Genomic DNA, 115,203 nt, shown 5'->3' with positions numbered 1-115,203 from the left:
CTGCAAGTGAGCCATCTTTGAATGAGTAATGCACTAGTTTACACAGGAGTGCAATCAGAGAGAAAGTGCAGCCATTTTAATTATTGATGTATGCTTTTAATTTTTTAATGACATATTCAATTGGTTTTAATGAGCAGGAACATTCTGTCTATCGTCAAAATGTTACTCTCGTACATTAAAACAGGTTTTAATAAATTGATAGTTGTGTGCCTTAATTATTTTTTATTAATTTAATATGAAATTGGTTGAAATTACACTACCTAATATTTGATCAGAATGGGAGGTTATACAACTTGGCTGAACTTGCCTTATAATGAAAATTATATGTAACACATGTCTATTTACATACAATTTGTATTAGCTAACCACATAAATTCAGTTGACATATTCTCTCCACAAACACACACACCCACACACACAAATCTTCACGATAAATCCTCCATTCTTACTGGAGCTCTTCAACATTTTATATTATAAGTAAAACTAAAAGAAGTGGCATAAGCGGTATAATGCTTCCCTACAGACCATACAAATATGACGCGAGTTTGTCCAAGGTTGAATTCTGAGGGGTGTTTCACACTCCCTATGCCTCGTGTAGGCTCCTTTGCCCCCTGCTGTGGCTGTCTAACAGAAACTGCTCTAAGGACCTTTCAATCCACCCAGGCAGGATGGAGAGAACATCTTAATCTGCTCCTACCCGCCCCAACCCTTCCACCCCCCACTGGGGTCAAGGCAGCGAGGACACCATGGGAAATCCCACTGCTCCACATGTGGTGGGACAAATCTCTCATCTTCCTTTTTTTATGAAATAATTGCTCCCTTCTTTTGGAGATGTAGCTGGAGTGATCCTCAAACAGTGGGTGGGTGGTCAACACATCTCCTTTCCTCTTCATTTCACTCCTTAAATGAAATATATCAGTTAAAGCCATGCAACTGTTATTATGTGAAAAGTGATATGAGTATGAATGTAAGAACTCCCCTTTAGTCTACAAGGGTCAGTCAAAGGTGAAAATCCGTGTTTGGTCGCAATTTTGAGCAGACTTGAGTATCGCCGCCGACAGGTTATATTGCTCTGATCAAAGAATCTGCCTATTGACACCTCTGAAGTGGGGCGAAATGATCAAAAATGGTCCCAAACTCTATTTCCTGAAACAACAGTTAAAGAAGTGCGGCTATTGCCATGAGTGCCTATGACTGTGGACGATTTTGTCGTATTTCTCATAATACCGTATAGGCATTTATGTATTGGGAAAAGATAAAAATTGTCTGAAGTTTGTGGACAAAAAATGTAAAGGCTACAAGAGTGCATGTCATATCGCAGACGAAATTAAAATCTCATCCCAATGTTACAAAACAGCTACTTTGCTTAAGATTCCTTCAATACTACCTGTCCCTTAATAATTATAAAATATAAGCCTTTAAAAGAGAATTCATCTATTCCCTATGTGTTTGTTTTCATTAACAAACATCGTCACTTCCTACTCGTTTTTTTTTTTTTTTTTTTTGGTCAAAGTATTAATGAAACTGTAAGTATCCATTTAACTGGTGGTTTCCTCTTTTGAACAAAGAATCTATATGTCATATTCTATATTCAGATGCTGGAGGCTTATATATGAAACGTGGCCGTTTTTTTTAAAACTGTGTAGAATACATCCACCGGGCATGATGAATTTGGTAATGACCCCTCAAAAAGGCCCCCATTTGATACACAAATAGCATAGGACGGAAGAGTGCAGCTCGGAGTCATTTTGGTGTAAAAAAGGGTAAAGAGATGGCAGGCCTTGCTCCCATTCTTTCCACAGAGTCGCCTTTTTTGTTTGCAGCGAGAGACAGGGTGGGTGAGTGGGGGGGGCTTTTGAAGAACGGCAGCACGGATTGCTCTAGGGTTGCCAAGTCTTTGCAGAGAGAGTGCTGGAGATTACACGCTATGTCTCTCACATGACTGCCCACGTAGCACCACTCCAGTGATCTGCCTTTGTTACAGCACAGACCTTAATGCATCCTGCCTTTTTTTCCATGGCAGAGCTCATCAAAGTAGCCCGTTTCTATAAGAGGAGCACCAAAAAAAAACCCCCAACAACAACAATAAAAAAACATATCAAGGCGTAGTCACCTTGCTTGACCTATTTCACTTTCTCATGCTAAAGAACCATGAGGTTCAAAGTCATGTCTGGGGATTTCGCGTCTGATTTTGCAACACTCCCCCAAAAGCCTTAGGAGGAACTACCTCTCTCTTTGTTACCTCCTGTAGCAGTGTCATACTCAAGAAATCTGATGATGTGCTTTGGATGATTTTGGAAAACGTAGAGGCTCAACATTTCCAGTTTAAAAGATGTGGTCAGGTGTTGCTCCTGGTACAGGTTTCCACTGTAAAATCTGTATCCAATTAACAATGACATAAACTGCGGCTTAAACATTGGTGAACATGTGCTTTGATTCATAACCTACAGCTTCTTAGTCATCCATTTCCCTCATAAAAGCTTTAGACATTTTTCTCCAGCCAATACTGGTATGGCATTAAATGCACTGGTATTCTCTCAGAATCATTACTCAGTCAGCTACAGTTTCACAGGCAATGAACAGTATTTTGGATTTGAATTTTGTTGTGACTGAGTCAGAGAGAAGCGTTCACAGTCAAATGGCTCCAGTTCCCTCCACCCATCACTGTCAGTCACTTGGGAGGAGGAGCACTGGAGATGGTGGTGCTGGTGGTGGGGCTGATGGAGAACCTCAGTCAAAGTCTTCTCAGATGTCCCCTTCTCTGCTGCGTCGCTCAATTCCCATTACGCGCCTACGGTGCGTATTGATTCCCTGTAGGACGGGTCACCTTTATAGTTAAATATCACACGTTAGTTGACCTGCAGTGGCCTAGGACAGTTTTTTTTGTTCTCATGGGCCTGTGAGAGAGCTGTCTCCGCACACTGTAGAGTCGATGTGGTTTTCTTTGATCCGGAAAAAGCAGCGTTTAACTCTCATATATGTGCACGGGTAGCAGATATACAGGTACCCCACACAGCTCACAGGGACATATAAGCCATGATGCTGAAGCACTTGAGCGTAAATGCTATACGTGTGTGTGTGTGAGTGTGTGTGTGTGGAGTGAGAGGCAGAAATACACATGAGGACAGATTCAGTAAATTGCGGATATGAAAATAGCCAGAGGCGAACCTGCAGGTGGCACGATGCTAACAAGCAGTGGAAGGCCAGCTCAACTCACTCATTCTACCGATGGTGAGCATTGGGGGGTTTGGATTTACGGATATAACTTTTTGTGTGTGTGTGTGTGCATTTATTGTGTGTGTGTGTGTGTGAGTGGGTGGGTGTAAGCCATACATGTACACAACGTAGTATTTATATGCACGTCCTACTTGTTAGGTGTTGGCATCGAGACTTTTTTACTAAGGTAGAATGATTCAGGCCCACGCGCGAAAAATGAGATAGAGCAACACACAGACAATGTTTAAGTCTTAATGGATTTTCATCACCTCTCATTGAGATCAAAACATTGCTTCTTTGTTTACCTATCACATTAAAGGTGTCAGAAACATATTTCATTGTGCTGGCCTCTATTCTTCTTTTTTTTTTATTTTCCTGTCGCAAGCCACACACAGGGACAACTGCTAGCAGCAGCCTTCCCTGAGCTCTGCAGTCTTTTGCCTCATCCTTCCGGAAAGGTCACCCAACAGAAGCATCAGCACACACACACACACACACACACACACACACAGTCCAGCTGTATGCTTTATCTCCAGACGATGCAGGCTACCTCTACATCAGTCACCTTCATTCCAAAGGCCTCTCAATCATGGCCAAAAGACCCACCAAGGCTCTAGAATTGCTTTACAATTGTGGAGTTACAGAGACAGAGAAAATGAAGACATCCTTCTCGTTAAAGTGGAGTCCAAGGACATTTGCAGCATTAACTACTGTGCTTGCGCCTCACAAGAATTCTCCGGGCTGAAGTGAAATTGTTAATACTGGCGAGCATGGCTGGACATTCAAAGGAGCTTGTTTTCGGGGGAATCACCAAATATGTAAATTCATCAAGAGTTAACTTGTATATTTTAATTCAAAGAGCCATTATTTAATGAGCAAGGCTATTCATGAAACCAATCAATCTTCAAACCAATCTTCACAAACTGAATGAAGAATAACATCGTATAATTGAATTTCATGTTTAGAAATGTGTTTGAGATGCTGAGAAAGACTTTCAACATTTCTAATGTATCGGTTCACAAAGTAGTTAACCCCCTGCTTGGTCGACAAAGATGAAAACCATCGGTGCACGTCATAAATCCTCTTTTAAAAAAAAAAAAGTAAAAATCAAAAGAGAAGTGGGAGAAATCTGTCTGTATATTTTTGGAGATCTCTTATTTCCAAAACAGTTACAAACAATGATTACCAATTTTACTGGATATTTTATTCATAGAACGTAATTCTATGTAATGCTTACATAATGTAATTTTAAATTTCTTTTGATGTGTGAAAATGTGATCTGAATTTCAATGTGCCTTTGATTTGGGATCAGATTTTACAACCTGTACAAATGATCCATTTTGAAATTAGCCTAACATTTGCATCACCTTTTAAGTTTGCTACATTAGAAAAACAAATAAGATACAGTATAAACAACCAACAGGATTTTCTCCCACAAAAAATGGATTGCCAAAATAGTGGGTTGTTACATAATCTCATGAAGGGAGAAATTTCTTGTTTATTGAATTTAACAACACATTCTTCTCAAGAATGCAACTGTATAACAGAACAAGGGCTGCAAGCATCCAAAACAATGGTTAAATCATAAAGATATTGTTCTTGGATATAAAAATAATAATGACATAAATACAAAGGATAATTTTTTATTGTGCGTCTGATAATCCAGTAATATGAGGAAGCACAGAGCCTTCTTTTCATTACATAATGAGTACGGTGATTTAAAAAGGAGGTGGGGGGGGGGGGGCGATAGCTAACAATCTGTCACTCTTTTTCCTCATCACTTTACCTCCGAGGTTCAACATCTGTCACGTAACAATACAGAATTAAGCATCTGGTATATCTAATACCTTGCTTCCTCTGTCAGTGGGCAGAGAGACAGTTAGTTTGATTCCTCATCTTGGCAAATAGCACACCGATAAAGGACAGGAGAAAACAAAACACGAAAACACTCATTTGTTTTTGTTTTCTCTCTCTCTCGCTCTCTCTTTCTCTCTTTGGTATATTTAACATATGATCTGGTTCAGAAAAGATCTCTTTGCTTAGAAAAAGAAATTACATCAGCTTGGTTTATCATTAATTATTATCGTTCAAAATGAAGTGGTGAGTTAGTTTTGTTTTTTATATATATATATTTTTGTTTTGTTTTTTAATAACTGTAGTGTTATGTGCTGCATATTGATTGTGGGATGGCCTCTCTCATCTCATATTGGAAATGTCATTAATAGCAGGAGCTTGTAATCACCGCTGTCCTTCCTGATGTGCACATAGGATACACGGGAACACACACCAACACATGGTATTTACTTTCACTAAGAGCAACAGTGACATTTTCACACGTCTCACTGTGCTCAATTTGAGACTCGCTCTTTTCCTCTTTTCCATCTTAACTCACATAGAGGAGGGAGCAAAATAAGCAAAAGACAATGACATAGAAAGAGACAGAGAGAGGGAAAGAACAAGAGAGAGAGAGACAGAGAGAGGGAAGGAACAAGAGAGAGAGAGAGCGAGAGAGAGGGAGAGAGAGAGAGAGAGAGAGAGAGAGAGAGAGAAAGAACAAGAGAGAGAGAGATGAAAAGAAAACTCTTTCCAAACACAAGGTCACTGAAAGACAAAAAAAACTGCCAGCACTGCCCTCACCTTGTTCCAGATCATTGTTTAAATCATTGGGGAGTTATTGTTCTAATTAAATTCCACACACAGTCTAAGCAAGCTACAGAGCAAGCAGTGAAGATAAATCAGGACTGGCCATGATGATGCATGCACCTAGACCATAACAAGACAGAAAAACAAAAAAAAGATTAACCCTAAAGGACAAACTTCTTCTACTGTAATGACATGAGCTATGAAATCTTTATAGCGTCAAAGTCACTGTTTGCTTTGAACTTGACTCCAAAGAAGCACAATGAGGCAAAGAGGGCATGCGAGTCACTGGCAAGAGAGCACAAAGTGCACAACATGTTACAATATTTAGATCTCGCTCATGTTTGTGTCTCCTTGTGGTGGTATCACGATTCACTGCTGAACTGAAAAAAGAACAGAAAAAGAAAAAGAAAACACAGAGAAGTGACATTATTTGACCCCAAGCTAAATTCGTTACGCTAGCAACAAATTGAAGAAAACCACGAGGCACATGAGCAAACATGCTAACAGGAACGGTGGCTGTCATACTGAATAACTGTAACTATCAACTGGAGGTTTAATGTCCTCTAGCGGATGAGCTTATTTCAGACAAGGATTTGGGAAAATCTATTAAATTTAATGCACACACAAGCAATGGATGTTCTGCACTTTTTAATATCTTCATAACCAGTTCAAAGCTGCTGTCTGTTCGACACAGTACAAACGCTCAACAGCAAAGGATTCTTCAAAAATGAACGAGGAATTATTTGATCTGTGTTAAACGATCAACTGTACACAGCGGTACGTGTAGTGTAACTGTGACATTATTGTGTATAAATCTATTACCTACAAGTCCCATCCGTTCCCATTAAAGCTAGAAAACTAGTTGACATGATAGTCTGGGTAATGATATTCTTTGTAACAGGAAACACAAGGTGATATGTGATAAACATGAAAGTGCTAGTGCTGGCGTTGTGTGATAATGTTAATATACTCGTAGGTGTGCCTTTTGGGACAGATACAAGGTTAAAATAACCTTTAATTGCTTCCATACTCAACTCACTGGTAACCATACAAGCTATTTTTCGCAGCCACTGATGAACATAAAAATTTAAGGAACCAACTCAAATTTTATTAGTTGGTACTCCCAGTCTGAAAATGAGAAAACAAATATTGGAACTATCCCAAAGTAAATTAATGCATCATTTTCAGATGTGTGGCATTTTCCTGCAAAGCAAAACTAAACAAAATGAAGTACCAACATAAGGAGTGCATGTAGCCTACATTCAACTATTGACAGATATACAGTGTAAATGATTATTGACAGATATAACATGTGGGGAAAAAACAGCTGTTTATTACTTCCATACTTGATGCATTAATAATAGGACAGGCTGTTTTCAGTGTCAGCGAAGGTAAAGAAGCCATAACTAATGTTGGAACCATTAGCTCGAAACCCTTAAATTCAGTCATTGACAACAACATATGTTTATACTATACTAAACCAAGAGTCAACTACACTGTAAGCATACACACACACACACTCACACACACACACACACACACATTCAAGGTTTAGTAGATGCTATAAATTATGCATGGTGCATAAAAGTGATGAAAAGGAGAAATATTCAAATGCTAGCTCAAATTTCAAGAATTAGATAAACATATCAATGTATTCCAGTGTTTTGTTTCTGGCCATACACTCAGAAGGTCACTCTTAAGGCTGTTCTGTTATACATACAGCTTTGTGCTGATGGTTCCAGACACTTTGTAGAAATAATGAATGTCTAACAAGGGGACCAGAGACTTCAACGCTTCAACACCAGCACAGTAATTAGGCAGTTTAATGGCTATGGTAAACTGAGGACCAAAAAAAAATCACTTTCATTCTTTTTTCAGGACCTGTTATCTCCCAGTTTCTGTGATTCTTTCTACATTTTTAATCACTGTTATCTTGTTATATTTGGGCTAGTAATGCTTACATTCTTCTTGGGGAGTGAGAGGACCAAAGATATAAAGTCCTGCCTGGGTTATTCATGTGAATAATCATTACAGATGTGCCAGAAATTGAAGAAACTATATTGTGAAAATGATGAATAATCACTTCATGGGTGGAAAAATGAAATACACTGAAAAAAAATGGATGTTTTAGATGTGGATATTTTGGGGGAGGTACTGTATCTTAAGGGCAAATCAATCAGCCAGAAGATATGAAAAATCTTATCTATTTTGTCTAATATTAAGCAACTTGACCACTTTAATTATTGTAATTATTTGATTGAATAGAAGCTGAATATAATTCTAATTGTGCCATTACATATTAATATTTTCATAAATATCTAAATTTGCTATTGTAACTGCAATCATAAACTTGGCAGTCAGGTTTACATTGTTATGTGTTACCACAGGGCAATGGCGGTTGGGGACTGGATACCGTTTACCACTGTCAATATATTAGTCCTTCACCATAAACAACTCAATGTCAGGAGCTACTTACACAACCATCAAAACTATTCTAAACTGTTCACTTTCAAAGCACCCACTCACAAACCTAAATTCAAAGAGAAATACAGAAGATGAACCAGAAATAGCGTGACAGTGTCGAAGACCTGATGCACGACGACAGAACTGGAATGGTAAATGAGTACAATCCTGTACAGACACAGCTTAGATTTTGTCCGAAGACTAATTCTGGAAGTTGAAATATGAAGAAAATGGACGTAAATGACAGTGTGGTGGAGCTGCGTATAGTTATTTATCTGGGGGGTAAAATGACATGGAATAAGTGGGGGTGGGGGCATGAGAGATGTCCTGAAATGATCCTTCATAACATTGCATGATTTCTCAACAGTATTCCAGACAAACCACACTTACACTGTAGGATACAGCCCATTCAGCATAAAACAGAACTGTACAGCAATTACCGCTGCACTCCGTTTAATAAGCACATTGTATGGTGGAGCTGTATGTGCAATAATTACACCCATCCCAGAACCCATCATACAGTATATCCATACTCTAGAATGTTCCATCAGATGCAATTCTATGTTCTATGTTTTGTTTGTTTGTTTGTTTGTTTGTTTGTTCTGGGGTTGCTTTGCCCTTATCGATGTGTTTTTTGCCTCCTCTGCAGAGCTCATCCTCTGTATTCCTTCCATCCTGCTTACACGCATTACAAACATCTAACGCTCACATCACACATCAACTGCATTAGCTCCTCATTTAATGAAGAGAATTACTCTTTATTTGGAGTTTGCCTCTTCATTTAAACAGAGAAAAGATGCAGTTATTTTCTATTCAAATTTCTGCTCTGATGCCTGTGTATAGTCAGAATGAATGTATGTGCACACTTGTCCATGTATGTTTGTTTGTATGTATGTGCACATGTATATGTATGTGTTTGTATTTTTGTATGTATTTATGTATGGATGTATGTATATTTGTATCTATACATAGATGTGTACATGTATGTATATACGTATGTTTCTATGCGTTGTCATATGACATGTCCGGGTTTCCCAAGCTCCAGTAGTTTGTATGCATAAAGGATGACAGGCAGAGATTTTCTCTCCCCCCCCCCATCTTCATTTTCTCTCCACAGTTGCCTTATGTGATGACTCATACCGTGCACATGCAGGCAAATAACAAGGGGACCAGCACAATGCTTGACAAACATTCCTTGAGGAGAGATCAAATCGTTTAACCTCCGTCATGGAGGGTGTGTGTGTGTGTGTGTGTGCGCGTGTGCGCACATGTGTGTGTTTCATGGTTGCATGTGCTACAGAAGCACACACCACAGGGTTACACTAATCCCTGTCAAAGCCAAGGGCTGAAGGTTGTGGGGCTCTGACACACACACACACACACACACACATACACTGCATTGAGATGACGCATCGCAAAGCAACATACGTTTACCCGATCCCCTTTGGATAAAACCATACACCCACACACTGCCTCAAGCTCAGCGGATGAGTAAGCTATCACAGCTTCATAAATGATGAAGGAAGAACCAACTGGCAACCACAGTCAGTTTTTACAGGAATTAGATAACCATTTGTGAGTCAGACTTACCGCATGAAGATAAGCAATAACAGCATTCGACCATATGAGAAAACCAAACCTCAAGTGTTTCAGTGCTGAGATATACAAATTTAATTCAGAAAGACAGCCTATTTGATATTTTGAGGAAACCTCAGAGCAGGTTGCTGTTCAGAGGATCCGGAGCTGAAAAGACAGGTCATATGCTTGAAGACATACGGTCCTCAAATGCAGAGCAACCTTTTGCTCTTTTAGCTTATTCTGCTGTTCTTGAAGAATAAATGTTGAACAGGTGTGGGCGATGAAAACTGGTACGGCATCCCCTCAGCATTTTTCCTTCACACTGACTCACTTGAAACACTTACTGCATTACTGTCCACTTTAAGCTGTCATAGACCCGGGCAGTTTTCTAAAACACGCAATATTTTCACCATCAAAATGTTCTGTGCAGCTATTCTCCATTCTTACCTTGTGAATCCAAAGCTTCCTCTAAGCTGGCTTGATGCAGTCACACAAACGCTCCAGAGGTCACTGCCATCAGTCCCGGCAGGAGAATAGATTTCGAGTGAGGGGTTATGTCCTACGTGTGGAAGGGAACTTTCTGCAGCCTAACGTCGCCTTGAACAAACTCTACTCTGTCTCATTTCCCTGCCCTCATGTCACACACTATTTCTGTTACTGTCACTTGTCAACAAATGCTATCCTTGTTCAAAGCATGTCCAGGGGCACCCACATCGGAGAGGTTATGCATTTTAAAAGGCTTTGACATAATCCCATTCAACTGTAATCTGAGAGAGAGAAAAAGATCGGAGGTAGCTAGCCGCGATCCCGCTCAGCTCCCTATCAGACAGAGCACCGTCTCTCAACTCTCAACACATCATACACTGTTCTGTTCTCCTGCAGCATGAGACAGAAGGAGAAATTATTTTTAGGAGGGGAGGCGAAACATGGCACGAGCTGAAACCTAATGCATCTCTACTGGCGGAGCAAGCTCCACCACAACAGTGCACATTCCTGTCCGAACTGCAATTCCCACCTGCTAAAGCACTCGCGCTCACTGCATGAAAGAGCAGGGTAACGCTACAGCACACACATCACCACACTCCACACCACATATACTCACATTCTCCTTCTCTTACACTAGTGCTGGTACAAAATCAGAGACACTTTTTTAAACAAGCACCACCACATACATGCTTAAACAGAGACAGACACCGAGAGAAAGGGAGACAGAGAGAGAGAGAGAGAGAGAGAGAGTGAGAGAGAGAGAGAGAGTGAGAGAGAAAAGGAGAAAGAGAAAAGTGAGTGATCTGCATCAGAACAGGATACGTGTGGCGTGTGTTACTTACTTGGCAAGACGATCATCTCAAATCCAAAATGATTTGAATTACAGTGTGCTGTAATCACCGTTCAGCATCTGTAAAGGCTTGATAAGGCTGGCTTACGTTACAGGGGCTGCTGCACACACAGCCTGTACCATGTCAGAGAGCAGTGGGGGAGAAAAGGGGAGGGGGGGGGTAACCTTGCAGAATGGAGAAAAGGAAGCTCTTAGGTAAAGAGAGCGAAAGAAAGAGGTGGGGGAGTTGACAGAGAAGAGGAGAGAGAGAGAGAGAGAGAGAGAGAGAGAGATTCTTTTGATATTGATTGATTAAAACAAAGAAGTAATGACATCTTTGCGAGACACAACAAATTCATTATAAGAGATGATTTGGGTGCACGGACTGAAAGAACGGGGGGGGGGGGGGTCTGTTGGGAAAGAGATTACAGGGATGAGAATGCCCCCCCTTCTCTCTCTCTTGCTCTCCTCCTCTGACACACACACACACACACACACACAGATACACACACACACTGTCTCTCTCAGTGACATTGCATCCCCTGAGACCAGGCTGCCAGTGGGAGGCACACCAGCAGGAAGACGCCACTTCATTTGGGAAAAGGGGGGGTGAGGGTGGGTGGGAAGGGGACGGAGAGTGTGGGACATTCAAGGACACGCACTGTCAGGATGGACTGCGCTTCTGTCAACCTGCGGAACACTACACCCCAACAAACTATGTTCTCCCCAAGATACATGACACATACATGTAACACAGACACGTCAATGCGCACACACACACACACGCACGCACACACACACACACACACACACTGCTCCAGTGTGAGGGGGAGACACACACATGACGTTGCTAGCTTACTAATGGGTTTCATCTGGGTGGCGTGGAGCATGGTGTGTATCATTGACTGCGTCCTCTGCACAGGTGTACTTGTTTAATGCCTGGACACTGCTGTGGCAGGGTCTATAAAAATAACTCTGAAACAGACTCAGTGCAGTTCACGTACAGTCCGTGCACATTTCAGCAAGAAAGTAGCACTCCTTCAAAATCCCAAGGTTAAAAGAAAAATGTGACAGGACATAGAGTAAACTGGGGTACCAAATGAAGCACGTCTGAGCTAGGGACTGCTTCATAGTGTATTATACATCCTCGGCCTACGGGGTTTTTTTTCTTTTGGATCGAAGGCTAGCTTTTAAAAAGAAACAAACAAATAAAGAAATTAATATTAACGCATAATAAATCACTTGAAGGGTAAATCTACTTTACATACTTATAAAATAAGTGAATGTTTGGCAGCCTTCATATGGTCTGTACACTGCAGAAAGAATTAGTCAAACAGTGTAAGGCATATGTAATTAAGTGTTAGCAGTGAGCCGGGGGTTGTGGAGGGGGGGGATTTGAGTGGTGTGGGTGCGCTGTTGCAGGACAGATGGATATGGAGAGCTTGTGGAGGCACTGATGGGGATCAGAAGCGGTCCCTGCATATCAATGCAGAGCCTCTTAGAACGGGGCTGCAGTGCACCAAAACCCAGGTACTGGATACGGACAGAGAGAGAGAGAGAGAGAGAGAGAGAGAGAGAGAGAGAGAGTGAGAGTAACTCTTGAATACGCCATATTGTATTTCAGCGAGAGCTTGTGCGTATAACAGGTGATAAAAGAACCGATGTGTGGTCATGAAAGCACTTCAAAAGCCAAAGAAATAAGATACTTCATCGTGAATGAGTTGATGAAGAAGCAGAACATGCTACATACACACTGCAGGCCTCAGAGGAGAGGATTATGAATGTGTCCAAAAGCCATAAATATACTACTGTGCATATTAATGATGCATTCCATTCCTGCACCAAGTGATACTATTACATTTAACCAATGTAAAAATGGATCACTTGAAAGGAACCTTTATGTTCACTGCATATTGTAAAGCTGTCAGATCTGACAGTGATAATGAATATGATATCCTGAGCATAAATAAAATAGTTACGGTCTTGTTAACTGATTGTGAACCTGACAGAAAAAAAATATTTAGAGTGGGACACATGTTTAGAGTTTTCTTACTATGACAATATCGCTTATATAAACGTCTCGGCTTTCTGCTCCTTGGTGCAGTATTGGTGTGGGTTAACTCCTGGACGTCACTGTTGCATCATCAACACTCCTGTCCCCACCCTCCCAAAGCCCGTTATTCCTGGACTCCAGCGGATCCCTCCCCCAAGCCCCCCTGCTGTGAGTCATACCCCTGTGTGTCACCTGGGAGACAGAGCCGACGGTTGACAGCCCCCTCTCAACGCGCCAGCCCGCCAACGCAAGGCAAGCCCATATCACTGTCCGCAAAGTATTAGCACAGAGACCGACGGCCCTGATGCTGGGCTACAGCTCAGATGTTTTACACCACGTGTTTATGTGTAGCCGATCATGGCTGACTGACCACTGACCCAAGGAGCTGGTCTAATTTCTGGTTGGATGGGTTAGAGTTGTCTAAACAAACTGTTTTTTTTTTTGTGCACAGATGAAATGAGAAATGATTTTGTTTGATCTTTGTTTTTGTGTCTTGGCTTTAAATATAAAAGGCATCTCATCTGTTCGTATTTCTAACAACTTGCTTGGATGTTATTCAACTTATGTAATTAACCATGTTAGATTAACATTTTTGGAAGCTCAGAATTTTCAAAGACGAAATGTTCTTTAATTGCCATCGCCTGAAATTCAGTCAACTTGTGGAACATCCATCTGAATTCAGGTGAAATGTTTCAATACGTCTCAGTACTAATGGTCATTTCTGCTGCCTTCCAGTCAATGCCTTCTCAAATTACAAATGGAGGAGACCAAAACACATGTCCCGGGGGTATCCAGTAATAAAAAGCCAATGGCTGTGTTTTAGTTAATTGACGAGTGCCCCACGGGTCTCTAACTTCCCACTGTCACTGTCATCCCACCAAGTCAATCCTGTTTGTCATATGGAGTAGTGAATGACACTAAATATAGCCTCAGAGCTCATTTGTTTCAGTGCATTATTTCAACACTGCTGTTATTCCTCTGAGCACACAATGCATGCTCTCTATTAGCTATATGGAAATATATTTAACATATATCATGTTCTGTAAATATCAATGCAAATGCAGTCAGCTGTACTGCCAATACTCATGTCAAATGCAATCATAAACAATCTATATCAGATGCTACTCAAATAAAAAACATAACTTAAAACATAATCTAGGCTTAGTGTATATAGCATGCTAAGGCATTTTAGGGGTCTTTTAAAAAACTAGACTTTAAACCTAAGTGCAGGCTAGTCTAAGACACTGAATGTGTACACATCTGAGAAACTGCATTGGCAAGGCTGGTAAACATGAGCATCGCTTCATCAGTGGCATCTACTTAGGTGACACTTGACCTCTGACCTCTGTAATTTGGCAGGAAAGGTTCTTCTCCTTGGGTCAGTGACACTTCAAGGGCCTCAGAGCCATCACGAAATGATGGATGACTTTATTTCCCCTTCACAAGGACGGCCATAAAACAGCAGTTTATTGCATAGCCTCTGCCTCACCCTCAGCTTCAACTCCTCCTCAACCAGCCACACACCCGGTCAGTAACTGGGAGTGTGTACATTGAGCATAAATGCAAAACTACTATGCACTTGGCTTAATTTTACTAATTTGTCAGAGCAAATGGAACTTAAGGAGCTAAGAATAGAAAGGGCAATGATTTGTGACAGAAGTTCAGAAGAAGTTCAGAGCAAATCATTGGTTTGGACCAATTTGGAAAGCAACCAACAGTCAGAACAGACTTTGGACACAGTGCTTTATACCATCATCCAAATTAGTCATAAACATTACAAATTCAGCAAGCTACACGTTCAGCAGTACTGCTTGTCAGTGAGTTAAAATCTTTATTTTGGTGGTTATAAGATACAGCCAAGACTGTATGCGCTAGTCAATGAACACTTCAAAAACATGCAAAAAGAATACTTTACTTTAAAAAAGACAGAAATACAATTGCAACACAATATGGTTCAAATGTATCTATAGTAGTTTACAATCCATATGAACATGATATAGACATTGTAAAGTAAGTATGTTGCAACCAACTGCAATGGCTATTTTTTGACTGTCTTCCATGACTGAGAACGTGTTTTGATGAAATAAATGTCTGTGAGTTCATGCTAATGGTACAGCTTAGTGTATTATGAGGAATGCCTGTACATGTACATTGGGAGTGGTCACTAAATGGTCTTTAACCTGATTTCTAGGAAAGTGTATAATGCGGTTGGAATGTTTATTATTACTTGTAACATTTAAGCAGCAAGCATGTGTAAAAGTATTCTGTCCCTTGTGCTTTTCTGTGCAAGTTTCTCTAAATTGATAGGACTAATCATTAACTAGCATTCTCCCATATCAAACCACTAAGTGATGGGTCCTTGATTTCTTTGTGTCTTAACCATTGAAGCCTTGTGAGTTTGGCTGAATCATCCAAGACTGGGGATATGAAGGGAAGGTGTATCATGAAGGTTAGTGTCCAGAGTAGCCCAAAACAGCGTCAATATTCCTGAGTTTTTGTATAAAGTCGGGTGGAAAGACCAGTTGTCTAATAATACTGTATTGCTGGAATTTCAGCTGGCACTTTATTCAAGGAGTAAGTGCACTGGTGTAGGAGATTATCAGGATTCTCCATTCACCACAATTCGCTGTTAATTTCACAATTTCAGGTGGTTTTGAGAGACAAGATATGCTGTGTACCCTTTAGCTTTGTCAGATTAAATGGAGCTCAGCAGACCCCTATGGTTACTGAATCAGCATCAGAGCAAGAATCATCATTACTGGCTGGGCACGTTACACGCACAGGGAATTCTGCTTGGTGCGTTTGGTGGTCGAGACATGCGGTTGCTTGAATGTCACACATGATAAATTGGACAGAAATCATTATACATACAATGCCCAAAAATAATAGGCAACAGGCAAAAGGGGCGATAATCTGTGTGCACTCTCTATAAAAAGTACTAAATATTCCATAGTATGGGGTAACACTGCAGATATAAATTGACATACTGGTTTATCGCAAGCGTTCACCATTAAGTTTATGGAAGGGCAGCTGTGTTTTATTGAAGGGCTCAGAACTGAGCTTAAGAAGTCAAAGGGACAATGAAGAATGATGAAAATATAGAAAGACTCCTGACTTATCCCCATTTCACAGTAATCCACCACATGAACTGGTATTCATAAACTCATTTTTCCTCTCATGATGAGGCTAATCTTTCTGTACCTCTGTGCCTGGGATTACTATGTAGGATTAGTACAAGAGGGTCTTGCTGAACTTAAAATTTAGTTTTGCTCACATAAGACTGCATGAATGTGACTAAAAACGTCTGACCTGCCTTTTTCAAACAAAATCCCAAGTTCACTGACGTACCACTGGAAAATTACAGCAAAATGCTTTGAATGCTTTTGGCCAAACTTACAGTGTTGAGAAGTATACAGTGCATCCAGTATGCAACGTGTGCACTACTGAATTGTTTTTCAACCACATCATAAATGATTAGTGAAAGTTATTTTTATCACACTGTACCATTATGCTTCTAACGGCTGTAACATACAACACTGATTCTCACATCCCACATTTTCATTTTTAAAGTGCAGAAGAAATATCTTCATAATTAACTTACCACAAAAATATGTGAAAGACTGACCCTGATAAAACTTAACTCTTATCAGTTCTCACAAAATGTATAGCACTTAATTTAGAGCACCAAATTACACAAGTAAAACAACATATTCCACAGATCAAGAGATCCGCCACTGCTCCTCTGTGGACAGGTAATCACGATTTCACAGATTGAGAACTCAGAGTTCACTTAATGACAAAACTGCTGTAGTATTTCCAACAAAATCTCTATAAAAATGGATAGGAGTTTCACATCAATCCTTTTTTTAAATCAAAATTCAAATCTCAAAAAAGAAGTAAAATTATTTGCACTTAACTTGAAGAATTCTGAACTGCAACACTGCAGATTTCAAGAGCTTAAGGGAATTTAAAACAATATGAGCTACTCTATGCCGTAGGATACAGACCTAAGATGGTACATCATGTCTCTCTCATCCCTTTCTCTGTGAAGGCCAGTTTTTTGTGTTTTTTTCTTTTTCAAAAGTTTTGAGCTTATTTCTCCAACAAATGACAGGTTATGTAGGGAGCTATAACAAGTATGCCAATTATGTACAACCCCAAGATTTTATAATACTTTCATATTTCAGAAACAACCGCTATAAGGCATCACACACAGCCCTAAATGGCATGTCATTGTTAAGTTATGTCAGATAAATCCGCTTGATCAAGAAGACCAATGTCCATAACATTGAGTCTGATCTTTGTGATGTAGCATCGCTATGAAGCTGTCAAGAATGCAACAGCAGCGTCTCTTCGCTCCTCTGCAGAGAGATATAATCAACAAAGAGTGAGTCACAGAGGAACATCATTGGCCTTTGTGTTGGCTCGCGTTTAGCAACTGACCATGCCCTCTACAAAAACCAAACAAACAAACAAAAAAACCCCCACCAAATTTCAAGAAGAGCTATGCAATAATCAGCATCGTTCATATCCTGATCAGGGTGGGTCTGTGAGTGAAGACTGCAGTGCTGCCTGAAAGGTGCTCCCCTAACACACATAACCCCCAAACCATTCCGCGCCCCCCCCCCCCTCCTCGCAGAGCTCCCTCTGACCTTGCAGCTGAACGGAGAGGTACTGTAAGGCAGGGCGGAAGAAATGAGTGCCGAGACCATCGCCCACTTTATCTGCTGTCTCAAGGGGAGCTGTCAGCCAAATTAGAAAGTCAGCTCCACTGCTGAATGACAGGGACCTCATCATGACATCCTGTCTGTGCAGAGATACCAGTGTGACAGCCCCAAATGACACTGACACACGTACACATACACACACACACGCACATATATATAGATATATATTCGCATGCAATAGTCAGTTTCACCAAAGAGTCAAATTCATAGTTCCGTCTAAGACTCTAATGCATGAATCATAATGATTAGTCCTTGATTATCCTTAACTTTTTTTGACGAAAGCACAGCCATTATGGATAAATCCTTAACGCATGCCATATTTGTCAAGAGCATCGTGACAAATGTAAGAGTTTTTGTCACATAATTCAACAAGAATGTAGCACTTTTCATCAAAATTATGTGACATCTTACTTGTGTTTCTCAAAGTTACTGTCAGTAGCAAAAATCTGTTCAGTAACACATGGCTGCAAAAACTACAGCAATCTGTCTGCAGTATTAGCCCCCATCTCTCTCTCTCTCTCTCTCTCTCTCTCTCTCTCTCTCTCTCTGTCACACACACACGCACACACACACACACTCACAGACTTTTCAGTATTGTATGAGCAAAGCTCCATTGGCCCATGTGTTCTGATCAAGTGTTTTGAGAGGTCATGTGACAATGATTTTCCATGGACAATGAATGCTTGTTTCAGACAGCTGCTTTCAGACACAACCAAAAAAAATGTCCTTTGACCATACTGAAGAGCAGCCTATCATCTTCATGTCAAGAAAGACCTTTAGCAGCAAAGAATGCACTTTTAAATTAAGCAAGCACTCTCCAACATTTGTCAATCCGACGTAAATAACATATTCTCTGATCAAACCAGTCTTTGTGTGCAAAGAAGCCATTCAGCTGCATAAACTTCTATGTATTAGACTATTAACATGCTTCATTTCACAATGTCTCCTCTGCAAAGTGTCACAGTGGCTAATTTTCCCCATGGAGAGCCTGTTATTTGCAATGATCAAAATGCAGACGGCTGGGTACATTTCCAAGAACAAGTTGGCAGCAAAAGTACAGCCATTACATTCTGGAGCATTGGGGGGGACGCTAATCATGTCACAATCAAAGTCAGACAAATGACCAAAGTCAGCTTCCTCAGCCATGTAGGAACAAGAAAACCCCACAACAACAAGGGTTTTTTTTTTTCTTTTTTGTCAAAAACAACGGATATAATGTTGAATTCATAAACCTGCATGTGGAGACAAAGCTCTGAATCTAATAATAACCTTTTTTGATTTTGATTTTGAAGTTGAGTCATTTCAGTGTTTTGATAAGGTGTACTCCATCTACAACCAAAAAAGGAAGACTCGTTGGGTTACTACTTTTAAGCATTGCTGTCTGGGCACTTTCCCCCCCAACATATACAAAGCATGGAATAACATTCCAATATAGACACAGACCTGCAAATATGTTGAGTACAGTGAATGTGTCGGTGTCACCACGCTGAACACAGGAGGATATCCAGGCAGCCTAGCATCAAGCTTCTTCAGCATAATGACACCCTCTGCCCCCACAGACAAAAATAGCATGGTGACTCCTGCAGTAATATACACCTCTATATACAGGAACAGATTACATTTTCTGCCTTGTCGGATATATGTGACATCTCCACTGCTTTGTGAAGCTGGTATGTGAGCTCCCTAAATATTCACCAGACTAAATGGTCCTGAACTGCTGGGGACCGATCGCTTGTGGTCAATTTACAGTTTAAAAAAAGTAAAGTCTGAAATACACTATCAACTCCACCGGAGTTTTCAGAATACAGCAGTTATGAGATATTTTTTTGTCCTGGCTACATTTGACATCACATTTGGGTGAAAGACAGACAGATAGAGAGACAAAGATGCGAGGCAGATGTCTTTCAATCTTATGAACTGTAAAATAGGTTTAAGCGCAGAGAGAGGGTGTCGTTAGGATGATAAAGCAATCAGAGCAAATATGACCTGGACCTTCTCAACCTTCACAAGACTCACGACACATACTCAGCAGTGCATCTCTGTACGCCGCAGCTGTGGAGGTCACAAAAACTCGATTTTGTCTAAAACCTGCACGCTGCTGATTCACTAATGTAGGAGGTCATTAAGAATCCAGTACTCATTCCAGCTCCGCCCTCAATTATACAAGCCCTGCACACAAGAGCCAAACCAAGGAGCGCTTTAAAATCCCCTCCGCCAGGAATACAGCTTTATTTAGGCATCAGAATAATATATTTCGGCTTTACCAGCAAGATAAGATTGCTCATGTATTTGTTACATCGTGATGGTTTTTGCAACACTGTTCTAGTATCAAGTAGTCTTTCCTCTACAGTGAGGGATTTGTTTGCTTTGCAGTTCCAGTACATAGTTTCCATGATACTTGAAGATACAGCATCTCGGATAACGGTTGCAACAGCCATAGTGATGAATGTTACAGTTAGCCTAGCATCTCTTGAAGTGATTTTCATCCTACTTGCATGTGTCTGCTTGACACATTCCACTGGTGAGAGGTTCTGAGGTCTGAAAAGTTCCAGTTGCTAAGCAACAAACCAGCCCAGCATTGTGAGTGATGCTTCTGGCACAGCTCACAAATATCTTTGTTGGTCTGTTTGAAACTGTACTGTACTCACAGACCAGAGCAGTTTCTCAAATGGATGCGGTGCCTATCAATTACTCTAATTCATCAGAGAATAGACACTGAACCTGAAACCAAATATGTTTGGTGTTAATTACTGTATTGGGCAGTTTGTAAGAGACATTAGACTATTCCACTGCTACCATAGAATGACAAGTAGGCAAAAGAGTGGCAGCAAATGAAGATTCATTGTCCTCTTGTGATGAATGCCACAGAAAGCATAACAAATAGCATCCATACTTTTCTCATTTTGATTTTATAAACTTTATTGCATTTTACTGATACTACATTTTTCCTGCAACTGTAAAAACAAGAAATGAATACTGTGTTACATAGGTTTGCCATCCCTTATACATATTTACATCTTCATATCTGCTGAGCGATTAAGCAAAAATATAATAAAAACAGATCCATATCTCACTGTCCTGTGTGTTCTCCACACAGAGAGCTTGTCATAGAGAGTGGTGTGATCCTATGAACGTTTGAATATCAGTAAAGGTACAAAATCACAAACCAACAACGGTTGACAAAATCAAACTGACTACCAACTGACAAATTTGAGAGAATGAATTTGTTGATTGTTATAAATGCTCTTGAAAAAATGACTTAAGTTTTCATAGACAGATGAATATTACAGCTGAAAGCCTGGGTGGTTCTAATAAACCCAGCTTAACAACATAACACCACAAAGTCAGGAGGAATTATTGCTGCCAATGAATCAGGGAGCCAGTCTGTAACTGAACAAATAATTCTGTGTATCTGAATCACAGCTAGGATTCACAAGCAATCAAACGTGCAAGCTTGTCGAAGAGGCCCCCGTGGCTTCCTTACAGTTCATCCTAAGGGCTACTTTAATCATGCTGTTCTTCAGACCTCTCACTAAGTCCCAAAGTAAGTACTGTCTATTTAAAATCTGAGCCCACATGTACCACACCTGTGTGTCTTCTCCATTCCCACAGAGTCTTTCTTCCCCCCTTTGGCCCTGTCACCATAGCTCTCAGAGAAGTAAACTTACATACAGAAAAGTTTGGCTATTCACTGACGAACCTGCCAGTGTTGTGATATAAGATAAGGCAGGAGAGAAGGACTGAGGAGGGAGAACTCTGAGCTGGCAGCAGCCCCCTCGTTCAGTGGTACTGCAGCCTAAGTGACAATGGAGCGTGTGATTAGAGAGAGAGCTGGGGGAATGCACTGTGCTGCATGCTAACCAGAGCTGTCTTAAGTGGCAGCGCACTGCGCACTCACAGACTAAGTTTGCGCTCGGACACACGGCGAGTGAACCTGGCCAACGATGCCGCCTTCGCCCCCCCCAAGGCTGCTGCTGCAGTGCTCACCACAGTCATGAAAACCGTACCCAGTACCCTGTCGTGGTCAGCGGAGAAATGAGAGGCAGGAACGGGGCCAATGCCAGGCCTGACCACATGTACAGATCACGAACGGGTTAAATGAAGAGGCAGGTGGGAATGTGGGTAGGGGGATGGGGGGTAATACATTTTTAGAGGCTGGCTTGGAAATATAATTGAGGCTCTGGACACTGCAATGTAATCTTATACCAGCAAATGAGGAGTCCCACTGGGCCTATGATGTAAGTTCGAGTATCACTGTAAATACTTATTTGATAAATGACCATTCGGTGTGCATGTTTTCAAACAGTTTTTCCCCTGAGCAATTCAGTCTGATGGCAACAGCTTCTGATGGAGTAACAATGATTATTCAAATTATAATCGTTAATCACTTCAACTAATTATTAATCTTAACCTTTGATTGTAGTCAATGAATAGAACAAGATTAATCTGTTAATAGTCATACTAATGATTTCAATAGCTTCCCATTACGCATTGATAGTATTCAGTAGATGCTTTGTTTTTAGGTCACTTAATGGTCTAATAATGACAAAATCAACAGCCTCCATATTAGATGTGAACAATACAGCAAGTGCTTTCATTTTGAGAGGGATATCTAAAACCCAACGTCCCTGACCTAGTTACAACACCTCCACAGCATGCTCTCATTTCCACAAACTCTCTCTCTCTCTCTCTCCTTGTCTCTCTTCCAGCCCTACATTTCAACAAATCCAATATGCATATGCTAGCATATTAGCCAGTGCACTGTAAATCAAAGAATCAAGAAACATATGAACTAGCCACACTGTAAGTGACTTGGGCTTCTATCAATACTGAGTAATGAACATTGTGTTTGACACGACTACACATATACCAATGTGTCGAAATAACTATTGTACCGTCATTAATAAAACTTCATTGAGACTTAACATTTCTTTTGTTGTATTGAAGGATATTAGCCATTGTGTCCTTCCCTGGCATGTTTCAGATAATGCTAAGTGAAGTAACTGAACAAACACGTCATGCAGAGTTAAATATTGAAGAGCAGAGGCCTTTTATGTAGCGTCCCAGCTAAACCATTATGACACATCTAACCAAAGGCACCCAAACTAATGCAATTACATTACGAGCATGTTTTAGCAAGAATGCTGATCTGCAACTGCAGTACATAAATCGCTCATATGGTGAACGTCACAAAGAGCTGACAATTATAATTCTACAAAATTCATCACACCATCATTCAGAGATTCAGTCTATTAAGACTTGCGTGTGTATGACGGAAGTCCATTTTGGCAACCCCTATCCTGCATGCAGGATTTTACAGTTTACACAGATGGAGCTAATATAAAGTATGACCAAAACCATGCCCAGTGAAGTCACTCTATGTCTAAACATGAAATCATTTGATAAGTATTATTTCATTCCCAGCATCAAAATCCTGACACCTGAGACACGGCTGAGAAGAAGTTTATGAGGTGCATGAATGTAGCTGGTGTTGTGGAGGGAAGATGGCATAGGCTTGCGTGATAAAATAGTGAGCTCTTACATTTCTCCAAGTTCAGTGGCAAACAGATAAAATAACTAGGTAAAATAGGAGTGGAATATATTATCTTAAGGATATGAGGCGACCAAAGACTTCATCTGCTAACATTAGACGAGCGCATTAAAAATTCATCAGTGCCCTCAGAAAGCTCTTAAATCTCACTCGGCTCTGGATGTGTTTGGTCAACAAAAACCATCGTTATCCTTGTTCGCTCTCTAATTTACCACAAAGTATTGGTGAAATAAGATGCACAGAAAGTTGTCAGTTTATACTCAACTAGCCATGGAATAGCCTTTGCACAGACTATTAAACTAACACCAGTACACTTATCATGATCTTTTACTGTGAGGACAGTAAACACGTTAGTAATTACTTTGCTGCAAAAGACAAAGACCTGTTTTAAAGTAGCATCTGGGGACGTTTATCTCTGCCAGTTAATCAATTTGACCACTGACTGATGAAAGAACCATTCTGAAACCATAACCAAATTCATGCACTCACATTATCAAGAGCTTATATGGTTTTCTGCGTTCTTTGATATTGAGCAAATAGCCAGTACTCCTAAAAGGCAAAAGCAAACTTGTTTACAACTGTGGCACTTGAAAGGGAGGTGCCATTATGGCGAACCCAGATTGAGCTCAGATGAATCTCTTTCCGTAATTAGGGTGGGGTTCATCTGGTAATGAGACCAGTCCCACATATAGGCAAAGATTTGCCTCTGTAAAGAAACAGATGGCACTGGTGATTAAGTGCTGAGAACTGGAGTAAGTTGTTTAATGTTTTTGTTTGTTTTATTCTGTGGTCTACAGTGGCATGACAGTGTCTGTGGCAAAATAAAGTCTATTTTGGTTACCCCAATCCTACCATGCTGTATGTCTGTGTCTTTGTGTGTATCTTGCCTTCATCCACCTCAGGGATCCTCCCTTGACCCTCCCTATCACATAACAGTAACTGTTTGCTATCCGTAACTATTAACAGCTTTCAAATATACAATAAATCAATTCAGTTTTAAACTTATTTCACAATGACTTCCCATCAAGTTGAAACTGGTTAACTAAAAGCTCTTCTTATTGCTTTGTCTTGCCTCCCATTGCCATTTTTTGTCTTGCTTCCCAGTTTTTAAGTGAACTGCAGCTTTCAAAAGTATATATACAGTAGAGAGAGAGAAAGAGATGTATATGTATATGCGCGCGCACACACGTATACACATACACACATTACAGATGAAACATATATACTTCTGAAGATTATACTTTTAGTGATTTGTTTCTTTTGCCAGGTGGTCACTGATAGGTCACAACACTGAGAGACACTAGAGGTGTGTTCTGTATTAAGTGTTAACCAAATTGCACTGTCATCACAAAATTACAAGGTATACCCTATTGCAGAAACACCACAGAGACTTATTACAGCCAAACACACCTTCAAGTGTTCCCGGCTTAACAGTTCCCCACGGACATTTGGAGGCAAAATAAAGTTAATTATGTGTTCTTTATTCACACTTACTACTTTTTAGGAGTCAAGATGGACAATTTTTAATTGAAATTAATGGCTAGTCATGTTGTTGTCCCTATCACATCCCTCTCTTCCACAAAGGTATATCTGTGAGAAAAGATAAATCAGGATTCACTTTACAGAGGGAAACAAATGAATGAGATTAAGATGGAAAAGAAAAAAACCATTAATCCACCTGTCTATTGTTATTCTCAAAAGAACACAGAAATGACTGCAGCTATGTTACAGTGCCAAGATTGCTTTACCTGAATAAACTTATGAACACCAAGATTTTCCTCTGAGATATTGCACTCAAAGATGGATAATACAGTTTATGCCTTGAGAGTATGGACAGCTGTGTGCCAAGAGACCTCTGTTTGGTTATAGTCATTGTGCATTCCACAACGTCTGCAAAAATACATTTAAAACAGAGCTTACCTTTAGTTTGTGTCCCAAGGCAGTTGCTGAGGAATATCTAACTCATCATGAAAAATCCCTGCAGAAAAACAGAGCAAAAAAAGAAAAAAAAAAGTTTAATTTAAAAAAAAAAAAAAAAAAACAGCAGTAAAGCTGGTAAGCTTGGTCACTCCATCACCTTGTGTGCAGCAAATCTCTGAGTTACATCATGTTCCCTATTCTGAAAAATCTTTCAGACTGTTTTTCACGAACACACACACACACACACAAATAAAAAAAAGCTCTGAACATTTCTGTCTTGAATTTGGAATTCGCATTCAGTGGTTTTCCACATGAAGGTTCTAGTCAGACGGCAACTGTAGCTCTGAGAACACAGCGAATCAAAGGGACTCACATATGTCAAACGTTCTGCATTGCTTCAGTCCCCAGTGACCCACAAGGGGATTTTGTAATAACTCTCCTTCCATTGGTACTTCTTCACTGCTTATGTAATTACTACAGTATAAACAGACAATTAATTATGCACTAATTGAACTGAGTAACCCTGACTGTGGGCACCATTGTCCTATTTTTAGGAGGTAGCCCTCTTTTGGTCAGTTGTGTACAGGTTACTCCCATGTCCTCTGTTCTGTCACTTTGGTTTGCACTGATAGCATCTAGAGCACGGCACTCAAATGGCTTTCTAAGCTGTTCTTTTGAGTTGAGAATTTGCATTATCAAGTTATTTATTCTCCGGGCTCTTTCCACTGGGCTGGTTTTTCCACTGCTTTTAATGTTAGAAACCACTGGCTGTGATTTTCCATTATTCTCTACACTGTGAACTATGCATTTAGTGATTCGCTGCTGTCCTAAAACATTGTGAATGCATAGTTCCCCTAAGCATGGGGGTGAAAAAATGTCAGCTTGCGCTAAGTGAACAGCTCCCCCCCCCCCCCCCCCCCCCCCCCGATGAACTGATAACTGTTAAATGACAAAGGTAACTAAGGTATATCGACTTGATGCACAGGCATTCCAGCTCTGCGCTAAGATGCATCTGTCAAGAGAACATATGTGAGTAATATCTTTCAAAGAGTTTTAGAAAAATTCTTATCATTTTCGCAGACCATACTGCCAGGCCTTGATAAGAGCATAACTTCAGAGTTGCCACAGTGTTAAAGAGCCATTGAGTTTATCTATGCTGAAAGCACAGCAGCCACAAGCACTTATATCAAACGAATACCTCTTCAATCACGGCTCAAACACGTGACACAGAGCTTAGAAACCGGCCTGTTAATGTTAATATTTCCTTTACAATCAGAAAGCCACATTTTACCTGTTCAGTATTTGCTTATTCACTGTTGTTCTAATCTTGTTTGTCGGAGAAGTGAGTGACATAAAACACACGATGAGATGTTTATAGCTGTAACTACACTCCAAGTGATATAAATCATACCAGACACAGTATAACATTTTGTCATATGCTTTGAAAACTTGACAAAACATATTAAATGCATTAAGTGTTTAATACATCGTCTGTCTGTATGACCTTGTCAAAATTGTGCTTCCACTTTTGCTAATGAGAACTTCATGGGCATCATAATACGAAATGTGTTTTGTTTATGTGTGCACTAACTTTTCAGAGCATACTGGTGCCATAAATGCCAATAAGCCTGTCAAAGTAAAATATTGGTCAATACATCACTAAAAACAATACATCGATTAAGTCGTAATTTGAGATATGCCCTTGGCAGCCATGTTCAAAAGAGGTAGAACATAAGGCAGTCACAATATGCCTATTTCCTTCTTACATCATTTGACAGCACTTTTGTTGACTACTTTGATTGTCTTTTGTACAACATTATCTTTTGTTAATGTTATACAAAAGATCAAGTCAAGGTTTGGGGTCAAGATATCTGTAATACATCACAGTACAGTTACACTGCAGTACATGCCTATAGCGAACAATACTTCTATGGGCTGACGTGATAATCATCGTCCACATGAAAATACAGCTCCAATCCTCTGGTGAGCTAGTCATCTGAGATAATACCACCATACATTATTTCAGTTTACAGAGGGTCTGAACTCCACACACATGAGGTATGTGCATGCTGACGCATTTTTTAAAGAAGATGACATGCTAATTTCAGTCCATACGAAATTCATCAAGAAGCCACTTGGCAGAGATGGTAAAGTTATTTGAAGGACATGGAGACAGTCAGGTCTTGAGGGACCTGTAGGCAGAGAAGAGAAAGGCTTGGGCTCAGGCAGAAAGTACAGCTATTGCCATAATGGTGTTATCTAACTGTACCACGGGGACCCTCATCCTCCAGAGAGGAAATATTGATTGTACCTTTGTTGACCTTACATGTTAGTTTGATCATCACGGAGAGACAGAGTAGATTTCCCAAAGGTCTTCACTGACAGAGCCAAACCCACAATCAAAAATCTGTCTTCATGAAGGGCATCCTTCACGACAAATAAGAGGAAAATTATACTTTAAAAAAATAGGGAATTTTGTTTTCAGGACATACACTCAAAGTAAATGTACTTTGTGTAAAAGAACTTTGTGAAAATTTGTATTTTCCAGCTGTGAAAAAAAAATGGCCTAAATTGTGAGACAAGGTTGGTGAAGCTAACGGACATCACATATGCTGTCCTGATGGCTCATTAGCTAGTGTTAGCCAGAGTCATTGGAGATTAAGTAGACTTTGAGTTTAGCTCTCTTACACAACCATCACCAGAGAAACATTCATGGACATGATTTATATTGGTAGCCAATGTACTGTTTGTGTGTGTGTGTTTGTGTGCATCTCTCTGTGTGTTAGAGCTCAGAATATGGAGAGACATTAATAATTCATACCTATTCTTGATCTGACTTGAAATTATGTCAAGAGCATACAAATATAAGCCTAGTGGGAAACAATGGGTGGAAGACTACATAAATCTAAATGTCTTGCAGAAAAGCAGTTGCGCATAAGGCCAAACGTAATCTGTTTTATTATTTTACATTTATTATGTTTTCATGAGTTCTGTCCTCTAACTTTATGTCACATTTTATCTTCAACATTATTTCTGCTGCATTGCAACCAGTTTTTTGGGGGGTTTTTTTTGCAAGCAAACACATTTCAGAAGACTTAGTGTTGTTATTACAAGACATGAGGTCAGAAAAAGTGTTATATTAACAAGATAAAGTACCATGATGGTGTAACATCTGTGAAGCTTTTGCAGGTGGCCTCCTTGGTGGGGGGTTCCTTGAACACGTCGCTGACAAAACAGTAAAGTGCTATCGAGCCTACGTCACTGTGCCACTGGAACTTTTTTTCCTCCCCCCAAGGGAGAGCTTGCCCAAAAATGCATTGTACTCCAGTGAGCAGACAAAAACATATTTGTGCCTTTAACTGTAATCAAATCATCAATCTCAATGATTAAAGTTGGATTGCATAACGCTGTCCTTGTTCTCAGTATTGCAGAGATCACTTGGCCCTCACATAGCAGTCCACTTTATGAGTACTGTTTGCAGTGATAAAAACGTGTAAAGATTTAAACTCTGCAGGTGTCAGAAACAAATATTTGAGAAGTCAAGTACTGCGTCGATTGACTAATCAAGTGACCTACTGATATAGAGCCATATCCATATTATTTTTGGTGAAAATTCTAAAGCTCTGGTTTGTAGGATATAGACGCCACAGCTAACAAACATACACCTTCTTTGATGACCAAATTTTTTTAAAAAAAATGAAGACGACCAATAATTGTCCTTAAAATAAAACAACAGAGCGGAACGTGGATGTGGATGCGGATGCGGATGCTAAGTATTCAGTGTTGTTAAGTCATTATCAGAGACAACATTGTCCTTAACAGTTTGCTTGGCGAGTACACTGAGAAGTTTCAATTCATGGGAAGGGAGGCAGATCAGGCTGTTTATGCATTACAAACTGGTGCACAAGATGGCAGCTGGACATTCACTGCTCAGCCATTTTTATCATCACAAACAAAATATGGAACCACCATGTTTATACTGTTGATGTTGTTGTTCTGAACTAGATGTTCCATTTATGTGCCTGGTCTACTTAAAGCAATATCCAATGCCCTAAGATTACAACAGGATGACATATGTTTTAATACTAGAAATAAATACCAAAAGAGAGGACATGTTGACAGTACTCACTACCATGACTAGGTGACTGGATGCTTTTTCTGCCAGATATGGGTAAAAGATGATAATTTAACAAATTAAATACATGTTCATCCTTATGAACTATAATATGCATTAATGCAAATACATTAATGACCCCAACAGGGAAACAGCGTGCTGTACAGGTGAATTATTTGACATTTTGCTAGAATCCAATTTATCCAGTGAAAAGGACAGTTTAATTAACATCACAGCTGAAAACATTGTGCTCTGTGACAACAGCTGGACAGCTAGATGACAGTTTATAAACTATAGTTCCTTGAAAATTGGAAAGTATTCAACCACACAAGGAAAACATTTAGTGAGCCAATTACTGGAAGTGAATTTGAAATAATCTCTGGTTAATTTGATTATATTTTCTTCATTTTATTTCATTATTTTAGTGTTCTCTGTAGTGTTTCCTGTCCTTTCTTGTCTTTTGGCACATGAGGTCTTCCAGAGGTTCTCACCGCCACTTAAGGGTTATGTGTGCATTTTACTTTCCATTTGAAGGGGTATGTTTCCTCTGAAACTTTCCATGAGCTTCCACATGAGAGAGGAACAAAGAGAAAAAAAAAAAGCATTTTGCCCAAATTTGGCATTGCAAAAAAGCAAGAATAGGTTTCAATACTGGCCTTGACTTCAAGTTCGGAGGGTGCGCCATTCTCCAGAGAAAAAGCCCAGACAAATCTCTCAGACATGCTTAGTTTTATCTGTGGATAAGCTTATAACTAACATTTTAAACTGGGTCATTTCTCAGTAACTGGCACTCTACAAACAAAGCTGGTGCTAGACAGAGTTCATTCAGCACAAAGATCTAGTTTCAGCTTTATTAAGAAACAGACATGCCTATTTACAATTCTTATATAACACAAATCTGAAAAAAACCCTGAATTAATCTGAATTAAAAACAGAGCTTGTGCAAACGGTCCACAAACTGTAAGCATGAGTAGTAGTCTAATATTTGCCAAGAGAATTGCATGAACTGGAAACAATATAAGCCTATTTATTGTTTAGTTAATATCAGGTGCACTTGATCTATGCACAGGTAGTACAATATTTTTTTTTCTTATGTAGTTATTTGACACGATAGAAAACAACTCACATTTAGTTTCCTTCCAATGCAAGAACTTATGAATTTGGTCACAATACAGCCAAAGCTTGCGATAATTACTCTTGTCTCCTTCGCTCTCACACACAAACACACACATATGTACAATATTTCATCAACCACATAATCATACAGCTAACTAACAACTTAATAAAACACAATGATCCTAAAATCCAATCCACAGAGGGCTTCATGCAGAGCAAGACTAACTATAAACAGAACTACTGCAACGTCATTCACTTTTAGTAGGAGAACAATTCATAAACAAACCAAAAACACCCATTCACTTCTCAGTCTCGTTCAAAACAAGCACTAGCAACTGGATCAAGCACAGAAAGTCATAAGGATACTCACTCTATGGAGCATTTGAGAATCATGGTTCCATTTACATGAGCATCCTCTGGCTACTGAGGCTAAAAATAGTCAGACGGGCCAGTTCACGCGTTTCCATGCGGATAGGACAATGCATTTGTCATGAGAAAAGCACTTTGGGGAGGCCCAACCAGTCAGCGTTAGCTCTGCTCCGCGGCCCAGCCTGTGACATTCTGGATGAAATCGTGGCACGGCGCATGGCTACGTCTAAAGCGTTCGCCGAGCACAGTCAGATCACATAAGGTCAGAATGGAACAGCTGCATAGGGCTCCATCAGCAGGTGACCGTGGTCAGTCTCCACTTTTCTCTCTCTCCTCCCTTCTTCATCCGAAGCAGGCTGGACTGTGTGTGTGTATGTGTGTTTGTTTGTGTGTGCGTGTGTATCACAGTCCTGTGCCTGCAATTGCAAATACCCTTCTTAGCATTATCCACAAAAATCCAGCATAATCTATGCCTTTAAAATCATTACAGCCATACTATGGAGCAAAGTGGACTGTCGATGCACAAAGTGTTTCAAGCTAATACAGCATATCTGTTTTTTGACAAGTAGGTTGCATAAAAAGGGGTCCATTGTCACATTTTGCGATTTGAATATTTTTGAGCACTCCATTCCTGAAGTTTGTAATGCAATGACCTAAATGGGGGGGGGGGGGGGTGTTTAAGTTGGTGCTTGGCCTCCTATGGGGGGTGAGAAGGTAGGGTTTAATACACCAATCTTACATACCAGCTCTGCTTCTTAGACAGTAACGAAATCATTGATGTTGCTGAATGCATTTTGAGTAATTGACAGGGTAACGCATTAACCCTCAACATGGTAAGTCAGTGAATGACTTCAAAAAACATGCTGAAATCAAGTGACAATCTCTGTTAATATCAGGTTACCCGCTACTAGGCTACCCGCTTTGAACCTCTCACCATAAGCTCGACAGCTCTGCAGGGAGGGTTGAGAATGTTAAGAACATTTTAAGCAACAGATACAGCATCTTCAGGGCTTCAGCAAGACATGTGAGGCCAACTGGAGAAGTGGGCTTCCCATGCCCTTTGGGCTGGAGCTGGACATGTCCCACAGGCCCAGTCAACTTTAAATAGACTGCCCTCCCACAGCAGCTATTCTTAGCCACCAACATGTGCTTTCCAGAGTTTTCAATGAGCAAATGGGATCTCAAGACTTTTCTCATAGCTTCAGCTGTCTCCACTACTTAATGTTGTTTATATGTGCAATGGGATGTTGGTTAAACAAGACTAAAATGGCCACAGTTATAATATGAGAGGGGGAAAAAAAGATTGCCACTGGTCCAAAACATCATATGCTATAAGGCTTCAGCCTCTTGATTTTCAGATTCTTCAGTATTCATTGGATTCCATTGATTAAGTATGCTGGAGACCATGTTATGTAACAATGTGATATTTACATTTTAGTGAAATTGCCTGCCTGACAGATGCCATAGCACACATCAGGCTGCTGAAGTATAAGGTCACTGCTTTGTCAGCATGGGCTAATCAGGGGAAAAAAAGAAGTGAGGACTGGACTGTGTGTGAGTTATTCAGTCTCTGCCTGTTTCACAGATTGGTTTGCATATTTATTGGATGGATATCTTCTCTTTTAGAGGCGCTGATACACAGCCATACTGAATTGCAGCTGCATCAAGATACTGCCATACTGAATCGCAAGTGTGGTCTGGTTCTAGCAAAACAAATCTTTTTTTTCCCTTCCCCTCTTGCTCCTAAAAGCTTTGTCATCCACCTACACTGCATTTCAGACCAAAAAACAACAACACCAACTAAGAACATTCAACATTTTGGCATAATATTTGGTTTCTCAGGGAACCGACACTTCATCATTTCATGTGAACAGATATTCTGTTCTGGGTTACATCAGGCTACAAGCTGTAAAGTGACCTTGAAAATGTGAATGATTCAACGGTTTGCAAAAAAAAAAAAAAAAAAAAAAAAAAAAAATCTTACATTTTACATAAAATTAAAGTATTTGATCAGAATTTAAAAAACAACAAGCCTTTATGTTTCATCCACTTCAAAATTATGTTAAGGATTTTATGTACAGTACCTACTAGCTTAACATCACTTAAAACCAAAATTTTTAAGTTTCTAAGGAATTCAAAGGAGGCTATCCTTGCCTCAGTGCTTCATTAAACATGTTGACATGCATAGGCTATGACTCATTGCTAAAGGCCACCATGTTACAATGTCTAAATGAAGAAATATACTAAACTAAAATATACTTATCTACACTCAGCTTACCTTCAACAACATAAAGGATTAATTTCTGATGGTATTTATGAGCTGCAGTAGCTAGGCTAAATTGTGTTTGCAGGCTACTTTGTGTTTGGATTCTAGTTGGATACCCACACTGCCTTCTTCATAAAAAAAATAACTATGATACTCTTTCCCTGAGGTTTCCATTTTGAAACCTCTATTCCAAATTGAGGCAAAGTTCTATGGCCTAGTTGTCATAATAAAAACAGTTCATAAAGCAGGTACTTGAAATTTGGATGCCACAAAAAGTACCATCAGGAGAAATACACAGTCCAGAAGTGTCAGAGGCACAGTGCAGATCTGATCATCTTTTCTTTTTTTTTTGTAAAGGTCCTATTTTAAAGTCTGAAAAATGATATAGTATGAAAGCTCAGGAGGTGGCATTTTGCATGAAGAAAAATGAAATGTCCCTTATAGCTAAAATATGCCTTAGCTTCAAATCTAAATCTTCATCAGCAGGCTAGTCAACAAAAGAATGTCGCAGTACAGATAAGAAACACATCATTACTGAAGAGATATAAAGCTCTTTTTCAGTGTTATGTCAACTCTGTTAGAGAAGTCTTTGTAAGCACAGCACAGCACACTAGACATGTTTTATTAAACAGGAGGCTTCAGAAAGCAGAGACACACATGACTGTTTTGTAAGATTCTGCTGCACAAGAATGTAATTGCCACCCATGGCTGTTGTAGCATTGCATCACAGCTCAGACGCTGATGAACAGTGACATGATAGAATTACACTTAATAGCTTGTCCGTCACTTTTATCAAGTCCTCCTACAGCAAATGAAATGCAGTACTGGTTCCCTCTTGACCCCTTTCACAAAAAAAGATGAGATGCAAATATAGGCCACACTTGCTTACAGATAAAGGAGCTTGCAATTAATCAGACTGCTGCAACACAATTTATGATCTACATTGCCGGAGGACCATAGCAAAAATCAGAGGTTAGTTAAAATGAATGATACTATAAACAAATAAATTGAACCATATGAAACACTAAGTAAAAGCTTTGTATCTGTGGTTAATGATGGGTCATTGCACTTCATGCCACGCATGTAATATAATATGCATAAAAAGTTGGCAAGTGCTGCTTGCAGGCTAACATGTAATAAACATGTTTTGGGATTTGAGATGCATAATGAAGCTATTTTCAACATCACAAGCAAATGAAGACACACTGTAAAAATTAATGCTTCACACACTGTTCACTTACCATTAAGTACACAGTGAGATTTTTCACCCAGTCTACGACCTCCAACTAGCAAACTGTTAGGAAGGGGTAATTTTTTATAGATGAAATATTTTGCTAACATGGGGTGAGGTGTTGACGTTCAACATTTTTATGTCATGCCCATGTCAAGGTTTTCACTTATTCCTGCCACTCTGCCTACAACAGACTTTAGTTATTACTCCAATTTAAAGTTTTACTGTTGGCTGGGATTATTAGCAAATTATAGCATCTAAAATCCATGTAAAAACTTCAAAAATAACTTGTTGATTCTGCAGGTTTGGGACTTCACTTTCTCTGCCATTTACTATTAATGGTCACTTACTTTTGTTTACTTAGCATATGTAAAAAACCCCAAACAGTAATCAAAACACTTTTGTGCTTTAATTGGACCAGAGCCAGTTATTCTGTCAAACTACTGCATTCTCTTTTCACTGGCTTTTTATTTCAGTCTTTAAGGGCATGTTTAGTGACAGGTTTAGAAGTCCAAGCTGCAGATTTTATTAACAAGTTGCATGGTGATATCAAACTGAATTGGCTTTATCATAATCACAGTATATGGGCATATTTAAACACCACTTGATTAACAATATACACTGGAACATCAAAAGTGCCAATGGTGGCAATAATAAACAAAATGACACACTGTAAATAAACTCAAAGAAAAGAACTCTCCTCTCAAGGTTAAATTGCACAGTACTACTAGAGAAGAATGCTTTTACAGCAAACTTTAAAAACAGTTTCTCTTAATTTAATACAGGCAATGTAAAAAAATAGATGAAAATGAAGAGCTTAAAATAAGATTTGTATAAGTTAAACAAGTGATTTATGAGTTGAACTGGTCAACTAATTTACACAGTGTCACATTTATTGGTTACATAACCTCATTTTCACATGTCAGATCAGAAATAACAGCCATTCAAAAGCAATGCTAACTCTAACAGGTCCTTTAATTTAGTCTTCATGCAAATTTGTATTAGTTTTTGTAACTTTCAAGTCATTTCATCATTGTTAATTGTAGTCACATGTATTTTAGTCACATTTTAATTATTTTTCATCCGTTGCAGTGGGACTGTATAAAGCACTCAAGTGTGCACAGGCCCTCCTCTGCCATTGACTTGTCTTCTCAGGTTCAAGGACTCTGAACTTTCACCTATATTTGATGTATTTCCCCTTTAACTCAATAACTAATTCATTTAGGTCAAACAGGGCACAAAGTGATGGGCGCTCTATATACACACACTTGAATAGAATAATAATATGAACGCTTCCTACTGAACGGCTATTTCAGCTGACATTGATTTAACAAGTTTTTGATCAATATTCACCTGTTGTGCCAACACAAAATTAACCAAGGTTATCTAATGAATATTGTGACAGCAAAGCTGCCTTTCTAAAGTAAACCTTTGAAGTTGACTTGACTAACTTGTTAATAACTTCAAAATGACGCGGCTACAGGTGCCTCTTCAAATTTGTTGTTTTCTTCCCCCAGAATATTGTAATCTTTACCTTATCTTGTATGCAAATTAAGCCCATATATCATCTCCTCATTCTTCAAACATTTGCATATCAGGTGTGACTATGATCATGTAAGGTAGTCGGTTAATCTGGTTTTCAATTGCAACCACTTTCCGTAGAATTCAGCAAACATTCAGCAATTTCTTACTATTGATCAACAGAAACTTACTGAGTTCATTTTTTTGTTTGTTTGTTTGTTTTTGAGTTGCATTTTCACCCCTCGCCTTGCTTTCATCATAGATAAAAATTCATTAACAAACATCTTTCAACGCAGTTTTGACTAAAATTCTCAGTTTTTGCCCTAAACTGAAATCATACTTAATTTTGTACATTTTTACAAAATAAAACAATTTTGTAGTTTTCAAGGGGTCACGCCATTTAACAATACAGTCTGAATAAAACTTACTATGTCTCAAAAAATATATATTTGTGGGGGAATTTATAACATGATATAAAGTGGATTGTTTTTAGTATTTTTTTAAAACTACAGAGTCATTTACATCACATTTGTAAAGGGGTCATTTTTCTGATGCTAGTTTTTCGAATGATAAAGTACTTGAGTAGGACTGCAATACGAGTCCTGCTTTCTATATCTAAAGGTGTAACATAAAATTGTGCCAATCAAAAGGAGATTTGATTTCGGACAGTATTACCACAGCTCTCATTTGCATTAAAACATTTATGACTGAGACATCTTTCAATTCTCTTCTGCAACAGATTTTATTATAATTATACACACTAAATGTAATGGCCTTTTTTTAGATTACACAGTAATACACTGACACATCTCATTGTTCTTTGTTTAGGCAATGCTTAATGCATGCATAATAAATAATATATAGATCCAGATATGCTTGAATTTCTCCCCAGTTCTAATTATAGAGGGCTTATCTCAGAACATACCTCATTTGAGAAATCCAAAATCACAATTATACAATGTCACTTAAGCGGTTAACCTAAAAATGCTTTACTGTCCTTTGTTTTATGTGCCTTGTAGAACAAACAAGAACAAGACTACTGGACACAAATATATATTAAAAAAACCTGTTTAAACAGTAGAGTTAGTTGTTTTGTATGGACTGGTGAATGCAGAGAGTACTGCATTTAAAGAGACCACAGTTGTTTAGGCCAAACATTAACCAGAGCCATTTCAATAACCTGTCTAGAGGGTTCGTGGTGATGGGCACATACTGCCCCCTTCTGAGGGCCCCCAATGCTTAAAAATGAACCTAATCCCTACCTGCTGGAATCTACCCATGTCCACCCAAAACCCAGGCTGAAAAAAACCTTAACAGACCAGTAAGTGTTCACATTGTTGAAGGACTCCCGTTGGCTCTTGAAATGAAATCTCTGCAGGCCTCTGGAATGATTAACATTGACAAAAAAGGCAACAGAGACTGGCTGCTGTTTGCACAAAGACAAACTGATATGAAAGAAAACGAGATTTTTAACCAACAAAAGCTCAAAGGCGGGATTCAAACAGGGAAGCCTGGCAGAGTTGTTATGTTAGCTCCACGCTGATATTGATCAACATAGATACTTGGATGGTGGCCAAATGACATCTGAAATGGGGCGGCCACCAACTTCCTGTGCTCCCCATGGTGTCACTTTCATCTTACTATGGATGAAGGAGGAGGAACAGGGGGTACCGATTGGTCCCTTATGCAACTGACACACAGCGACAGCTGGAACCTCCATGCTAACTAACTTCCCTCACACTTTAACTATTCATCAAGTGCACAAGCCAACTCGGCCCCAGCTGCCTAAGCAGCAAGTCATTATAACAGAGTCAAACCACCTGCTACATCAATATTGGTCCTCAGATGCTGTACTTCATTAGTCCAAATCAAACCCTCCCTTAAGAGAGGTTCCACATGCCTGCAGTACATACCTGCTGTAAGACAAAAGCAAGCATGCCCCAGAGGCACAGTCATACATCACCTGAAACTGAGGCAGAAGGGAAGATAACTGTTAACTTGATGAAATTTTGGGCCAAGGTGTGACAAATATCTTCTAGCTAACAAACATTAAGTTTGAAATTGAGATAGGCCGCCCTCCTTTCCATGGGTTTTGGAAGCATAACTGTGAATTCAATCTTTATAATTCTTTTTGTATGTTTATCAGACTACCGTGAAACACAGAACACAGTCATTCTTTTCAGCTCATAGTAATAATGGACCAACTGTTCCTGAATTCACTGTGTGATTATCTGCTGTATTCAACTGATGTGTGAAAGGCAATGAGATAATTATTTCAGAGATCCTATGAGCTGTCTCTGATTCTACTGTTCCACTACAGAAAAAAAGATAAATCTGTTATGCCAGGGCTCTTGTATTTTGCTTTACATAGTATGAATACCTGTGACATATACTCTGACATATATCAGTTGCGATGAATACAGCAACTCCTGACTTAGTTTAAGGAGATGGTTTTGACATTGAGTGAACTCAGACTGTCATTTTTATTTTATTTTATTTTTTTTTATTGCTAATTCTTACTGCTGAAGGCATCGTGGTGACGTAGCTTCATGGGATCTTAAAGACTTTCAAATATGAATTTATTCTCATGATAGTTACATAAGTCTCCTGTGTTGTGTAAGCTTTACATGAATTTTCCATATAGTGCAGTTTCCAAATTAAATCTTGAATACCCACATTACCCTTGGAAAAGACAGCTTGTCGCCCACCTGCTAGTGGGACTCTAAGACTCCTCTGTCCCTCTCTCTCGTCACTCTGGGCTACTCTTCCCTGTAAGATGCTCATTTGTTTACCAAAACATCATCTGTCTGTGGATGAAAAATTGTGTTGAGCCCCAGCATTACTATGTAGGAGTTAAAAAAGTCCTTTGTTTGATTGGCACAATCGCCTTACATTTCACACCTCAGTCGGGCATGAAATAAATGCTTCTATCTCTCCCCCTATTGTTGTGTGGCACACCTGCTTAGGGTGCCAGCATGGTGCTTGTCAAACTGATTTGTACCTTGTCATTCATTTGACATTGAAAAGCTAAGAATAGACTATTACAGGCCAAATAGGCATTAGGCCTACAGCAATCTTGAAACTGTTCGGGGCTACTTAATTAAAATGACAGCACAAATTATTTTTAAGGTTACATTAACATAGTCAAGATAGAACATAACAGGATATTGTCCTGGTCAGAAATTGACACTAAATGGCTATCTGTTATATTTTTTTCCGCATTAAGTTCAGCAGTAACTGTTAAAGTAACTTACAGAGTTCCACGATATAAAACAGATATGGATTTAAGATTTTTAGCCACCTATTTTTTTTCTCTTGACTTTTCTTACCAGGCCTGGAGTGAGAGTCTAGATTATTTGTGATTGGTACCATTTGGCGTGACAAAGTCTTATATTGATTTTTTTTCTATAACCTGAAGGTTGGAAAATAAACGATAGCACTGTGGCACTCGTGACCTTCTATGACAGATTGCTCTTTCTTCCATCCTCATTACAATGACTATATGCACTGTAAAAACTGAAGAGTGGAACCAACTTAAACTTGCAAAGTAAACTTGCTGCATGGATTTTTTTTTTTTATGTTGGTTTAACTTGCGATATTTTAAAGTATAATGACCTTGTGTGCCATTATAGGATACATCATTTTATTTAACTCAGGGCAGCTAGAAACTAACATGGTAGTTCAACTTAATTTGTCTTTGTATCAAAAGCCAGAATTATCAAGTTGATGCAACTACTTTATTGGAAAAAATTGAGTTAGTTAATCTGATTCTATTTAGTCCTGCCAAATGAGACAAGCAGTGAAACAACTTTCAAAAATTATGGCAACATGCTGCATGGATCTTTTTACATTAGTTCAACTTATATTTTTCAAGTATAGTGATCACTTTTTTTCACCCGCTCGTTCTCCCAGAAACGGACTGCCAACCACTCCAGAGACAATGCCAGCTACCCGAGACCAGTTATAGATCATCACGGCATGATATCCTTACGTTCAGGCAAGACTCTGACTTAGAGGCGTGAAGTAATTATCTCACAGATGGTAGCTTCTCACCATTGGCTTGTCAGCCAAGCACTGCACCAAATGCAAAGTAGTTGTAATGATGATTGTAGTGACCGTTCTTGTTTTTAAAAACTCTTTTCAATTGCTGTAGAAAGTTCACTAGGTCGAATGGAAGCGGTGGCGACCCATAATGCACTGCGCCGCTGATGTCGGACATTGGAACTACAAAATTTTAATTTATAGTGATTTAATAATCTGGAGTTCATGTTACTCTATCCAAAAGTGATTTGAAATTAATCAAAAGTTTTTAGTTTACATAACCCAAAATTGGATTATGTGTTATAGTAACTCAAATTTTTTAAGTCAGTGGAATTTATAAGAATTAGAATTTTATATACATACATATATATATATTCTATCCATATCTAATATAGATATAGACCTTTAATAGAATTAAGTTATTTGAACTTTCTGGTTTACAGTGTAAAATTAAAGCAACACTACAGGGTTTTCGTCTAAAACTAGCAAACTAACTCGGTAAAAAACAACAGACATGCCTTGCGAACATCAACAAAACAGTTGTTCCAAACATTAAACCGATGAATATGTCAGCATTGCCAACATTTCTCCGTTTTCTTCCTGACTGTTGGTGGTTCTGACAATGGGTGTCTCAGCCAGCTTGCAAAAGACATTCCCCGACCCCCAACATCACTAAGTTAATGTTACTTTAATGCTAAACACAAACAGGAACACAAATAACAGTGTGAAACGACATAAATTTCAAAGTGAGTCACCAAAATGACCCTAACGAGACAAGAGAAAACTATAATGAGTTAAAACCCTAATTATATGTGAGGTTTTGTTTGGTGTATTTCTTGGTTACTTATATAACAACATCCCTCCTTGAATAACCACAGCCAATCCAGTGGGGCAATAATCTTTAAGTTCTGAAAAATTTCCCACCGATATCAGACACTTTTGTCTTGAGATGTTGGTAACATCTATCTTTTGTGATAAGTTTTTGTATGTTCAAACCTAAGTGAATATTTTACTGCATAACATACTTTATGCCTCTGATAACTCTGAAACACAACAGCATGTGAAAGAGTCCTGCATGTATTTAGACTGTCATAAAAACGTTTGAAAGTCATGAACCATGTGTAAGGGAGGGTGAAGGAGGCAAGATCACATGTACTCTACACTTATTTTCACTGAAACAAAATGGACTTAGGATAAATATTTTACACCAAAAAGAATCATGTTGGGATGTCTGATTAAAATGTAAGACAAAGTACAACCAGAGCCTACAAAAATTACCAATGATATTGCGGGAAACACCGCATTATATCAGGTTTAAGTGGTTCAGCGTGGAAACACTTGAGTAAGTGAGAGACATAAAGTAAAACAGGTGACTCCATGCATGTGTGGTTCTTTGAATTAAATGACTAATTAAGCATATTCTGGGTCATGTGTAAAATGCTAGGTAGACCTCGCTGCCTGGTTGATTATGGCTAGCTTGGTTATAATGTCAACATACATGGTCTCAACATACATGGTGTGCAAGACTGAGCAAGCTAGCCACTCTGAATCAACTGAAAACCATGTCCAACTTGGTAGGCATGCAGTTTCAGGGTGGTCCAGTTCAGGGTGGTCCAGTTGAAAACTTTTCAGAGCAGTGTATTACAGTTGAGTTGCAGTGTAACACTAGCCATATTAAGTGAACAGGCACTAGACTACTGAACATTGGAGAAATGTGATTTGGCCAAATTAATTCACTAGACACCTGCTGTTGGTTGCTGGTACTTGTATTGTGTACTATTAAAGGTACAGCAAACTACCTCCAATCCACAGATCTAGAGGTACACACCTTCCAGAACAAACTTACGTACTGTCTCAAGAAAACTACGAAATGGCTTCCTCTGAAATGTATTCTTGCTGAAAAAGACCTCCAGCACTGGCAATTTTGTAATTGTCTTGATGCCTTTTGGTGCCAAAAAAATCACAATTATCTCCCTGATCTCCTGTACTTCTCTGACATTCAAAAAAATCAGTTTAATGAAATGAAATGATACTAATGCCAAAGGTGTGGCTAGTGAACAGTGATACTCATTCTAACGAAAATGCATTGTGTATCATTAGAGAAACAATTTCCTGAACATCAGTGTAGTTGTCAAAAATTATTTTCAATGCCACTTGATTACTTGTTCAAATTAAATTATGTAGATATAACAAAATACCCTTTAACTTTCCAAAAAGGTCAGGGGTCAAAAGTCAGTTACTCTTATGACCCCTCATGCTGTTCATTCCTGAGAGTGTAACTAGTTTAAATGAAGGATAGGATGGAAAGATGATGGAAAGAGTGATACCTCACATAGAGCTGAGCACCACAATGCCATCATACATTTTTCAGCTCTTTGGGCAAAGACCTTCAGAAAATCAATATGAGACTTTGTCACCTCAAATAATACCCAAAACCCCTGTTGGCTCATGGACCATAACAAAATAAGCGATGGAAGCAATAACTCTTAATGTACTGCAGTCCAAAATACTGACTTTAGCAATATGTACTAAACCACAGGCTAAATTCTGATAAAGAGCTGACACAGAGAAAACTCTTTAATCAGGTAACACTGTCATAAGCCTACACAACTACTGACATGCCTTTCACAGAAAGATATCACAGCAATAAAAAGTCCGGTTTCATACTAGAGTCATATAAAAATATGACTCCGACCAACTATACAACAAAGATATCCAAGTATGAGTTTCAGTGAAAACCCCAATTACATGGGTTTTACTTCTACTAACTTAACATGGTTTTACTGCTGTTTGTTAATATTCTTAGCCAATAAAACAAAAACATATGAGATGATGTGCATTATTTGAATGGCATTTTAAATTAGGGCATGTGATCAATTGGTGTGAGGTATCAGCAGTTCTGGTAAGTTTAGTAATTCAGGAAAAACAAAGGGTTTCACAACAAGTGATATACAGACTAGAGTCTGGAGAGAGAAAAAAAAAGGTTGTGTCTCTATGTTGAACTCCTGGTATTCATACCATGAGTTCAGTTCCTCGAAGTCTTTGTGCTGAATTATTGATTCACTCCAAATAGTTAATTAATGAGGACTAGTGGAAACAGACCAGTCTAATATAATACCTGAACATGATCACCACAAGGTATCAGTGCCAGATACTGTTTCAGGTATGTTCACTTTCCCAGAATCTGATTTCACTGAACATAGTTCTAAAGGAAGCTATTACTCTAACATGTTAGGTTTCAGTCAGACAATTCATGTTAATTGTGGAACATTGTGTGGTTACTTTTACTTATCAGTAAACAAAGAGTAGACATAGACGGACAAATGATAGGTAGAGACCAAATTCGACTTGGTTCTTTGAGACCAAACTTGACTTGGTTCAAATTGTTTTAAATTTCTTTTTAGAAGTGTTGGTGTGAGTCATGATTAACTCAGTGATACTTCTGGTTCAAGTTCAAGTTTATTTTTACAATCAAAAATAGTCACAAAGCAGCTTTACAGCGATCAGTGCCTAAGCCTGCAGTGAGCAAGCCCAAGGCGACAGTGGCAAGGAAAAACTCCCTAATGAAGTGAATAGGAGGAAGAAACCTTGGCAGGAACCAAGACTCAACATGGGGAGCCCATCCTCCTCTGGGCAGCACACAGAATAGGCATTTACAGTGTAGAATGAGTTCTGGGTAAACAAATTCAATGGTCTATACAATTATTTACAACATGTTTTGTTCACAGCATAAGAGAGTTAGTATACAAGGTTCTAGGAGTTCTAGGTGGTATCAGATATAGATTAATTTTAATAACCAAAAGTGTCCATGTCAGTAAGTTTGTCTTTAAGATCAACTGTACAGTGGCTGAGAATGATTAGCAAATATATAGCAAATTTGCTATAGTTAAAACTGAGATTTTCACATGGCTATAAAAGACAGGTTGTTCTTGGTTCACAGTCAGGTTGAGTTAGCATCATAGGTGGGCCACTGGCTCAGAACAGGGGCCTGCAGGAGGTCCGGGCAGGAGGGACAGAAGTACATGGGCCTCATGCTGGAAGCTTCCCTTTACAATTTAAGTTTCCCTTTATAATTTAAAAAATCAGGAGGGGGAATACAGAAAGCTACATGGCTCACAACCTGACCCTGGCTCATGAAATAAAATTTCATTAGTCCAGCATTTTAGTGTAAGCTGTGCAGTGGAAAAACAGAGTGTTACTTAGAGTTATCAGTTACTGTCCTGGACCATTCCCGGTCCCCAAAAAATATTTCAGCCGTTATTGTGTTCATTTTGAAAGTATAGCTTCTGGACATTACTTTTTTTGAGTAATTATCAGACTAAACAACAGCCCCTCTGAACAAAAGGCATACAGTCAACCACAGAATCATACAATATGGTTGTGTTGATGCCCATCAAAACTTTAACAATAACCTTTTCTGCAATAGCAGAAAAAAATACAAAAGACTTGTATAAAGCACAGCAGTCTTATCACATGGAACACTGAATGAATAATCAGAGTTGAGATATTACTGGCAGATGGTGCTGAATCTCTACTGTGGGAGATTCAAGGTCAGAACACAAACTTCATCATAAGCAGTAGGCCTATAACTGCTGAGTGGGAAGCAGTAAAGTCTGATCATGTGTATAGGTTGTACATATACCACTGCTATCATTTTTGAGTCATACTCAACAAAACCACTGTGCAATATGAAGACATGCAACTCCAATGTGGAAACCTGCTGCATTCGTAGACAAGAGCATATTCTCAATTTGTATATCGATGTATAACTTCCATAAAAGAATAATCACAGTGCCCTTGAGTGAAGAGCTTGACCTACATGTTTGACAGTGGAAAAAAAAAACAACAGTTAGCCTTCTCTAGAATTTGTCATTTCCTTTGGATTACAAGAGAGGCCAACTAAACAGCTAATGAAACAGATAAAGCTCATTCAAAGCCTGCTCATAGACTTAAACTTCACTCACACTTTCATCACAGTTCCCTCCAATTCATGTAGTCCTCTTCATTGTGTTTTGCATAACACAGCAAATGTTGCTCCTATTTGCTCACTTTCCACAAAGGACTGATTGGAAAATAAGTCAAGTTGACAAATATTCAGAGCACACAGAACCAGCATGGTACAGCAAATTAAATTTAAGAAGGATTCACAATCAAATTTTCAAATTTACATTTTTTCCCTGTGCACCTCAAATTCAGTACACCAACCCAGACAGTTTTGAATAGCATTGCTGGATCTATAGAATATTGTAGATACTGTCTGAATTTGGCCAGCTTCCGGAGGCTGAGGTACTTTCATGACTTTAAACTTTAATGGATAAAAGAAAGAGATATGAGGCTTAAATGAAAGATTACAAATATGCATCAAAAAAGGGACAAAAACTCCTGATAATATAGTATGATGCCTCCAGTTCTGGACAAACACAGAAAGAATTCACCTACCAGAATAGGTCTGGTTAATCTGAATCAGTCCAGATAATCTCCTTATAACTTAAGCTGGTTACAAAATCAAGTATCACAAAAAGTGAATTGTGAGGAGAGATCAGACAAAAACAGGAAAATTCAGTGTTTGTTGTTGTTTTTGTTTTAGAGAGGACAGTGGTCACAAATTGGCCTCCATGACCTCCACTAAATTGTGACTGACTGAGTGAGCTAGACACAATCACAACTAACAAACTGATAAAACAAACATAGCCAGCCAGTCAACTAAATGAAGTCATTTTAGTTGATATTATAAACCACAACATTATTCAGTTTTAATTATAAATATATAGCCCTTACTCTGTTGATGGGGTGTAGCTTTATAAATATTCTATATAGGAGACATGTAAATATTCTATATGGGAGACATTTCTGTCTTGTGCCCACCCCCCTCTAGTTTTTAGTTTGAATAATTGTGTTTGAAAGTATGCCTTTCATAACTAACTGATCACATTCTAACAGCTCTTTTTAGGGTAAATCATGCTTATCTCTTGTCCACCATCAACATCACGGTGACAGAAACAACGGCATAAGAGACCTAAGTGACACAGTAATGATATTACCATGACTCTGAGAACAGTGTGCCAGCTGTGCCTGATCTTTCCACTGAACAACAGAACAACCACAATCATTCTGATTGGTGGAATACGCAGCAGGAAGCTCTTGTGACTGTCTATCAGTAGCAAGTCCTTCCTTTTGGCACTACATGCAGCCCATGCTCTGTTACTCTTGCCTAATAAAAGCAAAAGAGTGTTCAAAGCAAGCCAGCAGATGTCCACAACTCAGCAGAGTAACACTTTTATCTGAACAACTACAAGAGTCTAGTCAGCCAAGACTAAGACAAGGGACTAGTGGTCGAGTGCTAAGCCCTTCTTGTAGTAGAGAACTTTGGGCTAAAAATATTCTGTTGGTGGTCAGCCACCCTCTGGCAGGTCTAGATTTGAGAGTGACAAGCTGTAACTCACACAGAGCCGCAAGTGTTGAACTGTGAAGCAGCTATCATAGGATCCACTGACATGGTCTTTCTAAGCCAACAAATAACTTGGTAATATCATGCTTTTAAATACATGAATTAGCAAGTTAGCCCCTATGGTAGAGGCTTTGAGAGAACCTGTGAGATGCAGATGTTCCAGCTAGGTTCCCTCTGGCCAGCCATACCTGAGGGAATATACTGTGTGATATGGAAAATCACCATACCAAGGAATCACAGTCCATGAGCCAATGTTGAAGAGGCACTCTTTGTAGCACAATCCAGAGTGACATTCGAATGACAGCTGTAAGGACCTAGATTAGAGCTTTGTGCTGCAAAAAATCAAGGCTTGATTAGATTGGCTGAAAGAGAGGGACCTGACTCCAAGAGCTGGCCCTGTGGGTGGATTACACCACAGTGCTGGATTTTGGTGACAAAGGTTTCTATGATTCATCATTATAAAAAACTTTGTCACCAAAATCCAGATTTCTGAGCTTGGTGTTTCATTCATTTTCAAGACAATCCTGTAGATGACCAGGCACAAGGCAGAAACAGAAAAATGTCGTGGGCCTGAGTACACTGGGACTTCCAGTACCATGAATAAAATCCTAATATGGGAGGGTATTCTCCCCAAGGCAAATTAAAAAAGAAAAAAAAAAAGCTTAAAAGAATCCCTGAGCTATCCAAACATCCTCAGCTCCCTCAGACTCTTACTTTCAGTCAAATTCTCTACTCTCCTAAATAGAGACAGTGTGTTACATGGGACCAACTAGGCCACTTTACAGCACTCTTTTGATGAGCTGTAGCTATGTGCGAATAAAAAAGCTGTCATTGTAGTCTGTTCTCACCCCTCCTCTTTTTTTTGCTCTCCATCATCTCCTCTCATCTCTTGCCTTCTCTCTCATCATTTGCTGTCTCTGACCTCCTCTTCCCCACTGATATATATCTTCTCCTTTTCTCTCTTTTCCAGTGCTGGTTGAGCTGAAGAATAATAGTACGCTGACACACACAGATACACAAAGTTATCTGTCCTGGTTCTCCAAACTTTTCTTTTGACAATGTGGGCTGTTGCCACTGTGGTCTTTCCATGATCTGCCTTTATACGTTGTCCCTGTCCTCTCTTTCACTTGTGATTTTTAGTCCAATTTTAGTCCCGACTTGCCCAACAAATTTTCGAAATTAGGATGAAAACCCCAGTCGGAGGTTTGATAGGGACCGGTCTTGGGCACAAATAGTCTTGAAGTACTAGAGGGTTAAAGATATTTTAAGTGTCCCAATCACTTTGTACACTAAGGTTTTTTCAGACTTGCTTGATCTTTACAATGTCAAACTTGTGGCAAGTCTGCACCAATCACATAGTGTGAGATTCTGTGAACAGTAACCTGCAACAGCCAATGAGAGCTAAGCTCACTAAGAGGTGGAAGCTGGAAAATGTACACGAGGAAATGTATAAGAACATATACACAACATACGAAGGCTTTTGATAAATGGAAGCCTCACTTCCAGCCATTGTTGCAAAGCATACACTCTGTGATGCCTGTGACTTTTCAAGCCATTTTTTTTTTTTTTTACTTTCCCAGGCAGACACAAGGCAGAACCAGAGAAATTTTTGTTTAACCTTCTTGGGCTCTCTGTGCTTATTTAAAAACATGCAATGAGGGCAGAGTTGTAGCTGACTCTCCACTATCATGATAGTTTTGGCAGGTGTCACACTGTACTAACACCATGTATAAAAATCTGCATGATAATCTCTGCAGAATCGTTAACTGAATGATCCCCCATTCTTGCTGAATCCTTTAGTGTGAGCATTTTAATGTCTGAGAAAAACAAAAAAAAATCTGATGAGATGCCCTGCATTTTCAAAAGCTGTTAGAATTTTTAAAATCTTGTAGTGTGTTGCCAGTATTAGTTATATATGTAGACATTGTAGGGAATGCAGTGAAGATTCGCAGCTGCAACTGGGGACATGAATTATCAAAGCTACTTGAAAAACGTTTTTCACAGTTAGGATCACATCTAGATAAAGGAACTTTCAGACACAGAAATGTCAGCAATTCTTCCTATGAATGTGAAGTAGACCATCATGAGCTTCTTCTTTCTTTGCTTGACTTTGTACCATGTCGCAAGCATCATCAAGGATTGTCAGGAGAAGAACCGCTCTAGTAGGGAATCCTGGATTCTGTTCACTGGTTCAGTCACAATTGAAAAGTGCCAAGTTCACTAATCATTCAGTCAAGGCAAAGTAAGTGTGATTTTTGCTTGAGATTGTCTTTACCATTGGGACTAGTGCTTTTAACTAAAGAGGACTGAATGGCCATTTTTATCATCTTGGACCAGCATCGCCATTTGTAGCGTCTTGGACCAGCAGAAGGCTCCTGGAGATGACTAGTCTCACCATTTTGTTGGCACACTTGTGTTAAATGTCACAGTCAACTTCTTTGAAGCTTCTTTTGAAAGGAAAACATCAGCAATGCATAGATTATAGTAATCCTTCACAACTTCAGCCAAAATCATACCTTATTTGGTTGAAAGACTAATGATAATTGTTTTAATTTTCTTGAGGTGCTTCATGACAATGCATGATTAATCCAGCATGGATTTCACTGTCTCCAGCTGATCAGTCCAGCAGGTCTTAAACAACTAAATCTGCTCACTCTTGTCTAGGTAAAGAAGCTTCTGAATATTACAGAAGGTTTGGTGGTTCAGGAGGAAAACAATGAAAATGGAGTAGCCTACTATCCATAAGTATCAAAGAGATCATTCATTTTGGATTGTGCCCTTTAAGTGCTGCATGGGACCAGATTCAGTTCATGTGGACAGTAGTGCATGGACAAGATCAACTGCCTCACTCATGGCAGATGCCTTATTTTAGGCTTGAGATTAGCACAGATTATTTAATCATTTGCTATGAACAACAGTACCTCAGATGCACCAGTATGAGACTACACATCAAAACCTTGTACACTTCATGAAAATGTTCATTGACTGTGCCTTCAGGTGTTACATGACACAAGCAAACAGAAAGCTGTTCTGGATGTCTGTCTGTTGCTTCATCTGCCATCACAGCAATTTTGAAGCCTTGATGTTTTTAATGATGTTTTCTCCTGGGACCCTAAGATATTTATTTGTGGTTGCCAGGAAAACTGGCTGGCCCATGGTAGCATTTCGTATGGCATTTGTTTTAAACATTCTCCACAAAACCAGTTGGGTCGGCTCATATGCTACAAATCTGTCAGTCATTAAAGTTACAAAGTTGAGATCTGAACACATGTAGGTCAGATCAGTAACATTATGAAGACAACAAAATTCAATGAATCATGAAAACATTTTTTAAAGAAAAAAGTGGGCAAAGGGGACCATATAATCCGTCGGAATGGCTGTCAATCCCCCGAATCAGTTTACCAAGCAAAGTCAACACAGTAACTATTAATGTTGAGCCATGGTTTGCCTCTTTGGAGCAATTGTCCTGTTCTTCTGAAGGTACAGAAAGATATGTGCTATAATACAGAGCTTCATAACTTTGAAAGAATGCATCAAATTGTTTGAGTAGATGTATACCCTCCAGCAAGTTCCTTTGATTTGAGCTTGACTGAGTTTCATTTCCTCTTTCATTTTTCCAATTAGATTTCTTTCAAAGTTTGGAACACCAGTGCTAATCAAAACAATTGTATAATGTTGTGTGGACTGACTTGCATACAGTGATCCGGAGAAGTAAAACACACCATTCTGCCTTGATTACTTCAACCACTCAACCTTTAGCAAAGAACTTAACTGAAAATGCCTAAGTCCTATATAAAACATAAATAAAGGGGGAAAAGACAATTGATTTATAACAGTTCATAAAACTGTGGAAAGATATGATCCCATTGTCTGACTATTAGTATGCTGTGAGGAGAACTATGTTTAAAATGCATGTGTCAGTCAAGAAAGTTAACTGGCAACACTTTGAACCAGTAAGAGCACCACATTAATACTGCACACTAGCAAAAGGAAAACATGCAATTGATATGGCCACATCGTGTATGCACTGTTGTTTTATTTCAGTAAAGTAGTAGTCATTTCATCTGACAACAGTGATTTTCCATTGTTGAGTTTATATGAAAGCATGTCATAATGCGATGCATTTAACAGCACAAACCTAAGAAACACCAGATGACAAATTAAAAATGGAATATTCCAGCACTGCCAACAATTTAATCAGATTAGAAGAACAGATGCCTCTAAAAAAAACAGAAAGTTTTGCTTTTGTTGTGTCTTTCCCAAAACAAAATCTGTAATACTTTAACACAGTCAATTAATTAAGCCTGTCAGAAAAGCTTCATGTTAAAGCATCTCCTGAAAGGTGAACCAGTGTGGAACAGCACACCACAAGGAAATGCATGCAGTATTACCAAATTGCAAACAAGGCTTGAGATCACGAGCCGCACTGCAACTCAGTTTACAGTGCACTGGGGTTAAACTTCAAAGTCAATTAAGCTTTGATCATTTCAACCCTCCAATTAAGATCAATTGTTCCACCTCCATATATCTGACTAGCATATAATAATTACAATTATGCCCATATCTTAGCAGAAAAATACAGCTTTTTTTAGGCAGTTACTCTAAAAATATTTCAAGGTGTATACAGTATCTGGTTCACATGCCAATATGCAAACCTAACTTGTCAGTTTATCTGGTAAAAGCAGGGCTGTCCTATCACAGTCATCATGAGGTTTATTTTGCTTTAGTGCATTTTGTGGTGCGTGACACCGCATCACGTCATCACCATGGTATACATATTGACTTGTTCACGGTTGCAAGATCAGGGTCACCCTGCTGTGGATAGCTTATAGAGTTTGCATTGACAAAAAAAAAATCTTTGAGGTCGTTTCAAAGAGATACAATGGTACAGACAGGCAAAGAATGTCAATAGCCATTTATTCTATGCGGACAATAACCAAATACATATCATAAAACTAAAAACTCGCTTAACCACAAAGGAAGCTTTATAAATAACTAATGGCACAGAGATTATGATAAATTGACAAAAACAGGATGTTGCTATAAAATAACGCAGAGATACTACTGACAGTAGCTTTAAAAAGCAATCAAACTGAATAACACAGTCATAAACTACTAAACTACAAAACGTAATCGACTCAAGGCAGAGGAAGAGTTATTCATGCCACTGATGGCTTTAGCCCAAAAGAATTTTAAGACTGTCAGACACCAGGCGATTCGTTCACTGTAAATAATGGCCTGCGTGAGACTTCCCTCCCACTACCTGTGATGATCAGCCAGGTTTTGCCTGCAAGAGCAGTAGCTCCACGAACATTTCGCCAAAATGAACAAAAGCTATTAAATCATGTCATTTGCAAACTTGTGTGTTAAGTCAGCAGTTCCAGTGCAGTATTACACAGCTGTCATTTACTGTCATCAATCTGGATGAAATATTGAATACTTTATTAAGACTCTGGTAAGTCTTACTGTACTAAGGCTTTATCTTCAAAACAACCATTTTGTTTCTGTGCTGAGATGAAAGAAAGGGAGAAAAACGTAGTTCAGAGTAGGCAGTGTATCAGTGTGTGCACATGTGTGTGTCATATATGCCTTAATTCTGAAGCAGGATATTTGAACAACGTGAACTTGGTTCACACAGCACACAAAGAACAACAAACAACAACAAAGTCTAAGAGCACACTAAAGCAGATTGCATGGCTCCTCTTTTGACAACGCAGCATTTAAGTTCAAGTGAGCAGACAAGCCCTTTGTAGTAATCAACAGAGCAATCTGGCTGATCAAGTTTAATCATTCTCACATTCATTGTCAAATCTGTGGATAATTTAAAATCCACTTACGAGATAAAAAAAAACAAACAAACAAAAAAACATTCACTTGCTTTTAAAAGAAAAAATACAGCCTCATATGCAGTGCAGACATTCAGCCTGTTGGGTAAAGCAAAACAATTCCCGCACACTTTGGTACTGAATTTGTCCAAACAAAAGCGGTATGTGTCAATAACGGCACTGATCTCAGAGCAGCAGGAGCTCTTCAATATTGACCTATTACACCATTAACTATCACTATGCAGCTTTCCAGTCATGCACGCAAAACAATCGGCTAATGTGATTAGTTCAACAAATGACCGTTAACTAACTGGATAGGCACACTGCAGTATGGACAATTATCATCATTTGCGCAGTACGGCAAAAGAGTAGCCATTTTATCGCTTTATTTGAAACGTAAACGTCTTGCCAAATTATTTCATAAAAGAGACTGAAATATTGCTCATATTTTCCCAGGTTAATTCAATGACATAGTCGCAAAGCTCGTTTAGGCATAACAATTTATGCTCGAAAACTATCATTACGAGATCGGTTTTCTATCCCTGTCAGGGAGCCACCGCATTACACGGATCATTGTTCAAAGCCCTTACCTGTTCGTTTGCTGGGAGACACATGAGGAAGGGGTGATGTTTTGTGGACTGAGAAACACACCTCTGATCAGCAGACAAATGGAAGGGCAGTTTCTCCTAACCGGTCGTGCATTCCCTTACAAGTTAGGTGGACAGTTGATGTGAATAGTGTTTCACCTTGCGATTTTTTTTTTCAATACACTCGTCCGGCAACAAAACAAGCTAGGCATCTATTCAGGGAACGTCTACTGTCCCAAAACCGATTCAGTATTTAAATTTGAGATATAAATGTAATTAATTTGTTTAGGACTTTTTTGGAGGGGAGGGGGGAACGACGCGACCATTTATTTTCCACTGAACTCTGAACTACACCTTCAAAAATGTAAACTGAGATGAAGTTCATTGTTGTTTTTAGTGTGTTACCAAGACGTGCATTACTCAGAGCGCAATAGCCGTAGCGGCTCGCACAACTGTTGAACAACAAAGTTTTCATATTATGTACCTCGCATAAAATATCAGTAGATGGGACAGTCAGCCGAACCCATGACGTAACAGGAGCCTCGTAAATCAGAGTAGGTGTCTCTGCCAAAATGTCTCCTTACCTTTTTACTGTTGCTGTCTGCGTTTAGTGGTCCAAGGAGGAGTGTTCAGTTTGTAAAAGATCCTTGCAGAGAGGGCAAGGGGGGCTGAAAGTACATTAAAGTGACTGAGATTTTTCCATTACGTACCCAACATGCGAGCCTCCGGGGGGGGTGGGGGGTGGGGGACCGTGAACGGAACACACAATGCTTAAGTGAGGCTTTCTTTGACAACGGCATCATCACAGTATGTTTGTAATGTTAAAGATGCTCTGTCTAAATTCTTAACTGTAACCTTCAAGATCAGCTTCATAAGCCAAATGTTACTCCAGTTTAAACAGTGATCCTAGGTATCAAATGGTCGGCATGAGAGAGAAATTTAAGGCGCAAAATGAAAGATTTGCCCAGAAAAATACCATGATCATAAATGTTTAGAATGTGTACGTTTAAACAAGAGCTACTACTAACGTTTTGTTACAAATCCCCACACCGAACCAAGACGTTTGTAGTTTGGCAAGTTGTGATAAGCAAAATGATCCATGTACACTCAGCTCCTTACCCTTGACTGAAGTAAAACCCCAAAGTATCAATTAAGTCTTTTAAATACCTTCATACCAAGCAACCAAACTAGGCACAACTCCATGCACCCCACCCGCTGTTTCAACTTTAGTAATTCCAAATCTCCATCACTCAACACAATTAAAAAAGAAAGAAAGAAAGAAAGAAAGAAAGAAAGAAAGAAAGAAAGAAAGAAAGAAGGAGAAAAGAAAAAATTCAATTCGTGCCTTAAGGGTTAATTTTTTATTGATGGCAAGAACTTGACAGGTGAAAACGTGAGAGTGTGGCTTTAAGACAGTTATATTAGAGGACAGAAACCATTAAATGCTACACTGTATAAACTACTATTTGGATTAAGGTGTTAAAAGAGCTATAATTCATTTAGTTTAACTGCAATGAATGTTTGACTGTTAAGGTTGTTAATCATTCACATTTACTTGCTGACAGTACTGTTGTAAATACGGAAGATTTATAACAGTATATTTAACACGGAACTACAGAAACCAAGTTCTATATCAGAACCTCAGGCAAGTCAGTAACAGGGATACAAAAGAGGTTATTGAAGTGTGAACATATTGTTGTGTCTAAGCCAGTCACTTTGACATGCTATGTCATGTGGAATGGCAATTTTACAATTTGCACCCTGAGCAGAGAGCATAAATGAGATTGTCAATCCATTCTACAATCTGCTGCAGAAACACTTACACTTAAAAGCTCCAAACTGGACCAAATGCAGTGTTGGAGCTTAATGACCCATTTATAGTACATATACTCTGTCCAGCAGGTGAAACAGTTCCTTAATTCTTTCTTAATCTTCCTCATTTAGCTCAACCTTATCCATAATCATGTTCCCATAACACGCAAAGTCTTTATTTACTGCTTGAAAGAGAATCTGGATATCCAGAAGCTGTTTATGACTGAATTACTTCACAAAGCCATAATAAATGCATCTTTTTATTCATGATAGCAATTCAGGGACAGATGCCCTTGGACTAAACCTGCATTCACTGTGTTCAGAACATGGGGCCGCAGGCACCCCCCCCCCCCCCCAAAACTTTCTTGTATTGATTTCAAGATTAACACATAGCAGAAATTATGTTTGGTAAAACATACCCCTTGACACTGCTTTTATGTCTTCTCCTACACATGAATGAAGCAGCAATACTTGTATGTATCAAGAGAGGCTTAAGTATCAGCCAAAAAACATCAGAGATTTTAGATGAAGACTGCTAACAGAAGTTGGATTTCTTACACATGCACTAGTCTCTCAACAGCTTAATCATTTCTCAGCAGCAGATATGGGCACACTGAGAGCTTGATGTGTGTGAGAGTGTATGTGTGTGTAAGAGCAGATGGTTGACAGGCCCTGCGCTGCCCTGGTTGAATGCGTTTGGAAAGAGGGCGCAGGGAGAGAGCAGATGGACAGAGGTGTGTTTAATATTCACTGGGGTAAAGTGCAGCCGTGGTGGCAGGAACAGGACAAGTCATCACAATTCAAGGATGTGACCCCTCACCAAAACTGACAGGTGTTTGTGTTCACCATTCATGAGCTGAGGACAGTACATATGACCTTAGTAATGTTGTGAACTGGGAGGGTTCAAGACAGGCTTAAGTGACAGAGGTGGATATGGTATATAAATCAATTATATTTATATGTGCATTTTAATAGTGTAGGGTGTGCACTCTATTTAATAGTGCATTTTAATAGAGTGTTGGTGTTTTGTTCTTTGAATTGATAATCACCTGTTTCATTAATATCAGACAGAGTGAAACTTGGTACCAAGAAAATATAGGATCCCTGCTGCTCTGCAATAGCACCCCCAGCTGTAGTAGAGGTGAGTAAGTAAATGACACCCAGTAGTCAAAATACTCAAACTACTAAAAGAGAAAGCACAAGACCCTCACTGTATTACAGAAATTAACAGTTATATATCCCAGAATTATCAAAGAAAAAGCTAAGTAGTACAAATGAATGTGTCAATACACCAAAATTTGTAATTCAACAATTTATTGTCAAAAGTATTTGATTGATTACTTATGACCCACAGAGCAAAATTTAACCGTCAGTGAAAACAGATGGCTGCTTCTGTCATGCCATCTTCCCTGTTTCATGTTGAAAAGGAAAAAAAACCCAGTAATTTTTCCCTCAACAGTCACCCCGGCAAATCAGAACAGACAGTGCAGACATTCTAATGAGCCCAAGTTAAGTCAAAGAGAGGCAGCGAAGATTCATGACTTAGTTCCTAAAAGGTCAATGTTTAGGCATGTATTCAGTACACAGGAGCACATAATTAAGTCATTTTGGGACTGCACTGGCTTGAGAGTTGCTTCCCTGAATTTTCAAGCACACATCAAGCTCCTTCTGTGTGAATGGTTGTATCTAAACAGCTTCCATGATTCAATCTTTTTCTTTATGAAAACTTCACTATAGCAAAGAATGCTGCACTTCCCTTTGTAACTACAAACACCCACATTTACCTGAGAAGGTGTGAAGCCAATTCCATAAAGACAGACATCTAAATGCGTTTATTGTATAATTAGGTTAAATATAAGTGCCCCAACCATTAAAGGCAGACAGATGTGGAGACTATGATCACGAGGTTTCATTTTTGAGGAGTAGACAAGTATTCTTTAATGGAATTGAGAGATGAAAAATAAACATGTTATGCTGACATGTTCTGACTGACATCATTAAAAGGAGATCTCTTTTTTTTTCCCCTCCAAATCACTAAGCTTCTGCCGTTGTGGGTAAAACTTTTACGTAGAGAGTCTTCGTGTTCAATGTCTTCACAGAGTTTTCAGTGATTTCTGAAACAAAATTGGTCAGAAAGAAAAAAATCAGTATCTCATGGTAATACTTATTCACATTTGTGTAGTACTGAGTTTTTATATTTGCTTCTCAGACAAACGGAAAGGAAATTAAACCACCATGACATGTTTTGTCTAAGTTTTAGAACCACGGATGAGGAGGGATTATCTTAGATTTGGAAAGGAATAACTCAGAGAAAGGTCACAGTTTTGAATTCGCTCTCCACTCAAGTTAGTAAGTGTAACTCAGGCATGACATATACTGGCTAAAACAGTGGAAAGAAATAAAAGTACAACAGTAAGGGAAAAAAAAGAAAGAAAAAGAAAAGAAAATGAATAAATTCAGTTCTTGCTATTCTTTCAATGTCCTCTGAGAACTGACACTGTCCCCAAAACAGGGACAGAGACGTTTCAGATAAAAATAAAAGCCAAGATAAAGGTCTGCCATGTTTCAGAGGAGGAGAGCTGAAGTGAAGGAGAACCATCTCTATCTGCATGTCAGCTCTGAGCTACATGTCTGACAGGACAACTCGAATAGCCTCTGGGATGAGACCTACTTTTTACTGAGTTAACAATGTTCAAACACATGCAAACACATCCACATCTGACTCAACTCTTTTAGGACCTTCATTATCGCAGTTCAGAAAAGTGATAAATACCAAAGTCTGGAATATCACACAGTAATATCACCTAAACTGAAATTTGTGACAAAAGTCTTTTTTTTTTTTTTTTTTTGACGGGGAGGAATTAAAATTCTTAACGAAAGCTCCACAAGGTCAACTAGGGGTGTGCATAGTCATTCAATTCTGCCGATGGTTTTCATACTGAACAATACCATGGTGCATCCAATCACATATTTGGGGTGATTAGTAGATTGGTATAGTCATGTATTTTTAGAATGAGTAAGCAGTGATTCACACTTAAAGTCTTATTTTACATTATGAATATTATCCCATTTCAAAATGGTGTATTGCAGGTAGTAAAGGGGGAAAAAGTGCATTAGCTTTTGAAAATCTTCATATGGACAACAGGAGACTATGAGATAAATGTTTCTGTATAAGAAGCTAGTATGTATAGACCTAGTCTTCACTTTCCAACACTGCTTGTATGACTTAGTGCTGATTTCTTTATACCCTTCATTGAGTCTGTCACAGTCTATGGTCCAACAACAAAAAAATTTACAAGTACAAAAACTTGCATACTGTATTGGAACAGGGTGGAATTTTAGTCCAATAGAGAGCACTCATAATAACTTTCTGTCTGTACTTTTAGCACACTGTAATTTCACAGCTATGCTTGCAACACAATGGAAAGAGGGCAGCTAGAACAGGAAGCACTCTGAGAGACTCGGGGATACTTAATTGAAGAGGGATTATTCATTGCTCGTGCCATACTGGTCCAGGTTCAAGGTCTGCATCAAGAGCAGACATCTACCAATTAGGAGTCAAGGTTCATTCCCAAAGAAAATGTTTAAAACATGTTGCTGTAAATAACTAGATGGCTTCCCTGGCAAACAGCTTGACACCGAGATAAATGGGGGGGAAAAGGTATTGGACCTGCGTCCTGAACTCAGAACTGGGCAACCTCCAGAGATGAACTGTCTCAAATTACTCTTGGCCATCGTGCAATGGATGAAGAATTGCCTTCAGGTAATCAGATGGTACGTAATAAATCTCATCTCATCTCATCAGAGTGATTGTAGAAATGTGCTTGAGGGAGTATTTACTGTAAAACAGTCACACGAACAAGATTTGATTGAAGGATTTTAGTATTTAATTGGCAAAGGACGCCAAAAAAATTGGATGTAATTTGCTGGAAGATTAATTTGTTCTGCCAGGTTTACAGACCAATATTTGTTATAATGAACAAAATTTTCATTAGTGGAAATGGAAAGGAGAAAATTCAGTTGGGATCAAACTCTTTGCAATGACATAGCAGATACGATCAAGAACTGGCTCAGCTAATCCTTCTTCAGACAAGCAAAGGTACACAGCTCAGTTATGCTCAGCTGGCAAATGAAGGAACAACTGCATTGATTACACTCCTGCCGAGAGATGACTTTGATCTCACCTTGTGTAAGGTCCTCATCCAGGTAAAGCTTCAGCTTTCTGCCCCTGAGCCCAAAGACTTTGGCCGTTTCCTGCGCAAGGTCCTCATGCCTCAGTGCATTCTGGCCCACTGGGTTCTCAAGCAGCAAGGTCGCCACATCCCCAGTCTGGCACTCTGCAGGAATATCTGATTGTTAGACGCTGAACACCCATCCACCCATTTCTCTACTCTCCACCTTAAACCTCGTTAATGTATAGCAGCAACAACAGCAGTAAGAACAATAGTAATAATAACAGTGACAGAGTGATGATGACCAGCATCAACAAAAATGTTAAACAGACATCTGCTTTTTTTTTTCTTTGTTTTTGAGTTCAGTTGTGTACCAAAGGAACTTTATTTTCTTCTTAGTAAAACTGCACAAAGCTTTACAGGACTTAATAGGGATGTTTCAGAGGAGAACATTACCTGTGGGTTGGGCGTTGGTAAGCTGGAGGTTGATATATGGGCAGACCAGTGTGTCAGAGCTCGGTACATTATTAGGTTTGGCACCCGAAGACACCACCAATGTCTTACCCTTCAGGCTAAACAGACCACAACTCCTGGTCACCTCTGAGGAAAACCACAAACAAACCAAAAATAACATTTGTCAGGTTTGATTTAGGTCACACATATTCAATTTAATGAGTCCACTGAGTCCATATCTTGAAATGCTCTGGCAAAAAAACAGGTCGCGTGAGCACGCAGCTACTGCAGAATTCCCACATCCTTGGTTATTCAAAGGTCACAACATCCCAAGTGGGGTTAGGCTATGATTTTGGTCACTCCCTCACTAATTTGTACTGATTCGGGTAAAAATCGTAGCCAAAAAATCTGATTTTTTTTGTGGGTTTTTTTGTGGTGTATCATTCATGGGTAACCAGTCTGAAGCCCAAAGGAGGAGAATATTCTGCAACACCACTGCGGTTCATTATGTGTGACGCAGCGGAGCTGTGTTTGGGGTCCGTTAGCCATAACAAATGACTAGGTTAATGAGCATTCATCAAGTTAATGCACATGGTTTCATCCTATGCCTGCTCCAAATGTCTGCTGATCCGGTATTAGCACTTTCTCAGCGCTCGAATGCATCTGTTCTCACATCTGCTGTAGAGACACAAGACTCATTCTAAATAACTCTTCTATGACTCAGATCAGAATCAATATTTTTAGCACTGCGGAAAACAATGGAAAAGTTTTAGCACTTATTTAACAAGAAAGGAGGGACTAATCAAAAGCAATTAAGAGCAGCCAAAGCTATGGATTTCACCAGAACTGGTCAATTAAGATCAGTCAGGCCATATGTGAGTTTGTCTATGATAAGTACATCTCCCACAAACCTTCAAAAGGTTTTATGTTGCGTTACAAGACTTACAAGGCTGTTAAAGTGGTTTAACGCAACTGGAAAGCAATGGGAGAATAACTAGAACCAGCTGACAATCTCCCAATAACAGCCGTGACCTTGAAAATTTCAGGTTGAGTGCCAGTGTCTTGAGTGTACAGAAATTCTCTTATAACTATGAACCCCTCAACATCTCAAATTTTATGTCAATATTGAGGGTTTTTTTTTTTTTGACCTGACAGAAATCACTGTCATTCATCAGGATGCTGTAGTAAAAAAGTGCCAGTTTCCTCACGTGTTTTGTGTAGCTCTTATGTGTTCAGTCTCTGTTAATGCGGTTCAAGCAGAGTAAGACTGGAGAAAGGTAGATTTTTGGACAGTAAAGCAGTGACAGATTGGAACTGGCAGGTTTGTTGAGATGTAGTGTAATTCCCTAGTCATTCTGCACACACAGAACTCAGGACACCCTTCACTAAAGCAGAACTCTAGCACCAGGTTCCAGTTCTCCTTGAAGGCCAAATCAGCAAGTGGAGTGAAAAACAGATATTAAGCCCAGAAAGAGATGACAGAAACAAACACAGAGAGGAAGGGGTGCAGAGTGAACGTTTCACACGAGAGAGAGAGAGAGAGAGAGAGAGAGAGCGAGAGAGAGGGTGTGTCCCTGGCATCGCAGCTAGCTGAGCCCTGAGCAGCAGAGCGATTTATCCCAGCGACTGCGCCACGGTGCAATTTCAGAACGCAGTCAGATGAGGAGAAAGCCATCTGCAGCTCAGGGCCGATTAGCACCTTCTCTGGCTCCAGCCTCTGACACAGTCCTGCAGGGGAATTCAGCCCAATGCTGAGGGCAAAAGGACAATGGAAGTGCCTGTGGTTGATTTGCTATCTTACACAGGTAATGTGGTCAGCACCACACAACGCCGATCCATAACACCATGAATGATCTACAACTACACTACATACAACCTTTACCCATAACAGAGGACATGACCAAGGATCTAAACAGCTTATAACTCGGACCAGTAACAACACACCCATTTAACAAGCATGACCAACACTTATTACTGTATACGAGTAGATCAACAAGTGGCCTCTACACCCACTTTATCACGTGTGAACTAATCACATTAAACAAAACATGAGATGAGCCTATATGACTTGATATGAACAAAAAAGAGCGATGAACACACCCCATAAAAAAGTATGTATTATTGGTATATATTTTTGTTGTGTTTTGCTTAGTCACACCAAAAGGATTTTATCCAGAGACAGCCTTGAGTAGAAGTACAGTGACCAATTAAAGCACCGCATTACAGCACAGAAAAAACAAAGTGAACACACAATACATCATTTCACCATACTACCAGCCTCTCTCATCACCAGGATAAAACATAAGGTGAAAAAAAAGAAAACATCAAATATCATATTTATTATCTGGGGTGCCATTTGTGGGCAGAAGAACAATGGAAACAGAAGAAAAGACAATTTAAGACATTCAAACTACTTGACTTCATAGCATTTGATTTAATTAATGTGCTTTTCAAAAACCTTTTCACCACTGTATTGCATCTTAATGACATTAATGCTATTAACAAAATGAGCCAAAACAAAGAAAAAAACAACAACAACAACAAAAAAACACCTCACCTGTTTTCCCTTGGAACACTGCCAATTCAGTGTTGTTGACTCCGAATATACTGCGACAGACCATTTTCAGTTTGTCTGTATCCATTTTATTGTCTCCTCTGGGATTCTCCAGCAAAATAGCACCCTCTACAACAACAACAAAGGAAAAAAAAAAAAATTATATATATATATATATATATACACATACATACACACACACACACACACACACATATATATATAAATAAATAAAAAAACACACAAGATAAAATCTTTAGCCTGGCTCCTAAAGCATGCCTGGTGAGGATGAAGCAGACACTACACGGCTCAGTTCAATGCTTTTTTTCAAATGCTATAGCACAGTTAGCACTACAGGGTCAGTGTGACAGACACTGAGGTGTGTAAGTTTACCTTGCTCTTTGTTATTGAGGGTGACTTTCACATTGACATATGCACAGGCCGGACCAGACAGAGGGGCTCTAGAATCTGCCGCTCCTTTAGCGATGGTCAAATCCAAATCCGAACCTTTCAGCTAGCAACACAACAACAAAATATCAGGAAATATTCACGGTTTCATTTACACACCACAGTTTACATTACACAATGACTTTTACTCACATATCGGTATCGCGATACCATATCAATACCGCAGTTAAAGTACCACCTACTGATGGTCCTCACCTGAGTTTTCTCCTGGATGATAATGCTGGCATTCTTTGGCACTGGGTAAGGTTTCAGAGGAGCCTTGATAGTAGCAAGGATAAAGTCAGTGTGTTCCTGAACAACTTTGCCCAGGTAGTCTCCAGCAGGCTGAGAGCTGTAGTACACGGTGATCTCGTCGGATGGAACCAGGTGAGCCTAGTGCAAGCAGAACATTAACACACATCAGCGTATAATGCCAAAAACCAACTGGTGTAAAGTCAGGAGTGAAAAGTATCACTTTGCACGGATGAACTGAGTGGGACTAGTATGATGAAACAGATGGTTATTAAGATTTGTTTAAAATGCCATAGTAATGTGTGAACATCATTCTGAAGAGAGTCTGATCCATAGGAACTACAGTGAGGCTGCACTAAAGCTACACACTGCTTCACTGCCTAGCTGTGTTAAAAATGACAATCTGGGGACAAGGCTATATAAACTCTTGACAGATTAATAAACACAGATCTTTCCAAAATCCATCAAACCATCTATTAATCTGAGACTCAAACACTAGAGATTAATATAAATAGAACTCTCAATCAACAGGGGGCTGGGGGCCGGCAGGCTGTTATTGTCTGTTTGTTGGGGTCCTTGCAGTGACCTCCCAAAAACTCAGTTCTGCGGTGGGAAAATGAGAATTTTGTGAGCCGGCCCCTTGAAGCGGCAAAGACAATAGCCTCTCTCTCTCTCTCCTGTAACCTTCCTGAACTCTCCTGCCTCTCATTTCCCACTACTCATCTGAAGAAATGTTAAAAAATTAATTCCCTACAATGGAAAATTCCGTCAGATTTCAGAGTTTCAATAACGGAGGAATTTGCTCTTGGCAGGCCGCCAGCAGTGCCCCCCCCAACCCCCCCACTCTCCTCCTTCATATATGCAGCAATGGTCTGGAGTGGAAAAATGTTTGTTTAATGAGGAAAAAAAAGAGGAGGGGGTGAGGAAATCCTTCTTACTTTCTTGATTTCCATGACACTTCAAAGTTGTGTTTGTCTCAAAGTGGGCTCTGAGCAATTAAGCTTATTAAGGCCCAGTTTAGGATTGAGCAATTTCTCAATGTACTTGTAATTCTGGAGTGGAAAGATTTCTAAATTACGTCGCAGGCCAGAAGCCTGGGAAAACTAATGAGCACTACCCAAGGGGGAAAAGAAAGGTAAACAAATAGAGGGGGGGGGGGGGGGGGCTCCAGTAAAAATATGCCAACGGACTGTAGATGAGAAATGGACAGCTGTGTGGAGTCAAACAGCCGGCTAAGCTTGGTTACATCACTAACGACTGCAAAATACGACCTCAAAGTTATTCTAGCAAATAAGATACAAAAGTTCAAAGGAATAAACCAAATGTTCAGATTCTTTAATATAACTAACATCTGACAGTTCATATAAAAAACAACTTTAGAGTGTTTGTTGAAATCCAGCATCAACAAGGAAGTGTAGTAATGGGATTCTTAATGTATTTTGGTCAGTGTTATGTACACTGAGGTGAACTCTCAAACATGCCTCTAGTTACACTACACAGTGAAGCAGAATTATGTTTTATCATCAAACTTCCTCACCTTTTTGCGCAGTTTCTGTATGCGGTTGATCACTTCACGAGCTACGCCCTCATCCACCATGGACTGGTCTGGAGTAATGTCTAGCAGGACGAGGACCTAGAGAAACAATCATTGACAATATTCACCAGAAGAGAACCAGTGAGTGAGAAAGATCTGGCAATAACTACAGATTAGATTAATCCAGAGATTAGGAACAACTATTTTGTAATCAAAGCCAGTCTGTTTATGTGGTTTAAGAGACACAAAATAACCCCAAATAACTTGACAACCATGTCAATCTGAGAAAGCTATTTAAAAAAAAAGGAAAAAAAAAAAAAAAGAATCATCCGAGAGATTGTGTCTGTCTTACTTGGGCATCAGAGTGTGCTTCATATTGTGCGGCTGCTCCTGATGCCTGATCAAAAGAGTACATCAGACGCAAGTCTTCCTCATGTAGCTCATGTCCATCCACAACAATGGAACCTAATCAAACATTGATGTATGAAAAGGAGTTAGTGTCATTGTTTGAGTCTAAGGCCTTGATTTGTTTGAATCACCGCACAAGGTTCAAATATTTACAGTTTCATCACTACACACGTTCTCATAGGTCTTAGTTTCCTATGACATAATCTATTCATCTGCCCCAAAGCCAAGTTCTGTAGACCTGATGAAAGGACGTTTCATATTCCAGACAAATACTATGCGATTACGTTTCAACATAACACAATTTCTAATTAACGAGTACATCTCAGGCCAGCACTTCTCTTCTACACTGTCCCATTCAAGTCACAATTTTTTTTCCTCCAGCCTTTTTTTTTCCTTTGTTCCAACAATTACAGTGTCAATGTTCTATATAAGAAGCGTGAAATGTTTTTGAAGCTGGAGGCTGGAACACAGCTATCAGATCAGTACGCACTAATCCCAGATTTTCATGCTTCGCATTGCTCTTTTCCTCACTCCAACGCCCAGGGCATGGGGTTCACTACTGCAGGTAGCGTATGGCTATTAAAAGCAACCGCCCACTTCTGAGAAAAAAAAAAAAAAGGCAGCTCAATATGCAGAGATCACAATGCAGAAACTGCCTCCTACACAAGCATCAGGAGAACATCAAAGGTCTCAATGTTGAGATTCCCACATCCATCTGACCTCAGAGCAAAGAGTCGTCCCAATTCAGCAGGGGTTTCTGCATTGACTGTGCTGCAACCAGCCAACCCTTTCCCAAACCATCAATTCCTAACATTTTCCCAAAGCAACAATTCCCAACAAAAATTCCTAAAGCAGACTTAACCGTGTGAGGATGTTTCTGGATACAATTCAACACTTTTTTTTTTCTAAGCAGATCTCAAGCATAATCGAAAAACACTTGATACAGCCACACATTATTAAAGGTGTACTAATGAATATACATTAACACATTCTAGCAAAGGTTCATTTTAGGACTTTTATGTATAGTGTAGTCATGGACTACCAGCACAGCGACACTGCCAGAGTGTCTCTGTGAGACTTTGAGTGAAGATGACCAAGAGTCTGAAGTAGGCTCGTTACACACCAGTCTTTTGGAACACCTCCAGCTGTTCACTCTTCAGTTCCTTGATGGATGCCATGACAGACTTGAATGCCCCCTTCAGTCGCTTGCCCAGCACCATGTGATCAGGCTCTGCCCTCAGTCTAATGCCATATTTATCTTTGTCGGTGGACAGCGTGAGTTGGCGGACGTTCAGTTCCTGGAGAAAAATAAAAGCTCATTACATTTAGAGGGTTAAAGCATCATGATGAAGAGCTCAGTTCCTGTATGAGTAAAGACAGATTGTGCATCACCCGTACAAGGTTCGCTTTTATTACCACTCATGGCTGCATAAGGCCGAATGGTTAAGACTGTAGGAAACAGCGTAATAGTGAAGACAATGCCTTTGAGAGCTTTGTTCCGTTACACTCATATACTTTAGAGGCTTCAAAATACACAATGTAGTGAAACACAGTACAGCTACCCTCAGCACTAGTTGTTCAAAGAAACTACTGGAAATCCACTGATTCTATTTGGGCTGGCAGTGAAACGAATTTAAGGAGGTACAAAAATCAGTGACGAGGAAACTGACTAACTGTTTTCTGAGTTCCTCAGTGTACTAACCAACAATGTCTATGACTGCATCTACATCTATAACTATGACTGACTGGAGACACTTTTCAATACACTGGTCAAACACACACACACACACACACACACACACACACAGAGCAACGCCACATCTAATGTTCTTTTCTTTCCCTAATCTAGGACGGGAGTCAGAGCTGTCAAAGACATTTGAATAAAACATGGTTACTAATGAGCTCATTCCAGGCAGGCGAGCAGACATCACTTTTATCTTCTTGTCTATGGGAAACAGAAAAACAACAAATTCATCAACAATTCCATTAGCTAGCCATTCAAAAGCACTGGTTTCTCCGAACTGACCCAGTTTCACCTAATATGAGAAAAAACTACCACCATAAAATTTAACAGCATGTTGGAGAATATTCCAGAAAGCTGAGCTAATGCAATATTTACACCAGGGAGTGTTACGGCAGAATACATTGGTAATCTGATGAGAACAGTTTACAGTAAATAAAAGTAAAAACAGAAATTTTAAATTACACACGAATAATTACCAAGTTACAAAAAGCCAACGCGTTTGTCACTAAATATTGATCTTTTCTGGATCAAAAAACAAACAAACAAACAAACAAAAAAATCAGCAATTTTTATCAAGAAGAAAAACACTGTACTTTTTATTCCTACAGTACATTGCATTATGTGGGCGCAAACTAAAATCCTGCCACTCCTAAAAGTGTATCTCATTCAATTCAGTGAAATTATAACAGGGATTCATATTTTGCCAAAGTGCGATGGCTTGGCTTCATAAGATCAGACACACACTGGTTTTGGGGGCAGATCAATGGCAGGCTATGCCACTACGCACCCTACTGCTCACTTCACAGAGTGGGGGGAAAAAAAAAATATCGATCATAGCAGGACCAGCAATGGACGTGCTAATTTTAGCTCCCATGCCCAGCCCCCCTATCAATCAGCCTGCCCTGCATGAGAGGAGATGAAGGACAACAGGTTGGCACCACTCATCCGGCACCTTGGTGTGGCCGACTAACCAAACTCATCATTCAATCAAGGGACAGCCCAACAGAGAGAGAGAGAGAGAGAGAGAGAGAGAGGGACAGAGAGAGAATTATATAAAATGGTATTTTGGCATTGGCCCACAACAACACTAAAAATAAACCAAGATCCCCAAAGTGACATACGAGAAAGACATTCATCCAAAGCAATAAAAATCTTTAACAGAGTTTAAACATAGCTCCATAAAGAGCTCTACAGCACTGTAGTATAATGGTACTAAAAACTACGCACATATAGAACTACAGCACAGTAATAGCATCCAATAAATGCCTTAAATATAATCAAATATCAAACAACTAAGCACTGTAGAAAAATGTCAGTTCAACAACCCATGTAAGTTATTCGCAATTCACAGTAACGATCAAAAAACTTCAGACTTAGTAAATTTCAGAAATGAATTCCTGTTTAAAAGTATCTTCTACAAAATATAACCAACAGGATTCATTCAGCACAACCCACCTCTTTATTTGTCAATAATCTGTCAGAACTGTTTACTGTTCTTAAATCGTACAGCTAATGCATCAAAAAAAAAAAAGGATATCAAAATGATCTCATGCTAGGATTAAAAATTTAAACCAAAGTCAACTCTTTTCAATCAAACCACATGATGTAGACTAATTAACATTAAGAAATGTAGATAGCTCTGTAAAATTCCTAATTAGTTCAGATTTCAGATTACCACAGTACATATCCGACAACTTTGTTGGATTAATATGGCAGCGTGCATGGAAAAAGGCTTCTTGAGTCTCCTTCAGAGTTTCTCTGTCCTATTAATTCATGTGATTATCCCTTTGTTTTATTCTCTCCACGATACGAAGGAGCTGAACAATAAACCAGAAGTGGTTTGGTAATGCACAAACTAAACAGCTCAACATTTAAAAAAAAAAAAAAAAAAAATATATATATATATATTAACACTGTTTACTTAAGTGAAAGTGAACCACCAAGGTTAAACGTTTACTTTTCAATTTTCCCTGAGAGAAAACAGCCTGAGCGATAAGAGTAATGCCCTGAAAGAGATAAAACTGTTTATGTCCAAGGTGCCAAATGAATCTCTCTCTCGCTCTTGCTCTCTCTCTCTCTCTCTCTCTCTCTCATATATATATATAAATAAACGGACTGGATTACAGTAACTTTAAGTCAATAAAATTCCTAGCTGGAGGCCGCTGTTTGAGTTTAGTTCAATATAGAAGCTCTTAAAAAGTTAAGATTCATGACTGCCCCCCAAAGCACCATAATTTAGACTTTAATACTTTCCAGTGAAAAACTGATATAGATATATTTCAGCAAATACTGAAAGGGAGATGTTTTCATTTTCACATATATTTTGGGTCTGTGTGGGTATACTTTTTTCTTTTTTTCTATTTGGAGGTATTTTTGGGTGGGCATGTAATTCTATAATACACTATAATTTTATAAGTAATTCTATAATTCCATAATTAATGACCACTAACTCTATATTTTAAATTGTCTAATTGCTACCATATAATGTAAACTACTGATACTCAAATGATTCAGCTGTTGCTACATGCAGTATGAAATGTGAGTATGTTACTGACCAAAAGATGGAACATAGAACAGAGAGCTGTCTTGTCATGATCGTCTATGGTCACTAAACGACCAGGATGGCTCTGGCATACGAAGGCATTTTTCTGTCAGCTAAACTCACCTCCAAAATGTAATTCTGCAGGTCCTGGATATCCTTCAAAGCCTCGGGGTCTTGATGGATAACGACCACCTCCTTGAGGGGATACTACAAGTACAAAGAAATATAAGGAGTTAGACTCAGCTGAAACACATCCGCCAGCATTTATAACAGAGCTGATGGCGTGCGCACAAACACAACACAGACAAACATTCTTTGAAACAAACAAAAAAAAAAAGAGACGTATCCAAGCACAAAATGAGTCAGGGGGACAAGGGGAGAGAATAAAACATTCATGCCAGAACATGAGCCAGCTGCCTGAAAGATAATAAGATGGCTAGATCCTAGCTTCCCTCCAGCAGCTTTTGTGCTGGTTTATAATCACTTTCTTTTTCCTTTTTCATCCCCCCCCCCCCCCCAAGAGGTATATTGTTGTGAGACAAGGGGGCCTACCTTGACGGGGAGGGTCTTCCTGTCCCTGATAACTCGTCCCAGTTCAATGACGGACTGCATTTGCGAGACGGCACTTTCAATACGTTTGTCAATTAGCGACTCTCTGTAAACAAGCATTGTGTTAAAGTTAGACTGATAAATTGACAAACTGGTAGAATGGTAGAACAATGGTAGACAATGGCTAAAAAAAACTGTTGCACAATAAATTTATTTCTTTTACTATGATGTTTTTTTTTCAGGCTTGTTCTGTTATTTAACTTGAAGTCCAATTCTTCTGACAGTGTTACAAACTACAACAAATACCCGGTGAAAATTTTGCGTCATATTCAAAAGGCTAAAACCATCAGAGGATGACCTAAAGAATACAAAAACCATTCAGTGAGGCTGAATCCATCCAGTGACCAACTCAGAAATGTCATTTATTCTCTGTTTTTAATGGATTTGCTAACATGGCTGGTTTAAAAACAAAAAAAAAGAAGAAAAATCAGCAGTCTAATTGAGGGGGAATGAGGTGTAACGGAGAGGAAGGAGAGAGGGAGACAACGACACAAAGGACAGCCAATCAGTTAATGAGTTCAGTCTGGCTGACTTTTCAGTCCTGTGACAGTAGGTCACCTCTGAGAGACACACACAAGACTCCAAAAGTAGCACTTAATAGCACAGACAAGAGACTGTAATATGGAGCACTACATGAATTTTCAAAACGGGTTCGGGAGGGGTGTGGTGACGTCAGAAGACCTTCAGCGTCTCAGTCTCTGTGCAGCGGCATACAAACTAGCTCGGATCCATCTACAGTACTGAGGCAAATATGAACACAGCCCAGACAAGTAAGGACATTTTAAATCATCAGAGACGCATGAGGACGTTTCGTCTTGTCGTAAGAGTTTTATTTTCCATCTCGAGTATAAAGAATCAGAGCCAGACTGTTCTTTATATCAAAACATCTTTCTAGTCTGCTTCAGATAAATAAATCCACCCTTCTGACCCTGCTGGAAGGTTAAGTCACGCTGTCAGTCTCATCATTAAATGTGTTCATTTCCATCTTATTGACAATATCTGGCAGACATGTGTCGAGGTGTCTGGCGTCCAAAAACAGAAAACTGCTATGAGATTGTACAGAGACTAAAGTTTAAAAAAAAATAAATAAATAGCCTTCTTTCACGAAAAGACATGCTCAAAGCAGCAAGAACATTCTGGATGCTCCAAATTTTCAGTGACTTCAATTTTGAGGAGGTTTTGAGCATTTTACATTTCTTAAGGATATTTCTTAAAGTCATTCAGAGGGAAAATAAGTTAACAGGTTGTCAACACACTATGAACACGTGCTAACATTGCTAACTTTAGCTAACGTTGCTAAAACTGTGTTTTACACTCTTTTTAAAGTAACTTTCGTGAGTAAAGTCTACGACAGGACGTCGTACCAGGATAACAGGAATTTTCCATGTGCCGTGCTGCTTTATGTAAGGACAGGGAGAATCTGATATTCTTTTTTATCTCTTCACTGACATGCAGGAATTTGACACCTCACTACAGATTCCTAATGAAACTTTGGCAACATTCAAACTCATCAGTCAAGTATGCAGCACACATAAAAAGATCCATCGCAAGACAATTATCTTCTCGATTTCTCACTGGCAGGTCTGGGCATATGAATTCACATCACACTCTTTGTTCCTCTGGTATTTGTTTACTTGAGGATGAAAAACAATCTAATTGAACGTGAGGGAGGGAAAAAAAAAAACCTTTTAATACAAGAGTTTTCAAAGATCGACTGACATTCATTTAAATAGATTTTGGCATGGCATCTGAAACTCAGGGAAACTAAAAAAAAGACAAATGAGACACAGACTGACGTGTGAGGGTCTAACATTATTCCTGAGTGAGAACAAAGGGCCACTGTGACAGGGAGACACTGACTGTCAAAAAGCTACATCCACTTAGAGAACTACAAAATTGCAAATTTAGGGCTACTCTTATAACATCACCAAGAAACAGAAACTCAAAACAATTAAACTGAAAATAAATACATAAATAAATAAATAAAATTAGGTCCAGAGTGGAGATGCACCACAGGCGGTTCTCAAGGGTGTCAGTCTAGGTTTAAAGATGGAATCTAGATCTTTACTGCTCATAGAGCCATGTCTTGAGTTGGTGTGACAAAAACAATATATACCCAAGTTTCATGTTGGGAGGAAAGGGTTGAATGTGGGCACCAGTCACTATGATGCCACCACAAAGGGGAAGGATTCTATGACAGAGCGCTGACTGACAGAAGGCTGGTATAAACAGGCACTGTACCTGACTGACAGAGGGCTGGTATAAACAGGCACTATACCTGACTGACAGAGGGCTGGTATAAACAGGCACTGTATCTGACTGACAAAGGGCTGGTATAAACAGGCACTATACCTGACTGACAGAGGGCTGGTATAAACAGGCACTGTATCTGACTGACAAAGGGCTGGTATAAACAGAAACTGTACCTGACTGACAGAGGGCTGGTATAAACAGGCACTGTACCTGACTGACAGAGGGCTGGTATAAACAGACACTGTATCTGACTGACAAAGGGCTGGTATAAATGGACACTGTACCTGACTGACAGAGGGCTGGTATAACAGACACTGTACCTGACTGACAGAGGGCTGGTATAAACAGACACTGTACCTGACTGACAGAGGGCTGGTATAAACGGACACTGTACCTGACTGACAGAGGGCTGGTATAAACGGACACTGTACCTGACTGACAGAGGGCTGGTATAAACGGACACTGTACCTGACTGACAGAGGGCTGGTATAAACAGACACTGTACCTGACTGACAGAGGGCTGGTATAACAGACACTGTACCTGACTGACAGAGGGCTGGTATAAACAGACACTGTACCTGACTGACAGAGGGCTGGTATAAACGGACACTGTACCTGACTGACAGAGGGCTGGTATAAACAGACACTGTACCTGACTTGTGGCAGCATAAGGTAATGGATGCTACTGGTGTCCTTCTCCTCCATCATTGCAGGATCAATGAGATGGCGCATGTTCTGATACATCAGCTCAGTAATGAACGGTGTGAACGGAGCCTGGGTGGGGGGGAAAAAAAAAAACAAAACAACTTTAACAGCATCGTACAGTACCGTCCCAGAGCTCCGTATCTCTCATTCTCATTCAATCTTCTTTCTCATACCCAGAGGTTTGAATAATTACAAAACAGGAAAAGCAATCAGGATACATCTAAAAAAAGAACTAAAGAACATTTCTGGAACATTCTGTGAATGGTAAACGGCCATGAATGGTAAAAGAATGTCTGACAGGTTGTTTATGATGCGTGTGGGTCATGGCATCTCAAAATTTGGGATGTTAAAAATAGTCAGCTACTCTCATTGTATCCCCAGTCACGCTTTGGCTTTTCTTTACACTATTCCCTAAACACTGTCAATTTACAGTTTTACTTCAGTTTGTTCACTCTTATTCAAAGAAACAGTCTAAATACAAGATCAGAAACCTACATGCACTGTCGTATTGAAACACTCGAAAGCAAGGCAATGAATCCTGTCCTTTATGTCTTTCTCACTTATTACACATTTTCTCTACAAATCATATGATTTTCAAAATTGTCTTTTAGACCGAGAACTAATTAAAGACATAAATTAACCGAGTTACTCTCTGAAACCTTAATCAGACACAGCTGTCATGGAAACAGGAGACCAAGATAATGTCAAAAGTTGAAAGTGGCTTGGCAAACCCATCAGACTTTTGCTCTCTATATTTCACGCACACACACAAACACACACACAAAGTCACAGAAGGCATAATTTAATTTCACTGCATGAATTTTTAATAATACACAGTGACAGCCGTCAGATTTTCTCTCTCCTTCTCCCATACAAACACCAGAATTTTTTGTCTTAAACACATACACACACACACACACATACGTAACTCACCATCAGTCGGCACATGGAGAAGAGCACGCTGAAGAGAGTCTCTAAGGCCCACATGCAGTCTTGAGTTCCACTCTCACCCTGCAGGTCACAAACACACGCACACACACGCACACACACACACACGCACACGCACGCACACGCACGCACACACGCACACGCACAAATGACACTGACACATCACACAGCAGCTAGATACAGCACAAAACACACTGACATGCTCTTGGCAGTCAACTGTCAAAACACAGCGTTTAACTCGAGATAGGAATACGTCGCTCCCAGTTCTGCTCCAACAATTTGTACAGATACCATTTGTGACTCAGGTCTGTAATAGAAAGCTATTTGAAAGAAGAAATGTGTTAAAGTCAGTCTAAAAAATTCAAGACCTGCTTAGGAGACCACAAATGCAAAGCGCTTACTTGATATTCCATAACTACAAATAATAACAACAGTTTATAAACTGAATCTCAGGAAATGAAGCATGCAAGATGTGGGCCAGCATACATGGCTTAATTAGTCTGATGTTTCAGCTAATTAGTGCAGGATGGTATCTACAACTGTCTCATAGAACACCATCACCTTACTTAATAAAGATATTTCTTCTGTATATTTGTTAGATAATATATCTCTATATTATGGCTAAGCCTTATTTATACAGTCAACACCTCACTCCTACACTGTTTAAATGGACTCCTATGTGGTGCCTTAATGGACTATGACTAACTTTTGAGTAAACCTTACAACATATCTTAAACGTTGAACGTTATAACAACATTATAACACACCTTCAGACGCCTGCGGTTGGTCCTCACATACCAGTTGGTCAGCATGTCCACAAACTTGACAAGTCTGGGCACAACTGTGTACAATCTGTACCCTGCAAACAGAAAGTCATAGATTTCATTTTGAGTCTGGGTGACAAGAGACAGGAGATAATTCCTTTCTGTTACCAACCTGTCCTTAACTGTCAAATATTCTCCCCTGGGCACACAAATGTAACAGTTCCAACCATTAATTGCTTTAACATCAGCCAATGCAGAAGCATTAGTGTGTAACCAAGGGGTTTTAGAATTCGACCTAGAGTTTGCAGTTACTTTTATAAGTCAGTAGTTTTTTGATGTCCTTGCTAAATAGTCTCACCCTCCATTTCAGTCTTAAAGAACTGGATGAGGGATTGGGTGAAGGACTGGATCCATTTATCCATAATGTTGTCACTGGGCCTGGCCGTGTTCTCGTTGTAGAGGAACTGGATGCCCTCCTCCTAAATGGCAAAGAAAACAATCAGATTTTTAATCATCCAAAAGGAGAGAATGTTTTGTAACTCTGAGCCTATTAATTAGCATTTTTTCCCTTCTACAGATAGTCTGTTTGTTTTTTTCTTTATTGTTTTCTTGGTTATTTTGTAAACTAAACCAACTGTGCCTGAGACCAGTAAGAGTCACAGTTCAGATGATCTGGAATCCAAATATAACCAGTCTGCATATATTACTTCTTCAGATGGTTTCTATATGTGTGAGTGTGTGTGTGAGTGTGTGAGTGTGTGCGTGTGCGTGTGTATGCGTGTGCGCGTGTGTGCGTGTGTGAGTGTGTGTGTGAGTGTGTGTGTGAGTGTGCGTGTGCGTGTGTGAGTGTGCGTGTGAGTGTGTGCGTGTGCGTGTGCGTGTGCGGGTGCGTGTGAGTGTGAGTGTGCGTGTGAGTGTGGGTGTGAGTGTGGGTGTGTGAGTGTGTGCGTGAGTGTGTGAGTGTGCGTGTGTGTGTATGTGAGTGTGGGTGTGTGAGTGTGTGGGTGTGTGAGTGTGTGGGTGTGTGAGTGTGTGTGAGTGTGTGTGAGTGAGTGTGTGTGAGTGTGTGCGTGCGAGTGTGAGTGTGCGAGTGTGAATGTGTGTGCGTGTGTGAGTGTGTGTGTGTGTGCGTGTGAGTGTGTGTGTGAGTGAGTGTGTGCGTAGTTGGGGTAAGAGTACCTTGTGAAGCCTCAGCACGTTCTGTACGAGGAAGCGGTAGGCGTTGTACCACGGCAGGAAGACGTCTTTAAGCACATCCCTCACTCCCTCCTCTTTGAAACGCAGGTTTTCAGCACGTACCACTGGAGAATTGATCAGGTAGAGTCTGTGAAAACGACACGAGGCAAAGTATAACAAGCCAGCTGGGATGCCATTCATTATGGTGCTGCTTCATAATTTCTACATGAAGTAGCAAAGAATCAGTCAGGAGGCCGGTTAACTAGTTAACTAACCTGGAAAACGAAGTCAAGATGCATCATCACCAAAGGTCTATGTCTCACAAAATGTAAAAAAACAAACAAACCGAAAAAAGAAAAAAAACTTGAGAGTGCTGACATCATTTTTCAAACAAATTTGGGAAGGATAGGCAAGCTCCTGCAGGAAGTATAAGACAATTTTATCTGCCTCAGACACACTACATCTTCTGTCGACTGACACTGCAGGGTTATCCCCACCTAGTAGATTCAAGTGTACTACATTAAAGCAGGTAGGTCAATTCACCATCTGTACCAACGGACTGTACTCAAAAATGAACAGAGACCTGGGTGACAGTCAGCTGAGGAATTTTTGATTCGTCGGAGAACCAACATCTTATTTAGCGTTATTTTATTTCTCCTCCTGGAACAAACTTAAATTTTGCTGAGTGCTCCTCTCTTCCATACAGTCAATAAGTTGTACCTTACCCCTGCCTCTCCAGATGACTCCGACTGCTTCCTTTCCCGTCCAATGACAAACTAATCTTTATATTCCTGGAATGCCTGGGGTGATTCGTGTAAACTTCTTTTTTTTTTTGACTGATTGAGAGACAGTGCCGGGTCAGCTGTGTTCAGAGAAGACACCAGACCCGGTGAAAACTGAATAAGCCGTGATGTAAATGCCACTGATTCACTCTACCAAGAAATGAGGTCAGAGGCAAAAGAGCTCTTCTAGGAAGAGGTGATCACTGTTTAGAGGCACTGTCTCTGTGAGGCATGATGCTACCCCCCCCCCCCCCCACCCCCCCACAACTGTAATCATCAGAAAGGTCTGCACCCTAGCAAGGCCATTTCATCTTCCACTGTCAAAACCCTGAAGCCCACACAAACCTCTCTGATGAATTCACAGAAATACTGGCGGCCACTAGCAAGCAGATGGGCTGGCATAACATTCACAGCGGCTTTCAGGGCCAGCAGAGCTGAACACTATCAAATACCCACAGAAACCCTATGAAACGGGAACGCACTGATGTGTGCAGATGTGTGACGGTCAGATGTTGTGGCCCTCTGACTGTATCTTCAATTAAGTCGACGCTTACAATAAATATGACAAGACAGCTTAATGAATTTACAACTCCGTATTCCACTAAAAAAAAAAAGTGGTGGTCGTATGCTGTGGCTTCACAGGAAATGCAGCGGCACTGAGATATGATGAAAAGACACAAGTTCAAAAGACTCAAATTCTGAGATAAAGCGCAACATTCCCACTGTTACTTCTACAAACCAGATCCTATTTTTGACTCTTAATGAAAAGGTTTTGCTTTAAGTTAAGAAAAAGATTCTGTTCATTTGTGGATCAAAAGAACCAAAGTACAAATAAATAAATAAATCCAAGAAAAACAAAAAAGGATTAAAAATACATAAGGGAAAAAAAAGCTTTGGGCAAACTGTGGTTAATCAGACGTCTGTTGGAACTGTCACAACCATATGGATAGATTCAGTAGTACTTTATTCATTATCCATATGGCAATGCCATTTTGGTGCTTCGGGCTCTCAGATTAGAATAGGGGAAAGAAAACATCACTTCAATGTACGGTTTCCTTTATAATCTCTCTTTAAACACAGAGCAAAAAAAAAAAAAGCACCACTTTTTACAACCGAGATGACAAAAACCTCTACGAACCTTTCTGATTTAAAACTAATTATGCGAATTTTGTTCTTTTTTTGGGGGGAGGAAGTCTTACCTAAGGGCGTCGGCACCATAGTTCTGCACGACCAGATTCGGGTCTGGGTAATTCTTCTTTCTCTTGCTCATTTTTTGCCCATCGCTGCACACAAAACAAGAGAGAGAAAAGACAGTCCACGTTAAGTTCAGCCAAACTCTTCTAGGTCACCAGGCAATTAGCCTGTTTGTTCCACTAGTGCTTGGCTTTGCCTAAAGACCTTAAACCTGTATAGACCATATGATGCTCCCACTGGCTAAATGTCACACAGGACTTTCTATTTTTTTTTTCTTTTTGTTTTAAACTGAAGATTGGCCTCGTCACAAGCATGATGTCGTTACCTTGCTAGGACCAGTCCGTTGACGATCACGTTCTTGAATGGCGGTTTGCCAAACAGTGCAGATGACAGCACCAGCAAGGTGTAAAACCTTAAAGTGAAACACAGAAAAGACAGCAAGAGACTTTAAATGTTTGCATGACTTCCATTAATAAAGTAAGTCATTTGGGTTTCCTAAAGCGCAGCATGTTATTGACTTATTTGGTGGTTTATTTGTATTTAAGTAAAACAGGACAACGCGATCATCTGATGATGACTACCTCTTTGACTAAACAGAGAAATTAGACAGCTAGGGAAGATGCATGTATGTCAAGTGGAATCCCACACTCCACCGCACTCTCTCTACTGTGTCAAACAAAGGGCAAATAGCACAACACGCAGGCTTAAGTATTTTCACAATGTATTAGATTAGGCATGCTAATTAATCAGATAAAAGTTTCATCCACTTATTGCGATAAACCTCGCTGTCTTGCATGAAGATCACCTATTACAGAGGTCATCTGGCACTTAAAAAAAAAAACTGAAGAAACAGCTCTTCAAACAAGCCCTTGAATTCCATGGATAGCTCACAGACACACCACCACTTTGCTATCATGTAGTTTAAGCCCCCAAACCGAAAAAAAAAAAACTTAATCAGTGTCAAGAAGAGTCATATTTACTAAGTTGTGGCAAACTGATTAGCAACCCACACACACAGGGGGAGGCCTGCCAGTATATATGTGTGTGTGTGTGTGTGTGTGTGTGTGAGAGAGAGTATTTGTGTGGATATTATTACATACATACATACATATATATATTTTTCGAGGGGGGGGGGGAGAGAGAGAGAGAGAGAGATACAGATACAGACACAGTTACAGTTATCATCATTATTATCTGATTATTATGAAAAAAAAAAATCCCTCACCATCCTCTGGTCTGGTCAATGCCCTCTGCGATGAAGTCTGCAGGGAAGCTGTCCTCAAACTCCCGGCGGTTCTCAAAGGGGTAGTGCACCTGGGCATAAGGCATGCTGCCACTCTCAAACCAGCAGTCAAAGACCTCAGGCACTCTCCGCAGCTCCCCCTTCCCACAGCGAGACGGAATGGTCAAATGGTCGATGCTGCCAATACACAAAGCATGCAGCCTGATCAATGATCGGACAATACTTTCCATTTCAGTGGCTAATACATTACAGGAATGATGTCATCAGCATGTCATCAATTAGAAACAACAGAGAACAGGAAAACTTAAAGCTTTATTTCCCCCAACTCATTATATCAGGGCAAGATCAATTGAATTTCTCTAAATCGATATCAGAATCAATGGTACTGGCAGCTAGTCACTGAACTTAAATGACTATTAATGGAAGCTGTTAGTGGACTGGGACCAATGGGAAAAACACAATGATAACCCAAAGTGGTTCAAGAGGGAAAAAAAAAATCACTCTCAGTTATGGTTTATTAATGGTACTATTCCCAACCCTCAATGGTGGAGTCATGTCAGTGACCAATTAAAAGATTTAATGAGCCTAAACTGAAACTACTGAATGCACTGAAATGTATGTATTAACAGCTTGATGGGTCTTCCTAAACGTCTTATAAATTGATACCTGACGCAGCCTAAAGGCAGGACTGGGAATATCTTATATCAAAGCCAAAGGAGCAACTCCTAGCATTGCTGCGGTGAGTTAACTATGGGAGGAGAAAAAAAACAAAACAATGCCCGTCGACGAGGGCTGCCAGTTCTCACAATTAATTAAGATTAATTAGATGGCGAAAGTGATCTTGCCCATTTCCAAAGCTGTTCGTCAAGTGAACTCCAAGGAGGATGAGCCGGGACAAGTACGCGGTAATCGCCGTGGCGATCAGTGACTCACCTCTCCCGATGCAGATCAGTTACTTTCACACCTGTGAGCTCGGCCAGTTCTTCCACGGAACCCACACACACCACCTGAGACGGGGACGGGAGAGGGAGGGGGAATGGGAGAGAGAAAGAAAAACAGACAGAGAATGCAGACAGGACATTGGTTTCACATTACGGTATAGCTGAGAAAGAATATGAAAAATACCATGGAGCTGATTTTGAAGAACATCTCAAACAGGCATTAATCTTAAACCACTCAGATCAATCGAATTTCCTCAAAAACATGCCGGTGATCAAGATTTTTGGAATTGGATTATTTAAGAGAAACTGACAACTAATCAGAACAAGAGGCAAACCAACAGAAAGCAGCCCCCCCCTGAAAGAGGGAAAGCAGCATTGGTATTATCAGAGGAATTTGTCAAAGACAAGCTGGGTCATCTATTTAAGGTCACTCTAACACTCAGAAAAGCAGGACGACATATTCTTAAAACTCTGTTTATTCCCTGAGACAGGGTCAGTTTGCCAGTGTTCTAGTTTTACTCATGACACCGAGTACTCAAGAAGCAGAGTCTAAGTCTATGATATTTTGTGATTAAAAGTATTTTTAAATTCTTTCAGAGGACACCAGTTTAACAGCAATAGCTTGTCATACAGACCCACATTTTTTCATAAATTAACAAATGATCATCAGAGGTTATAGTGGCTACATCACTCAGGCTTTTATGAGAAACTTTACACAGAGAGTACTCTGCTCAGTTCAAGTATGTGAGGAAGCAGGGATGTCCAATGGACTCTAATAGTAAACTTGATAGAACCTCATTTTCCAGAAGATTCTCCAGAGGACCAATCTTACCACCTGCAATTGTCTTTTGACACTGAAAAAATGGCTCAATTACTCCGTAAAGCCAACTAAGCAACAAATCACGACACAAGCCCTGCTACGAAACCAAGCTGCAAGCAACAGAACATAGCAATGCCTTGACTACACAGAGAACTCGTATATTTGAACAAATGATTTAAATGGCATAAAATAAGAAGTTAAAATGTAGCATCTGTTGTCATTCAGATCCTTCCCAAAACTTAAGCAGTATGCAAAACCAATAATATTGAGAAATTATTCAAAAGCTTTCTTTATGTCAAGCTTTGGGGAGTGACCTAGTTCACCCCTTAGAGGGAGACCATGAACAATATATCAAGCCCCAGAGAAAGTGGTTCACTCGCTTTGCTCGAAGCCACAGTTTTTCATTTTCCCGCTGCGCCTGGTGCAGAACATGAGGGATTGCATGACCACAGTGACATGTGGGGAAAGTTTGTTAGCCACACTTTCAAGGCAGACCTTCCAACTTTGGCAAGTCTGTAAAAGCTGTAAGAAGTTCTGAGATTGGCCAACTGACAAAATGATGGAGGATCATTATTAATCAACTGAAAATTCATGTATACTACCACTTGTGGGTTTGATGTATATTCAAAAAGTATTGTTGTCAGTCATCATGGCTTCCAGTTTTCGCCAGGTCAGAAGAACCGTTGGTGAACTGGACTATGTATCCACCAATGCCAACACAGAGCTAAGCACATACTTAGGCACTTAAAAGTATGCTGCCACCTACTGGTACAGTTTGTAAAGATATAACTTTCATATTGGTTGCAATTAGTCACGATTCTGTGACATCAAAGGCAGTGCCCAACAAAACTCAGTTTACACAGAGAGGAGTGAAGATAAACTACACCAGGGGTGATTCATTCATTTGTGGCTTGTAAAGACGAAGACATTCAAGTCATTTATTTTCTCAAGCTGTTAGCTACAGCACCATCATTTCTCTTGATCTTCTATAAAGGACAAGGTGCAACATTTTTGGATATGCAACCAAATCTACTCTTTCACCAAATGATAAGCCAAAAAGAAAAAAAAAGACCCGCTCAAAATATTTTGAAGTCCACCAGACCCAGCATAACTATGCACAAATGACCAGCCAAGACACCCATAGACTTATAAAGACATAATGAAGTTTACTCCGAACTGTGTTACTCCTCTGCTGGAGCAGAGAGCTGGACTGCTGTCCCCATTCCGTGGTGGGTGCAGGTAGCTGGCCCAGATAGGGCCCCCTCGACCGAGCATTCTGGAGCTCCACTTTCTGGCCTTGCACAAGCTCAGGGAGTCAGGAGGCACTCCAGAGACCAGCTCTTGGAAACATCTCATTATGCTATTTTCAGGAAGCAGGTCGCTGTCCTTCTTTTAGAGTAGCTCATTTTTGCTCACAAAGACACCAACAACCCAATTTCTCCTTTGGTTAAGTTGGATTTTTAGCGGGACTGTGCTAATGAGTATGTTTCACTGTGCCATTGACTATTAACAGAATAAATATCATAATCCGTTGTGTGGCAGTGAGATCTTGCCTTTTAAGGGTTATTCTCTTCTGTACATTTTGATTTTGGCAAATGCAAAATAGACAGAATTCAAAATAGGACAGATTAAACCACTATATCCCAGGCTATGACCCAGGATTTCAAAATCAATGCAAAGCTGATTTTTGGTGCATAATTTTAAATTCAGTTTATCAGCACCCATGCCAAGTCTGTCAAATCACTATATTGAATAGCTTCACCTATCATCTCTGAAATATCCACACCCCATTTTTCTAGTTGCCTACACTAGTTTCTGACAATAATATTAAAGGAAAGTTTTATTTCTACTGTTTTAGCCGTTTGGTATTTAATGCATATAGGTAGCTGTAGACTGTTAGTCTTTATATGGACTTGCCATCATTAGGTTATGAAGCTGTGGTTGTATCTGTAATCTGACTGTCATCCATTGTGAAGGGCTGAATTAAGACTGTTCACTAAAAACACATTAACCTCCGTCTAAAGCCCTGTAGGAGGACAAATGACTGAGAGAGACATGATTGGTGCTGTTTCCCCACGGGGCAAATGTTGAAAAGAAAAGAAAAAATGAAGCTATGCTAGCCCAGAGTGGCAAAACATAGATCCCACCAATATCTATGAACATGATTGCATAGCTCAAAGAAATCACTCAGGCCACCAGTATATATACACACACACACACACACACAAATATGCACTGTTTGACAGTCAAAGTGAAATAGGTTTCCGTACCAACCCCCCCACCCATCACTGACCTCCTCATAATCATCGCTAACCCATAATGGGATGGGGGTCCCCCAGTAACGGTTCCGTGAGACTGCCCAGTCACGTGCATCTCTTAGCCAGTTCCCAAAGCGCTTCTCCTTCACAAAATCAGGGACCCTGGGAGCCAAAGAGCAGGACAGAGAGAAAGAGAGAGAGAGAGAGAGAGAGAGAGAGAGAGAGAAAGAAACCAAGTGAGTGAACACAGATGGTACTTAACAAAGGTGATGCATGGGAATGAGTACATTTAAACAGCAGTGGAGCTCTGGCCTTGGGGGTGAGGATATAAGACATGGAAAAACAATTTCAGCTCATGTTTTAACTCTAATATTTTGTATTGAAAAGAGATGACCTAAGGAGAATGTGTACCACATTACAGATTCCATGTCCCTACTGAACAGTGTTCTGCACCAATAGTATCAGTCCAGACTAGTTACTACAGCTGGCTGGAGGTTACGGTGAACTGTAAAAACAGTCTTGGGGGACCATCTGAATTGTAACTCTTTGACCTTTGATAACTGGAAACAGAAATGCCTGAACGAACATTGAGACTCCAGCTAAGAGGTCAGCACATAACTTCTCAAGATTATTCAGATTTGCCCTCTCACCTCCACAGGATATTATGGAGATATAGAGAATGCATATATCAATATGTGCACATGGAGAGCATTGCCAGCAGGCAGAGTACCTGAAGTTCAGGCATACCACATTCTTATAAATACCTATTTCAGTTTCTATCAGACCACCAAAAACGTCTTACGAAATAATATCTTTCTTACTTGGTCCAGGAAATGTGGTGGAATAGCTGTGCTTTGTCAAAATTACTGTGGCACCATATGATCCTGATGCGCTACCTCAGCATGGGAAAGAAGAGATGAGGCATGTCTATTCCCAACCTAGAGCCTGACTTCCAAGGGAAAAATATACACCAAACACAGTACTAAACTTATAGTCAATTAGTCGCCTATTTGGCCTTCAAATCGTGTGATATCGCCTGGGAGCTTCAGGGCTCTTTCTCAAGCAAATCTTTTAAAGCACAACTCCCTAAGTTTCAAGGTGTCTGAATCTGAGCCCTAAAGTGATTAATCAGTGCACATATTCATATTCACTTTCATTTCCATAGCATAATTGAATCAGGATTAGCCTAAATGAGCGTGTGCTGATGAGTGTCGGCATTAGGGGAAACTATGGCGAAGAGGCCTTGGGTAAACAAGGACAAGACTGAGAGAAATCACTGGAAGACAAACAAGATTTGAGAGAGAGGGATTTCAGGCAAAGCTGATTTGAATTCAAATGAGATTCCACTAGAGACCAGAGAGTAGCAATGGAAAGACTTGCCCTTGAAGAATGTTTCAGAAAAGTATAGGTATGCCTGTATGAGAGGATTTGAACTCGAATAAAGCATGTATTGATGTGCATCACCCATTTGGCAATATCCAAAAATAAAATATTTGTTAGATAACTTAACTGTCACTGACAGCAAAACCTTCACAGAACCTAAATCACTGCTACAGGTAGGGCAGCACCATTCTCATACCAGCACATCTGCATCAAGCAAAGCCTCAACTCTAAGTAAAAATACTTTTACTGTTTTTTCAAGTTTTTACACAGACTACTGTCAAAAAATTCCATCACACTGGAAATAAAGGCAGTCTTATCGGTAAATCGGAGAAGTACAAATTCAATTTTACATATTATGTAGAAATAAAAAAATGACATGACATGCTAGACTTTCAGACAGGTTGGCCACCAATGTGAGGGACCATATTCATTTTCAAACTGTGACTTTGGAAGCGCACTCATCTGAGAGGAGACCGAAAGAGCTGCAGAAGAAACACTTTTTTTTTTTTTTTTCAGTGAGCTCTAAGTAATCATTAGTTCTAAAATGGTACGATTAAGAACACAGACACAATGAGCTTCAACAAAAATACATGTTCAAGGCTGCAGTTGTCAGGTGGTTCATGTGAGGTCATGTTTATTAGGGTTTGTTTTATTCAGAATCTAGGACTGCTTTCCATACAGCGATCACGGGTGCGCGGTGAGAACCTACAACATTTGGACTTTCTTGCAAAGCATCCAAGATGTCAATATGATATTATTAACACACTCTCGTAACACAATTTTGTCAATTAGCTCAACGTAACTTTTCTTTCAAAAATATCACACAGTAGTGCGACGACCCTTCATTCAGCTGGCCTCTATTCCTTGTCATCTTTTCCATGCTAAAAATAAACCGTGGTGCCTTCTTTAATAAGTTGGACTGCAAAGGTTAAAGCCCCCTCCTAGGCATCTACCTCTTACCCCCCCCCCCCCCCCCAACTCCCTTTTCTCTCTTTTTTTGGGGACACAACACAGCCTCTGGAGAACACCTCGGTAAAAATCACAGTCAGGTTCCAACAGCCGAGCAACGAGTTCATTAATTCCCATTTGTGAGAGGCACTTCTATTTAGGCACCCAATATATCAATTTAATGATTTTTTTTTTTCTCTCCCCAGACTAAATGTGGAATTTAAAGTGTGCTGTCTTGTGCTAGATGTACAGGGCTATTTAACTTCCACGTGTTTCTATAATAAGCCTAAGGGGAGGAGAGGTCTGCAGACCAGTCGACATGGTGGGGACACTTTTAAACCCCTTACTGAGGGGTCAATTAAGAGAGGAGAGCCGTAATTGATTGGTTGTTACCTATCAGATTTGTTGAAAGTGACTGGGAATTGTCAATAATAAAATGCTGGGGCAAAAAAAAAAAAAGGGAGTCCTTTGTCCACCTGTGGAGAAAATTGGAGCAAATAGTCTTATTTATATCCAAGGAGGCACTTGTGAGTTTTTTACCCTGTTGTTGTCAAAGCTGATGGGTCAGGTTGTTTACTATCTATCTAACAGGAGTACACTCTGGGAAGACACAGTTACACTAGGCTGCACACGTTTATAGGTGATGCAAAAAATGCCACAGTGCCATTTACTAGGACACTACTACTACATTTCTATTTGCATTATAATAGCATCATACTTGGTTTCCTGAGCAAAAACATCAAGTCTTGTGCAGTGTAAGTCAATTCTGGGGTTACAATTATTATTTGAATGCATTAAATACATTCATGGTTCACAAGCAGAACTATAAACAAATTCTAGATCTTTCCTGGTCTCATATCATATTAGAAAATGACACCAAATTCTATATGGATTTGAGTTTGATACCTTTAGTATTCTTGTTGGTGATGCAGCTGAAGTTTTTCCTTGCTATGTATTCCTAATATCTGCCAGTAAAAGCACCTGTCTTCATCCACCAGCCGAATTCTACCGTGACAATTATCAGTTACAAATGGCACAATTCATAATTCACTCCAGACATGTCATAAGGACATCTCTTATGTCTTTCTTACGTAATGCACTCACTTCCATCTGTAACGTCTAAGTTTTTTAACTGTTGTATTTTGGCGTCTCAAGCTTTGAGCAGAGCTGATTGCTTCTCGTGCTTTTTAGTGTATGCAGTCTCTTCGTCCAACATCTGAGGCCCCTATCGTCAAGGCAAATCACTCTCAAAAAGGACTGCCAACATCCCAAATTATCATCAAACAAGGTATCTGACTCCATGAGCGCCTTGACAGAAAAATTAAGGCAAAAGTCAAATGCAAGATCATTTTAGCACCTATTTACAATTATGGTACAAAGTACATTTCAAAAATTCCTTTTTTTTTTTTTGCATGGTGTATGATCTTTGTGCTGATAGCACAAGTCAGAGATAACTACTGTAATAACTATTATATTGTATGGTAAATCTAGTTCCTGCTCTCATCCCATCTTCACTGAAGAGTAGGCATCATACTCAAAAATCGTAAGGATGATCGTAAGAGCATAAGAATCTCAAGCACACACACCCAAAAAAAAAAAGAAAAAAAGAAAGAAGCCAATGCCTTTAGGCTACGTTGGGAAATGCAAGCCAATTTTTTGAGCATATTCAAAATAAGTTAACTGGCAGAGCTGTGTTTTCCCTACAGACCGTGCATACGACTTCCTGAGCATAAATCCCATACCCCCCTCCCCATCCCCGCCCCCTCCACCCCCTCATTTCTCCTGCTTCCTCCCCGCAGGTGATTCATCTCAGAGTGACAGGCACATTAGGGTGGACCGGCCCTGCTGCAGACATGTGGGAATAAAAGGACAGCACATAGCACCAGTAATGTGGCATTGACCCAAAACGCTGTGGGCGTAAACTGAATTTGCCTACACGCCTTCCCCTCTTTTGCAATGGGACTACCTTACAGCGGGGAGAACATTACTTCCCATTGCTTTGCCTTATTTGACTTCATTTGGCCTTACCTATGAGATGAGATTTTTTTTTTTATGTATGTGTAACTGCTGTGGGGAAATGATAGGGCAAAGAAAGAGAGTTTCTGTAGGAACAAATTCTACCGGCTAAGTGTATTCTAGAAGCAACAGCGCAGAGAGATGAATTTCAACCTCCCCAAAAAATCTACAATGCAGTATATTTTCTGAGCATCATAATTTAGGAGAAGAGCGCTTCTTTTATCAGCAGGAGCGAGTAATTTACTGTATGATTTCACTCATATAACCTTTCCCATAAACCTGGAGGATGAGACAACCAATCAGGGAGATGTTACTTCATTATCTGCTGTCTGTCTTATTCTGCTGGAATTAATAACATAATACATGAACATAGTGCTTAAGTTTGGAGTATATCGAACTTTCCAGTCATTTTGGTTTTCTGTCCTATTACACATTAAGTAATTAAAATGAATATTATGCTTGAAAATTAAAGACTTTTTTTCCCTTGGAGCTGAATTAATGATTATCAAACACAGCATATCAGTGACACCCAAAGTTGCTGGTTTACTTATGTTTTGTTTTGTTTTTCCAGAGAACTTCAAAAACTTTAAAGAAAACACTGCAAATTACAAAATTACATGCCTAAAAAGGTCCCTGTTTACGACTTCCAATTAATCCAAAACTGCATAAACGCAAAATTATCATGTTAACAATCAGGTTAATTCCTATTGGGAGTTTTTTGAGTCCTTGTGAAAAGACTGAGCTAATGAATGGTAAATGGCCCTATCTATTCCAGCGTGAACACAGAGAGCGACAGATCACTTGAGGTCTTACCAGTAGCATTTGGCATTGTTTTCCAGAAGCTTATCCACCATGTGCTCCACACTCACAAACCAGCTGGGCACTGCTTTATAGATCAGTGGTGTGTCAGACCTGTATCATGAACAAAAATACAGATTACCCAGTCAACAGTTGGTTTTTATGATACACAAAGTGTTAATAGTATCTCAGACTTCCATCTGTGCCTTCTAACTAAAACTCAGGCTATCTTCATTAATTGACAATCTTGGAGCTTACGACACATTATTTCTGAATGTGATCCTGTCATTTACTAGAACCCAGCTATAGCCCGTTAAAGCACGACATCTGGACTCATGTAATTTAATTAACTCGTTGACATACACTGTCTCTGGCAAATATCGGCGCTGGTTTACCATCTGCTGTGTTATTGTTCAAAGCTTTTTGGGTACATTTGACCATTTGTCGAAAAGAAAAAAAAAAGAAAAAAAGACAACCACCTCCTTCAAAATTAAAGCAGATTATAAAATTTCTCTTCAAAACTGTATGGCATATTATAGTACAGGAGCAGAATAAGGATGAGGGTTAAGTTTGGATGATGAACGTATCACAAAACTCCATATCAATAACGCCATATCAACATAGTAATGCTGCACCACAGACTAAAGTCAACATTGTGGTGCCTGTAGTGCAATTAACAGTAATTGTAGCCACTAAAAACTACCCCACACACATACACACACCTATCATATCCCAATGGTTTCGTACTAAGCACAAACGCTATAACGTTATTAAGGTAGAGGAAGCAGCATGGATGAGCTGGGAGATCAATACCAGGCAGATTTATCGATATGGTGCAGTAAGCGATACATCATTGCAGCGCGGTTTCCCACGTTCACGGGGGTTAATGAGTACAGGGCAAATGAGCTGTACTGCAGAGGTATTTCCTTGACCTCTAGGCCTGACCTTTCAGGCTACGGTTAGTGCTGAAGCAGCAGATCTGTTATTGATGGGCTATGCTAATGTTTCAGTGCCCTGTGAAGAAGCCCCCTGTCAGCTTCTATTTATCCAGCCCCTCGCTGATTTAATGCTGCCAGGACCCCATCAGGTTATGGAGGGGTGGAGAATATACCTTCTTTTAATGAGAGATTCAATATCTTGGGTCTACAGCAAAAAAGGCAGACTATTCCATTGTTGATTGATGGAAGATGCCCCCAATTAGAGTCAAGAACAGGGTAACGGCTTGTTCTTTTTGTTTTTTTTTATCTTGTCCATATGAACTACGTTTCTACCCTTATAAATCTGGCTTTCCAATGACCAGTCTACCCCAGGCAACCCAAAATCTTGGATTGGTTTAAAGCTGAACTGGTTTACAGAATCGGGATGGACGCTAAGAAGGCTGGAAAAAAATGAGATGGCCAAGTGTGGCACAGAGAAAATCCTGAATTCTACACAAAAACTCTAAGATACTCCAAATTCCACGGCATGAGGTCGACTGCGAGAATGCCGCTGTGATTCTTTGAAAACGGAATCCACGCTCCCCCGTTATAAAGGTCGGCGTCATTTCTCCTCCTGCTCTTTGCTGGAGAGAGAGAGAGAGAGAGAGAGAAGCTGAAAAGTACAGGGATGCTCTCTGTACTCTAGCACACTCACCTCCAGCAGAAAGGATAGTTATGCTTGTAAGAGCTGGAAGTGACGAGACGTCCATTTTCTTTCAGCCACTTGATGATGTTCTTGTCTGCATCCTAAAAAAGAGCAAAAAGACCAAGACATGTCGTCACAGCTCCAGGCCACTTTAGGAACAACAAACAAAAAAAAAATTAAAATCAAAAAAAAAAAAAAAAGACATGTTGTACAATGTTTGCGAGACGACAGTCTAATTCATCAGATAACAACAACTTGGAAAAAAAACAAGAAGTTATCAATATCCAGCTTCATAAAAACAATGTTTTTTTTAAAAATTAAATCAGACTTCATTAAATTTCTTAAGCTGCTGTTGTGCTGATATATACATATACATATATATATATATATACATATAGATAGATAGATAGACAGAGAGAGAGAGAGGTAGAGAGAGAGAGGTGGAGAGACCTCTATAATAGTATAAAATATACCTACTGCATTTTTCATTGTTCCTACTCAACCTTGGGTATTAAATGACATTGGTCAGAAATAAGTTTTTGGACAGTTTTTGTTTCGTTGACTTTATGACAAATAACAACGTTTTCCCGAAGCATTAAATGTTGCTGTTGAGCTGGATCCATTTTTTGGAGATTGGCTTTCGACAAAAGTCAGACTAATTCAGTTTAATGGAAAGTTGTCCACTGTGTCCTTGCAGCAGACTGGAACTGAATTGGCTTCCTGTCTCATGCATAATTGATTTTAGGAACCTTTTCTTAACCTACAGAGCTATGTGAAGCATATCCGAATTCCTGCCTCTCAGAATTTTTTAACCCTCGACACACTGTTAGAAAGCCAGCGACTAAAGCCTTAGATTAGCTCCAACACAACAGTCATAGTAATCAATGTTACTGATTTAACACGTGAACCAGAGCCAAAGAGCTGCATTCACTCACCTGAAAAGCGCTAAGGATTACGAAACTGACAAATTATACCCAAACACGGAATTAATGATTTTGACATTCTAGGTTATCTGGCAATGACAGAAAACTTTTAGTTAAAAAAAAAAAAGTTCTTGATTGGAAACATGGAGCCAAACTGTCTGGTCGTTTGACATATCTGAAAACGAACCGTATCGCTTCGCTCAGCATTTAATGTCAGGTGAGAGAGCCGACACAGACAGCCAATGAAACGGCTGGGCTGGAAGGCATGGGAGGCAGTTGAGCACCCCCGCTCTGAGGCTCCAGAATGAGATTTTTGGCAGTGTGGGAGCCTGGTCCTGTTCCTAGAAATCTCACCCCTCAAGGGGGCAGAGACTAGAGACTTATGGAACTACTTGTCCATCTTGGCCGCTCCATCTACAGGGCAAAACTGCTTACACAACCTTTTTGCTGAGTCACTGACTAACTCCCACTGCTCTTTTACCAGGGCCATATCTAGCGGACACTGGTCATTTGGGTTCTGTGTATGCACAGTAAACATACAGAGGGCAGTAATCCAAGTGGCTCAGACAGAGAGGTGTTTTAATGACACTTCTTCCCGGTATATGCAACAATGTCCATTTAAAAGCTGAAGATGGAAATCATTCATTACAGCCTGAGAGGAGATGATAAGACAGACATATCGTGGGTCTGATCTGATCTGAGCTGGTATATAGAATTGGAGAAGCAGGAAATGCATACCTTAACATACTGGCCCACAAAGTCTGGCACCTCTGGGGTGAAACAGCCCGTGGAGTCGACGGGGCAGACGGGTTCAGAGTCTTTCTGGATGATGCTGTTCTCCATGCACACTCGATAATCATCCTGTGAAGACAAGGGACAGCTCCATTAATGCCAGCTCAGCATTTGACCAAAAGAAACTGAGGGGAAAACAAAACAAATGGTGTACTGTCACAGCCTGCTCTCTTTGCCCCTCTCTTATTAAAATCATGGACAGAATATTATGACGTTTTCAGGTGGAATTTGTCACAGGTTAAAATCCCAAATACTTCTAAAACCTGATACTTTCCACTAAATATAGACAATGCTGAAGGGGTGTATGTGTGTGTGTGTGTGTGTGGTCACAGGTGCTGATATTTCAAATCAGCATCCTTTTTTTTTTATTCACTCCTGTTACCAGAAAAAAGCCCCAAAAAACAAAAACCACCCCCCTCATTATCACTTGTGACATGCATAACATCACTTACACCACATATACAACACTTTTTCATTAGTAATATTCATTTTGCAATGACAAATTATTACAGGGAACAAATGGCCGCTAAATCTTTGAGATTTGTGTGCCCTCCCTCTTCTCTGACTCTGTGCTATGGGCTAAGATTAGATCTTTGGGGGGAGCTGAGGAAACAAGTGAAGAAGAAGAGGGGCATTAATCTACAGTCAGACGGGTGCATCTGTCCCTACCAAGGACATCTCTGACTGTGGGCACTGACCTCCAGATAAATTACATACAGATAGATTAGCTCTCACAGAGTGCCATCCTAAGGCCTTTTCAACTTTTGACATCTATCCTCTCTCTGTCTGTCTCTCTTACAGACATACATCTTCAATACGCAATACACACACACACACACACACACACACACACGCAAGCGCACACACACACACACACACACACACACACTCACACACACACACACACATAGTCTCTGTCTCTCTTTCAGTTTTGACATCCCACCAACACCTATTTCTCTCACTCACACACTTTTAAGATACACTGTCCATACAGAAACATACACTCTCATCACACTCTTTCCTTCTCTCTCTCTCTCTCTCTCTCTCTCACACACACACACACACACACACACACACACACACACACACACACACACACACGCGAGCATACACACTCCCCAAATACAGATCTTTTCTGAACAAACAAGACAAGATGGCATGTTGAAGAGCATTTTCTCTGCCAAAAGGAGGTTGGCTGACGCTTACTGCAGCGTGCAATTAGCCCTGTCCCTCGCACGCCAGCCCTCCTCCTCTGTCTCCTGCAGGCTGTAAAAGCACACAGAAAGAGAGAGGGAGAGAGGCTACCCTGTCCTCCTCTGTCTCTCTCTAGCAGACGTTTTCACAGAGATTATTCCATCTGTGTGGGCAGCCCCTCCTACAGAAACAATTCTGCTGCTGCTGCTGATGCTACTGCTACTGACGCCGCAACCGCTACCGCTACTGCTGAATGTCAACACCAGGCATACTAAGAGCCGCTAATCCTCTGAAGCAATCTGGGCTCTAGGCTTCACAGTGTGGGCACATAGTGGTGAATGTCTCACTTCCACAATCCCCATCATTAGCACTCTGTCTGGGGGGGGGGGGGGGGGGGGGGGGCATTTCTCAAGTGTGTAGCTGCGTTCTGCAACCAGAGTTGGGGAATAACTACAGCTAGGGTTTAGAACTCCATTACCCTTTGCTGCAGTGTCCTCTTTGACACATCCACACATTTGTGGAAAAAAAAAATTCCCTACGCGGTTTTCCTTTCTGTGTCTTACTTACAGCTCCGAAATACGGGGCCTGGTGGACCACCCCTGTACCGTCCTCTGCGCTGACGTAGTTATCCAGCAAGACGGAGAAGGCTCCTCTCTCCTTGCACTGAAGACAGGGCGAGAAAGCAGATGGCAGATATGCAGAAGCAGTCATGTTAAATTCACTCACTGAAGATGGTACAGCAGGCGAGGACAGATAATGGAGAATTACTTATGCAGTAGCGTTAGTTGGTTTCCATTTCATTGCTTATGACTACATTACCAATAATAATTTCATTAATGGCAGTTTCTCACATCTTTGCCCAAGCTGACAGGTGGAACTGGAAAGAGTCATCACACTTTTTATGTCATTCATGAAAATGGTAACTATTCAACAAAATGTCAAACTATTCATCTTAATAAACCGACGACATCGGTTGCGTCTTCTTCTAGTTTTGAATTCACCAGTACTTCCCCCTTTAAGTCCAGAGATTTTGCTGAACTGAGCCTTACCTTGACAAAGTACTCAAAGAGAGGTTTGTACTTCTTTCCTTTCAGTGACTTGCCAGGGAACCTAGAAAATCAAAAATGTTTTTGATGAAGAGACATGCTGAGAGTTTACTGGGTACCACTGCTCTAAATTTGACAGCTTTCACAAACTGACTAATGTTTTATTCAGAGGTATTTAAAGAGGTTGGTAAGAAACCTTTTTATTGTGTGTGTTATATTGTAATGGATGATGTATAAGGGTAAATATCATGAAAGATTTTCCAACTTCCAGCCTCTATGACTGCATATGGATCATAGAGCCATGAATAAAATCTTACCATAGCACCCTAGTCTTAACATCACTTCTGACAAAATTTCCTTTTTCTCCCCACTGTGACCTATATTAACAATCAAACTGGGAACTGGTGTAAATTTCACACTGACAGACTCCTTAAGGCAGCAGTCCACCTTTGTTTCCTTTTTACTTTAACAAAAGTTCATGATTTTCCCTACAGCCACAGTGCTATATATCAAGACACTGGAACGAGTGGGTAGACTGAAGGCAATGAATATCTCAAGAAAAGTAGCTATGCACTTCAAGGAACTTTTTAATCCCTTGATGTGCAAAAAACTTAATCTTCACTCTATTGTAAAACAGTGTAATGACATTTTAAAAGTTTTAAAACAACCCTTGCAATAAATTTTTATGACTGAAAAAAAAAAAAAAAAAACACATTAACTGCAGTGAAGCCGGATTGGGCCCTGAACAAAGCTCTCTGATTCCACGTACGTAGTAAGCCTTTACGGAAATGCAACAGCGTGTGTGTTTCTCCGACCTGAGCCACCGCCACACACTTCACAAAGCATCGATGATCTTACATAAGAACTGCAGAGAATCTTAATTTTTGCTTCAATACTCACCCTCTTGCATATTACCAAGCTTACCAAGATGCAGCCAATGTGGCTGTTCATTCTCTTATCAGCAAGAGGATCAACCAAGAGCTACAGTTCAGATGCAAAATTATTATGAAAAAAAAAAAAAAAAAAAGGTGGAAACTGCGTGAAATAGCTCACATAAATGTCAAACATCTAAGCCTAATGTCGTGGATTACTGTGCTTGTGAGAAAAGGTTCCATCTCCGTATCAAACGCATAAATCCCACCATCAAGCCTGAGAGATTTTCTATCAATATCTTAAATCCAGAGAAACAGTGGGAGGCTACAGCGTAGGAGACTGGAAAAAATGAAAGGAAATTCAGCCTACCCAAAACATGATGGTTTATAAATATGTACACAGTCATACACACATAAAATATTTTAAGCAAATGGAGTCACGTCCTACACTGAAAAACAAAACCCCAAACAAAACAAAAACGCAATGCAGAAGTTTTAGATGCTGCACTTCCTACGCATTCCATGCACTGCTCCCCCCCCCCCCCACCTTCAACAGCACCACACACAGAAAAGCACAAACCCCAAGGAGGAGTAATCAAAAGCTGGGAGATATTAATCAATAACTCTGTCCAGCTCCACATCCAGGCGTAATCCTTCCCCCTCCCTCCCAATACCTCTCCCACCGTCAGCCAACTTATCTCCGCACACCAGAACAAAGCACTTTGCCTTCTCTATAAAACACAGAGCGTCAGAGGACACGGTCAGATAAACAGCACCAAACACAAACCGCCGTGATTAATATGGACAATGTTTCCATTAAGGAAAAGCTTCCATCCGCGTCTCCCAACTCGCTCGCCGCATTTTTCTTCTGAGAGGGGAGCTTTCTGCTCAATGAAATCAAAACCAATTTACTAAAGATCTCAGCACGCCACCTGAGTTAATGCCGCACCTAACGGCAGTCGCCATGGTAATACCTGGACTCCATTCAGCATTGTCACACAGTGAATTTGACTCATTCAGTTGACCTCTGAAGTTAACTTTACATACGAAATTAGAAGTCGCATTGGGTCGTTAATCAATTTTGAATTCCTCACCTTTTCACAACGGTCTTCTACTGGCACTTAAAAAGACATGGTGGCTTTTGATGCTAAAATGAGCTCAGTGTTTGTGCCATTACCATAAATATCATCATAGTCAATTTCCAGCACTACATGTGAGGACCCAACGATACTTTCAGCTGGAGTAACAAAAGTTAGCACAAAGCCAAAACAAGCAAGTAATAAGTATTTCATGTAGGCTTGTAAGAAAGACAGACACATTTGATTTGCTGTAGACAGAAGTGTCAGGGACCACAGAGTGACGGGCAGAGATAGTGAGGTTAGTGACATTTTGGCACTTTGGCACTTACTTCTCCAGGACGGTGTATTCACCCTCGGCCTTAAAGAGAGCTACGAGCCTCGCCTCCATCATGATGTACACCTTCTCAGTGGTATTATCTGAGAGAGAGTCCACAGCAATAAGGTGAGCAAATACATCAGAGAACTGAAGATAAAAGATCTTAGCCAAAAAAAAAAAAAAAGAAAGGGAAAAAAAGGCAGGCAGGAGAGGAGCAGAAAATGCAGCAGTAGGAAAAAGACAGTTGACTGCAAAATGGAATGCAGTCAGAAGTGGAACTTTTTATTGATCTGAACTATTATCAAACTCATTCAACTTTTTGTCTTCAATATAGAGAACTATATTCAAAGTCGTGTGGTTGGCAAAGGTTCCATTGAATATGACAGACCTCTGAAAGGGAAAAAAAAAAAAGAGAGAGAAAGCTACTAGTCGGTAATGAGAGATTCAAAGATGCATCATCATTCCATAAAAACATGATAAATAGCTAAGAAATTGAATAGAAAATTGATTTGCAGAAAAAAAAAAAAAAGAAAAAAATCGCACAAGGCTTGGGTGAAAACCCTAATTATCCCGGTCCTGGACTGATGGGCGCATTCAGTTTTGGGCTCATATCGTTTTAATTCTCTCTTATCAGTCTCTGTTAAACATTTGAATGGCCACGGCGATGAAGACTGCGGCAACCTGTAAAATAACAGCCTACAGTCGGCTGTGAGTAATAGAGCCCAAACGGGGTCCTGAGTGAGTGCGCGAGCGCATCAATAAAAGATGGCACTTCCCAAAGGCAGGCGGATAAATGACTGCGCAGACCGAGAAGGCTGCTGGCAGGCCGTACGCTGATAGCATCGATGCGGAGCAGACGGGCACAGACAGGCACGCTATTGGTATTCCGCGCAGCTCTCCCTTGCAGCACGATCAGAGGCGCTCGTGTGCGACGCGCGGGCTAACAGTGCCCCCTGCTGGTGTGATGAAACTGTAACACCCCGGTGACAAAGTAGGTCAACCATTTACAACAAGCGCTTTCAAAGGGATCCAAAGCGATGCGCCAAAAAAAAATAAAAAACCAAAAAAAAAAACGGGTACTATTTTTGCATACGAACAAGGGCTAAGTTTTTCCTTTTTCTTTTTTTTAAGTGGCCTGATTTAAATCTTTTCGACCAACACTTCCACATCTACTCAAACTCCTATGGCAACAGAGAGAATACAGAGAGATGTAAGTGGGATGTGAAGAGAGAAAATGCTCTGAACCTTCTTGAACTTGCAGAACGACAGAATATGAGTTTATCTGACTAAAACGTGCCACGTCATTAAAATTCGATACTAACTTTGCCGCCCACAAGCGTGCTGAGCACACATATCTAGAACATTCCAAATACAGTTGCCACAATGATAACAGATCATGGTAAAGTCATAAAACCCACCACAGACTTATTATAATATCTGATTTCCAACATTACCATCTTTGGCATGACACTCACCTCTGACCTTTACATACTGGAGCTCAGGATTAACACACAATGCCAGGTTACTGGGGAGGGTCCACGGAGTGGTGGTCCACGCAATGAGAGACACATTTGCATCATCCAGAAGAGGGAAATTCACAATAACTGATGGATCTTGGACGTCCTATAGGAATGGATATGAAAAAGGAATAAAGCTAGTCGTATCATACAATGTCCATCATAAGCCAACACAGAGAAGAAACGGTTTCTAAAGGCATTTCATGCTATCAGGCCGAATATTTCTTTAGACAACCACACAAAAGATCATTTGAGGCTTTTTTTCCTCCATTTTGGTGGTAAGGTGCACAGCTAGGTTAGTTAAAGTTTTCATTTAGCACCAAGACCAGTTAAAAGTCTCAAACCATTTGCTATACCTCATTATGTCTACACCCTCACATTCAACAACATTTTGAAAAATTTAGAAGATAGTTCTACAATATTTTGCATGAAATACTTTTTGAATACCAAGCTGCTTCTGGAGCTAGCCTTGTCTCTACATTAGTTTTATGTTACCTACCAGTAAACTGGTTGCAAAGCTGTTATGTCTTAGCTCACCTGAGTTCCCAAAACAACTGTGACCATGGTTCTCACAGTTCAACTTAGGTTCAGCTTCTCTGAACATTAATTACCTCCCCATTTTAAACACCTATGAAGCTGAAATTTTGAAATGGAAAACCACTGATGACCAGAACAGGTACTGGGCCTAAACTTATGACTTCTCTGCAGTGGATTCATCATATTTTTACATAATTCTTCCTTTTTGCACAAAAACATGTGTGTAAATAAGTAGAATCAAACTCAATAAAAATAATTACAATCAAAATTTTCTGGTTAAAAAAAAACAGTTTGTTGAGATGGCTCTTTAAAGCTGATAGCCACAATGAGTAGCCCAGCAGTGATTAAGTTTAATAAGAAATTATGACTAGATTCACTAAATCCTCCTCAGAGTTTACAGATACACCAAATCTGTATTACTTTTATCATAATTCACATAAATTAATTAATATACAACACAACAGGAGCATAATGTTGTGAATCTAAGGCGTTTCCCCAACCTGAATGCCATGCAGTCTTCATGGTTCCTCCTCTCATTGTATTTATAATAATAATAAACCAAGCAAGAAAAGACAAAAGAAAACCAATGACTCACTTTAACCGTAACTAGTGTGCATGCCAAACCTGACTGAAATACCAGTACTCTCCATACATGGCATCACAAAACACACATGATGTTAGATAGGGAAGAGGAAAGCAGACAATCAGGCACTGAAACACCTAGACATGAGGATAGGACTTTGGCCACGGAGCCAACGCTGACTCATTGTTTCTCAGGCGAAGGAGAGGTTTTACGTCTCATCCTACAGATACAGCCCTAAACAGTCCCCTGTTCCTATCGCTGCTTGAGGACCCACACAGGTCCACAGAGAGACGGTTGCCTCCCCCTGACTCTTTAATGCTGCTTCATAAGGCAAAGAGTTTATGCCAGGAGATCCACTAGCCAAATCCACACAAAGCCTAACCATACCATATGCTTTTTTTCCTAATGTTTGACGTTTGAAAGGCTCAGAAGCAAAATGTCAAGTCTGCTGGTCTTGCTGTCTCATTATTCACTATATTTTCAACCTTAGCAATCTGAGTTTGCTGAGTTTGAGTCTGAGTATAACACCGTGTTTTCTAAGACGTATTCTTTGATTTTTTTTTTTTTAAATTAGCTTTTCCTATAGGAAGTCAATTTATCCTGTAATGACAGTAGCCTTTGCAAATAATGTGCAAACAAAGTAACTAACTAAGTAAATAAAGTAATGTGTTCAGGGAAAACACAGAAAGGCCACAAACAGGCTGTTCAGATTTGAGGATCACAAGTAAAAGCCGGTTTGCTGACAGCCCGTGAATTTAAAATTCACCACTAAAACATGGCATTTGCTCCAATATGATCAGGGGTCCAATTCTGGCACCTCACTGGATTGATGCAATACTAACAACAACTACACAGTAACAATAAGCAACATTTTTAAAAAGTGTTTCATAGTTTCTTTGTTTTTATGCCAGGAGTGTGTCTGTACAGCGTAAGGATAAATAGGAAGAAGTGTGTGTGAAAATAGGCTCGCCAAGTAGGCTAACCAAACCTGTCTCTCAACAACTGTTATCAATTTAAATGGCAGTTAGTCCTCCCTCCAAAGTCAGTTTCAGTTTCACTTTGGTGAATTTCCAAAAAAAAAAAAAAAAAAAAGCCAGCTTTCATGCGTCATTGCCCTTGTGTACATTAAACGTCATTTCAGTAACCTAGGTGGGACTGTGAGAGACATCAGACATCATTCAAATGTGCAGACTAAGCAAACAACAAACAAATAAAACAAAAAGTCACCGAGGTGCCAATTAAACAACACAACCCATGCCTAAGCTCATAAGGCATGTAATGCAGCACTGATACCTTATAATTCTGGTGAGACTCAAAGTTGGATAGAGGTGTGTTGCAGGCAGTGGAGAAGGGCATGACTTTGAACCCTCTGTAGACCAAGCCTTTATCATAGAGCTGCCTAAACACCCACCTGAGAAAAAGACAAGATTCAATAACCATTTCTGTCCGGTTTCATTCAGGCTACTTTTACACCCAACTACTTCCCTGTCAATAACCAAAGAGGCCCTTAACCACAGAGGACAAGAGTCTACAGGAGTACTTAGGCAATGAGAACAGAACAAACAAACACTGTTAAGCCTCTTGTAGCTCAATATTCTTATAAGGTGCTCTGCATTTTTTTTTTTTTTGGTTAACAATGAGTTAGAGCAAGAGTTTCGGCATCAAGCAAGTCTGACCGGTCATGACAGAAGATGGAAACAGTAGGCACATCTTACCAGACAGTCTCCATGAACCACGGATAAAGAGTCTTGTAATCATTCTTGAAATCAATCCAGCGCCCCAGTCTTTTCACAGATTGCTGATGTATTAAAAAAAAAAAAGAAGGCTTTGTGAGTTTGTTAAGTCAAATTTGCCGGCTTTCAGGAACCTACAGATTATACATAAACTGGGATGGTGGCTACACTTTTCAACAGTTACTGTTTACCAGCAATGCTGTCTTCACTTAAGGTCAGCAAGAAAATAAGCTGGTGACGTTTGCTTGGTGCATTGACACACAAAAACAGAATGCTATGCTGCTAATATTTAAAATGCACAGAGTGACCTTTATGATTTCTCTATCACAAACGAGAGATTTGCTTACCTCCCACTCAGTAGAGTATCTCATTACAATGCCTCTACACTGCTTATTATACTCTGCAATGCCCATCTTAGCAACATCGTCAGGTCCTGTAATCCCCAGTGTTTTGTCAATCTCATATTCCTGAGGAGAAGGAAAGAAAACAAACAACACTGTGAGCCAACATCACAAAATAACCATATTAAACATACACCATATAAAATAACTGTACCTGAATGACATTTACATTTATATTTATTCATTTAGCAAATGCAAATCAATGTCCAGGACAGGCAGAACACAAACCAAGCATATAGCCATTAGGTAGCTGCCTGATGCATAAGTGCCACTGCTATGTTCAGTATAAGACCAGAAGCAAAAGCAAGAATGTTGAGGGAAGATAAGAGAGAGTCCAGGTCTGGCACAGTTTAGGGCTTTTTGTGTTTTTGCCAGTGCAAGCCTACTTTAGAAAATAAAAATCTATCACACATGAAGAAACACGACTCCATAAACTTCCTACCACAGGTAAGCCATGGCAATCCCAGCCAAACCTCCGCTCCACATAGTAGCCACTTTGATGGGCGAACCTGGTGACAATGTCTTTGATGGTTCCAGCCAGGATGTGCCCGTAATGGGGGAGACCTGTGGCAAATGGTGGCCCATCATAGAATGTGTATCTGCGGGAAATAAAAATTTTAACCAATGTGATGTTATCACTTGCATGCATTATGAGCAAAAGGACACACCTTGTGTGCACTTCCTCTTTGGCAAGTCGTGCTTTTGATTGGATAATAATCAAAAAGATGCACTGTGTTTGCATTTCTATTGTGGTGATAGGCACTGGTTAGGCTAGACTACATTCCAAAATTTGGCTGCTCTACAGAACAGCCTAACTAAGTTTTGTTTTGATACAATGAAAGAAATTATTTTAAAATCCACAAAGTACAACTCTCAGACAACAAAATATCACAAGTAAAGATGCAGTACAACCATTTATCTTCAAAGATTAGCTTGAATAAAAGGTAAACGTTCACCAGAAAAATAAAAAATTGTAAGATTTGAAGTAGATGCACTCAGAGGAGCAAGCAAGTCAATTTGAATTAGAAGGTTAGCAGGTAACATGTACATACATTACTAAGTGAATCACACAATTAATGATGATTCCTGCTTCTCTACGTAAATTGCAGACAAGCCATAGCCTGTACAATGCCAGCAGATGTCAGATCTTTATCCATTGTTCAGGGCACTTCAACATGTTTACAGATCATTTTTTTACCTTGGCCTACTCTTGGATTGTTTTAGGCATTCCTGGAAACAGTCCTTTCCATCCCAGAACTTCAGGATGCGCTCCTCCTCGGATGCGAAGTTAATGGTTTCGGGCACTGGCTCCACCATGACGTCTAAACACCAACAAGGATTGACAGCTGTGAGGTTCAAGGTCTGACTGACTGTCTGGCTAGCTCCTCAGCTACACACCACTCCCAGGACTGTTTTGATTTGACTGCGTCTTTATTTGACATTTGCATATTCATAAGAGCGCTGGATATACCTGATATGAAATGTGCATTTTGTATGAACAATATTCACTGAAGCTCTGCAACTTAATGCACTCTGAATGCAAACACAAACAGAATAGATATATTATATAACCGTTCACGTGTTTACATTGTACTGCAAGTGCAAGAAAGGTTTTAAAAGTTCAGTTCTTTGGGGACACTTTTTCAACTCAACCCTCCAAGTTTTCAACAGATGTGACACAGTCTGACCAGCAAACAGAATAATGCTAATACTCTGTCTTTAAAGTTAAGTTAAATATAAGTCAGTTTCCTGCTGTTTTGGACCGCATTATGGTCTTAGCCCTGTAAGTTAATGCGAACGTTAGGACATGACGTATACAGTGTTAATAATTTGGCTGCATGGTGAATTTATATAAATTAATACCAATGAATAACACTCACATGCTGGTGTCTTCACCGGGATGCCGAAAGAGGGAGTCAGTACGGAAATGATGCAACTGAAGGAAAGCATGAGGGGAAACGGAAATAGATCAGTTAAACGTCATCAAAATAAGAGTGTGTTCATGGGCATCTTCAGTATGCGTAATGCGCAAGGGTTACTTCTGATTAATGGTCTATACTGACCGATCTTTTCTGTTTGATTAGTTAATAACATTTTGTTCTTTAAAACATTCCAACTGCAGATGTGTTTCGTATTTCATTCATTTGTTGCAAGTTATGTAGGTGTTTTCAATGTACGGACCAGAGAGGAGTGTTTTCTCTTTAACACTCTAGTGGAGATCGCTAGTGCGGTTTTGACATACGCAAAATGCCTTTTAGATCAAATTAAGCCTATAGGTGTATTAGTATTCATTGTCATTCATTGAGTATCACTGAGGATGTTCAAATGCAATATTTGGTTTTGAATAATATAAATATTCAGTCTTAATAATGGCTGTGGTCGGTTCTCGTTCTGTATAATGTTGATCTGAATATAAACTGAATTTGAGAGTCACAATTACATTTACACTTATTCTCATTTTATTCTCACTTATGTTTACATTTGTTCTTTATTCTTTTTTTATATATAATTTCTTATTTCATATGTTTTTTATTTGATTCTTCTCCACTACTCTCACTGCACTACTGTTTGTTAGTCTTCTGTAGTATACAGATTATACACTAAAATTTACTGTAGAATCTTAAAATTTGAGGAGCATTATGACGTACAATAGTATGTTGTTGTTAATGTAGGCTGAGGTACAATAGGGTAGTATGCCAAAACATTTTTGGTGAAAATATATGGCGAATTTCCCAAGAATAAAGAGCCATAAAGATCTGGGACCATAAGACACAATACAAATAAATATCTTAATTATTTCAACCTTCAGCCCTGTCCTGTTCCAACCTTTTGAATACTCCATTTCCAGTCACGTTACTCTACGTCAAGTCTGAGTGAATGAACGAAACCTACAGCGGTGATCGTTCCTTACGGCTTTTACAGCAAAAGGGTTTTCCACTGCGTTACTTTGACTCACCGACTCCCTGGAGACGCGCAGTCTCTGGAGATTGGAGATTACAAAAGGTAACCATGTAAGGCTATCAGGGCAGAACTTTAAATAGGGATTTGACCCAGCTCTGCAGATGAGACAAGGCAAATTATCCTAACACTTTAATAACTGTCTGGCCTGGGACTGTTAATACTGTCTCAGTCAGTTGACTGTAATATTTCCTTAGATGTAAGCTGGGCGGGTGGACCTGACCTGGCTATAAAACCTTACACAAGCCAGATTGGTGTTCCCCAAATCTCTGTCTGCTAGTGAGTCAGTGCATGTGAATCTGTTGATGTGTACACATCAAGCCTCTAACTACAAGCTGCTATAATGGATGACATATACAAAGCCGCAGTAAGTATTTGCTTTTTTGTATATCTATATTAACACAATATACTGTACCATACATTACCCGAACATTTCTGAAACTACTGTTTTGTTATTTTAAATTGTATTTGTTTTGAACAGCTTTTTTAAAATTCTGTTTCTGTTTAACATTTTTTTAATTCTGTATTTTTACAGCTTTATTTATTTATTTATTCATTTATTTATTTATTGTAATTATATTCATTTTCACAGCTTTTTAACAGAATCCACTGCTGAATTTGTCATGTTGACCATTTTTACATGTATGTCCTGAAAGGATGGAAATTACTAATTGCCCATGTGTTAGCTACAATACAATTACTGATAGGCGAAAACTAAATCCAACATGTTTGTTTGATCGTAAACAATGCATATGGAAAAATTACCAAACTGTCTGATATGGCCATTTTTTTGCCAGACCTGGACCCAAGACAGCCCACGTTTCCATATAAATTTGTGAGAAAGAAAGGCTCATAGTTTATCGTGTTCAGTAACTATGCAGCTGTCTCCAGCTCTCAGTCATGCTGGCATGTCAGTGATTATTGTAGTTGTTTGTATGCACCTCTTCTCTGTTGCTGAGTGTAGTTTATACAATATTTTTATATGAGCTTTATCCAGATGAGCAACTATTTATTTATAGCTTATTCTTTTCACTGGGCAATGAAAAGAGTTTCATACCTCAAAGCTTTTTTTTTTCCCAAATTGTCTAACAGGTGGAACAGCTCACTGATGAACAGAAAAATGGTAAATGACTTGCATGCTGTATATGAATGGTTTGTGTGTCTGTGTGTGTGTGTGTGTGTGTGTGTGTCTGCCTGCCTGTGTGTCTGTCTGTCTGTGTGTGTTGCTGTGAAACTGGACACTGTGAAATTGCCCTCTGTTATGTTTGTGGTCATTCCATCAACAATATTTACCAGTAGAAAATAGCTATGTCCCACTGGAGAATCGGCATAATGACCCACTTGTATTACACAGGCTCCGGACCACTCACTGGAATTAGCATTAATTAGTCACATCTATGTGGGCCAATGGCGAGACCAAGACAAAAAACAATCACTGACTGTCTGGGTTGGTCTCTTAGCGTAGCGTAGGTGAACTGAATACAATGTAAACAGTGGTTCCAATGGTAATGGATTTAGCTTTTCACACATGACGAATAATTTAGTACCACAAAGATAAGCAGTGTCACAAGATCAGTAGGTTTCAGTAGGGTCAATCTGTTTTGTCTAAATAGTAAAAAGGGAGAGATGAATGAACATCAAATAAATGAACATGAGCTGTACCTGGTAATACTTTATAATCCTTACAGTTTTGACAGAAAGTCTAAAGGTAAGAAGATGTTTGCTCCTGCTTTACCTGACCCAGCAAGGTTTGTCTCCAGCCAAGTTGCCTGTGAGAGGATATGCTGTAATTTGCTGATCATTTTCAACATATTATTTCTTTGTGAATTTTGGCTGTTTTGATCCATGTGTTGTGGGGCACATTTATCCTATCAGGACTGTGGTTTCCATATTTAGAAATAAATACAATCAGTACTCTCAAAGCTCCACTTTATAAAATGATAAGTACATCTAAACCAAAGTGATGATTTATGCACAAAAATAAGATCTCGTCTCTGTTGCAGAATTCAGGGCTGCATTCGATATCTTTGTTCAGGATGCAGAAGATGGCTGTATCAGCACTAAAGAATTAGGGAAAGTGATGAGAATGTTAGGCCAAAACCCCACACCTGAAGAACTGCAAGAAATGATCGACGAAGTGGACGAAGATGGTAAGATGGTACTATCAAAATACAAGGAGAGTTTCCAACAACTACACCCAAACCAGCCAAACATTAGCTGCACTGGCAACACATGTGACAGCACATGTAATACCTGTACTACATCTGTTGTGCAGACCTTCAAAGCAGATTCCAATGTTGCCCACATGTTGAGTTATGTATGGTTGCAAGGTGCGTCATACTCCTTATGCACAACAACATGAAAAATGCAGGGGCCATTGTGGCTCTATGGATCTCAGAGCTAAAGTAATACAGCCATCGTCATGTCCACCTTGCGAGGTTTTTAAAGGAAGGTGTGATACTGTGTTCCAGGCAGCGGCACGGTGGACTTTGATGAGTTCTTAGTTATGATGGTAAGGTGTATGAAAGATGATAGCAAAGCCAAAAGTGAGGAGGAACTCGCCGACCTTTTCAGAATGTTTGACAAGTAAGTTCAGTTTCACATTAAACATCTAGTATTTAGAACCATATCACAGGTATAACCATATGTTTGAATACATGAAGAGCATGGTTTTAATGTAACATGCATACTCGTTGCCAAATGTTTCACTAAGTTGCAAAAACAGACCTGGTTAACACTGATAAATATCAATACATTTGTCACCACATCTTTAAATGATTGTTATTGCTGTATGGAACTGTGTAGGAACAGAGATGGTTACATTGATAGAGATGAGCTGAGAACTATACTGGATTCTACTGGTGAAGACATAACTGAAGATGACATTGAAGAACTAATGAAAGATGGGGACAGGAACATGGATGGAAAGATTGACTATGATGGTAAGATTATTGGAAATTAAATCTAATGTAAAACATGATATACCCTGATAAACTGGGATTATACTGATTTATGTTTGTTTGTTTGTTTGGTTGTTTTTTTTCCTTCTTCCTATAGAGTTCTTGGAGTTCATGAAAGGGGTGGAGTAGACAAGAACCAGAGAAGACTGTGCACTGTTGTTTTTTTTTTAACATTTACTCTGCTTGCACTGAGATGCAGTTTGTGATCACTGTATTCAACACGTATATTTCATAAGCCTTTTAAGATGTTTTTTACTCCTGTACATATAATATGTTTGATGTGGAATTATCACTGCCCTTATGTAATAAAATGCTTGTCACAACCGGTCTTTTCATTATTTTTAGACACAAAAACATTATTTAAGAAGGGTATGAAAATATCAGCTGTAGACTAAGAACTCTTGTGATAGATGTTTTTACTCAAATAACTCTAATGAAATCTGAAAATGGTGACATTTTCTGAGGATACCATTTAGGATAGTTAGGGAATAGAAATTCAAATTTTTAAATTTACAGGGTACCATTCTCATTAAATACTCAAGGCCACATTCAGCCCATTCCCACACAAGTTGGAAAAGCTCACCTAGGAAGTTACTTGGTTCCAAAGTTAAATGTCTTAAACTGAATGGCTCCATTACATCTACATTTTTGACTAACTTCTCCTGCACAATTCTCCTTCTACATTAGCTACCAATACACTCTAGCGTGAACTGTGAACTTCAGATGGAATTCTCCATGCCATGTGTACATCAACAAAATGAATATTTACCCTACCAGTCTAGTATTAAGCTGACTGGAGCCTCACTGCACTCTGTTTGCCCTTGTTTCCTCCCTGTGGGAGGAGATGCCCCCTAAAGAGTCATTAGAGAAACCACTGCACCAAGTGCAGTTGTCAATGGGGCTGTAGCTATACTTAGACCTTGTGATAACAAGACATGCGGATCTTTCAATTGTACTAAGGCGAGGCATTCTTTTCAACATCATCATTTCACATGTGTTCCCCTTTGATGATGGCTGTTTTTTGGGGAGGGTTTTTTTCCTAATTTGCTTTTTTAGTGAGATTTGAGTATACAAATGTTTTGTTATGTTATTTGTGTTTTGAAGGGGTATAGCTTTAATTTACTGAAACTGAAATGGTTTCTTTTGTAGACTCGATTCCTCACTCCACAGGAACCATGTCCTGCCCTGGAATGTATTCATTAAAAATATCCAAAGGTAAAATAATAATACCAGAACAAATCTAAGAGTGTTCAGTTCTAACTTTCATTTTTTATGCACAGTGAAACTACAGGGAGCAAAAGATTTGTCCTGCATAGTAATGATCTTAAATGGTTCTGCTGATAGAAGACAACAATGACCAGAGATAGACAACAGATTCTCTGCAGTTGTCCGAGGTATGAGGAAAAAATGATATTGAAACAGCTCAACTGAAAGTTCTCACAGACCTGGGCATGTAAAACATCTATGTTGTTACTGTTATAAAGTGTCTTAAAACTACTCAGAGGTTCTTAAAGATGTGTAATAAAATCACTGACAAAGTTTGGTTATTCGGACCAAGCGAAGCAGTAAGCAGGCATACAGCAATGCCACAATTTAATGCAACATGCTGCCTGCCACACATTACACTGAGGCAACAGTAAATCCAAATACCAGCCCCCATTACAGACATGATTTGGCTAGACTTGTGAGGTGAACCTGAGCAAGCTTCTGACCTTTATGCTCTCTAGAGCAGCAGTCAACTCCCATCCTGAAGGACTCAGAGGAGAACACATTTCTGCTGGACTGCAACATTATCTCAGCTTGGCTGCTGATGACAGAAGCTCTGACTTCTTGAGCTAGTTCTGTTAGCATTATGCATTAACTAAAATGTGTAGCACAATGGGTCTATATGACTGGAGCTAAGAGACACAGCACTAGAGTAATGATCCCTGGTAAATTGTAGGTCTTTCGGAGTCACTTACAGTTGAGATCGTAGTTCATTATATATATGGTTGTCACGGCCCATACGGAATGACTGACTTCGTTCACATATTCGACTTGATTTCTTCTACAATACGTTTTCACTGCCTAATTAAATACCTGACTAGAGTGAAAATGTTTATGATGGTATTTTGGTCTCACATACCTGTGGTATCTACCTCTTACAGTTTGAAGCCACTCTGGGTAAAATTTGATCAGAAGTCCTGACTCGTGGTTTTACCACCAACAGCAGACACAAAGTGTCCAAACTTTTAAAAAGGGTTTTTAAAAAAATCAGTACTGAGACCCAGATTTAGCACAAAATGTAAAACAGCATCAAGCGAATTTGGATGTATGTGTGTAACACCAGTTAAGTCCTGCCAGATACTTGTCCTTTGCAGAGCCAAGTGAAAGATCTCAAACTCTGAAGACACAAAGGACACATAAGAGCCCTGGAAGTTACACCTGAGCAAGACAAGTACCACCAAAAACAGGTTTACCCTGTTGGTGCAAGCATTACAAACCACAAAATTTAACACACCCATTTTTACAACTAGAACCAGGATGGGTAAACTTTAGCTCAGGAGAAGGTCTACAACCAGGCCATTAAGGGAAGCTATTAAAATTCCTTAATGTGGTAGAGCTGAAGGTGGATGGATAGCCTAAGCTAGGCTAACTGAAGTAAGAGTAGTCTAGTTGATCAGAGTTCTTCCCAATCTGCAGACTTTTTGTAGACCATTTGTTGATCCTTTGATCTTTTTAAAACAGACATTGTTTGTGCCCACAGAATAAACAGAAAATCATATACCAATTAACAAAGCATGGCTTTATTTTGGACAGCAATAAACAGTCTTTTTGGAATATTATACACAGAGATGGTTCATGTGGAATATTCCTCCTGTCTATTTGGGTGCCTCTTTCTTTGCAATGGTCTTCATCCCCTTCTTGTTGTGTTTCTTTGCAAATCGCATATTCCTCAGGAACTTGGGGTCAACCTGGATGAGGGAAACACAGATAGTTAACATACAATTCAACTTCAACCAAAAGCTGTTAAAACTAAAACCACAGAAACAAAACATGTTCAACAACAAGCTTTTCAGCAATGTTTTCTGAGAAAACTGAGAGTATCCAGCAAGTCAGCTAGATCAAAAGAACATGTTCTTAAGTTCCATGAACATTTAGAACATAAGAGTTGTTTTATCTCGCTCACCAAGTATGCATCTGTCGGCTTTTGCAATGGTCAAAAAGATTTCATGAATCAGTTACTGTAATCAGGCAAAAGAATGGTGCACACCAGAGATGCCATGAGGATGCGAGCTGTATGAGAAAGCCTGCCTATTTATCTTTGAAAACAATCACAAACACACCACAGTTCGTTTGCAGCCTTTAATGTATTATCGAGAAGCATAAACCATAACAGAAAACAGGCTTGCTCTACATGATGCTTCAGCGAGTCGTATCTCAAACAATGAACTGAACACCTAATCCAGGCCCTCGTTGCACTCCTCCAATCTAACACCTCAAATTCTAAGAAGGCACTAAATCACACCATCAGTCTTAACTTGGATAAGGAGCTTTTTCCGCACTCATTAAAACAGGTCTTGGCTGATCCTTCAGAAACAATCCACTTGCTCAACATCAATTCGTGCACATCGTGTGCTGTAAAACTGCACAAGACATTTACCAGTTATTCTCTAACTCTGTAATCATGTCAGTTGTTTCAGCCTAAAAACTGTACCGCTGAATTTGTACTTCGTGAGAACTTTATCTCCTGATCTCAAGTACTTTGCACACTCTTAAATGTAAGGTTTTCAACGGCTCCACTAGAAAAACCGACCCGTCATTTCTCAGGCACAAAACATTTCATTAAGGCGTTCTCTTCATTCACCATTTCTCCATTCACATTTCCATCCATGTGTTTCAAAGCCCATTCATTCCCAACCTCACCCATCACCTCATCCTTCACTTTCATTGACCACGCTGCAATCGTGACAACTGCAAAACTAAGGAACTCACCACATGCCAGCAATTAAAAAAGACCTATTAATGTTTCTCTTCACCGGTTCTCTCTACTCTTTGGCAAACGCACCTAGCGCGTAGCATTAGCAGAGAGTTATTTAGATAACAACCAAATCCTGTAATCTTCCATGGTACTTACTCCTTTCAATGACTCGTAGCGCTGTGATCTTGGCTTCTTGATGCCATTTCTATGCCATTTGCGAGCTGCAGGAAAAAGGGACGCGCTCAGTAATGCAAATGGAAGATTCCGATAAAGCTTGCATTCAGGTATTACTCATTAGCCGTTACTTACATTGGTTGTGTGTGGTATGGTTCTTGGACTTGGCCATTTCGGATCAGACGTTTTGCTGGAAAGGAAATATGTACATCAGTTTTATAATTAAGAGACGTTCACTGTAGACTTCTAAAAAGTAACACACCAAGCTAATTTTTTAGCATGAGCAAACGGCTTACAACACAGAGAGACCATTCGTGACGGGGAAAGTCGTTCTGAGCGAACCGTCAGCAATTGCAAGAGAGCAACATATTAAAGATATTTATTGTTGTTACTATGTTAGTTCTCTTGAACTAAGTCTGTGGCTTTCATGCAACCACACTAGCCCATAGCTAACAGAACCGCTACATATTCTCCTCAGATGGAAGTAAAGGGGGATTTTGAACACAATCGGCACTCATAATTGGAATATGTTATTTTGTACATGTTGTTGCACACTTCTAAGGTAGACCACCTTGCCTCATGCGTTTTAATAAACAGGATTATTTTGGATTCTAAAGTCTAAATAGTGACTGAAAAACAGATACCTGCCGCACGAACAACACGACAACCGGAAGAGAGAATCTGAGAAAGGCATTATGGGAAATAAGAACTAATGGTCGCGTTCACTTTGTTCAGACTGCGCATACTCACAATGTACGAACCAAAATTTCATGTTCGGTCCTTATAGACAGGTTAAACACTACTTTATGGAATGGCGAAAGCACTCGTTGCGATGTTTTGTAGCTCAGTGCAGTGATAATTGATATTATCAGCAGTATTACTCGGTTTTTATGCATAGTTTGCGCAGGATCTGCGCAATACCAACGTTTTTTCATCAGTCTACGTATATGGCCTCAACCTGTTTCACTCAGCTTACATCTCTAGGCCTGCAGAGGCGCACGATATGAGAATGAACATCAGGCTGAATTACACTGTTCATTCTTTCTTTTTGTCATTTTAGAGAGCCGAGGGTCATCTGATCTGCCCTCTGGAAAAGATAGTACATTTATTACAAAGAGCGATTTCGGTAAAAGAAAGGCCCCATTGCAACTGCTAACAAACCTTTATTTAACACTTTTATTCACACTGATCGCCAAGACACGACACAGTAGCACAGTGGATAAAATCTTGGCCACTGTAGTAATGACCGTGTACTACTGTAACGCAAGAGGTGATCGTGAATAGCGCAATCAACAAATGAACCTTAAACTGACAAAAATATCTCCAAATCAGATTCTTTTCCGTCTGACCTCTTATTTTCGATCTGCACATTTTATATCCTATCGTGCATTTATTATCTTTGAATATATTAAAACAATATTCTGTATAGGCGTGAAAAAATTTCAGCAAATTTATTTTTTCCCTTATTTGCACTTACCGTTGGCGCGCCCTCTATTGGAAAATAATATACAAGAATTTTGCGTGTCAAATTTCTGAGTGATTGGAAAATTCATCTCGTCCTGTACAGGAGAATCCGCGATATTTGTGTGCGTCTATTAAGGTGATTTCTTAAAAAAAAAAAAGACCCAGTATTGCTCTGCAGACATAAATACGTTAAGTGGAAATTTGTAACTGCTGTATATGAAGCTATGGGAGCAGGATTTAAGAGTAAAAGCTAAAATGATGAAGATCGAAACTTGCTACTGTCCTGAGGAAAAGTGCTTGTGTTTCACTGAATTTCTGCGGAATTCTATGGAGTCACTGATGCTCAAGTACCTTCAAAGCAGTGACAAATGGAAACTTAAATGTAACTTGTTCACTAAACGTGATATTAGTGTCATGGAAATAATTCATAATAAGTCTTTTTCTCTCATTATGATCGCCAGATATGTTGTAGTCCACATCGTGACCCAGTAACTATTGTTAGTATTATTATTATTATTATTATTATTATTATTATTATTATTATTACTATTATTGAAGGTGATTACTTGGTTGAATTAAAAAAAAAAATCACACCACTTGAAAAAGTCCAAAACCACCCATGGGGTGTCACTGTTACTCTATAAATTCTGTAATAAATGTAATCCAATTGTGACTGTCTCAGTCTAATTTAAATTTTGCTAAACATTTCAGGTAACATAGGCATCTTTCAAGGACTTCTAAAATTACACGTGCCAGTATTTCCAAAGTCAGATTACCTACTATTGGTATTTTCATATTTTATGTGTATATATTCACATGTTATGTAGGTTTTTATATCATTTATGCATAACAACATTGGCATCATGTGAAAATGAGAAAAAAATATAATGTTGCAGTTTATATAATTCTAACACCAACCAAAGGCTCAGTTATAATGGGAGAAATAATTTGGGTATGACAGTCAGTGTTCACAAAGCTTTTTGGCAGGTGGCATCTTAATTTTTAATTTGTTAAGCATGTAAATTTAAGACATCAGTAAATTTCTCATTATGACACTGTCATTAACACCATGCAAGTCTAAATGTAAAACTTCTGAAATTATGCTGTCAAACCAGTAACAAAGTGTATACACCGTATACATAGGAAGCCCTGTTTCCACAGTTAAACCAGGTACTGGAAATGAAACAGTGTGGTTGTGTAACCTTTCTTCATGTAGTTAGCAGTAGACTACAGCAGTAGACCAGAGAAGATCTAATGTTTAAAGAAAAAACGCACAGGTCTTTGTTATCTGTCATTGTACAGTGTGTCTAAGATGAATATAGATACCTTGAAGAAAAGCCTTGAAAAACAGTCCTCCATTAATCTGATTCAAATAGCCAAGGTCACTGGTCAAGAAAACACAGAGCATCATTACCGGTCACTGTCAGTGTTCATTTAATGCATGAAATGTAACTCACAATTCTTAAACATTTTGAGACTCAAATCTAGACAAACATGTGTTTCTCTATGAAGAAAAGGGTAAACAGATGAACCAGGGAGGTCCATTGACTGTAATTATGTAAAATGTAAAACAGTAATTGCTTCTGATTTGACTCATTGCACACTGTTTGGATGATGAAAGGATTTGTGAACGGAGAGAGAGAGAATCACAGAACTCTGCCGCTCGTCTCGATGGATCATGTGACGAGCGGCAGCCCCTTGTGCAGAAAATGACAAGACCTGCAGTGTCTGCGAAAGCCTTCCTATCCCTCGTTCTCTTCTTCTTCTTCCTCGTCTTCCTCCTCTCCTTCTTCTCTCTCTTCTCTCTGCTCTTCAGCAAACACTCACAGCTCGACTGTGGTGAAGTTCTGTCGCAGCTGAAGCGATCACACTGTCTCCTATATTTAGATCCTTCTTTCAACACAAAAGCAGCCTCAGCGTACTTTGCATTGTAATGATCAAGGCCTTTGACAAGTCTAATTTTAGCGCACTATACTACTTTGCTGTACATCAAAATTCTCTCTCTCTCACATTTGACTGATCATTAAAAACACTGTTTGGGTTTTTTTTTTTTTGCGTGTCAGGCTTAGATATTAGAATCCAGAGCACAGGCTAAATTAAATGTAATTTAGTTATAGAAAATCTGAGCCTGAATTAGGTATGAAACTATATATATATAAATAAATGAACAAACAAATGTTATTTGTGGTTTCATGCATGAGTCCAACAGATATGTTCCACCTTACAATCTCCATCACTTCTCTCTAAATTGCATTATTTGTTTGGTCTACTTGTAACTGTACAGAGACATTTTAATTACAGGCAAATCACAGTTTTAGTCCCTGGCATACTGATAAATGTTGAATTTGCTGTAAATCCGCTCATGTTGGAGTGAGGTTTTAAAGATCAAGCAGCAATGTGAAGGATAGCTCCATTAACCAGGCATGTTGCCCCCAAAGCCCCCCCCCCCCCCCCCAACACCCCATCCCTCTTCATCGTCGTGTAGCATGAAGGTTCACCAACCATCCCTCTTATGTAATAAGTGCCTTAGGGAGCAGAGCCAGCGTCACGTGGTGTGTACAGTCTATACTATACACATCCTAAAGCCCACCCCCCATCCTCCTCTCTAAGCCTTTCATCTATGAGAGCCTGCACATCTCTGCTTCAATCCCCTGCTTGTTGTTGTAAGTGATTTGAGTGAATACCCCTAACCTCTCAGTTTGGACAGATCTAAGGGGGGGGGGGGGGGGGGGGCGGGGTCCCCAGCCTGCCATGGAAGGGCAGCTCACTCTTTTTTAGGCAGAGGAGAAGGAAAAGAAATCAGCGTGCTTCCTTGAATATTCAAACATATGGTGCCATGAGATAAAATAACACATTCGTAACAGTAATTTGGCAGTACAATGCATGATGTCACCGTATAAAGTATTATCTGTCAGGGTTCGCTGACTGGATTTGTAATTAATTAAAGTTGTTCTTAGATGTGTTAAAATATCTGTTCAAACTTAACCCTGAAGCCATTTCCTGTGTGTTGTGGTGGGTCTTTTGCTAACCTCAGGTCACTGTATATTCTAACTTTAATGCCACGATGATAATGACAGTCAGTCTTTCATTCATGCCAGTTTAGGGGCCATTATAACTGAGTAATTTTACAGTGCCAGTGCAGCAGAGAGTGGTTGAATTTAATTTCCTTTGCTGATGGGCAAAATTTATTTTCTACCAGTGACAGTATCCTGGTATTCAGCCTGGTGTGCATACCATTGTAGGATTAAGGATGCTAAACGACATCGGCTATCAAATCGCCCAGTGCCCTCATATCCTTTTTCACACTTCTCCAAAGTGCCAATAAGACCA

The 115,203-nt window shown here is 39.6% G+C and overlaps 3 protein-coding genes across 3 annotated transcripts; 1 reads left to right on the top strand and 2 right to left on the bottom strand.

The window, feature by feature from the left end:
- Positions 1-56,093: 56,093 nt before the first annotated feature.
- iars1 (isoleucyl-tRNA synthetase 1) lies at positions 56,094-102,288 on the bottom strand. Its single transcript, XM_030776500.1, has 34 exons — positions 102,237-102,288; positions 101,555-101,678; positions 100,799-100,955; positions 100,303-100,422; positions 99,938-100,020; positions 99,516-99,633; positions 97,061-97,208; positions 95,599-95,686; positions 93,322-93,382; positions 92,840-92,935; positions 91,025-91,147; positions 89,373-89,464; positions 87,756-87,854; positions 82,631-82,757; positions 79,510-79,583; positions 78,559-78,753; positions 77,659-77,745; positions 77,339-77,422; positions 75,361-75,505; positions 74,540-74,660; positions 74,185-74,276; positions 73,403-73,480; positions 72,417-72,538; positions 69,455-69,557; positions 69,026-69,109; positions 65,740-65,914; positions 64,561-64,673; positions 64,212-64,307; positions 62,639-62,815; positions 62,369-62,489; positions 61,979-62,104; positions 59,425-59,568; positions 58,981-59,133; positions 56,094-56,910 (listed from the first exon to the last, which is right to left on the bottom strand). Exons 2-34 carry the CDS (start codon positions 101,671-101,673, stop codon positions 56,831-56,833), a joined length of 3,801 nt encoding a protein of 1,266 aa, XP_030632360.1. The 5' UTR covers positions 101,674-101,678; positions 102,237-102,288; the 3' UTR covers positions 56,094-56,830.
- Positions 102,289-103,657: 1,369 nt separating this feature from the next.
- On the top strand, positions 103,658-106,403 carry LOC115814187 (troponin C, slow skeletal and cardiac muscles-like). Its single transcript, XM_030776921.1, has 6 exons — positions 103,658-103,681; positions 104,407-104,437; positions 105,318-105,464; positions 105,786-105,900; positions 106,120-106,256; positions 106,372-106,403. Exons 1-6 carry the CDS (start codon positions 103,658-103,660, stop codon positions 106,401-106,403), a joined length of 486 nt encoding a protein of 161 aa, XP_030632781.1.
- A 2,635-nt stretch (positions 106,404-109,038) lies between these two features.
- On the bottom strand, positions 109,039-111,116 carry rpl29 (ribosomal protein L29). The gene is made up of 4 exons (XM_030777029.1): positions 111,054-111,116; positions 110,545-110,599; positions 110,392-110,456; positions 109,039-109,228 (listed from the first exon to the last, which is right to left on the bottom strand). Exons 2-4 carry the CDS (start codon positions 110,579-110,581, stop codon positions 109,136-109,138), a joined length of 195 nt encoding a protein of 64 aa, XP_030632889.1. The 5' UTR covers positions 110,582-110,599; positions 111,054-111,116; the 3' UTR covers positions 109,039-109,135.
- Positions 111,117-115,203: the final 4,087 nt, after the last annotated feature.

The sequence above is a fragment of the Chanos chanos genome, chromosome 6 (genome assembly GCF_902362185.1).
Source record: "Chanos chanos chromosome 6, fChaCha1.1, whole genome shotgun sequence".
NCBI classification, from domain to species: domain Eukaryota; kingdom Metazoa; phylum Chordata; class Actinopteri; order Gonorynchiformes; family Chanidae; genus Chanos; species Chanos chanos.
Note: the sequence above shows the minus strand (reverse complement) of the source record. Positions and strands in the feature narration are given on the sequence as shown.

Bases quoted from the DNA above. Each gene is read 5' to 3' on its own strand.
- LOC115814187 (XM_030776921.1), top strand. From the start codon at position 103,658: ATGGATGACATATACAAAGCCGCA. The intron at 103,682-104,406 runs GTAAGTATTTGC...ATTGTCTAACAG, and splicing joins ATGACATATACAAAGCCGCA to GTGGAACAGCTCACTGATGA. The intron at 105,901-106,119 runs GTAAGTTCAGTT...GGAACTGTGTAG, and splicing joins CTTTTCAGAATGTTTGACAA to GAACAGAGATGGTTACATTG.
- rpl29 (XM_030777029.1), bottom strand. From the start codon at position 110,581: ATGGCCAAGTCCAAGAACCATACCACACACAACCAAT. The intron at 110,457-110,544 runs GTAAGTAACGGC...TTTTTCCTGCAG, and splicing joins CCATACCACACACAACCAAT to CTCGCAAATGGCATAGAAAT. The intron at 109,229-110,391 runs GTAAGTACCATG...TCCCTCATCCAG, and splicing joins GCTACGAGTCATTGAAAGGA to GTTGACCCCAAGTTCCTGAG.
- iars1 (XM_030776500.1), bottom strand. From the start codon at position 101,673: ATGGTGGAGCCAGTGCCCGAAACCATTAACTTCGCATCCGAGGAGGAG. The intron at 99,634-99,937 runs GTAAGATGTGCC...TCTTTTTCTCAG, and splicing joins TGGTTCATGGAGACTGTCTG to GTGGGTGTTTAGGCAGCTCT. The intron at 78,754-79,509 runs GTGAGTCACTGA...GTGTATTGGCAG, and splicing joins ACTGATCTGCATCGGGAGAG to CATCGACCATTTGACCATTC.